Genomic DNA, 136,641 nt, shown 5'->3' on the forward strand with positions numbered 1-136,641 from the left:
TGGAAATCAAAATAGAGACAACAATAGGGAGTAAGAGCTGGGTAGAGTTCCTCTCACCTCAGCTGACACCATTTCCTGGGGGCAGCCATCATCCGGGCTAATTGTATTAGACTGCCTCATCATAGAGAGGACAGTAATCTGTCTCCATGGGAATAATTGCACATTCCGGAGAGCATCTTCCCTTTCTCCTCCACACTCCTGCCAGCATCCTCATCTACCCGTCTGGTTGACTTCTTCACCCCACGGGATCGCACGCACCGTTGCTAGTGGTCCGGGACCTCATTCACAGTTAGACATGAGTAGAATCAGGCTCATGATGTGGAAATTTACCGTTCTGACGTCACGCAGGCGTAGATGGCAGAACGGCAGAGTGACTTCTCCTGCTATGCCTGCTAAGGGGTGACACTTGGTGACGTCAGGGTGCTGGCCTCTGAAGTGGTCAGATCAATGGCCACTCTAAGCTCTGGAAGCCCAGCCATGGGTATGGAAGCAGTTTCTCTCACCATCACACTTAATATTTCACTTGAAGAATATTATTTTCTTCTTAGAACACTTGCCTTTTGGGTCTGAGGTCCTTATTCCACAAGAAGGACCTCCACCAGGAAACCTGAGACTGCCCCAGGAAAGTGTCGGGCTAGTCATGGCCTTGATCAAGGGCAGACAGTGTGTGTGTTTGGCTTTGCTCATCAGGAGAAATGGAAATTATTGCCATCAAATGGGAGTGGCGCTATGCCTGGAACACACTAGAAACTGCATGCCCAATACTCACAGCGACCAGTCAGCAGCCGAAACAGAGATACCCGGATGCTGTGAGAGAGCCTGTTGAGGCGGCAGCTGAGGGTCCCGAGGCATGGGACTAATAGAGAAGAACAAAGAATCCACGGTTATCGGATGACACCGGCCCGGGTGTGGGCCTGCGATGGGTTATTTCATTCTAGGTGTTTCTTCCCCTCCCTCACTGTCTTCCATCCTACTAATGATTGACAGAGCAGCTCGGGTTCCAGGGAAGAATCCGACCAGCCTCTGCCTGCACTCAGGGATGGGAGGTGATAAAGATGTCTGCCTTGTGCTTGGGACCGGAGTTCCTAAGACTAAACGAGAGACCAGAATGGCAGCTGGGTGACAACAGGATGACCTGGGATTGTTATTCTTAGACGAGTTCTCTGCCATTTTCCTGACAAACTCTGTGGCCTTGGGCACTGACCTCCATTAGGCCCACGGTCCCGTTTGCTTTTCTCCTCATTCTCTGCAAGGAGATCCTGGCAAGAGGCCAGCGCAGAGGAGCACGAGGCCAGGTATTTTGATGCCCTCCTCTTCCGTCATCCCTGCCTGGTCACTGCAGGCCAGCTGCATCTTGTGCGTGATTCTAGCTCTGACCAAACCAGTAGTAGCACTGGCTCCCAGTGTCCCTGCAGGGGACGTTTAGTTCTTAGGACCTGCCCCAAGTGTATCTTTGGTATGTGCTCCTTCCTGTGTTCGCCACGCCCACGCCTCTGTAAGTTGCCCCCAAGTGAGGCACGTTTCAGCTAAGCACTTAAAGGGTTCCAACTGTTGCCGTCCAATACTTGAATAGATCAATGGGGGAAAACAGCTGAGAGACTGGTCGCATCAGCTATTGGGAAACAGGGAGAAACCTGAATAAGATATATTTTCACGCTGGGCGGTGGTGGTGCACGCCTTTAATCCCAGCACTCGGGAGGCAGAGGCAGGTGGATCTCTGTGAGTTCGAGACCAGCCTGGTCTACAAGACTAGTTCCAGGACAGGCTCCAAAGCCACAGAGAAACCCTGTCTCGAAAAACCAAAAAAAAAAAAAAGAAAAAAAAAAGATATATTTTCACATGCTGAAATTGGCCAAGACAAAAACAATGATCTCTGGGGGTCAGATCTCACTAATTTTTTCTTTCCTTATCAGTGAGGAAAACGTTATAAAACTGGTTTATAGGTGCCAAAGTTAAGGGATTTTCCAAGATCCATCCGTTAGTGTTAAGACCCGGACCGACCTGCAAAAACTGGAATTATTACCTTAATCTGTAGCTATTATCAGGACCTTCGAGTTCTGCCCAGTTGTTGCTGCGGAGTTCTGCCCAGTTGTTGCTGCGGAGGGACCGTTTCTAAGTAAAAGAACTGGTCTCAAACCACGTTCCTCCCTTCTCCACCCACAGTCGATGACGTCACTTTGTTTCTTCCAGCATTCTCTAAGTCCGTCCTTGCAGTCTGAGACTCTCTCTTAACATGTGGGGTCAGGTACTCACTCTCAAGTGGTCACTCCCGAATTAGGGCTTTGGCCTCAAATTCAAAAACTAAATTGAACCAAGTGAAGCATCCAGAACCTCTTTGCCCCTACAGCCCCGGCCTTTACTGACGTGTTGGTGGGTAGCCTTTCGGGTTCTCTTGTTCTTTGCTAAGCTCTGACGTGGGTGCTCTGTCTCCCGGCATGCTGTTAGAGCTCCAAAGACTGGCAGTGTGTCAGAGGCGGCAGCCGCCTCTGCAACATGAACAATCTGCCAGGCAGTGTTCTGGGTTCTTGGTACATTTTTTTTTTTTTTGATACGTATTTCCTACAGACAGCTGCCCTGACTTTGTTAAGCCCTTGAAGCAACGGGAATCTTTTGACTATCCCAGCAGCATGGGAACCAAACAGTACAGGGAGCCGCTGTGTGTGAGCGGTTTGAATGCAGGCTCTCATCTCTATAATACAATTATTTTGGTACTTAACTCAATGGCTTGGGCTTAGTGGAAGTCAAACACTCAACACACAGAAGACACTTAATATGAGCTCTGCTTATTACACACCAACCCCAGGGTGGGGAATCTAAGTGCAAACGGGGAAATGTCTCTGTCCCAGATCCAATCCCTTTACTCTTCCAAGCTCCTCCGCCTAGGCAAAGGCGCCTTCTTGAGCCCGTGGCAATCAGCTCGCCTCCTTAAGGAAAGAAGTCCGGGAGCGCCCTCTAGGGGACAGTAGGGCTCCAAACCTCGGCTACATCACCGCTCACCAGATGTGTGCGGCTGTTCTGTTGGTTTCTCCAAAAGTCTGCCCTTCCTCTTGTGCTGAGTTCTGTTTGTCCTTCTAGATCTAGTTCTACTTCTTTCTTTGTTCTGGAATCCAGTCAGATGATCTGTGAAGGCTTCGTTTTTGACCCTCCTTCCCCTCCACCTCTTAGCTTGAGTCTAACCAGTACGTCACCCATACTGACGTGACATCTTTGATATTATTTCCCTCCACTCCCCCAAGTCAGGCTGATAAGGGTAGCCAGTGCTCTTCCACCAAACGCTACAGCTGCTCTCACCAACACCCACCTGCACCGCCAGGTCTGTGTCTTTGGTGTCGGCTCCCTCGCAACTTCCCAGCAACTTCCGGATAAGGCTGGGCGTGGTGCGAGATCTGTCTCAGTTTGGAGTCTCTTAATCCTGACTGTACCTTTCTTTTTTTTGTTTTTGTTTTTGTTTTTGTTTTTGTTTTTCGAGACAGGGTTTCTCTGCAGCTTTAGAGCCTGTCCTGGAGCTAGCTCTTGTAGACCAGGCTGGTCTCGAACTCACAGAGATCTGCCTGCCTCCTGCCTCTGCCTCCTGAGTGCTGGGATTAAAGGCGTGCGCCACCACTGCCAGGCTTGTACCTTTCTTTGTAAACGGTCCATGGATGAAGCGCTCCTTACTGAATCACTCTGAGTATGTTTTATTTGTTGGTTTCTGCCAGGTTCTATTGATACTGTATCTAAATTCTTTGACCTAAGTCTTTCCCCCTCCTGAAGTTTCTTTAATGTAACCATGCTGCTTATATCCCAGGACTGTCTCAAGAACACCTCCAGCAGGCAGGCCCCAGTGTCCCTTGTTCAACTCCTACATAGCCAGCTCTCCCTCCATCTTAGGGCCTTCGGCTAAAAGGCTATATGTCTTCTAGCTAGCCCTTCCGGGCCTTTGGTACACATTTTTCCTTATGTGACTGGCATCCATGCTATTAAGTAGCTGTCACTTATGTGGCTGGTTTCACCTTTTCTTTTAGTGTCTATGAGGATCTCGGGTAGTTTAATGACATTTTGGGATGAGGTTAATTAATAATGCCTCATTCAACCCACACACCACATTTTCCTAGCCACGTGGCTTTCTTTACAGGTGTTCAGCCCGGCATTTTTTGTTACTGGTTGTGGGAAGTGATGTTGTCCCCTCCAAAGTGAGGGGCCACATGCAGTTGCATCTGTCACGGGAGCCACCTTGTCGCTAAGAAGACTGCTAGTGTGAGAAAGAAACTAGATGAGAGGCCAGAATTGAGAGGATGCTGGAAAGGAGGGTTGTACCCTTGATCCAACTACATCCCAACTGTCTTGCAAGCTGGTCTGCTGGGATGGGATTTAACCAAGTAACTATAGTAACATTTTTGGTGAGTGTGGTGGTTTGAATGCAAATGGTTCCCATAGGGTCACAACGAGTGGCTCTCTTAGGGGGCGAGGCCTTGTTGAAGTATGGGTCTGGGTGGTCTTGTAGGAAGTGTGTCAGGGGGGGGGGGTGAGTTTTAAGGTTCCAAATGCTCAAACGCAGCCCAGTGTCATTCTTTCTTTTTGCTGTCTGCTGATCCATATGTAGAACTGTCAGCTACCTCTCTAGCACCATGTCTGCCTGCATGCTACCATGCTTTCTGCCATGATGACAACGGACTAAACCCTTGAGCTGTAAGCCAGCCCCAATTAAATCCTCTCCTTTATAAGAGCTGCTGTGGTCATGGTGTCTCTTTGCAGCAACAGAAAGCCTAACTAAGCCAATGATGTACTCATGAGAAGTAACTACCAAGACAACCCAGAATGAAGCTCACTTGACTGCTTGCTCACCTAGAATGTTCGAACCTCTGGGTTCCAGCTCCACCATTGCACAGAGTGGTCCTGCAAACCTCACGTCCCAGCATTTGGGAGGTGGAAGTGGGCGAATCAGGGTTCAGGGTCTTTCTTGGCTGCATAGGGAGCTCAAGGATGTCCAAGGGATGCCCAAGATCATGTGTGAAGAAAAAGTAGCTTAATTACTGAGCTATTTTCTTCCTTTGTCCATTAAATGCAGCTAAAGGAGCAGCAGAGGAAATCTTGGTGAGGTTCACGGGGTAGAGAAGACCCAAGCCAATAAGCGTGCTTTTGCTGATAGTAAGATATTCTCCCATTTAAAAAGAAGGAAAAAAAGGTTTTCTCTGTAATTAAAATATTCATGTCTTTGCATCATTAGGCCTCTGCGATCATCTCAGCCTAACGCCTTTTCTCTCCCTCAACTCCAGTCACGGAAAACAATCGGATTTGTTGCTTCCTGCTTGGAGGCCCAGCATGGTGTTTCATCCCTTCCCCTCAGAACTGGAGATCAGGCCGCGTATTGTCTTGAGACCTCAGCAGACACTGAGAAAAAGAGGGCAGGAAGAGTCCCTACTGTGCAGATGTGCCTTGCAGCTGGTGGCATTCTCTACGGACGCAGACGCCACAGACTCTGCGCAGCTGTCCCTTGAAGTGCTGGTAGCGTGCCGATGGACTTGACTGACTTTATCCGTCCCTCTGCTGAACTATGGGGCACTGAAAACCAGGGTCTGACTCGGGTGGATAAAAACAAACCTGAAGGTACAAGGATGAAATCGGCTGATTTGGAAGGAACCAACTCCTGTCTAGCTCATGTTTCCACACGGGAGGATTTCCTCCCCGGAGTAACTAAGCTGACCTTTGGCTTTTCGTGTGAAAAGCATTTGGAGAGTTTGGAAGAAGGAGCCAGGTACCCACGGCTCAACCAGGTATACCTGTTTCTGTCTGTCCCCAGAGAGGAAATAGGGTCTAATCTCCTGGATTGTAGGTTACCTTTTACCGCTACCAATGCTCAGACCGAAGGGGTGATCCTCAGACTGCCTAGACTGGACTGTGTAGCCACCAAACCTCAGACTCCACACGCCAGTGAGTTCCTGTCTCTTCCCTTTTATATTCCTCTCTCTGCCCAGCTGCGGCCGCTCCTGTCTCCACCTCCCTAATGCTGAGATCGAAGGTGTGTGACTCCCAAACACTGGGATTAGAGGTGTGAGCCACCACCACCTGGATCTGTTTCTGGTTCTGTTTCTGGGTAGCCTTGAACTCACAGAGATCCATCTGCCTCTGGGACTAAAGGTGTGTGCCACCACTCCCTGGCCTCTAGCGGCTTAGATTTGCACTCTGTCTGATCTTCAGGCAAGCTTTATTTATTGAATACAAATAAAATATCACTACAGCCGGGGCTGTATATCTCTTAGAAATAATTTTTGAGGGTGGACAGAAGCTGCCTCCTATAGATATGCATGAGTTTTCTAGCTCTCCTTGGTTCCAAGCCTGTCATGGTTGCTGGATTTGGCAAATATCAGAAAATAGCCAATAAAACGAAAGTCGTTATGCAGTGATCCCATTATTAGTAGAGTGTAATAGCAAAGCTACATCCAGGACAATGCATGCAATCGAGTTAGGGCAGCCATATTTCCCCTGGAAACTCTCTGCTTTGCTTGTTACTCACATGGGCCACTAAAACAGATCTGGGTGAATTCACACTTCTTAATGTTCAGTGCCTATTATAACTATGTGACCTGTTTATGGAAAGAAAATACAAATATGGACCCAGGGCAAAAGCTATGATCTGAAGGAAACACAACTGATCCAAAAGATGATCCAACAATAACCACCTCCTACTGTGCTCGGCTTGGGTACAATTGCGCCTTGGTGACTGAGGAACCTGACCTGAAGGCTTTGGTTTGTCCCTGAAAGGCTGAACAGAGGTGTCTGAGCCAATGAGCCTTCCTGGGCCTCTGGTTTCCTATCTCTGAAATGCTTGCTCGCTGAAGCTAATATATTTCATTGTTGTGGTTCCCTGTCTCAGTAGATGCAAAACGGCTTTGAGGAAGATGCAGGAACCCTTTTAAGGGTTCAAGAAGCTGTGGACATTGTGCTGTGTGCACCATTATTTGATAACAGCATCTTAGAAGAAAGGGCCATATATAATCACATCTCATGCCAGTTGAAGGAACTATTTGTAAGATTTAGAGGTCTTAGGGACACTAGGAATTCAACCAGTGGTGGACTGACTTAAGGGTGTATTTAACAAATGGCAGGGTTAAGTGTTGTTGGGTAAATCCACCTGAAGCTGGCCAGATCCTGGAGGGCAGGGGTAGCTATGCTGTGCCTTGAAGGCGTTTCACACCTTAAATCTTGTGATCTCTATTCACCTGATGCCAATAGTGTTCATACAGTAGTGATAAACAAAATTTCCCAGATATTGCCAAATATTCCCTGGGGGTGGGGGATTGCCTCTAGTTAAGAACTGCTGATTTAAACGATCTAAGTTGAATAATTCCCAACAACTCAGTGAAGTCAACTCTCTTCAGTCTGGACTGTGTCAAAATGCTATGGGCCGTAACGACCTGGCAGGAAGACCCTCTGTCTTCACTTTGTTTCTGACCTTGTCACCAGGCTCCTCACCACAAACAGCTTCTGCTAATGTCCTCTGCCCCTCTCCTCAAGGCTCTGTGTTCACTGAGCTCTGTAAATCAAGGTGTTGTCACATTCTCCTTCCAGTAAGAGTGTTTCCCTGGGGACTGAAAGGAACCTTCTGCTAACACTAATGACCAGAATTCGATCCTCAGGACCGAAGGGGTGGTGGAAGAAGAGAACCAATTCCCAAAGCTGTACTCTAATCCGCATATGTGGGGGTGGCACGCTGGGATCCATACATGCGTGTGCATACACATGCACGTGCACACTTGCATGCATGCAAACACACACACACACACACACACACACACACTAATTCTTTTCTTGTCGTCTTTAACCAAACCTTAGGCTGCCAGGAAATGAAAGGATAAAAGCCAACTCCTGCTAAACACTAACTCCCAGGATGGTCTGAGTTCTGCTACCTGAAATGGGGGCAGGCTCATTAGAAGCCATCTTTATTTACAATATCTTCTATTATAATGAGATAGGAACAGTGTGTTAAAAGCAAGAACAGGCAGTAATAAGCAACAGTGTTAGCAGGTGTTTCCTAGAGAGGAAAGGTGAGCTAACTCCTGCTTACAGTGGGGTTCAGTTTTCACCATCTTCGGACTTCACAATAAGGTTGCATTTTAATGAGAGTTTTGGTGGGACCATTCATGACCCAAAAGCAGATTAAGATAATGGGTTTACACCCTGGTAATGGTTCTTACCATATTTTAAATCTAAAATGCCCCTGCCCACACGGTTCAAGGTTTTGAACACTTGTTTTCCAGCTGGTGGCAATATTCCTTTAAGAAGTGGCATCTAGCTGGAAGAAGTAGGTTAGCAGGGTGGGCTATACCCGACTCCACTTTCAGCTTAGACCTCTGCTTCCTGGTCCATGGGTACACAAACAGTTGCCCTGTGCCACTGTGATGTCCTGCTTCCTGGTCCATGGAGATACAGTTGCCCTGTGTTTCTGTGATGTCCTGCTTCCTGGTCCATGGAGATACGGTTGCCCTGTTCTTTGTGATGTCCTGCTTCCTGGTCCATAGAGATACAGTTGCCCTGTGCCACTGTGATGCCCTGCTTCCTGGTCCATAGAGATATAGTTGCCCTGTGTTTCTGTGATGTCCTGCTTCCTAGTCCATGGAGATACAGTTGCCCTGTTCTTTGTGATGTCCTGCCCAAGTGCACAGACCAAGGAGCTTCAGACTGAAATGCTCTGAAACCTTGAGCTGAAATAAAGCTTTTCTCCATTAAGTTGTTTTTGCCAGCTATTGTAGTTACAATGATAGGAAAATAACATAGCCCTACACATTAGTCTAGCATGTTCTTCAGATGGCATGCTGTATTTCCCGAAGGATCATTAGCAGTCTGTGTTCACTGGTGTTTTCTTACCAAATACACAAGAAACTCAACTTAGAAACAAAAGAGGTTTATTTGGCTTATCGTTTTGAAATTCCCAGTGTGTGGTCGGTTGTCTCTGTTGATCTGGGGCTATAACATGGCAGTGTATCATGGTGGGGAACAGGTGGTAAATAACTTCGTTTTATGGACAGAATGAATGAAAGGAAAAGATGAGGGTCCCACAATGTTAATCGAGGGCACCCTGCACCACTATGACTCCTAGACCCTATCTCCTAGAGCAGTGGTTTTCAATGTCCCCAATGCTGCAACCCTTTAATATAGTTCCCCATGTTGAGGTGATCCCCAACCATAAAATTATTTTCATTGCTACTTTATAACTGTAATTTTGCTACTGCTATGAACTGTAAAATGAATATCTGTGTTTTCTGATGGTCTTAGGTAACCCCCGTAAACGGGTCATTTGACACCCTGTAGTGGTTTGAAAGAAAGTGGTCTCCAATGAGAGTGGCACTATTAGAAGGTGTGACCTTGTTATGGAAGTGTGTCACTGTGGGGGAGGGCTTAGACGCTTCATTCAGATGGCAGTCAGTTGACTTCCTGCTCCCTTCCAGTCAAGATGTAGCCAGCACCATGTCTGCCTATATACTGCCATGCTCCCAGTCATGATGGCAACGGACTGAACCCCTTGAAACGTAAGCTGTCACCTCAATTAAATGTCTTCTGTATTAAGAGTCGCTGTGGCCGTGTGTAGGGCCCATGGGTCTACCCCTGCTCTGGGGTTCATCTTGAGGACAGTTTCTGGACAGCCAGCTAAACATCCTGTTTGTTCCTGTGCTCCCTCTGCCCCGCCTGGTGTTTACACTATCTTGGGCGTGGTAATTTCCCACCTGCCTGGGGGGGATTCCATTGTGCAGCAGCTAGGTATTTACGGTTTTACCTAAATTTGAATAAAATTCAGCTGATCTCCTTTCAAATGACCCAGGTCTCTTGTGTGTTCTTTCAGTCTCCAGGCCCTTGCCCTGCAGGTGTATGGTACAGTGGCGCAAGCGTTACAGTCTTGGTGTCTTCACAGCAATAGTAAACCCTAACTAAGATACAGCCCCCACCCATGGTTCTTGACCGAAAGGCTGACAACCGCTGTCTTAGAGGTTCCATTCCTTCCTAATGACACTATAAGCTGCAAACCAAGTCACTGCAAACCAAATCTAATCAGTAACCTAAAATATATTCTGGTAAGAAACATGTGGCTGTTGTGCTTATTTTGAAGAAAGCCACATTTTATTTTTATAAGTATTATTAGAATCAGTAGTTTCTAGTACATTCACCAAGCTACAAAGCCATCTCCATTAGTTTCAGAACATTTTCAGCATGCCAGCAGGAAGCCCCTTCTCATTACACGTATGTGTAGTTAGGGTTCTCTAGAGTAACAGAATTTACAGACTGTATCTCTATATGTAGAGAAGGGGATTTATTAGAATGACTCACAGATGTGGGCCACCTCATCCAACAATTGCTGACTATGTACGGGAGGCCTAAGAATCCAGGAGTTGTTCAGTCAATGAGACTGGATGTCTCAGCTGGTCTTCAGTATACACCAGGATCCCAAAGATGTAGGCTCTGATGCCAGCGAAGGATCTGCATGGGAGACTAAAAAAAGCAGGAGAGCAAAAGCTTCCTTCTTCCGTGTCCTTAGACAGGCTTCCAGAAGAAGGTGTGGCCCATATTAGAGATACGTGTTCCCACCTCCGAAAGATCTGGATTAAAGGTGTGTCTCTAGTTTAGAAGTGGATCTTCCCAACTCAAAAATTCAGATTAAAAGATCCTTCCACTTCACAGGGAAAAAAATCCCTCTTGGGTATGCCCTCCATTTTGGGGTTTAATTCCAGATGTAGTCAAGTTGATAACCAAGAATACCCATCACAGAGTGTTTCCTTATCCCCTCCCCCATCCATCACCTGGGACAACTACTAATCTACTTTATGTCTTTGTAGATTTTCCTCTTCTGACTATTTCACAGGGGTTGTCTTAGTTAGGGTTCTATTGCTGTGAAGAGACCCACTGACCACAGAAACTCTAATAAAGGGAAACATTTAATTGGGGTTGGCTTACAGTTCAGAGCTTCAGTCTATAATCATCATGGTGGGAGCATGGTGACAAACAGGCAGACATGGTGCTGGAGAAGGAGCTGAGAGCTCTACAGCTGGATCTGCAGGCAGCAGGAAGAGAGTGTGAGCCACTAGTTTGGCTTGAGTATCTGAGACCTCAAAGCCCATGCCCAGTGACATGCTTCCTCCAACAAAGCCACACCTACTCCAGCAAAGCCATACCTCATAATAGAGCCACTCCCTATGACCCTATGGGGGCCATTTTCTTTTAAACCACCACATGGGTGAGGTCATAAATTACTGTCAGCTGCTTAATATGTTTCTAAGCTTCCCTCATATTGTATGTAGCATTAACAGGTACTTAATTTCTTTTTAATGCCAGATAGCGTTCCCCTGTATGCGTGAATCTCATTTTGTTTACTACTGATCAGTTCAAAGACATTTGGTTTGTTAACTGTTGAGTAATGCGCCTATGAACAAGAGTCTGTTTCCAGGGAGATGTACATGTCTAGTTGCCACAAACAGAAACCTGGAAGTAAGAGCGCTTACTTATATGCTATGCATTTTTTAATGGTTGTATACTTTATTTTTTTATTTTTTTTTTTTTTAGTTTTTTCGAGACAGGGTTTCTCTGCAGCTTTAGAGCCTGTCCTGGAGCTAGCTCTTGTAGACCAGGCTGATCTCGAACTCACAGAGATCCGCCTGCCTCTGCCTCCCGAATGCTGGGATTAAAGGCGTGCGCCACCACTGCCCGGCGGTTGAATACTTTAATAAGTAAGAAAGACAGTCTATGGAGTTGAAACTCCATAAAAATTAAACATACTTCCACAGGACCGAGACATTCCATTCCTAGGCACGGTTACTGCATTATTTTACAGTAACTGGCTTACAGTTCAGAGCTTTATAATCACCACGTGGTGTGTGTGTGTGTGTGTGTGTGTGTGTGTGTGTGTGGTGCAGTATCTCATTGTGGTTTTCATTTACATCTCCCTAGTGGCTATGATGGGAGTTGTCTCACGTACCTATTGGCCATTTATGTACCTTCTTTGGTGAAAAGTCCCTTATCTGCCATTTTTTTTTTTTAAGCTGGAAGGCACACGCTTTGGAATAAAAATAGAAGTGTAGAATGAGGGAGAATGAGGAGGAACCACATTTAGCCAAGGTGTGAGGATGAAAGCAACGGGGCCTGTGCAGTGATTCTGGAGACAGACATCAGAGGACCAGAGCCTCCTGGGATACGAGGCCGAAGTAAACACGCTGTTTCAAGAAATCTCCTTGAGGAGTGACTACTCCCTAGTGTCTTGAGAGTCACTCCCATTCTGTCCTCACCCCATATCTTCTATATAGACATCTGGGAAGTCCGACTGATGCTTCATTCACGACTTAGCAGTGTCTTTGTATTAATTAGGATGGAAAGGGGAAGGCAAGCATGATTTCCAAGTGGGGAAAGGGAGAGAATTCCTTAAATAGAAACCTATTAAAACTGTTAAATTCACACACACACACACACACACACACACACACACACACACACATTTAAGTGGGTTCTGAAAGATGGCTCAGAGGGAAAAGGCACTCGCTGCCTAGCCTGATAACCTGGGTTTGACCCCTGGAAACCACAAGGGAGAGAACTAATTCCCAAGGGTTGTTTTCACTCTCACACACATGCGCACAGACAGACAAACACACACCCATGTGCACACATTAATAAAAAATGTAAAAATAAAAATTAGGCAAAATTGGTTAAGTAAAATACGACTCTCTTGTTTCTGAGATACTAAAATACCATAACGTCTTTAGTAAGGTGTTTCAATATTGAAATCAGGCGCCTTATGGAGGAGTTACTGATTTATCTGGAAAGGTGAGACCCATTTGAGGAGCGGGGTTATTGGTTCAGTACCAAGGACAGCAGTCAAGAATTAGGGCTTTGGCTCCATTTCTGCTCACACCTGCACAAATGTGTCTCTATTGTTATTTTCTCTCTTTTCTTTACCCTTCTCCTACCCTGTCTCCAGCAGGACAGACTCCCTCATTCCTCTGTTCTTAACTGTAATGAAGTTCATCCTGTGAACAACACCGTAATCGTGTCTGCTCTTTCAGCACCCCATTGATTTATTTCATCTAATATGGACGAGTGTTTTGTATGCGGGCATTTCTGCATACCACGTGTATGCCTCATGCCTACAAAGACCTCAAGAAGGCATTGGAGTTACAGATGGTTGTAAACCACTACAGGAGTGCTGGGAACTGAACCGAGGTCCTCTGCAATGCTTTGAACCACTGAGCCATCTCTCCAGCACTCTTCCTTTTTATGATAGTGAAAAGACGTACAGCATTTTCATCCAAATATGTGATGATATTCCGGTGACATAGAAGTATAGCCATACTGCACAAACCCCACCATTCACCTACAGAATGGTTTCTCATCCACAAAATGAAACTCCGTGCCCATTAACCACTGTCCTCCTTCCCCCTTCTCCTGGTCCTGCCAAATGCTGTTCTATGTTTCTCTTACCCCTACTTTCTGTTTAGCCCGCTGGTTTTCACTGGAAGAATCACCGGTGGCACAGGCATTCCATCTGGGGATTTGCACTGTACTACAGACAAAATGCAGGCTGCCTTATGCCAGACCTACTGAACTTTAAACTCTGGGTAGAATTTTGAAAATCTGTTGCAAACCAATTGTTAAGAAGATTCTAATCTGGGTGGGGTGGTGCATGCCCTTGATCCCCACACTCTAGAAAGCACCTTAAGATTATGAAAATACTCTAGGAAACAGAGAATGAAAACCTATTTCCAGAGCATGTCACCATCTCTGTGGCAGGAACCAGAGGGACAGAAAACAGGAAGCTAAGGAATACTGATGAGGCTATAATCGTTGAGATTTAGAGACTGAATGTTGATTGAAATAAATCATTCACAGCCTTCCAAATGTGTGTAAGGCTTTAACGATTGGCATTTAGCTCATGTTTTTCCTGTCTATGCAGGCTCCCACAGTCTGGGAGCACTTGTATCAAGAAGGCAGTACCATTGCCTATAAACAGCCGTTCAATGCAAGTGCCATACAGAAATGTGAACAGCAGGTGGCACTTAAGTGCCCAAACTCCCAAAGTGGAACACCACTAAGCATCACACACACATATGTGTGTGCCTTTATAGGTCTCGGGCAGACACATTCATTATTTAGTCAGAGGGAGATCTAGAAAATGAGAGAGCCAATGAAAAGCTGCTTTGCCCTACCTAGTATGCATTCTCCCACGAAGCCTTGTAGATTTACAAATATTGATCCACTCTGACTGTGGCTACTTCCATGCTAAATCTGACATTTTGTGAAGTGCAAAATAATCGCTGTGGGAAGTGGGCCACAAACAAACTCACGCGGGTTTGAGATCAGAAATACTCCCTCGGCTTTTGGCTGTTTTCCCAGTGTCTACCTATGAGCTTCTGCTGCTGGCAGGAAGAGTAAGGGGAGGGAAAAAAAACACACATGGAAAAGGCTACAGGAGGGACAGCTTAGAAAAACAGATCAGAGCTGTGGGATGGATGTACGTGAGATTTTGCTTTTTAATCTCAGTCAAACTTATTAAAACCATAGCTAGTATGGAATTTTAAAAAATTTACTGGAGTGGAGGATGTGCCTGGCATGGAAGCTCATGAGGAGGCTGGTTCTCGCCTTCCATTCAGGTTCTCAAGCCTGGCAGGAAGGACCTTCACAGTGTGAGCCACTACGCCAGCCTCACAGGACACAACCTTTTGTGTTTTTACAATAAGCATGCAATAGTGAGGCTAAGCACAATGGCTTATATCTGATAGCCCAGCATCTGGGAGAAAGGAGCTAAGGAATCTGGAGTTTGAGGCCAACATGGGCTATGCAGTGAGGCAGACAATAATAATCAAATAATAAATAACATAATAATAAATAAATAACAAAACAAAACAAAAACTTGCAATCATACAAGAGATGTCAGGACTTTGTGGTTAGAAGAGGATCGTTGAATGCCTAAAACTGTTTAGCTCTCCCTTTTCTGAGCCGTGTGCCTTGGGCTAGAAACAATGTCTTTGTGCTTCAGGTGGAAACATAAGACTCTAGCAGGATTACGATGACGGCTAATGTCGAAGTGTAAGCAGGGACTTGGAAGAACATCTGTCTGTAGCAAGCACATTATAGGATGTGACAATCTTGTGTCATTTTATTCCTGGGAATATGACAAAGGTTGTAAGGCCAACTTTGGATGAGACAATATTTTTATTACATTTTTACTCTGTAAGGAAAATCATACAGTTATACAATAGAACATACCCACCTCCCATTTTCCCCTCTAAGTTCCCCTATAGCCCTCCCAATAAGCCCCTCTCCCAACTTCACATCTTTATTAATGATCCACCATGTCCAGTAGAAGTGGTTCATACGTGCAGGGATGGGGGGACATCGATGGGAGCATGGGAAACCAAATAGTGGCCATACTCTCAAAGAAGAATCATCCTCCCTTCCCCAGTGGCTACCAACTGCCTAGAGAGCCTCAGTTTGGGGGTGGGGTCTGGAGAGTACCACCCACATCTATGCTAGAACTCGGGCCAGCTTGATCCTGCACAGGTATGCATGGGCACTAGCCATGCCATGGCCAGAAGGTGGCATTTCACAGCGCTCAGCATCCTTATCCTCCAGCTCCTGAACTCTGGGGTGGGGGTGGGGTATGACAGAGATGTCCTCAGACTCTTGTTCTCGGCACTCTGCCCAGTTATAGGTCTCTGGGTTGACTGCTGTCAACTGCAAAAGGTAGATTCTCTAACCAATGTTCACAGTAGCCCAGGCCTACCTGTGTAAGCATAAATGCTTAGCAGGTAATTTGACAGCATAAATATTTATGAAAGTAACAGTAGCAGGTTATGCCCTAGGGTGCTGTGGGAACTCCTTTAGTGTTTAAGATACCGACCCACTTTGGACGTGGGCTCGTGTACTATAAATGCAGACAAAACGCATGTGCAACCCTCTAGGCTGCTGGATTTGGTTCCAGTTCCCAGTGCACGCAGAGGACTGTGGATCGCTACCCTTGCTATGAGTTTATCCCCAAATAAATAAGCATTTGTTATATGCCATTCCGAGCTACTGTAGGACGCTTTTGTGCGCCAACACTAGGGCCTATCTCTTCATCTATTTAAAGTATGTCTCGTCTATTCATGAACTAAAGATCAGTCCACTTTAGTATGCCACTGACTGTTATAGTTGTTACACAGCATTATGACAGCAATGGATGACTGACTGATACAAAAGGAACTCAAGTAGCTATGGAATATCTACCATAGATATATGGAAGGTTTACAGTGAGACATATGCTTTCATAACTTGCTTCATCTCCTTGCTTTCTGGTTTGCTTATTTAAAAAAAAAACACTCTTACTTGTGACAAACTGATGATTCCAAAAATAGTACTCAATTTAGAAAAACCTTATACTCGTGTCTTCTTTTCTTTTGAGTTAATCTCTCCAACATTCTTCCCTTTGATCTGCTGTGTCCCAAATTAGACACAGCTATGAGAAATCCTGAAGTCTTGGTTTCTCCTGTTTCTAACACTAGAGCATTTTACTGTAATCAAATATACAAGAAATAAGCATCTACTTATTTTGCTATCTAATGCAAATTTAATCACACAACGTGATCTTATTTATTTCTAGTTTATTTGCTTCCTTGCAACTAGTAGCATGTATCAAATTGCATTTGTTTTTATGGCCAAATAATATTCTTTTTACGTATAAATACCAATTAATCTGTTGGATACTTAGTTGTTTCTAGCTTTGTTTTTCTAGTTGGGCTGCTTTGTACAATGCTGCTATGAATGTTGGTGAATACAGATGTTTGGCCCCTGTTTTGCCAGATCATAAGTAAATTGTTTGATTTCTGAGTAATTGCCATGATTTCTGAGTATCTATCTGTCCATGTATCCCAGACTGGCACGAAACTCCAATGTAGCCAAGGATGACTTTGGACTTCTGATCCTCCTACGTCTAACTTCCCAGTGCCAGGTTGGGTTGGTGGGGTACTGGCGGTAGAGGCGAGGGGGGGTGAAGGTGTGTGTGTGGGGGGGGGCATTTTGTTTATGCTAGGCAAGCACTCTACAACTGAGCTACAGACCATCCCAAGAATGGCAAGTTCTTGAAGGCGGGGAAAATATTTTGGCTTTTTCAGGGTTTTTGCCCCTTTTGTCTTGTTTTTTTGTAGCCCTTGGGGTAAAATATACAAAAGATATTTAACAACCGCCCACCCATGTGTTAAACTAATACTGTATTGCAGACTTTCTCTACCTACTTAATTGCTACATAGTGGTTAAGACTAAATGCAATCACAATACAGCCCGTTAGAGAACCTGTAATTAAGACATCTTTCATTTACATAGAACATGTATCTTGCAAGGTATCATGACATTTTGTTGCCAAGAATCTCTGTTTCATATATAATTTTCAGATAAGTCCTTTATGCTTCAGGGCAGGTTTTATTGTCGTTTGGCGTCAAAGGCTTTGAAGAACCATCTAGATGTGACCTCTCTTTTATAAATTGCCACCGACAACATTTTCTAGCTTTACTGACCTCATGCTGCCAAAGCACAGATGTGTAAGAAAGCCTACAGTGGAAACCCTTATAGTAACCTTGGGGTGTAGTTTTCATTCATCACGAGCTGCCGGCATTTGTAGCTACACCACGTGCAAAAACAAACAACGAAAAACCCTGTAATTAAACCAAACCAAGTTTTCCGCCTGGTACTTAGCTCCTCTGAATGCACTGTTACAGAAACGAGCATATGCCTGAACCTCCCAGTTTCCCTCTCCGGTCTTCACAAGGTGTAGCGGATCGGATCCGTTTGCGCGCTTAGGGCGCGGTCTCTTTAAGGTGTAATGGAACTCTGATGCCATCGATCACAGACTCACATCCGCCTCGCCCCCCACAGATCCCATTTCGCCCCAGGCTTCTCCCCGGTCCCCCCCGCGCACCAACCCGGGAGTCCGCTACCTCGGATGCACGCGGGCTCCGCTATGTGCGGGCGCTGGACCCCGCACGGGCGCGCTCCCGCCGGGCCGTCCCCTGTCCACCGCGCGGCCGGCGTCTCGGGGCTCGTCTGGCCACGCCTGGAGCGCGGGATTTGATTGGACCGCCGTTGTTGTAGTGACCGGGAGGCGCCGGCGCTCGGGGCTGACGGTTCCGGGCGCCGCACGGTCCCCCCCCCCCCTCGTCCCCACCCCTCCCTGGCTCCCGCAGGTCCCGGAGCTGCCCGCTTCCCGCATGGCCTCCGTCCGGGTAAGGTTCCCGCCGGCTGTCCGAGCCGACCCCATGGCAGCGGGGCCAGGTGGGGGGGACCCCCGGCCCGGGAGCTCGGCCGATCGCTCGCTCGGCGCCCGGCACCGGGAGCGCCGTGCCCAGGCGGGGCGGTGAGCGCTGCTCCCGGGCTCCCGGAGCTCGGACCCCCGGCTTCCCGGCCGCCTTCCGCGACACGCCTGCGTCAGAATCGCCTGGGAGGTTTAAAGGGCGCGGGAGCCTGCGCCGTGCACCGGCGGCTCGGCCCTCCGAGCCGGGGCGGGTCCCTGGGCTGCACGCTCCGGAGCCTGTGCTGGGGGCTCCTCTGGTTGGGGGCACGGGCAGTTCCCGTGCCTGTCACCCCGGAGTTGATGCCCGCGCTTCCCTCGATGCCCACCGATGAGGCGAGGTTCTCTCCGGCTTCGGGGGACCGGCAACGCTGGCCTCTGATCCCGAGAGTTCGAATTCTGCACCTGCTTTCAAAACTTGCCAACTTTCCATCCTAGGATGACCCGATTCTGGAACGTTATTTTAAAGGCCACAAAGCTGCGATCACTTCCGTGGACTTCAGCCCCAACAGCAAACAACTTGGTAAGTCGTCTTTTTTTTTTTTCCTTTTCCTTTCTTTTTGTGACGGTAAGCAATGATCACTTAGCAGAAGCCCTTTCTTTCCTTCTCGTTCGTCCCTGACTGAGGGAGCCAGGCGCGATGGGGCACATGGGACCACTCCAGGTCCCCTGGCCTTCTGCTCAGTCCCGGTGCTGCCGGTCTGGGCTTGACAGGCAACTTTCGTGAACTAACCACCAGGAGGAGTGAGTGGGAAGGGGAGGGGTTTGTGATCGGCCTGGGGAGGGTGGAGTATTGGCTGGAGAGTTTGTGAAAAAGTTCTGAGACGAGCAGGAGGAAGTGGGGACCGACCAGTTGAGCTGCACCGGAGGCCGAGGAGCAAGGGGGGGGACGGGGGTCTTAAGTGGCCCCCGGGAAACTCCGGTGTCCTGGAAGGAGCCGAGCGCCTACATGAAAGGAGGGACGTGGTTGGAAGGTCGCCCCTACCTGAGCCGGGAACTCCAGCTACTGGGTCCGCAGCACTTCCCCCGCGTGCTGGCTGGGTGGCCGCGTCTACGCACGACCCATGAGGATCCGGATGGCCGTGAGGTGGACCTGGGCAGGCAAGAGCTGCCTGCTGCTGGCGTTTTTAACACTGGCTTATATCCTGGTGGAGTTCTCCGTCTCCACTTTGTATGCCTCCCCAGGAGCCGGCCCTGCCAAGGAGCTGGGGCCAAGGCGGCGCTCGGACCTTGAGACGGGGGAAGAGGATTTGTCTCAGCCTCTTTATATAAAGCCCCCTGCAGATTCCCATGCTCTTGGAGAATGGGGGAGAGCGAGCAAACTGCAGCTCAATGAGGGTGAACTGAAACAGCAAGAAGAACTCATTGAGAGGTATGCCATTAATATTTACGTCAGTGACAGGATCTCCCTGCACCGCCACATAGAGGATAAAAGAATGCCCGAGTGTAAAGCCAAGACGTTCCACTACAGGTCGCTTCCCACCACCTCCGTTATCATCGCCTTCTACAACGAAGCCTGGTCCACTCTGCTTCGAACCATTCACAGCGTTCTAGAAACGTCGCCCGCGGTACTCTTGAAGGAGATCATCTTGGTCGATGACTTGAGTGACAGAGTTTATTTGAAGTCGCAACTCGAAACTTACATCAGTAATCTCGATAGAGTGCGCTTGATTCGAACGAATAAGAGAGAGGGGCTGGTCCGGGCCCGCCTCATTGGGGCCACTTTTGCCACTGGGGATGTCCTCACGTTCCTGGATTGCCACTGTGAGTGTAACACTGGTTGGTTGGAGCCACTTTTAGAAAGAATTAGTAACGATGAAACAGCAATCGTATGCCCTGTTATTGATACTATCGATTGGAATACTTTTGAATTCTACATGCAGACTGGGGAGCCCATGATTGGTGGGTTTGACTGGCGCCTAACATTTCAGTGGCATTCTGTCCCCAAACATGAACGGGATAGGCGAACATCAAGAATTGATCCCATTCGGTCACCCACCATGGCAGGAGGCCTGTTTGCCGTGAGCAAGAAGTATTTTCAGTACCTGGGAACCTACGACACGGGCATGGAAGTATGGGGAGGTGAAAACCTGGAGCTGTCTTTCAGGGTTTGGCAGTGCGGCGGCAAACTGGAGATCCACCCATGTTCTCATGTGGGCCACGTGTTCCCCAAGCGGGCGCCATATGCTCGCCCCAATTTCCTACAGAATACGGCGAGGGCTGCCGAAGTCTGGATGGACGAATACAAAGAGCATTTCTATAATCGAAACCCTCCAGCTCGGAAGGAGGCCTATGGCGATATTTCTGAAAGGAAGCTGCTGAGGGAGCGGCTGAGATGCCAGAGCTTCGACTGGTATTTGAAAAATGTGTTTTCTAACTTACACGTCCCTGAGGATAGACCTGGCTGGCACGGAGCTATTCGCAGCATGGGCATCTCTTCCGAGTGCTTAGACTATAATGCTCCCGACAGCAACCCGACAGGTGCTAACCTTTCCTTGTTTGGATGCCACGGTCAAGGAGGCAATCAATTCTTTGAATACACTTCCAACAAAGAAATCCGATTTAATTCTGTGACTGAATTATGTGCGGAGGTCCCCGAACAAAAGACTCACGTAGGGATGCAAAACTGTCCCAAGGATGGTCTCCCTACTCCCGTCAACATCATTTGGCTTTTTAAAGAAGACGGCACGATTTTTCACCCTCACACAGGACTGTGCCTTACTGCTTTCCGGACAGCTGAAGGCCGACCCAGTGTGCAGATGAAAACATGTAACGCCCTTGATAAAAATCAGCTCTGGCGTTTTGAGAAATAGACAATACCAGGAGAGCATCTTCTGTTTGGTAGCTGACAGTAGCCTCTGGAAAGTCAGAGGGCCCAGTGATGATTGTATTCTTCCTAGAAGTCACCCAGAAGCTGGCCCTGAGAACACTGGCAAGCCACGGTTCATGTGGGTGCTCAGAGCATCGCTGCTTAATCTTTCAAAGTGCCTTCTTTCCTCGGGGCTTGTTCTATTTAAAAAACTTTGTGGATGTGGTCCCCTACTTCTCTTTAAAGAAGCTGCTGTGAATTGAGATGCACAAAACACTTAAGTGTGGGCTGTGGGTGTAGCTCAGCAGCGGGTGCAAGACCCTGCGTCAGACCCATGGCGCCACAAAATGCACACTTGAGTACAAGACTTAATATTAAAGAATGTAAAAGCCCAAGCAAAATGGGGTATGATTCATGCTGATTGGTAAATTCATTGCTTGTGTAATTAATGCTATTACTGTTTTGATTATGTAGGGTTTGAATTTCTTTTAGTCAGCACATTAAGTTTGAGGTCTTTAGAAACAAATTTGTCTTTGATCAGATAGAAGTAGAGGAAATTTGGTCTTGAGAAAAAGGCCTGAGGTTGATATATGTTTCATTGGAAGAGGAGACAGTTCCAAATGCAAGTTTGGAGGTTTTTTTTTTTTTGTTTTTTTTTTTTTTTTGACAGTTATCTCAGAAACCTAGACTCTGGCCAAATGAGATGCTGGGGCATTCACACATTCCGTGCTTTGTAAGCGTGAGCTATTGGAGTAAACTGACCTGTATATCGATACCTCACATGGCTGGCTCTGCAAGCCGTCCACTCTGTGAATGGGTTTGTGCGTGCAGGGCATCTTCTGACTGCCCTTCCTTAGGCTGTGAATGGACCAGAGTGGGGCTTGTTCAGAATACTGCGCCTCCCTTTGTTAGCGCCTAATCACTTAAATAGGACTGGGGCCTCTCTGCAGTTAACCCCAAATGTGTTCCCTGAAATGGGTGAAACTGAAAGTGGGCCCAGGCCTGCGGAGAGTGTTCGGCTCGCCTGAGTTCTTGCTCACCTGGAAATCTGGAGGACTCCTCTCAAGATCGCAAGGGAAGAAAGACTGTATTGGTAGTTGTCGGTTGCTGCTTGCCAGCGCATTGCCAACACCCAGCAGCCTGGCAGCTGTCACAGCAGAAGGATGGCCTTGAGTCATTCATCTTGCAGGGGCCTCAGTTCTCTTGTCTGAATAGCCCGATTGGGTCTTGAGGGTCCCTTTCTATAGGAAGGGTCAGTTATACACCTTCCTGTCCCCTACTCACCCACTGTGATTTCAAGGAACACTTTTGAGTCTTTGCTTTTAACATAGGTGGAACTAAGCCGCTGAGCTGTGTTCAGTTTGGAAGACGGAGAAGCGGATTTTAAGCTTCCATGAGCCGAGCTCACCTGAAGTGTGTTTCTCAGTGCATGGGATGTTAGTTTTATAGTCATTTTATTTTGACAGTTGTTGAACTGGTTTTGTTTTTTAAAAGTTTTAAACTTTCCAAGTAATTCTTTCACTAAGAGTATGGATGTTTCCCAAACTAGGTGATTTCAGAAGTAAATACATTTTAAGACATTTTTCCCAAACTAAGTGATTTCAGAAGTAAATACATTTTCAGACATTTTTTTGGTCCCTTACTATTGTTTTATCCAGAAGTCACAGGCTAAATTTGGGAGCGAGTCCCAGTTCCTTGACTGTGGTATGAAAAATGCGTGCTCCACAGTGAACCAATCCTCAGGAACTCATAAGAAGATTGTTTTCAGTGTTCACTTGACAGTCTGGGTGGAGAAAGGGAGCCTTGTAAACCTTGAATTGATGCAAATTGTTTAGGGTGACCATGTCAGAAATTAAAGTTTGTGTGTTCTTGTGACTGTTTTGTTCTCAGTGACTCTTTGAAGATCTGTTCCGCTTTTCTGTAAGTTTTCCAGCAACCTTAAAGTTTAAAGGTGTGTCCAGATTCTGTGGGCAATGCTTGGCCCTTACGTTATTAAAGTAAAATACATAAAAAAAAACTCATTCTGAAGGAAATTCTCCTTAATGCCCTCTTGCCTTCCCCATGTCCTCTTGAAACAATTTTTCTTTTACTTTTTTGCAAAATTTTTCTTTTTGCCGTTTTGTTCTTGTTAGCCCCCTATTATGGCTGCAATCTGGAAGTGAATATTGAAATTATTATTATGTTAGTATCTTGATGCCCTATCAAAAGAGAGAAAGGCTTTTAAGACTAAAGCATTTAGTTCTGTGTTTACCTTTTTCTCTATATTGGTGGTTATGACTCTTTAGGCTGGTGGCTTATTTATATCTATAATTTATAACAAAAGAAAGAGTTGTGTTTTTGTTGTAGGTATCCTCCATTTTCATTCCAAAAGAACACCCTAATGAAGCATGCAAATATTCTTTCTCTTCTTATTTCCAATTTATTGTTACCTACCCAAGCTCTCTATTTTGCTGTAGACAGTTGGGGGCTGATCCTTTAAGCGAATTGGCGTGCTTAAATTAAATGCCACCAAAGCATTTGGTAAGCAAGGAGTCTCCATCTTGTTGTTTGCTGGCCAGTGCCGTGACTAGATTATCTACAGAAGCAGCTTGGCAGCTGTTTTTATTAAAGAATGATAATGTAGTCCTCAGAAGGCTTCCTTTAACTTTAAATACCTTGTTTGTAAGGGAAAGCGTGTTTACTTAGCCAATAGTCGGCTCTAGCGTGTGCACTGATGTTAGCAAACTAAAATAGTCCAAAGTCAGATTTTTTTTTTTTAAGTTGTATACTCTTAGTTCTTTTGGGGTCTCAATTTTAATGAGTAAAATTTAGATTTGACTTGTCTTTTTGAATTGTTATTTTAATAACATTTTTAAATGTTAGTATAATAGCATTTTTGAGTAATCAGAAACTGAGGTTTGGATGCATGCGTTTTGAGCAGTGTCTGTTTCTTTTTGTTAGTAGTATTTTAGGGCACGCAATACAAGGTACGTATGCCTAATTATTTTTGCAAACGGATTCCAATGATTTTAGCCTGTAGAAGCAAAGTTCCTGTGTACACATTCATGACTGTGGCGTGATAGTTACATAAACATGCGGTTCTTTTCCTTACTTGAAAGTTCAGATAGGGTATTTAGAAAGTCAGGTTTCCTGCTTGGCCGCGCAAGAAGTCGCTAACCAGTAGTGACCCAGAAGTGGTGTCAGCACTGTCATGCATTAGCTATGTATGTACAAACTGGAAATGAGAAGGCTCCCCGGGACCCATCCTGTCCACTCTACAAGGAAATAAGTGGTTCCCAGGACACGTGGACACTCTTCCTTTCAAAATCATGGGCTCAAAATAACACGCTTGTCCCCTAACCCGCAACCTCCCACTCTTTCCTGTCCACGAGTACAGGTACCTTTCAGCCAGTAGCATGAGCGATTTTTTTTCCCTTTTCTTTAGAGACAGGGTCTCGTGAATCCCAGAGTGTTCTCGGACTTGCTATGTAGCCAAGGATGACCTTGGACTTTGATCCTCCTGCTTCATCTCTTAAAAGAGATTCTTCAGGAGTATTCCTATACCCTTGCCACTTTCCAGTGAGCTGTGTTGTCCTGAGAGTGTTTATTCTGAGGACCCTGTCCTTGGCAGATGTACTGGGACCACATTTAAGGACACACACGAGAAATATTGAGCATTTTTTTCTGCTTGTTTTCACATACAGAAAGCTCCTATACATGCAGGTGCTCGCTCTGTGCAACTCTGTAAATCATGTCACGTCCATGTTTCAGACTCACAGATGGACAGACAGACTGTGTGCAGGACGTTCGTGGTTCCAGGGCTCAGGAGAGGGAGGGGTAGACAATGGTTGCTCATTGAGGCTTTTCCTTTTCTGGTCAGAGGGAAGAGTAATGTGATGAGAACATTCTGGAGTGAGTGGCAGTGATTCCACTTGGTACGAAACACTGAATCGTGTAGCAAAGGGTAGGGTTTATGGTACGCGAATTATATTTCAATTTAAAAATTATTGGTGGAGAAGAAGAGAGGCTGGAGAATTACAGGCATCCAAAGAAGAGGGTTTTTTTTTTAAATACATATGTTAATCCTCTGGTTTAGTATTAGGTCGAAGGTGAACGTCAGTCTGTATCAGTTCCTCCTAGCAATCATGAGAAACTGCCATCCATTCATTTGGCCAGGAGGTATAGAGAGTACAGAACAAGGAACAAAGACCTTACTTATCCAGCTGTACCCGTGGCAGAATGGATGGCCAGGGAAGTCCTTAGAATTTACTAATAGCAATCAGATATGCCTTTTCTGTTTGCTCAGTTTTATGGCTTGCCCGGCCCAGGCAGGGCGCAGTAAATCTGAAATAGGTGAGAGGTGTTCCGGCTGTCTGCTCAGTATTCCAAGTCCTACCTTTGGAGTTCAAAACGGGGGGGGGGGGGGGGGGCGGGACTGTTGACTTACTATTCCTTTAGCCCGTGCTATCACATGCTCTAAATATACATACAAGAGAGAACAAAACAGATGTGTGTCCTAAAATGATATGAAGTTCACAGTCCAGTGGGAAAGACAAACAGCCCACAAATCCCTGTGTAACTAACTCTGCCTCCACGGAACAAAGAAACAGCACTGAGGAAAAGGGACAGCACGGTAGGGGGGGATCCAAATGGAGCAAGAGTTAAAGGAGTAATTGTCCACAGAAGTAATTCTTAACCGGAGCCCTGAAGACTCAGCTAGGTAGACAGCAGAAGAGGAGCAGTGTAGGAAAAGGCCAAGGGTGGGGAAAACCTTGTCTTAGAGAAGCCGGAAACTTTCATAAAGGATAGAGCCCAGTACGGGAGAGGTGAGCTGGAGGGTGGGCAGCCGGACTTGCTAGGACTTAAATGGCGGCTGGTGGGCCTACAGAAGAGTTGCCTCAGTTTTAGTCCCTGGAACCTCTAATGTGTCTTTTTACAGGCAAAAAGATTGTCATAATCATAGTTTATGATCTTGAGGTGAGATAGTCTGAGTGGTAAATTCTGTCACAAATGCCCTTAAGACAAAATGGCACAGTCGGTCACGCCTGCCATGCAGCATGGAAAGGCGGAGGAAGGACCGCCGTGAGGGCCTCAGGGGGAAGGACCACTGTGAGGGCAGCGAGGCTGGCCTGGGATGCAGAATGAAACATGGGCTCTAGCAGAAAACCCAGAATAGCCAGCAGGCGTGGTGGTGGCACGTGCCTGTAATCCCTGGCATTAGGGAAGCCGAGGCAGGATTACTGAGAGTTTAGATTAGCCTGGGCTACATGGGGAGACCCAACCCCTGAAACCAAACAAACAAAATATAGATAAGGGAAGGCCATAGGAAGCCAGAGGCCAGCACAGACTGCAGCAAGGCAGTCGGAGTAGAGGAGGCCCAGAGGGAGAGGGGGTGGGGCTCCCCAGGGCCTCTGGAGGGACACTGCTCTGTCAACACCTTGACCTCTGGCCTCCAGAACCATGAAGAATAAACTTCTGTTGTTTTAACTTTCCACGTTTGTGGTCTCTGATGACAGCCACAGGAGACGGAAGTGTATTTAGGGATCTGGTCTATGGGTTTAAGATCTGATTTATGCTTTGAACTTATCATCATGGCTACTGTGTGGAAAAAGATAGTAAAGAAGTTCCCGAGCTGTTACAGAAGACCGTCAGAAAAGCCGTCGTGCATGCGAGGATGGTCGTCCTCAAGCTAGGGTGAGGGTTTGCTAGGAGACCTGTGGGAGTGGAAGTAGATAGAGGTCATTTGGGGTCACAGGAAAGGAACTGGTCACGGGGAGAAGCAGAAGAAGGAGAGTAAGTGGCCTGTGCTGAGCCCTTCCTAGCTCCGAGCTTTGGACCAGAGAGACAGGCAAGGGACTGGAACGGTTGGGACAGAGCCGGTGTATAGGATGGCAGAAGGCAAGCCTAAGTGGAGTAAGATGCTGGAGGGGTCAGCCGGGCAGAGAGGTGGTGAACGGAGAGTGAGAAAGGGGGCCTCTTCAGTCAGTGTCCCCAGGCCTCTCCAGACATTGTCCCCAGTTCTCTCCAGACATTGTCCCCAGTCCTCTCCAGTGTCCCCAGGCCTCTTTAGCGGCTCCATTCGTGTCACATGCTGGACTGTGCCAGCAGCAGACCCTGACCGTCTGCTTCCTAAATCCATGTTCAACACCTAACCCGAGGAACTGCTCCACATCCCCGTGCCTTTCTCAGGAGCTTCAGCTCAGGGCTCCTGTGCCTGCCCGCGTTCCTCACTGAGGCCCCTCACAAATGCAGCTGACCACGCAGCTGACGGCACGCCACTCCCACATCCATCCCTTTACATTCTCCAGGCAAAATCCAACCCCTCTGGAATTTCTGAGAGAATCTTTGAGCCAGTGACAGTTCCTAGAAACACCTCCCGCCACGCTACAAACCCAGGATCACCCACTTTGCACATATCTCTGCACACAAGCAGCATGCTATTGTTAACCTCCCCCTTCGACACGCTGGCAAGGGATTTTAAAAATATGTTTAAAGGGGATGGATCCGGAGGGGAGGTGGGAGAAAGAATTGGAAGGAATAAAAGGATGGGAACTGGAATCGGGATATATTATATGAGAAAAGAATCTATTCTCATTTATTTATTTATTTATTTATTTACTTATTTATTTATTCTGGTCTTTCAAGACAGGGTTTCTCTGTGTAGCTCTGGCTGCCCTGGAACTCTTCCTTGTAGATCTCTACAGAGATCCCCCCTGCCTCTACCTCCCAAGTGCTGGGATTAAAGGCGTGCGTTGCCGCCGCCCGACCAAGGATCTATTCCCAATAAAAGGAAAAATTAATTTAAAAAACTACATCTTGCCCTGTGCATGCGATCTCTCTGCCCGATCCCCCACTTGGACACCTCACTTAGAGATCTGTCCTTTTTTGACACTAACACAACCCTGTCCTTCCCCACACATTCCATCTCCCCTGCTGTATAGGTCAGATGCTGTTTGGGAGGAGGGGGTACACGTATGCACACTGCTGCGGAGGCCAGAGCACAGCCTCAGGTCTCATCCCTCAGGTGCCACTTCTGCCTTGCTTGGTTTTGTCCTTGCGATGTCCATCGTGTGTGTGGTGTATGCACTTACCAGTTCCATTGTGCGTAGGTGCGCGTGTGCGCATGCGCACACATTTCCAGGCGGCCAAAGGTTGATGCCAGGTGTTATTTCTCAGTCTTTTTATTGCTTTGAAACAGGATCTTCCGCTGAACCTGAAGCTTATTGATTTGACTGGCTGGCTTATTGATTTGTCTGGCTGGCTTATTGATTTGTCTGGCTGACTTATTGATTTGGCTAGCTAGCTAATAATGATCCCCAGCCCAGGGATTGCAAGCATGTTATTGTGCCTGGTTTTTTAAGTCTGGCTTCTCGGGGTTGAATTTAGGCTCTCTTGTTGGCAAGGGAAGCACCCTTTACCAACCATGCCAGCTCACCAGCCTGAGGCCGTACTCTCGAATAAACTAATTCTACTAGGAGTCGGAGCAGAGAGGCGGTCCTGACCTGATGGAGGGGGGCGGGTGAGCTGTGAAAGAGAAAGGATGGTGGTTTTAAAGGACTTCAGAGGACTTGGTGTCCCCAAGCAGTCAGATCAAGGTCGAAGTGGTTGTGGAGATGTCTGGCTCTAAGGGAGAGCATATATCTGCTCTTCTCGGGCCCACAGACCCCATTTGCGAAGGAGATCAAGCACGGTACAGGGCGCTAGCTAAAGGATATGCAGAGCACTATGGGGGCGAAAGCTTACACCATGATTGATGAGTGTAGAGATGTAAGGCTGAACTTCTGGTGCTGCCTCGGGAAAGACAAGCATGGTGCATGGTGGAACGCATACATTCACATCCCCCCTTTCTCCCATGTCTGCCCCCCCAAGTTATCTTTAGTGAAAGTTAATTTTTTAAAGCCCCCACAGTTCCTTTAGACACAAGATTTTGTTTTTCTCATCCGGGGCAGAGAAATTTTAAATTCAGACCATTACTTAATTAAACTAACCATAGTTAGTTGGCTAATAAAAACAGATTCTGAGAGTATTAAGCTGTTTGCATTTTGTACTTCCAGTTAGAATACTGTGATTTTATTGTACCCTCTTCCGTTTAGGTTTGCAAATGTGTGTACTTAAAGATTACATCTTATTTTTTTAATGATCGATAGAAAATGCCTTGTCATTGATTTCTCTAGATTTCCTTGTTTATTTTTCCCTATGAAAGGCAGTCCATTGCTTTCTTTGGTGGCCGAAAGGCCATCGTGACGCTGGACATGCAGGAGCAGGTGCCGGGTATGGACCTGCAAGCTTGCAGTAGGGAAGGACAGAAGCAGAGAGCAGAGAGCCTAGAGTAGCTGTGCAAATAGACAAGGCATCAGATAGGAAGGTGAATTACCAGGCTCCTCGTGACTATGGAAAGACCCAGGAGAGGATATAGTTCAGATGAATAAAAATAGATATGGGCCTAGCGAGATGACTCAGCAAGCAAGGGGGCTTACCCCGAAGCCTGACAACCCGAGTTCGATCCCCATGACCCACGTAAAGGCAGAGGCGATGACTGACTCCACCAGCTTGTTCTCTGGCACCCACACTTGCACCATGACACATGTGTCCACACAGCATGCAAGCATACACACACACACAGACACGCACACAAATGTTTTTAAAGATAAGCATGAATGTCAACCTTTTTAGTAGATCCTGGCATTTGTCCTCTGACTTAGATCCAGCAGTAATTGTTGTACAGACTTCTCAGAATGATATGTTTGTATGATAAGCATGCCATTTATAGAGCAGCATTGTATAAAAAAGCAACAAGATCACAACCGGTCTAAATAGGGTAGTTTCATTAAATAATTTGAAGGCTAGCTACACAATAGGCTGATATATAGATTTCTCCCTCTGGTTATAACAGTAATTGGAATCTGAAAAGAACTGTAAAACAAGATTCAATACACAATGCTCCTTTTCCAGGCAGTGAGCCCGAGTACAAATAAATCTCTGGCCTTTGTGGGATGAGAGCACACAAGGTGAGCCCTGCACCTTGTCTTTCTTCCTATCCTCAGAGGATAGCAGGGAAATAGAATGAGCAGCTTGTCCCACTAGCTGAGCTGCTCCAGATGTGGACTGGAGAGGCTGGGTTCCCGAGTCGTTTTTGAGCTCAGCCTCAAAAGAATATCTGTCTGTGGGGTGTTGTCCTAAAGCTTTGATTGACAGCCAAGAAGCACACATAAAGAGAAGGTTACTCCATTAAGAGGGCAGACTCCCTAGGACTCCTTCTCAAATCCCACCACCTAGGAATACATTGGGGTCAAGCTGCAACATGAGTTTCAGTAGAGACCAAGCACTTAGTAGTAAGTGACTTTAAGTTCTAGCTTCATTGCAAATGATTAAGAAAAAAAACCACATATTTAAAGGTATCTCTATAAAGAGAAAAATGGTAGGGTCAATAGACTACATGTTAACTTGACAAAATCTCCAGTAGGGAAAGAAGGTGTGGGGTCTTTTGTACTGTCTTGTAATCTTTCTACAGGCTTGGAATTATGAAAACTAAAATGTGCCAAGAACAGTAAAGGGAACAGAGTAAGATATTCTGTTTATTAGCAAAAACACACGTGCCAGCATACACTGAGTAGACGGGAAAAAAAAGGGAGAGGCAGAATGTGAAAGGGCGGATGCTCACTGTCCGCCATATACAGAAGAGCAGATGTGCGCTGTCCTCATATACAGAAGAGCAGATGTGCACTGTCCTCATATACAGAAGAGCAGATGTGCGCTGTCCTCCATGTACAGAAGAGCAGATGTGCGCTGTCCTCCATATACAGAAGAGCAGATGTGTGCTGTCCTCATATACAGAAGAGCAGATGTGCACTGTCCTCCATATACAGAAGAGCAGATGTGCGCTGTCCTCCATGTACAGAAGAGCAGATGTGCGCTGTCCTCCATGTACAGAAGAGCAGATGTGCGCTGTCCTCCATATACAGAAGTGCAGATGTGCGCTGTCTTCCATGTACAGAAGAGCAGATGTGCGCTATCCTCCATGTACAGAAGAGCAGATGTGCACTGTTCTCCATATACAGAAGAGCAGATGTGCGCTGTTCTCCATGTACAGAAGAGCAGATGTGCGCTGTCCTCATATACAGAAGAGCAGATGTGCGCTGTCCTCCATATACAGAAGAACAGATGTGCGCTGTCTTCCATATACAGAAGAGCAGATGTGCGCTGTCCTCCATATACAGAAGAGCAGATGTGCGCTGTTCTCCATGTACAGAAGTGCAGATGTGCACTGTCCTCATATACAGAAGAGCAGATGTGCACTGTCCTGCATATACAGAAGAGCAGATGTGCGCTGTCCTCCATATACAGAAGAGCAGATGTGCACTGTCCTCCATATATAGAAGAGCAGATGTGTGCTGTTCTCCATATACAGAAGAGCAGAAATGCGCTGTCCTCCATATACAGAAGACCAGATTGCACTGTCCACCGTAAACAGCATGAATGAGAATGAACACACCAATCTCTGTTAGCACATAGAATTCCCAGTGGTCATGCACCAGGAAAGAATGTATGAGATAACTGACTAGGACAACAGACTTTGTTCTTCTGTGTCCTAAAAAGGATTTCCTCAATGAATGGATTGTTGTTTTCATCATGTCTTTTGTATATGCATGTATATCACATATATAATATTTATATAAGTTTTTCTTAGATTGGTAGATTTACTGACTAACATTTTTCTTTGCATCCTCCTTTTGGCATTTTATCTTAAAATAGAGCAGTAGCACGATGAATAGTCTAAGCTTTGGCATTTTAAGTGATGTGGTAATGTTTACGTGGGGTGTGGTTCCTTAGAAATGTATGAAAGCAAATTATATGGTCACACGGTCCAGCTGTGACATCCATACTTGCATATCATTTTTTATTATTGATACCGGAAGAGTTCTTAACTAAGAAAGAAGATTAAGGACTGGGTGAGGTTGCACACATCGTAATCCCAGTACTTTAGAGCTGCTGGGGTGCGGGAGGACTGGAGTTCAAGGTTGTCCTATTACCCTTTCAAGATCTTCCCCCAAAATCTCACCCTCCACACTAGGCCCCAACTCTTAAGATCCACCACATCCTGGATAATACCACAAACGGTTGTGCAAGTCTTGACCACATGGGCCTGGCTGAAGTTCCTCATTGTGTCACTCCAGTCGTGCTCTTTGTGACGGGTAATTTTAATGTCTTATTTAAGCACACTTGACTGTGTGCTCTTCTAAAAGCTCCCTGTCCTCTATGTAATGTTTTCATAAGTTCCTAACCAATCGCTTCAGTCATGGAGGACTACAACAGAACTATATCTACTCTGTGTTGATGGGTAATGAGTTTCTAGCCTGGGGTAACTTGAACAGTACTGCCACAGACACTGGCATGTTCTGTGAAGTGTCCATGCGTTCTCTTTGGTACATAGGTGGGGGTGTAGCTGCCAAGTCAAATGCCAAGTGTGTGTTCCACTTGAGATAGGTACATTCAAACACTTTCCAAAGTGATGACACTAACCAGCATGATGGGCGACTTCTGATTCGTCCACGTCCCCAGAGAGTCAATGTCTCCTTTACTGTAAGCATTTGGATGAGGGTGTGGTGACCCTGGTTTCCTGTTGACTAACAGAATTGAACACCTTTTCTTACTTACTGGCTTGTGGTTTATGAAAGTGCCATCTGTTTAACCCTTTGCCTATTTTCTTGCTAGGTCATAATCATTTTTCTTATGAATTTATATGATGTTTGTAGATTCTAAGCACAGTTTGTTAGTTATTGGGGTATTCATTCATACATGCATACATACATACATACATACATACAATCATCTCCTTAGCGCTCGCTCTCTCTCTCTCTCTCTCTCTCTCTCTCTCTCTCTCTCTCTCTCTCTCTCTCTCTCTCTCTCTCTCTCTCTCTCGTGTGTGTGTGTGTGTGTGTGTGTGTGTGTGTGTGTGCGTGCTATTCCCATATAGCTTAGTCTGACCTGAAATTTACTGGCTGGAATCTACTGTAGCCCAAGCTGGCTTCTAACTCATAAACACTCTTTCTGCTTCTGCCTTCTGGGTGCTGGAATTGCAGACATGTTCCACCATGCTCAGCACAGTGGGTTCAGCCCCTTTTTTATCTGCATTTACTTATTTATTTATTTATTTATTTATTTATTTATTTATATTGAGCATCTCCTGTGCTGTTCTTAAGATGAGGTTCAACTCTAAAGGACTGAATTTTTAAGGAGATCTGGGGGTTGGGAGGGGGCAGCAGCTGGAGAGATAGCTCATTGCTTAAGACCACTTGCCGCTCCTGCAGAGGGCCAGAGTTCTGATGCCAGCATCCGCGTGGTGGCTCACAAGCATCTGTACCTCCAGTTCCGGGGCAGATGGCAGCTTTGCTGATAGCAAGCTCCTTGCAAGCCCAAAGACTTGACTTCCATCCCCAGAACCCAGGCAAGGCTAAATAAAAACCAGGCATGGTGGCGCCCTTATGAAATCACAGCCCTGCAGAGGCAAAGACAGGAAGATCCCTGGGGCTCACAGCCAGCAGGCCTAAGCTACTTGAAGAGTTCCCAGCCAGTGAGAGACCGTGGCTAATGGAGGAGGGGGAGGAAGGGAAGAATAGAAGGAGAGGGAAGAACGAAGGAAAGAAAGATAAAGTCAAGGCAAAAAGGCAAAGAAAATACCTAAGAAATGACACTCAAGGTTGTCTTATGGATTCCATACATGCACACACACACACACACACACACAGAGAGAGAGAGAGAGAGAGAGAGAGAGAGAGAGGAGAGAGCCTTTCTTTGCATTTTTTTTTTTTTTTTTTTGAGACACAGGTTTTGAGACACTGTGCAGCCCTGAATTAGCTTGAAACCCTGAAATTCACTACGTAGGCCAGGCTGGCCTTGAATTCACAGAGACCTATTGGTCTCTTCCTCCACGCACTGGGATTAAAGGTGTGTGCCGCCACACCCTCTGTTTACAGTGACCTCTCCGAGGGAGGAGAGTTTTTTTCATTTTACTATAGCACAAAATGTGCTGCATGATTAGCAGTTTATATTTTTTGTTTGAGCAAACTTGACTTCCCTCAAAGTCATAAAGCTGTCCTATGTTCTCCAAAAACTTACTGTTTTACCATTTTAATGACATTTTAATCCGTAACACATACAGACTCTACTCATTTGAAAAGACAAAAACAAAGCTCTTCTCTAGGGACAGTGACCATTTTCCCACCCAGAGCAAGACTCAGTGGCTTCCTGCTGCACTTGGGGTAAACGGTGCCTCTCCCCGTGCCTCCTTCCCAAAGCCTGTGTCCTGTGATGTCACTTTTCTCCTGGCCCGTCCTGTCTTCCGAGTGCAGTCTCAGACTTTGCACACGAGTTTTCCTTCTGCCAGGCGCAGTGGTGCATGCCTTCTCCCCCGCCCCCACTACTTCGAAAGCTGAGGCGGGAAGGTTACGTGTTTGAGACCAGCCTGGGTTATAAAGTAAAACCCTATCTAAAAAAATAAAATAAAAATGACAACAAAAAATTGCTTCTAGGCCTTCTGGCTAAGACGAAGTGGCATTCCTGCTACTCAGAGTGCTCTTTCTGCCATCTTCGCTAGGTCACTTCATCTACCTTCCCCAGGGCAGACCCTCTCGTCATGGTGTTTAACATGAACAAATGAGGGGGTTTTTGTTTGTTTTGTTTTGTTTTTCAAGACAGGGTTTCTCTGTGTATCCTAGCTGTCCTGGAACTAGCTCTTGTAGACCAGGCTGGCCTCAAACCCACAGAGATCCGCCTGCCACTGCCACTCAAGTGCTGGGATTGACGGTGTGCACCACCACCTCCCAACTGAATAAATGATGTGTTAATATGCTCCCTCCACGTATGATGGTGCTAATGATGTCTCACTGAGGTGCATGATCTTTCTGAGAGGGAATGGTTATGCGGCACTTGCCGTCTCGAATCCTGTTTGCAGCATAATACACAGGACTAAACCAGGATCCCAAGCATAGCACATGTATAACCAGTTGTCTTCCCTGTTTGTCAACATGAATCCCCAGTAAGCAGACCTCAGTACAGATGTTTTAGGGTTTGGACAAACTGTACTAGAACATCAGCTCTTTGTACTCTTTCCCCACCTCTCCCAACTCCCCCCCCCCCACCTTTTTTGAGGGAAATACATTGAATAAAATTACGGCTCAAAACCTAGAAACTCACTGGACTTTAAACATGGAGATAATGCATAAGCTAGGGAATTTAGGAGACTTGGGTAATTTTGTAAAGCTGGGCCCTGTTTCTCCCTGTCATGTTGCGCACTGTCCTTGAAATTTACAAAGTTGCCAATTTCTCCAAGCATTCTCTGTAACATGGAGATTCCCAGTGACCTGATTCCTGGTGTTGGGGCTGTTCTAGGATGTGTGCATGATAGAACTTGTTTTGTAGGCATGCGTTAAATCCACCTTTCCTGAGGGCTCCTTGCTCATTCTTCATCAAGGAATTTATTTCCACTGTTGATCGCATGCATTTCTCCTTCAACTGAAGATTTTTAGGCTAATGTCCGACATACAGTTCTTTTTATTAATCATCAAATGTCATAAAATTACAGAGCAGAAACAGACTTTTAAGGGCATCTCCCCCAGCTTTAAAAACATTTCTGGACCCATTGACCAAAGTGGGTGATTAGTTTCTCAAGCTTACCTGCCCTGTGGGTGTGTGAGAAAAAACAAACAAACCCGTATTCCTCGTGAAAGCTTGTGGAAATGTTTAGCAATTAAAGACATGATTTATACAGCGCATTTCACGTGGCTGAGGAAAAAAATCGTTTCTGCATATACCCGTGTTCACGTACATAGAGAAGCACCGAGGACGTACAGAGAAAACACTAACAGGTAGGATCAGGCCAAGAGTATATTAGTGCTGCTCCTGCTGCTTTGACTTCTGGGTGAACTCGCTTCCACAGACTTTTCTCAAGTAGCTCACCTGTCCCTCAGAAAAGATTGATTGCCCCCACACTGAGGTGAAGTAACTTCCAGCCACCCAGACGGAATGACTCAGTCTAATACCCTCTTCCACAGCCTTCTTCCTTCTGGTAACTTGTAGTCCCTGCGCTCCCCTTGGGTCCTGGAACTAGTACCCCTGCTGAAGCAGGCCACTACCAAGTTTGCCTATTCATAATGAAACAAAAATCGTTTGAAACGATAAAATACTTTTGCCCTTATCTGGTCAGCTCTACAACCTCTGACTTGTTAATCACAGTTGTTATTGATGAGGTATGCGTCCGTTCCTGTCTTAACTCTGGTTTGTTTGTTCTTCTCTTTCTCGACAGCCACTGCCTCTTGGGACACCTTTCTTATGCTATGGAGTTTGAAGCCAAACACTAGAACTTACAGATATGTGGGCCACAAGGACGTTGTGACCAGCGTGCAGTTTTCTCCACAAGGAAACTTACTAGCCTCTGCTTCACGAGACAGAACTGTTAGGCTCTGGGTTCCTGATAGGTGAGAGGAACGAACACTTGATAAGTTTTGGATTGGAACTGTGAGGGGCTCCTGAGGCCTGGCTGCTCCTAATGTGCTTCTTGGGAATGCCTCAACTAGTTAATGACCTGTACTCACTGCGATCGCAGAAGTACTACACTGCTCTTAAATACATACTATTTCGTTTGACTCAAAATTATGTCTTCCTTTTGAAAAACCATTTCTAACCTGGAGATAGGTACAGTATGTCTGAATCTTTGGGAGATGGCCAGAAATCTCTGTGTAAATCTGAAACACAACGGCATATATTAAAAGTTAGTAACCTCTTTGTGCCCTTTCATGGGTTTTTTTAGGAGCCCTTGGGAGCCTGTTGACACCCTGTGCTTAGACTGTTCTTTGATTGTTACCATTCATTTTGGAGCTCTAGAATTTTCTCGTTTAAAAAATTTCAGGCAAAAGTATAAATCATTGCCTGGCAGTGATGACACATGCCTTTAATCCCAGCACTTTGGAGGCAGAAGCAAGTAGATCTCTGAGTTTAAGGTCAGCCTGGGGTACAGAGCGAGTACCAGGACAGCCAGGAGCTGATTTTATATATATGTATATATGCGTACATATATACATATATATATCCCAATCCCATGATTCACTACTGCCCTGGCCTACTGTGATTATTATGGTATATATGAAAAACCTATATATATGGGAGTGTTGGCACCCCCGTGACTCTGTGGTTCTGTGGTGGCAGGATCGATGTGCAGTCTGAGGCTGAAGGGGCTCGGGCACTTAGAGAGAAAGCACACTTGTGAATGATTGCCTGCCACCAGGTACTTCATTCTGCCACCGCCCAAAGGAAATTCTGTTCAGAAAAGTCTGAATATTTTGCTGACAGAAGTAAAAACTCTTCAGGAGAATTGACGTGAGAATGTGCATGGGCTGGAGGAAAACTCAGGCGGAGGAGGCGAGTTTGAGGCTCGGCAGAAGCATACGCTTTGAAAGCCTTAGCTCTGGAAATCTAGGATGAGTTCATTGTTTCAGGGGTTGCAGCTTGTTTTTTTATTACTGATGTGGGAAACGGAGCATTCAGGGGGTGGGTGCACTAAAATTACCCCGAATCATTGCTGTAGATATCTACCTAGTGATTGTATTTTGTACTGGTTTCTCTTTCTAAATAATAGCAGTAGGCTATTGATTAGATTATTTATTCTAAATAATCACAGTAGGCCAGGGCAGTGGTGAATCATGGGATTGGGATATATATATGTACGCATATATACATATATATAAAATCAGTGTTTAGTTACTCATTACTGCTTAAAATCCTCCTTACTGCGTAGCTCAATTTAAAAACTAACACTTCTCTTCATGTTGTGGGTGGTTGGGATGCTTTTCTTCCCATTTGGTGTTGGCGGAGGTAACCACACAGCCTCGTAAGCTGGTCGCTGAGCTGGAAGACACACTTGTGTCTCAGTCACAAGTGTGGGACCTTGGTTTTCCTTGAGCCCTCTGACCCAGCAGAATAGCATACACAGTGGCAAGGGAGCTCCAGTTTTTGTAGAAGACTTGGCCCTCAGCTGGACAGTGTCACCGGTGCTGGACAGAATAAGTCACAAAATCAGACCGAACCCGAAAGAAGAGAGCGGCAAGGCACCAGCCCAGCAGACAGCACACCAACTCTGTTGCGCGGGCTTCTACTGGGTTCCCGTGTAGTGGGGCCCAGGGCAGGCCAGCCTAGCCCCAGAGGAGGCCCCAGAAAGATAGCCACACAGACTGCTGGGCGGGGTGCAGACTGAAGTTCAGGGACTGCTTTAGTGATATTGACTGACTGTCCATGGCTTCCTGGTCACTGTGGATGGCAAGTCTTCTCTTTGCTGTCTCCTGACTCTTTTCACAAGAGTTCCCCTTGAAAACAGACTGAAGTCATCCTTGAATATTCTCTCCTGGATGTTTACTACCAATATCGATTATTTCATATGCATTGTCCTATGCCTGGTGATAGAAATTAATGATAAAGTCACATTTGCCCCCATGGGCCACTAGCTGGGCAAGCCAGACTGAGTCTCCCAAGCTTTGTAATATTGACTCTTCTGAGTGAAATTCAGTAGGTAGTTACACAGCACTCTCTGTGTATCTGATGTATTAAATGGTATCTCACAGAGATAGGTACGGTCATTTCTGTCGGAGAGAAACGAGTTTAATTTTAAAAGTCAGGATATACTGCAGTTATTCAAATCCTTGTAGCAGATCAGGGCCAGCATGGTTGGATCAGGGCTCTGCCGACGGGCAAGGGTCTTCCTAAGAGCGTGACTGCAGAGGCACAGGTGTGTCTGGAGCGCTCTGAATGTGCCGGGTCCAAAGTTCAGCCCCGTGGCAGGATATCCTGCCAGGGAGCCTAGGGCGTTGTGCTCTATGTCAAGGGAGCCAGGAGCACGTTTACACTGGGATTTGTGTGCTTGCCATTACCTTTTCAACAGTGATAAGCGCAGTATGTAGGTGACAGGGGTGGGGAGAAAGGATTAGAGAAAGGCGACCTATTAAGAGGCTTTTGCAGTAATCGAGGTGAAGGGTGCTAAGGATAGAAGTTCCTGGAGGCAAGCAGAACTGGGGCAGAGAGAAGAGGGCTATTCAGAGTGTGTGGAGGAAGTGGTAACCCCAGGGTTTAGGGATGCAGTGCACCGAGGAGAAGGTGCACGGGACTTCTCCTTACTTGTGCCATAGAGACATGCTGCCTGCCCCAATCCCAAGGTAGCAAATGCAGCATGAGGTACAGGTGTTCGGATGTCCTGTGGGCATCTAAGATTAAGAATCTAAAACAGATGTCTCTGGCTGAATTGGTGCCTTATCCGTGCCGGTCATTGTGGCAGTCTCCCCGTGTCCTATAGGAAATGATTTTCCAAATGTAAAAAAATGACTATAATGTCCTGGTTATAGTGCCTTGTGAACTTAACACTGACACAGAATTTCCCAGCATTCACCTTGGCAGTCAGCACCACTTAGTCTGCTGATTCGTCTGAGGTTTTTTGCTTTTTTTTTTTTTTTAGAGAGATTTTTAACTTACCGTGTGTTAATAGGATAGCTGCATGAGGAGGGACAGTGCACACGCATGAGGGCTTCTCTAGAGCGTTGCCAGCCTTCCTCTGTTTTTTTAATGTTTGTTTGTTTGTTTATTGTGTATACAATATTCTGTCTGTGTGTATGCCTGAAGGCCAAAAGAGGGCACCAGACCTCATTGCAGATGGTTGTGAGCCACCATGTGGTTGCTGGGAATTGAACTCAGGACCTTTGGAAGAGCAGGCAATGCTCTTAACCGCTGAGCCATCTCTCCAGCCCCCTTCCTCTGTTTTTAAAAGCTTTTCCTCACCTCCAGCATCTCACATCGTACTCTCCATTGTTCTGTTGCCTTCTCTTCTTCCCCAATTAAGAACAGGCATGTACGCAAAATTTCAAAGCTGTTTTGCTGTTTGTGAGTGTAAGATAGAGGCCGTGAGGTCAGCGAGGCAGTAGGTACGCGCTGGAGCCTCTGTAGTTGGTATTGATTGATGCAGGCTCAGGAGTAAGGAAGAATATCAAGAGATGTTGTGTATCTAGCACAGAAGACCCCTTCCTCTCCCGGCCCAGTAGCTCACAGAACTCCGCATGGCGTGTATGGCCTTGGGGCTGCCAAGCTTAATTAATGAACCTTAGTTCTTCAAGGTTGAAACTTATTTAGACTCCAGCTGGCTGTTTCTAAAGTAGCACACAGTGTAGTGTAGCGACTGGTTCAGAATAGTATTTTCCCCGCTTCCCGTTAAGACAGAAGCAGCAATGCATTTCTGGGGCAGAGGTGACCAGCCTCCTTCCTGTTAGGTACGGGCTGTAACTTCGGTGACCCAAGCCGGTGTACGTAAGGACAAGTGGAGCACGCAGCACCACGTGACCTTCACACACTTTTGTAAGGGTTTGTAAGCTTTAAGCTACTTGTAAGTTTCCGACTCAGTGTGGTGATTAAATATTAAAATTAAATGAACTATTAAAATAGTAATGTATCACTCTTAACCTTTATTTTCAGGAGAGGGAAGTCCTCTGAATTTAAGGGACACACGGCTCCAGTTCGCAGTGTGGACTTCTCGGCTGATGGCCAGCTTCTGGTCACAGCTTCTGAAGACAAATCCATTAAAGTATGGAACGTGTTCCGCCAGCGCTTCCTCTACTCTCTGTACCGGCACACACACTGGGTCCGCAGCGCCAAGTAAGTGCGGACGCTTCGGCGGACAGGGATTGTCCTGCTCCAGACTACGACCCTCAACCCACAGAAAAGGGGCCAGGGTCAGTCATTCACTCAATATTTACCCTGTGACTGTGTGTGCTGGGTCCCTTATAAACAAAGTAGTCAAAATCCCTTGTTTTCGTGGAGCTTACACACTAGTGTCAGGCATTAAAAAATATTTTAGATATATAGATGTGCATATATACATATGTAGTGTGTGTGTGTATGTGTGTGTGTGTGCAGTTTTCAGTGGTGCTCAGGAGCTGCCTTTCAGAGAAGTCTGTCTTTAAGCAGGGACCAAGGGGAGGAAGAGGGGAAAAAGTATGGCCTAAGGAGATTTGTCAAAGAAGGCGAGAGCCTGGTTGTCGTTTGAGAAAAGTGAGGAGCAGAGACTGCAAGTGGGAGCTGAGGTCAAGGCCCTGGCTGAGAGGAAGCACCACAGACCGTGCTCCTGTCTCCAGCTCGCTTAGTCATGGCGTAGGCAGGGTGCTATGTGGTGATAACTGTTATCGGCTTGAGAGGTCTACAGTCACCTAAGAGACAGACCTCAGGGAATAGCTAGGAAAGAGTGTCTAGACAGAGAAAACCCACTCGAACTATAGGCGTCGCTGTTCCGCGGGCATCGGATAAGAAGGAGGGTGCTGGCCGGGCACCAACATCCGTGTCTCTCAGCTCTCGGTGTGGATGCAGTGTGGTGGGCTGTTTGCCGCCCTACCATCATGGTGTCCAAAAGAAACCCTTCCTTCTCTAGCTTGCTTTTGTCGAGACAGTGAAGGAAAGCAACCTAGAAAATTGGTAGCCAGAAGCCGGTGGTTGCTGTGACAGCTCTGACCGCGTGGCTCTTTTAAGCTTTGTAACCGAGTTGGAGGGAGGGGAACATGGAAGATTTGAAACTTTGGATGAGAATAGCCCTATAAGCAGATCTTACTGGACCCTTCTGGTGGGAGAGACCAGGATGGATGTGTGTGGGGTTATCTGAACTCAAGAGTCATGGGCTAATATGTCTGTTAGAGAAACGTCAAGACAGTGTAGCATTCCTGGAGTGACGTGGCCACTGCCCCCTGCTATTACCTGGATCTGCAGTAAGAGAGAACCACAAGACAGGAAAAGCAGGAAGTGTTGTGAGGAAAGGCATGAAAGTGAGTTTGACGTAGACAAAGTACCTATTGAGAGAAAGATGAACTCTGCTAAAGAGCAAACTCACTCCTGTCCAGCGGAAGATAGGAAAGGTGCCCACGTGCACAACTCCACCCATTGAAGGCTGCGGTTTGTAAAGATGAAAATTCATTTGAGTAGAGAACCTGAACTGAGAAAATTGGATGCGGGGGTTCTCTGCCAGGAAGCAACCACCTAGGCACACAGTGGCCACTATGGCTTTTGGCTCAGTGGCCACCCTACATCCCCAGCTGGCACCCACATTGTCGGTGGTGTCAGCGTGGTACCAAAATGAAATGCTGCAAGGAATAAACCACGCAAGAGTGACGTGCTCCTGGAGGCCATGCACCACGCAAGAGTGACGTGCTCCTGGAGGCCTTCCTGAGCTTCCCGACGGCTGCTGAGGCCTAGCCGTGTGAGGCGGGATTGGGTCTGCTGCCTGGGAAGGAAGGCATGGTTCGTCTTCTCATTTGACAGATGAGGAAAGTCAATTGCAGAGAGCTGGAGCTAGGACTCATTTAATAGACAGTGTCAGCTGCCTTCGTTTTCCTTCCCCTACAGAGGCTCATTACCTGGTGTGTTTAATGATGCCGTACAGAGCAGGGCACAACCGGAACCAGGGATGATTCTGGGCCTCTGCTTGCTCCTTTCAAACACGCTGGTACCGAGGCTACTGATGGCTCCCAGCTGAAATCCTCCCAGCGTTGACAGAGCCCAGGAAAAGCCTCCTCCTCCCTATTTCTGTTAGGAAAGGGCTAGGAGTGACTGAGGCCTGAGTCCTATACCCACCCCCCACCTAGCCGTGAGACATAGTGGTTCCCTCAGGCCAAGTCAAGTTCCTGGGAGAAATGGCCGCTTTGGCCAGGAGTAGAGTCACACCTGTACCCCATATTCTAGCATGGGGACAGAGGAGCCATCTCGCAGAAACGGTGTGGCCTTGGCCTGTTCACTGGAGAACTGTGTGGTCCCAGGCAGGTTAGAGTTGAGTCTAGACATCTGTGGGACCTAGCAGTCCCCACTCTTCACGGCTGCTGTGGTCTCGGGAGCCTGTGGTCTCAAGAGGTGCTGATTACGATCTCTGGCAGTGAGCCTACCCGGAATAAAAAGATATGAACTTACACTTCTAGTGAACCGTGTTTTCTCTGGAAGAGATAGGTTACTTTTCGGCTGCAGCCACCTCAGTGTTATTTCTCTCAACACACCTGGACAGTTGAGGACGTCTGTCTGGACCCAGATAGAATGTGGGTTGGAATCTCAAACTCGCCATTCTTCAGTGGTGTGATCTTTGGGGGGCTACTTCACTTCTCAGCCTCTGTTTCCTTGCTTGTAATTGGGGTGAAGGTGAGAGTGGGTAGGGTACTCCCGTGTGTAAATATGTGGGTAGGGTATTCCAGTGTTCAAATATGTGGGTAGGGTACTCCGTGTGTAAATATGTGGGTAGGGTATTCCAGTGTGCAAATATGTGGGTAGGGTACTCCGTGTGTAAATATGTGGGTAGGGTATTCCAGTGTGCAAATATGTGGGTAGGGTACTCCGTGTGTAAATATGTAGGTAGGGTACTCCCGTGTGTAAATATGTGGGTAGGGTATTCCCATGTGTAAATATGTGGATAGGGTACTCCCATGTGTAAATATGTGGGTAGGGTATTCCAGTGTGCAAATATGTGGGTAGGGTACTCCCGTGTGTAAATATGTGGGTAGGGTACCTCGTGTGTGAATATGTGGGTAAGTTTTTAAAAAATGCCCAAAGCTGTATGAGGAAAAAAAAATCTTTAAAACTACTTTGAGTTCAAGAAACTAAATTCTTATAAAATGCGGACTTACAGGAAAGTAATAAATGAAAGAGTGAGGAGGTGTGTGAGTGGGGTGTTGAACTAGACTCATGTGATGAAAAGTCGAGAGAGGAGAAAGAAAGTCTAGAGACACACCCGGGTCCAGAGCCGAGGGAAGGGACGAAAAAGTGGAAACCAGGAGCAAAAAGCACCCTGGCCGGAGGGACCTGGTGTTCTCTCTGGAGCATCACTACCCAGACGTGGTTAGAACTCAGGCAGTGTGCTGGGACAGGACGCTCCGCATTCGTGTGCCTGTCCAGACCACACTGTGGTCCTGCTCTCAGCCACCGATGACACTTGACTGCCGTAAATGGGAAACAGAAGTTTGTGGTGTTTGGGATTAAGCATGGCTGTGGGACCGGCCTTCTCCAGCTGGGCACTGGTGTTTATGGGCAGACCCAGCAGAGTCCTGTGAAAATGCTGGCTCCCTTTTCAGTGGGGAGAAGACCATGGTGGAAGGCCAGGCTTCCTACTACCTGTGTAGCAGCGCTGAGCCTTCCTCGTCTCTCTGTGCCGTGGGGGGAGACAGTGGGGATACAGCATCTCCCGATTGGGCAGCAATGGCCTGTCCTGCTCTTTAGGGTGAGGCCTGTAGTTGCCAAGAGACACCATAGACAAAGAACTGACTTCAAAATAACACTGATGCAGAGGACAGCAGGCTCTGAGATACAGAGAGGGACATGCTGGTGCTGGGGAGAAGGCTCAGTGGTTAAGAGCACTGGTTGCTATTCCCGAGGACCTGGGTTCAATTCCCAACACCCACATGGCAGCTCACAACTATCTATAACTATAGGTCTCGAGGATCTAAAACACACACATGCAGGTCAAACACCAATGCATATAAAATAAAAACAAATCAATTTTTAAAATAGAAAGGGGGTGTGCTCTCTAATGGCATGCTCGGCTTTCTGAAAGAGCGTGAGAAGAAGAGGAGGAGGAGGAGGAGCGTCCCTGCAGAGCTCCCCTTTACTTTGGTTCCTGTGCAGACGAGATGCTTCTGTAGGAGACGGCACCGGAACAAGCAGTTTCTGGTCAACCTACTGTCGTAGTTCAGTGTCGTTGGCTCTTGTAGAAACTTGTAAGATCCTTTTTTCTTTCTTTTTTCAAGACAGGGTTTCTCTATGTAGCCTTGGCTGTCCTGGAACTCACTCGGTAGACCAGGCTGCTTCTGCCTCCCAGTGCTGGGATTAAAAATATGAGCCACCACACCCGGCTTTTAAGGTCACCTTTTAAATCATCTTACTAAGAATCTTCTGTGTTGCACATACATGCACACACGCACACACATGCACATGAACACATACACACACACACACACCCCTCCTATTACTGCTTCTGTTAAAAACAAATTTGACCAGGTTGTTTCCCAGCTTTGACCTCTGAGTGACCCTTTGCCAAGAAACTTATGCTTTTCCTTCTATGACAACCGGTCCCTCTATGACAACCTGTCCCTCTATGACAACCCATCCCTCTATGGCAACCCGTCCCTCTATGACAACCTGTCCCTCTATGACAACCTGTCCCTCTATGACAACCCATCCCTCTATGACAACCTGTCCCTCTATGACAACCCATCCCTCTACGGCAACCCGTCCCTCTATGTCCTTTTTGCCATTCATTTGCCTTCCCACAGCTGTGCGTGACTCCTCCGGAATACAGCTGTGTGCCCTGAGTGTCTGCACCTTCTGCTTTTCAGGCAGGGCTTATAGCCTTCTTCTCTGACCCTGCTCTGCATCGCTTCCTCCAACAGGGTTCCTTCCTGTCCCAGACTGAGCCTACTGTGTCAAAGTGTCTAGGAGGTCTGTTAGCATCTCTCTGTCCCAGCCTGAGCCTACTGATGTCACAGTGTCTTCGAGGAGGTCTGTTAGCATCTCTCTGTCCCAGCCCAAGCCTACTGATGTCACAGTGTCTGGGAGGTCTGTGAGCATCTCTGTCCCAGCCCGGGCCTACTGATGTCACAGCGTCCAGGAGGTCTGTGAGCATCTCTCTGTCCCAGCCCGAGCTTACTGATGCCACAGTGTCCAGGAGGTCTGTTAGCATGGGTAGACTTTGCACTAGAAGTATGTCATCTGTGCCATGCTCTCTACTCTGGCCCTGCTCTAAATTCTGTGGGTATGAGAGAAACAGAAACAGGCAAGTTCCTCCTGTGCTGTTAGAGCACCTGATGCCAAGGGCGGACAAGACAAACAACTATATTAACACACAGATTGGAAAAGTCACATCTACTCGTGTGACATTGGCCCTAAGACCCAACTCAGCAGAGGGAACTGATGATGTAGGTTTCTGGAAAGTGGACCTTCGAGACAGTCCCATGCAGTGTGAGAACCACTGTCTCTGTGGGCTCAGGGAAGCCCAGAATGATTACCCAGAAATGGAATGGGATGGCCCAAGTGTAGGCAGAGGCTGCTCTCAGAGAACTTTGATGGTAGCGTCTAAGGGTTTCTTCGGAACTAGGTCATTTTTGTGAGCCTTTAATACAAATGCAGGGATATTATATATGCATGCTAACCGTGGTTTGTATGCGGCTCCACCTGTTCCTTGAACCTTTTGGTTGGGTCTCGTTCCAGCCGACTGGGTGTTCACTGACACACCCGACTGTGACGGAATTCTTGCTGGTACCAGCGGTTCTGGGGGGACTGTTTAACCACCCTTGTTTTGGTGCTGTTCGGCTGACTCATGCAACCACAGAGCCCTCACCACCCCGAGGAGTATCCTTGATAAATACTGTGGGGAAAGTTAATGCGTTCCACTTCTTGGCAGCGCTCTATGCGTATGCTCTCCAGCATGACTGCAGATTCTTTTTCTACCTCTATTTTAATCTCGGCCCATCTTATGCACTTAGGACAACAAAGATAAGAGGACTGTCTAGGTGGCCATTTGATCCAGACTGCTCAGGACGTCTTCTCTGAGAGGGCATCCTAAGGCAGGACATAAAGTTCTCTTTTCAGTCACTGTCCTTAAGGGGCAAGAGCTCAGCAGGAACTAAATCATGCTGAGCAAGTCTGGAATAGAGGCCAGTGTTCGTATTTATAATGACACCACCAGCTGCCAGAGGCCCTAAGCATCTCACGCCTCGATGAGGGCCTTCTTAACTTGGAAGACAAAGTCCAAATACTGTACAGAAGGCTGCTTATAAGACCTGGGCTAAAGCAAGAAGGGTTTGTGGGGAAAATCTCCAGGAGTAGTTTGCTCATTCATACCCATCAATGCCAAGGGTACAGCACCATCAGTTCCCTGCTCGGGTAGCCCTGTAGCCAGGGTGCAGACATGCCAGCGGCTGAGGCTCTTTGCCCCTGGCTGTTGCTGGACACCTTCTGTCTGTTGAAGGAGGAGCCCGCCCTCAGTGATGCAGTACCACAGAGATGCAGAGAAGCAACACAGTGTAGTTGCGAATGGACTCACTAGGAATCATGTAATCCTGGACACATAACTTCTGTGAACTTAGCAGCTGAGACAGTCCCCACCAGTCATCTGAAGCTGAAGATCCTGAAATGGTAACAGGACTCAGTCCAAGGGCAGCCAGAAAGACAACAGTGTCACTTTTTGTTCTGGGCTAGAGGCTTGGAAACCTGATGAGACGGCCTATGGAATAGGTCCTGAAAGCCGACATCTGCCGAGTCTGGACTTGTACTGCCCAGCGTGTGCTCCCATTCTTGGGAGTGGGTACTGACTGCTAACTTTAGTTGTCAGCTTGTGTGGTTTTTACAACAAATATTTAGGCTATCATTCGTTTATTTCAAGACCAGGCTTCTCTGTGTAGCCCCAACTGTCCTGGAACTCACTCTGTAGACCAGGCTGGCCTCAAGCTCACAGAGATCCTCCCGCCTTTGCCTCCTGAGTGCTAGGATTAAAGGCGTGCGCCACCACCTCCTGGCAACATAGGCCATTTATGACACGTGCCTTGGAGTATGTTTGTATCTGAGGGCTTTTCCAGAGAGAATGAATTAAAGGGAAAGAGCCACCCTCCCCACAGTGTCATTTTGTGGTCTGAGGTCTTGGGATGAATAAAAAAGGGCAAAGGATGAATAAAGTGGGGGGAAGGAAAAAGCCTGCTGAGTGAACCCCTGACTTTGAAAATATTTGTAATAATTGCTTTACAGACCTTGTCTGCTAATTCCAACATTTGTGCAAAATCATGGTGAATTTTTTCTTCATTATATGTTTTGTGATTTTTTTTATGCTCTCAAACATAGCTTAAAGTTTCATCATATAAATTATGCTATCATATATAACAGTGGTTGTTTATATTTCTTTATTAATGAAGACATGATTTGAGACGTAGGTAAGCGATACTAACTCTTGAAAGGGAGTATTTTCAAGTTTTAATTATAGCTTTCTGTTTTCTTCCCTGATACGTATTGCAAAATAACTTAGGATTCTTTATGGGATCCACAGTAAAAAAAAAAAAAAAGTAAATAAATAAAAATAAGTAGAGGTTATGAATATGAATGAAAAGTTTTACAATATTACTGCTTTTCTAGCAACAATTTTAGTAGTGAAAGAATCTGCCTTTAATTTTTAGTTGTTGCTGCTATTCCAAGTACTCTTTTTGAGCTCATGGATTACAAAACAAGTATGTCTCTGTGTGAATGGTGTGTACATGTTCCTGTGTGTACTTGGATTTTTTTCTGTCCCACCTACCATCTCCCAAATAACCACATAGAGACTTCTTATTAATTATGAAAGCTGGGCTGACTGCTTAGGCTTATAACTTCAGCTACCCCATTTATGCTCATTGACTTTCTGCCTCATGGCTTTGTTACCTTAGCCCTGTACTGCCCATGTTGCTTTCCTGCGTCCTACAGAGTCTGGCTGGTGACTCCGCCTTCTTCCCAGCATCTGCTCTGCCCTGCATTTCCTACCTGTGTATTGACTGTTCAGCTTGTTATTAAACCAATCAGAGTGACATCTCTTCACAGTGCATATTAAGATTATTCCACAGCACCTGTGTGCTTGTGGACGCCTCTGTTGGTGGAGGTCGCTTGTTCATTCCCGGCTGCCCAGAACCAAAATAATCACTTGGGAACTGTATTAATTAAATCACTGTTTGGCCAATCATTTAAGCATATTCCTAACAAGCTTTTACATATTAAATTAACCCATTTCTATTATTTTACATTTTACCATGAGGCTTGTGACCTACCGGCAAGATTCCGGCTGGTGGCTTGCATCTTTCTCCTCTGGCTGCTCCTTGGCGTCTCCTGACTCCGCCTACTTTCTCCCATCATTCAGTTTAGTTCCCCACCCCTGCCTACCTCTTTTCTGCCCCGCCAGACCCAAGACAGATTCTTTATTAACCAATGGTATTCACAGCATACAGAGGAGAGTTCCATATCACGTGTACCTGTGTATGTATGTGTCCCTGTGGGCCTATGTGCTATGTATGTGAGCCTGTGTTCCTTTGTGTGCCAGAGGTTGATGTCAGGTGTCTTCTTCTATTGCTCTCTATCTTTTCTTTTTTTTGAGGCAGGGTCTCTCACTGAGCCAGGAATTCACTGAATCAGCAAGACTATCTGGCCTGCGAGCTCTTGTGATCCTTCTGTCCCTACTTCTCCATCTCGAGGACTGTGGGCATTTGCCACAACACTGGGCTGTTTTACATAGCTACTGGGATGGCAGTCCTCAGTGCTTAGGTAGCAAGCAGCACTTTATCAACTGAGCCATCTTCCTGGTCCAAGATTGTGTGTGTGTGTGTGTGTGTGTGTGTGTGTGTGTGTGTGTGCGCGCGTGTGCGCGCGCGCAGTAAACTGTTTAGATGCTCCTTAACTTTTGATAGGGCTGTATCATTATAATCCCTCCATAAGTTAGAAGTAATTGAAAGAACATGCGGTATATATAGTCCGCAGGACACCCCTTATTAGGCAACACACTATGCTATAGTATTGTTTCCCCTAGTGATCTCCTGGCTGACTGGGAGCTGCTGCTCCTTGCACTGCCCAGCACTGACATGGTATTGAATCTTGTATCGCAAGCCTGGGATGAGGTGGGAATTTTTATGAAACTTCTCCAGTCTTTGTACAGTTGTAAATATCATCGAGTCCAACCATCTTTATAAGATTTATCGATTTCCACTATTTTTCATGTGTACAGTTCTATAGCATTGAACTCACTTAACATTTTTGTACAATGAATTGAAAATATTTTAAGCGTGTACAAAATAGTGAATTTGGCTTCATTCTTTCTTTATCGTTTTCGTAGGCTCTCCCTGGGGAGTGTACAGTGAAGCATTGTGTAGGGTTACACGAATGAGTGGGGTAGATTTCTCTCTTACATTATGCTCGAAATACAAACATAACACCCTCACTGGGAGTGTAGTGTGATTGTTCATGTCCTGGGGAGTTAAACAGTTTGGGGAGTATTGAGGACGTGGCAAATAAGTAGGTAGTTTGAAGGATATATAAAATCCAATTTTGCATTTCTTTTTTTTTTTTTTTTTTTTTTTTTTTGGTTTTTTGAGACAGGGTTTCCCTGTAATTTCTAGAGCCTGTCCTGGAACTAGTTCTTGTAGACCAGGCTGGCCTCGAACTCAGAGATCCGCCTGCCTCTGCCTCCCAAGTGCTGGGATTAAAGGCATGTGCCACCACCGCCCGGCCCATTTTTGCATTTCTTAGTAGATCTTTTATCATGCAATGTATGCTGATTATGGTTACCCCCCCCCACGTGCCTCCTAGTTCCTTCCTACTTCCCTCTCATCCACATCTGCACCCAGTCTGTCTCTGTTAGGAAACAGACAAGTGAGCATCTAAGGGATTAGAATAAAACAAATAAAAACAAATCGGAATACAATAGAACAACCAAACATGATAATGAGCTAAGGATGCAGAGACACATGTGTTCACACACTCAGGAACCCCATGAAAAACAAACCTGGAAGCCATAATATGTATGCAAAGGACATGTAAGGTGGAGGCAGGGAGAACAGTTTGACGTAACAAAGAGTCTAACACCATTGAATTCATTTTGTGTTGAGAGTCTACTGCAGGGAGTGCAGTTTACCCTTAAGGGCAGTTTGTTTCCCCAGTGAGACTCCACTGGAGAAAACTGTTCTCTTTTGCAAGTGGCTGTCAACTGGAAATAGTGTCTGGATTATTGCTTGGTGACTCCCACAAGCTTTGGGCCAAGATGGCACTAGCATGCTTTGCAGACAGGTCACTCTTGTAGACTGAATGGTTTGTAGCCTGCTGGTGTTTGCCTTTCTCCTTTGGGAGCATGTAGAGTACCTAACAGTATCATGAATTAGTCCATAGGGAAGGTTCTAAGTAGGCCCCAGCTCAACTTTTCTGTGTTAAACGAGTTGTGTGGGTGTTGTCTTCAGCCACAGGGCCTTACTGACTGTTTGCTGAGAGTCTTGGCAATAGCCTGGGTTGTTTGTGGGTTCCGATGGGGTCCATTTTGTAGTTGGATATTTTGTTTATTATGTGCTGGGAGGATTTCATTTACTGGTCTGACCTATTTGGTATTCTGTATTCTGTATGCTTCTTTTATTTTGATAGGCATTTTTTTTAGGTTAGGGAAATCATCATCATCTTCTTCTCCTTCTCCTCCTCTTCCTCTTCCTCCTCTTCCTTCCTCCTCCTCCTCCTCCTCCTCCTTCTTCGTTTTGACTTTTTTTTGAGACAGGGTTTTTTTTTTTTGTAGCTTTGTAGCCTCTCCTGGAACTAGCCCTTATAGACCAGGCTGGCCTTGAACTCACAGAGATCTGCCTGCCTCTGCCTCCCTGACTACTGGAATTAAAGGCATGCGCCACCACTGCCCTGCAAGGAAATTTTCTCCTATGATTTTGTTGAAAATATTTTCTGGGTCTTTGACTGGGTCTCTTCTCCTTCCTCTTTTCCTGTTATTTGTGGATTTGGTCCTTTCATGTGTCCCAGATTTTCCAAATGTTTTGTTAGTGAGGCTTGCCTCTGAGGTTCCTGTTCAAGTTTCTAAAATTTTCACTTCCAGTTTCCCTCAGTTGGAGTTTTTGTTATTGATTCTGTTTCCACTTGCAAGTCTTGAATTGTTTTCTTCATTTTACTCTGTTTGCTTTCTCATAAAATTCTTTCATGGATTTATTCATTTCCTGTTTATGGACCTCTAACATATTCATAAAGATTATTTTAAGGTCTTTTCTTCTTTCTTTCCTTTTTTTTTCTGAGATAAGGTTTCTCTGTGCTGCTTCGTTGGCTGTTCTGGAACTAGCGCTTGTAGAGCAGGCTGGTCTCGAACTCACAGAGATCCACCTGCCTCTGCCTCCTGAGTGCTGGGATTAAAGGCGTGCGCCGCTGCCACCCAGCATTAAGGTCTTTTTCTTATGCTTCAGCTATATCGCATGTTTTAGTAGTAGAGTTGCTGGGATTTGTGGAAACATATTTTCCTGGCTGTTGCTGTGTTTTTACATTGGTATCTAAGTGTCTGGGTTTCGGATGATTTCAATTCTAGACGCTGGTATCTGGTCTTCTCTCTATTGGGTGTGTGTTCAACTCCTTGGTTTCTGTTGTTCTTTCTGGTTCTTCAGAGAGTGTGGTGAGTGTGGGCTGCCTGGAATGGAATGCATCTGAGAGCCTGCCAGGTGTGGTCATTGCTGGTTCTGAGTAGAATCTATTTCCTGGTGGTGGGAGCTGACACTTAGTGATGGAGGTGGGCTAGGAGGGAGGGTTCTGGCAGGGGGGGGGGTGTTCTACTGGAGGGAGGAAAGCCGGGTGTGCCCCCAGGATCTGGGAATGGGGGTAGAAAGGGAGTTGAGGCTACAGACCTGGGGATGAGACGGGGAGATTGGGCTTAGGGGAAAGGGGGGGAGAGGGAAGCTCTGAAGCTTGCCTAGCTGCTTTGTTGGCTATCCCTTTCTGGTTGGAGTGGTGGCCAGCTGTCCCGTGGGTTCCATGAATGCCGCAGAAGTCGGAGGCTGAGACGAAGGGATGGGTTGGTGAGGGAGGCTGTAGGAGATCTAAGCGATCTGCTGGAGGTGGAGGCAGAGAGTGAGGGGGGCCACAGCAAGTGTTCTGCTGCACATCTGTGGATGAAACCTGGACACGGTGGGGGAGGGGCTGCAGATCGCCTCCCTGCTTCCCTGGCCCCTTTGCTAAACGAGGTAAAAAGTTAGAAGCAGCATCAGAGCAGCTTGTAAGGAAGAACAAGATTTGCCCAGGGCCAGGGAGAGCCCAAGGATGCAGAAGAGGAGACAGGCTAGTCCCGAAGTCCTCCAGTCATCAGGCAGGGCTCAGACCTTTGTCCACAGCCAGAGTGAAGCTGCAGAGCATTTGAGTGACTGAAGATTTCGAGTTCGCTTGTGTTGCTGCAGACCATGAGAGAGCTGGAGAGCGCTGGAGGGGACATGTTGGTGGGGGGAAAGTTGGAGACATGGAAGGGGACAGGAAATCAGCCGTAAGTTTCTGGTACACGGTTTTCGGGTAGGGGTGCTGTCTCCTGAGAAGAGGGCAGAGAGCAAGAGGAGGAAAAGGATGCAGAGACTGGAATTGTGTTGGAGGCCCCTTCAGGCTGCTCTAGAGGGGGTGCCCTGAAGGCAGCTGTAGTATAAGTGAAGATCCCAGGAGAGAAGTCAGGCATGTAAGTGGTAAATGATGCAAAATATCATTCCTGTCTGGTGCCACACTCCCCCCTTGTATCATCTTCATTTGACTTTCTCAGTAGTTGCAGGAATGAATTCTGCTAATACCGTCAACACGGCTTCTCTTCCTACCGCTTAGGGAGATATAAATGTATCCTTCCTCGCCTTGACCTTCGTCCTCAGGATGCAAGCACAAATCCTAGCAGAAAAGTCTGAGACTGCTCGTTCGCAACGCATGTATGAGAGGTTTCAATCCGACTGTAGTCTAAACTCTTCCTGCACCTAGGGAAAGCTGCGTCCCACGTGGTAGTGAAATCCACAGGGTTCCGTGGCTAGGGGGAGGAGGGTGAGTGGAATTTGCCCTGTGGAGTGGAACCAGTTCTGGGCACTTCATTACTCTGAGCTGGCTTCCTCCTCCTCCTGCTAAGCACAGAGAGCTTACCAGACAGGAACCTGTACAGCCACGCTGTTTGATCTTAGAGCTCTAAATGCTGAGAACATGTTTTTCTAGAGAATCTATTGAATAATCAGAAACGGTCAAAAAAGGGCTATGACCGTAGCTTAGTGATCAAGCTATGCCTAGCATTGATTCTCCATCCCTGCCTAAAGAAGAAAGCAAGCAAATAATTTCAAGGGAACAACTCCTGGAGTGTGAATTTGGACAAACAACTTTATATAGATGCCAAGTTAAAGAGCGCTTGCTGTCTGATTTGGGCTGCTTGCAAACACCTGTAAGCCAGTTTTTCTTGAAAAAGCGTCTGAAAATGTCTTCATTCTTTTGGTGTGCCAGTGATCGTTAAGGGATCCAACAGTAATTTGGGAGCTGACTTTTCAAGTGCTATTCAGAGAACCCATTAGTCACCGCTGACTAATTCCTGGAGTCTTCAAAGGTGCTTGGGTGGAACTGAATTGAGACCGAAACATCTATTAATTGTCCGTGTAGACTTCAGGTCCTCCTGACATTTAAGAGAAAATCACAGTCCTGGTAGGTGGTGTTGGAGCCTTGACACTTCAAGTCTAACTTTTCCTCATGAAAGTCCGGACAAATAGAAACCTGTCTTTTGGAATCGAACTTATTTTTTGATGTCTCTAATTAAAAACCAAAGAGAAGAGGAGGAGGAGGAGGAGGAGGAGGAGGAGGAGGAGGAGGAGGAGGAGGAGGAAGAGGAGGAACAAAACAACATGCCCACTTTTGCCCTCTCAAAGGAGAGGCATGTGTGGGAATTAAAGTGAAGGGGGAAGGGAAAGGCCTGACCTCTTAGGCCTTGTACCCTCCCCCCTTTCCCCCCCCCCCAACCCCCTCCCCCCCCCCCCCCCCCCGCTTCCCAGTCTCCTGGTGTTCTTTTTGCTGACCTGGGGTGCACAGGTGCACAGCCCCTTCAAACCTTTAGTGCCAGGAAGTTATTCCCAGGCCTTAATCTCCTGCCTAGGATGTTTTCAATTCTGAAGGGAACCTGCTTTTCCTTACTGACAAATTCCTTTGAACCTTGTTTCTTCCCTGGAGCTTCTGGAGGACAGAATTTTGTTGTAGTTGTTTGTTTGCTTGCTTGTCTTGCTAAGAATATACTGATACCAATATCTGTAACTGTATCATTAGTGGAAGCGTCGTGAGAGAGAAATCTAACTGTGGCCCTGCTATTGAGGGCAGCCCGGTGCTGGGAGCTCTCTTACCCCTTGAGTGACTCCAGGAATGACTGTTCTCCCCGAGAAACACCACAAAGAAAGAGGCCGTGCTTGCTTCACTTAACTCCTAACAGACACTAGTAACAGTGTGTCTAGTTTTTCTTTTATTCGTTTTTATTGTTTGAGATTTCCTATATGCATATAATGTGTTTGATCAAGTCTAAACTGAATTCCCTCCCTTCCAGCCTCCCAACATAGATATTTAGTTTTTTTTTTTTTTTTTTTAAATCATCTATATCACAGGAGCACAAGGTTTCCTTCCATTTTAATGGAAGCCCGGAAGACAGCTCACTGTGGTAAATGCTTGATAGACAAGTGTGAGGGCCTGAGTTTGATTCCCAACACCCATGAAATAGCACATGTGCATTTGAGATCACTGGATAGGGCTGGGATCCCTGGAGCTCATTAGCCAGCCAGCCTACTAATCAGGGAGCCCCAAGTCCCAGTAAAAGACCTTTCTAGAGTAAACCTATGGTGCCTGTGGTATTCTTTTTTAAGGATGTAAAAAGGGGGGACTGGGGGAAGGCTGGCCCCATGAGGGGTAGCAGGAGGTGACCCAAGGCCTCGGCGGGTCCCTCAGGCCTCGGTGAGTCCCTTGAGGCCTTGGCAGATCACCTTGGTGGGTGAGAGACAGACAGATACATCATGCAGAGAGAGTTTGGATATGGAGTTTATTTAGTGGGTTATGGAGGGGAAGGAAGAAGGGGAGTAGGAGGAAGAAGGGAGAGAGAGAATAGAGAGAAAGCAGGCAGGCCTGAGGAGGCGGGATATCCACTTTCCTCCGCGGAAGGGGTGGGGTTGGAGAGGGCAGGGCTTGTCTCTTAAAGGGACAGGGTATCCAGGTGACAGACCAGGCCAGCAAATCATAACAGCCTGTATTCACACACTCTCTCTCTCCCCTCTTCCCTTTCTCCCTCTTTCCTCTTTCTCTCTAATGTTAACACACACACACACACACACACACACACACACACACACAGGATGGGGATTACATAGACGTTATCTGAAACTTTCATTGCTTTTGCATAAGCTAGCCATTAGAAAAAAACTTCCCTTTTGTCAGAGAGCTGCACACAGTGGTTCAGAAGTTTGGCTGTGGAAGCCAACAGCCTGGTTCCAATCTGGACCCCTCTCCTTACTCCTCATATTAGTTATTTTTCTGTTGCTGCAATAAAACACAGTGACCAAGGCAACTCATGGGCTCACAGCTGCAGCAGACTCAGCAAGGTCTCCGGAGCAGTGAGCTGAGAGCTGGCATCTTGAGTAAGCACAAAGTACAAAGAGCCAACTGGGAATGGCACAAGTCTTTAAACTCTGAAAGCTTGCCTCCAACAAGACCACACCTCTTAAACATCCCCCAGACAACATCACCAACTAGGGCCCCATTCAGATACCTGAGCCCATAGGGAAATTCACATTCAGACGGCCACATTCTACTCCCTGGCACTTATAGGCTTGGGGCCATATCGGAATGCAAAATGCAATTTCTTGATAGTAACCTCTTGTAAAATCAAAAAACAAATTGTGTATTTCCAACATATAATGTCACAGAATATGCATTATTATTCCAAAAAGGAGAAATGGGACATAATGAGGAAATACTGGGTGGGGTCTTGCCCTGAGGTCACTTTCCCTTTATTTCAAAGCAGATCAGGCCTCTACTTACTGGTGCTAATCTCCTTCTCTCTCTCTCTCTCTCTCTTTCTCTCTCTCTCTCTCTCTCTCTCTGAACCAGCGTTAACTGCAGTAGTTTTCAGGAGCTCTGTTTCCCTTTACACTGTACATTTTGTATTTCTTTCTTCCCCACTTGGTATTTTTCACTGTAGACCTGCATAGCAGTCATTAATAATAGTCACACCACAGATACCAACATCAATATTATGCTGCTTCCACCAAAGAAAGTAGTCCATTACTTTTTCATTTCACCTCAGACAAATTCTTAGGACAACAGCAGAAAGAAGGCACATTTTTGACCAAATATTACAGGGACAATCTCTGGGCCAGTTGTTAATATTGTTCCTCTCTGAAACCTCTAGAGCTGGGCAGACTGCCTTCAAAGTTCCTACTAGGATGGCCCATTGTGCTCTGCTTACAGATTCAAACACATTTCTAGTACAGAATCCAGAATATTTTAATATTCCTCCGAAAAACAATATGGTCAAATTGTGAACAATGACACCCCACTCCTGGTTCGAAATTCTTTATTAGTTCCTTTTCTGCGCTGTGGTAAAACACCGTGGCCAAGGCCACTCTAGAAGAAGCAGTTCGTTTGGACTTACAGATGCAGAGTGTTGGGAGGCCATGGTAGCAGGCAATAGGCATGGCAGCCTGAGCAGCCGACCGAGAGCTCACATCCTCAACAAGCCAAAGCAGAGGGATACAATGGGAAACGACAGGAGTCTTTAAAGTCTCAACGCCTACCGTCATGGGCTTACTTCCTTCAACGAGGTCACACCTAGACATCCCTCAACAGCACCACAGCTGGGGACCGAGTGATGAAATGCATGAGATTTGAAGTATGAAAATTCTCATTCAAACCACCGCACGCCTCTGGGTGCCTCAGTTTACTCATGGTTTTCATAGCCAGTCAACAGAAGGCTGAGCGCAGTGTGTGCTAAGAAACTGTTAAAGTTTGATAATTTTACAAAATAAATAATTTATAACTTATGCATCTATATAGTAAGAAAAAGAGCTAGGAGTGCTGAGAAAAGAAAATAAACCTTTAATTATATTACACACCCTGACTGAATATCCAACCGAAATCTTTGGGCTGGAGTGAAGCCACACTTCAATGTCTTCCTCGTCGCTGGTCTGTGAGCTCATTTAGTCCTTTCTGAGCTTGGCTGCTGCTGCGGGACAACTAGTCAACAAGCCGCTTGGAGTTTCCTAAGCTTCACTGCAGCTTTCTGTGTGGTCCTCGGCTCTTCTGACTTGAAAAGGCAACTATTGTTACAAATAAAAAGTAAATACGGAAAACAGTGTAGGAGCCGTGGACAAGGTGTCTGGAATCAATCTCTCCTGCCCCCCACCCCCCAATTGGGCACTCGGGTGGAAAGCTGGAACAGGACAGAGTGGCTGTTCTGAGTGACTTGTCCTGCTTTTAGTCCAAGTCCAGGAAGCCACTGGCTTTGGGATTCAGGTTGGTGTCCCTTACGCTTTCTCAACCCACCAACCTATTTTATTTTATTTTATTTTTAGCAAAAGTTTCACTACCAGGTTGGTGGGGTGAGTAGAAAAAAAACTCTAATGGTAGAAAATAAGCAATTGAAAATGAATAACAAATAAGAAGTAGAGTGTTTTTAAAAATACAAGGTATTTGACTTGGAGGGATTGCAGGGTTTAATTGAAAACTTCCAGGAAAACCACAAAACTGAATCAATTATTTAATCTAAACGGACACAATAAAAAAGAACATGGCTGGTCTATGTGACCTTTGGTCTTTCAAGGGTCTCCCCAGTATTTGTCATGGTGATGTATTGTTGCGAAGATACTGGTTACAAAATGTAACCTTGCTCTGTAGCCCAGGTAGTGTGGTGACAGTGGCCTCTGCGCTCGAGTCTGTTTAGCCTGACTTCTGGGTGGTATGGGCATGTGTGGTGATTATCCAGAATTGCTCACATGTAAAATCTTCTGCTTCTTAGATTCTCACCCGACGGAAGGTTAATCGTGTCATGTAGTGAGGATAAAACTATTAAAATCTGGGATACCACCAGCAAGCAATGTGTCAATAACTTCTCGGATTCTGTAGGGTAAGTTCTTTCTCTTCGCACGTTCATATGGATCTGCCCTCTAAGGGGATACCGTATGATAAACAATCCAAACTTTAAAACGAAGGTAAAGAAATTGAAACGTCAAGCCGTCCTATTCTTGCTTCCTAGGTTTGCGAATTTTGTGGACTTTAACCCTAATGGTACATGCATAGCTTCGGCAGGTTCTGATCATACGGTGAAAATCTGGGATATACGAGTGAACAAATTACTCCAGCACTACCAAGGTAACGGTTTCCCCAACCAGAAAGAAGTTTCACTATGGGACGGCTGCTATGGGAAAGGCTTGCGGCTGGGTTTAGATCTCTGCATGGGGGACAGAGGCTGAACTTGAGCTGGCTAGAGAGCTGAGCAGCCACCGATAGAAGGAACACGATGAGAAAGAGAGGTACAAAAACAAGCCGAGAGAGAAAATGGATTCAGTGTGACCATGTCAGAGAGGTAGACAGACAGAGGACCAGCTGACCCCCAAGTCTGTCTTAGGGTAACAACCTGAGCTTCCATCTTAAGCAGAAGAAGAACTGAGGCTGGGTGTAAGGAGGTGTGCATATTATAGCCGTGCTGGCCGGAGCGTCTCTGTCAGAGTCTGTACGGCAGGCCGAGAAAACCCTTTGAATCCCATTGCCAGGAGGATGCATCTACTTCCTACATTCATTTCCTTTCTCCCCCCATCGTGAGGCTCCCCTTCCCTGATAATTATCCTCCTCTGGGAGACTGGTCTCTTCTGAGAGGTTTTCTGTTTCCAGGGCTCCAAGGTGACCGCAGGTTTAGGACATGTATGTACTTGTATATGTATTTTTAGCCATAGGTAAGGAGCAGACACAAAGTGAGGGCCAAGATCCCGGGTCTTTCCCAGGGTGAAAATCTGGCTTTCAGTTGCTTGTGACCCAAATAAGGAGTTGGCATTTTAGCAAAAGCAGCTTCTGAGTGCCCATTTCAGTTTTTCCTGTGTTTTGCTATTGCTCAATCTGGAGGGAATTAGTGTCTGGCCAACCTGGCTCTGTAGGTTTTCTTAGCTCAGTCATAAACTTGTACTTGAGAAGAGAGCAAGCTGTAATGGCTGGGCATCTGTGTGAACTGAGCCAGTCGTGCAAGTCCAAACGTCGACATCCCAATAGAAAAGAGAATGCTGGCATTCAAAGCCAAATAAATGCAATTAAATAAAATCGATAGGGAGTCATCTTCTGTCTAATTGCTCTGACTATGGACTACTGAGAAAGGCCTCCAGTGGTAGGGAGTTGGTGCAGGGTAACCATGCTTAAGAACTGTTTCTTGGGGCTGGAGAGATGGCTCAGAGGTTAAGAGCACTGACTGCCCTGCCAGAGGTCCTGAGTTTGATTCCCAGCAACCATTTAGTGGCTTAAAACCATCTGTAACGAGATCTAGTGCCCTCTTCTGGCTTACAGGGATACATGCAGGCAGAACACTGTAAAGATAATAAATAAATAATAAATCTTTTAAAAAAAAAAAAAGTTTCTCTATACCCTCTTTGCTTTGGTTGCTTTTGGAAGGGCTCACATAGTAACTAATTCTAGTTGTTCACTTTGAGAGAGGGTCTTCCTGTATAGCCTAGGTTAGCCCAATCATAAGCCTTCTACTTTGCCCTCCTACGTGCTAGGATTATAAGTATTCACCACCATGCTTTATTTATGAAATCATGACTTTATTTTGACTCTGAAGACAACCCCCTAGAAAATTATCTAGGAACAATTTTCTCTGAAGGCGTGGCTGAGTAATCATCTAGTGATTATTCTTAACTGTCTCTAGTCACTGGCATGAGAGTTGTCCCCACTGATCTGATCCTGTGTGAGCTAGGGAGAGGAAATGAAATATGACAAGGAGCCAGTGTCCAGAAGACTCCCTAACGCCATCCTTCCTTTTGGAGCCAAATTCAAGCGAATAAGAAGCAGAGACGGCCCTTAGGCTAGAAGTCATTCTTAATTCAGTTCTGTCTGTCCTGTGGGTGACAGCCTGGCATCTTGATACTGCTTAGGTCATTCTGTTAGAGGATGTATTTATACAGAATATTAGCTTAAAATAGTAAAAAATCTACAAGGAAAATAGAAGTCACTAACAATAAGAACAGATATTTAAAGGCATATGGGATTCAGAAAGAAGTCCACATTAGGGTCTTTTTTTCCCTGAGTTTGATTCTAAGTGCTTTGGACAAGGATCAAGACTGAGGGAAACATATGTCTTAGAACACTCATGTTTAGAATCTTCTAGATGTTGAAAAACTTAGGCTAGAGTCATGGCTCAGTAGTTAAGAGCACTTGCTGATCTTGTAGAAGACCTGGGTTTAGTTCCCAACACCCACATGGCATCTCACAGCTTCCCAAAAAACTCCAGTTGCAGGAGATCTAGTATCCTCTTCTGGCTTCTGTGGACGCCAGGCACAAACATAGTGCACTTACATACATGCAAACATAACGTTTCACACATAACATTTTAAAATAAATAAATCTTTTTATGAAAAGGAAGTTGCACAATTGGTAAAATAGCCTTGGTGATTTTACTGCACTCGGTATTATGATTGACAGCATCATGGCCATCAAGCTGTCCTAATTCTCATCTTAGAAATACATTTAAGTTTGCATCCATTTAGTGAACGGTATAATTTATCAATAACAGGCTACATCATACAAAAGTTGTTTAGATATACATTTGTCTTTATATACATTTTTTTTATTTTTGAGATTATAATAAAATTGTATTATTCCCCGATTCCCTTTCCTGCCTCCAAACCCAAACTTTCCTATGAAATCTCTACCCTACCTCCCTCCCACTTTCTTTCTAATCATTGCCTCTTTTTCTTTAATTGTTGGCAAACGTGTGTGTGTGTGTGTGTGTGTGTGTTCCTAAAATCATTACTACAACCTGCTCAGTCTGTTTAATGTTACTTGTATGTACACAATACAGCTGCTCCACCTGAGGCTCAGGGATCGTTGCAGAAGAGGGGGTGAAAGATTTTTATAAGAGCCACAGGAAGAGGCTGTGAGATTGTGTCTCCAAAATATGTCAGAAGCTACACCCATGGCAGCCTAAACATGAGCTGACTTAGGGTGACCCCAACAGAGATGGCTGGCATGGCAGACAGAAAGCTCGAGAGGCCTCCACCCTAGACAAAGAACTACCAGCAACTAAGGAATATGAGTAAAAGAGTAGTCTCCCTCAGGGAAGAGCACACCAATTGACTATCTGATAACAAATGACCCTGAAAAACATATACATACAAGTCTATAAGAATAAACAGAGGTTTTCTAAATAAAGTAGATGGGCTTGTTTTGAGATGTCCCCTGTAGGTGAGACATCTCTGTTCCAGCAGTGGCTCCCAAATAACCACAAGAGACTTAATGTTAATTATAAATGCCCAGCCAATAGCTCAGGCTTATTTTTAGCTAGCTCTTATAACTTAATCCATTTCTATGTGCTGCCCCGAAGCTCATTTACCTCTTCTACGTACTTCTCATCCTGCTTGCTTGGCGTCCCATGGCATCTGCCAAGACTCCATCTTTCCTCTTTCCAGCATCCTCCTAGTCTAGTTCTCCCACCAAGTCTCTTCCTATCCACCTCTAGGCCAGTCAACTCTCTATTAACCAGTAAATGTAATGCATATTTACAGTGTACAAAGATAGTTCCCCTTAGGTTCCCATTGTCCATGCTTTTAAAGACTAGGGAAGCATGCTTGAAGGACATAATATGAGGTGTTCTAGTTAACTTTGCTTAGAAATAATAGTCAAGATACAAGTGGGAACTCGCGACTACAGGCCTGGGCAAGATCAGTACCACTAACAGTTCTAGAGGGCATAGGGGAGATGGCCTAGTGGGTACGGTGTTTGCTGTTCAAGCGTGAGGACCAGAGTTAAGACCCCCAGGATCCATAGAAGCCCTGTGCAGCGACACAGGTTCATAACCCCAGTTCGGTGTGGGCAGAGATGGAAATCCCAGGTCTTGCTGACTATCCAGTCTAGCCAAAATGATGAGCCACAGATTCAGAGTAAAACCATCCCTCAAATGCCCCCTATAATGTAGAGAATGATAAAGGAAAACTGGCCATCTGACATCAACTTCTGGCCTGGCACACTCACCCAGAGAACACACACATACAGTTCTGGTTTGGACGACACCAGCTCAGTAAAGTGTTAATATTTTCACTCTAGAAAGCGTATGTATTTGAGAAACATAAACACATTCAAATTACCAAGGAGCCCATAACCACTAGCACCAGAACTACACATTTCATGAATGTAAGTTTATCTTCTACTTTTGAAGCAAAAATTTGGAATTCTTGACTTAGTAAGATAATAATAGTTCTATTGGGAAAAAGTAAAATGTTAGATTGCTTACAAATTTAGGGCCCAGTGCTAGCGACGTAGACAGTCCTATCTTCTGATGTCCATGTGCAACTCATAATCAAAAACTAAAATGCTACTCGCTCAAGCCAAACAGATTAAAAGAAGCACTTACTGACCACTTTGAATGTGCTAGTATGTTTTTTAAGTCTGTGTTTTTCACATAATATATAGATGAAATTCTGACATACACCCTATTTCCAGACATAGACATGTAAGGTACCAACTGTAATGGAATTGATTGTTTTGAGGGCCTTACCCTCAACAGATACTTGGGCAGACCTTGTTAAGACTCAGTCAAAAATCCTTCCCGTCAACGGAAAACAGTGCTTCTGTGTCAGCAGAGACACACGTTTGTCCTTTGCCAGTTCTTTTTGTAAGTGTTACTAATAGCAGAACAAGAGCTTTCTTTGAAAGTCTCGCTGCCTTAAATACAAAGAATTAGGTTCTAGTCTTCAACAGTGCATTAACTTTTAACCTTAGAAAAATTATTTATAGCCGGGCAGTGGTGGTGCACACCTTTAATCCCAGCTCCTGGGAGGCAGAGGCAGGCAGATCTCTGTGAGTTCGAGACCAGCCTGGACTACAGAGTGAGTTCCAGGACAGCTGAGGCCTTCTACACAGAGAACCCCTGTCTCAAAAAACCAAAAATAAATAAATAGAAAGAAAGAAAATCCTTTAGACAAATTTATATTTTGAAACACTTTTCCAAAAGCCTTTTGAAGTTAGGAAATTGGGGTTTTTTTGGTTTTTTTTTTTAAACCTTTTATTAATTCTGGATTTCACATCATGCATTCTGATCCTACTTATTTCTGTCTCCCCTTGCATCCACCCTCTGCCCTTGCAACTTTCTCTCCCCAAATAAAAACCAAATTTAAAAGATAAACTAAAACAAAGCAAAAACAAACAAAACCAAAAACAAATAAAGAGAAGAATCTTGTCGCGGAAGCTGCAGTATGGCCCACTGAGTCACACAGTTTACCCGTTAGTCCATTCGTCTTTACTTGCAAGGGCTATAGGCGATTGGGTGGTTTTTTGTGTGTTTTGTTTTTTGTGCTGAGAATTAAACTGAGGGCCTTGCAACACTACTACATCTCCAGTCCAAAAATTTCTGAATAAAATAAAATACCTTATTCGTTTTAATAGGTTTTTTTTAAGCATGAATAGTAAAAAGCCCAGGGAGAGATATGGTTGGTTTCCTTCCAAAGCACAGCGCTTTGTGGTTCCCTATGAGACCTCAGCACAGCATGTGGCCTGACACCTGGTCAAGACTCCAGTCGCCCAGAGCAGGCCAGAGGGAGCCGGCGTCTCTTCTAGTCAGTCAGTTTCTAACTGCACTGTTGCTAAAGCCATTCAGCTTTCAGCCTCCATTAAGCCAATCACCATAGACTCTAATAGAGTAAATTATGACGTACAATAATGGTGTGCATGATTCACAGTGCAGTCTTAGGTAAGCCACCAACAGCTACAAAGGACAAGTGAGAACAGTCTGTAAGGTTTCCAAGATAGCACAAACTGCAAATTCCATGGTTGTACAAGCTACAATAAGATATTCCAAACACTGCTATTTCTCAGTATGCCTTATGTCCACTCCCGACTAGTTACTAACACAGAATTACAGAATGCGGCCATCCTTACCATCCCAGAAAATCCCCCAAATGCTTTAAAGACTCCCTGGTGGCTCAGAAGACAATTTAAACTAGTTCAGAAGGAACTCAGACAGCTCCAAAGAGCTTCTGAACTGACAGGGAAAAGAAAGGGCGGGACTAAGGTACACTGATTGCGAGAGCTTACAGGTCAGCATGCAGGGCCTGAAAAGGCCAACATTCCCTTCTCCACCTTGCCAAATCCAAGCAGAAAGCAGCTGAAAGCTGCCAGAGCGGAGAGATAAGGAAAGTTCCTGGAATAAAAATGATTCCAGCAGCTGTGTGGGCCCACCATCTTCTCCTCTCCGCCCAGGCTGGGCTTGCTTGAGTTGGCTGATGCCAAAAAGATGTCTTCGATCCTGGTTCAGCTTGACAGAGTTGTAACCAGAGATTTTAGGGCAGAAGCGTTGGCCCCGGCAACTCCTAAAAGCTCGGCTTGGCCACACATCCCCAGTGTGCCGATTAAAGAGAGGAAGAACGCTGCAAAGCCCAGTGAGGTGTATCTGGCGTGGCCACATTGGGAACGGGACAGAAAAAGGGGTCTGGTGTGGCGCCCCATGCCCATGCATCGTTTTAAAGATGCTTTAAAACTGACGTGGGGAGTGTAAAAACCAAGTTACCGTAGTAGTTTTCAAACTCTGTCTGTCTGCTCTGTGTGTGAGTCAGTCGCTATTCCTAATGGGCGTCAGCACTTCTTTCGTTGTAAGGGTAAGAAAACTGACAGAAATAAACGTAAGTCTGTGGAACAACATCGTGTAAGAAAACATCCCTTTTGGACCATTGTCCTCTACTGCCTCCTAGTGGAAGGATGGTGTCCAGAAGTGAGTTCTCGTGCTTAAACTCAGGGCTGTCCTACACACACACACACACACACACACACACACACACACACACACACGCCTCCGCACTCACCACTCCTAATGCCAAGCCCCCCACCCCCATTGCTCTTTAAGTTTAATTTGAGGCTGAATTAGAGAGCTTATATGAGCTGATGATAGTCACCTATTAACTATTGGGGTGATACAGCCAAAGACTTTATAGCTGTGTACCCAATAAGATTCTCTTTATGTGACACTCTCTCCTTTCTGAAGTGATTCTGCCTCATTAACTGGAAGCTTCGTGTCACGTGACATCAGAACACTTAACTCGCTTCGGGGAGCTAGGATTCTGCTGTGACTGAGTCGCTGCTTCGGGCCGATTCTCGTTTTCACGGTAACGCTGCTCAGAAAGCACAGACTTCAGAGGCCCTCTCTGCAAATGATTGACAGGGAAGAAGGCCAATTATAGCACACTACCGTTAGGATGGTCAAGACGTCATAAAGAAAGCCTGAATTGTGTGTGTTTATTTCCTGCCCTTTAGTCCACAGCTGCGGCGTGAACTGTCTATCATTCCATCCTTCGGGTAACATCCTGGTCACGGCCTCTTCTGATGGAACACTCAAGATCCTGGATCTCCTAGAGGGAAGGCTCATATACACACTTCAAGGGCATACGGTATCAACACTGAGATTTCTGCTTTGTGATAGATGCTCTTTAAAGTTTGGTCCCGTTTGTTACATATGCCTTTCTTATACGATGCTGGTTCTCTGCTCTGACTACTCAGCCTTTCACTCCTGCCCCCATCCCTCCTATCCTGATTGGTGAGTTAAGAGCAGCTCAGCAATCGGAGCCTAACACCCTTTGCTCCCCTGCTCTAGGCTGGGCCCCTGCCCCTGCTGTTTTCCTCCAATAATTCTTGTGCAGAGACTTGTCTTCAGCCAGTGTCGCCTGTAACTAGGCCATCACACCTAGATCATTGTGATTATTATTTCTAGAACACCCAGGAATGTTGCCTTCCAGATAAGCAATAGTCTCCTTGTAACAAACTTACTGGAGAGAAAGCTAATATTTTGGCTCTGGTATTCCTTATTCTTTTGTCTAAACCAATTTCTCAGTTGGTTTAGAAAAACATTGATACTTTTTAAGTCTATGAAACTGTTCTCTTTTGGGTAAATATTCAAACTTGTAAACTTCAGAACGAATTGTTTCCTTTTAGCCTCACGCACTGGGTATTTTGAATATAAGCTCCCCATATCTCAAAATAGAAAGGGCTTTACGGTCTAGAAAAGAAAGGTTCTTCCTGCCTGATCTGTCCTGCCCAACTTCCTGCTCTGCTCTGTTCTACAATAGGGTTAGGGCAAAGCACAACCAGCTCAGTCACGTGCACACATGCATTGTTCAGAGAAAGTAAATGCAATCAATAACAGCGGCTAAGAGTTGAGATAGCTATAAAGTAAGACTACATACGTAGGGAAAAACAGCGCTGAGGAGAAACACTCCTGGCACACAGCATTTTCATCTAGCGTAGAGGTGGTGATGAGCTACAGCTGGTAACAGCTTCCTTGTCCTTTTCCTGTGGCTGTGGTAGGAAGCCCTGGCAAGCGGCTGGAGTGAGAAAGACTCTCTTCAGAGTCCGTGTCAACTCCGTGACAGTTCCAGAAAGGGTAGTCTACGATGGCACGGTAGTCATGGCAGCAGGTGTTGTTGGTTGTTTTACTCCTTGCTCTTTTGGCTACTTTGACTTTTTGAGGGGCCCACCACCCAGCTCTCAAATAAATGAATGCCCAGCCTTAGCTTGCCTTGTTTCTTGCTAGCTTTTCTTAAATTATCCCATCTATCTTTGGCATTGGGGCTTTTATCTTTCTCCATTCCTGTATACCTTTTCTTTCCTTCTTACTCTGTGTCTGGCTGTGTAGCTGGGTAGGTGGCTAGCCCCTGAAGTCCTCCTTCCTTTCTCATTCCCAGATCCTTTTTCTTCCAGATTTTTCCTCCTGTTTATCTGTTCTGCCTGGCAGCCCCACCTATTTCTCTCTCCTTCCTTGCTGTTGGCCGTTCAGCTCTTTAGTAGGACCACCAGGTGTTTTGGACAGGCACAGTAACACAGCTTCACAGAGTTAAACAAATGCAACATAAACAAAAGAAACACACCTTAAAATAATATTCCCCAACACACAGGGGCATGCGGTCAGACATTGCATTGCTCCTCTGGAAGTAGAGAGAGGGATAGAGAGAGACAGAGACACAGAGAAGAGAGCGCGAACATGACGAGGGACCAGGTTATAAAACTGCGAGGCACACACACTTTAATGACGTAATTTCACCTCCTGAAGACTCCATACCTCCCGGACAGCACCACCAGCTGGGCATCAAGTGTTCGAGCATAGAAACCTATGGGATACATTTCACATTCAGTGAATAACAAAGGGTATATGTGAATAAGGCAAAGTGTTTTCTCTAAAACTTTGTATATTGGTTTATGTTAAAAATAAACAAATGTTAATATTGCAAGATGAGAACTAATTCCTTCAGTCGTGATGGACTGATCTCACGTAAAGTACAGGAATTATTCAATTTTCAGTGCTCTCAGTAGATAATTTCAGGAGCTTCCCCACTGGCCTCCAACTGTGCTGTGCTGTGCATCCTCAGGGCTGGACTACTGGCTCTGACTCCTCACAGTCCCGCAGCCTGCTTCAGGAGAGCACCCAGTGGAGCCTGTTAAGGGTCATGCGGCTCTCAGTGCCATTACTTCATATTTATTGTTCATTTCTAATGAGTAAAGCTAGAAAAAGCTTTAACAGAAATTCTTACCAGCTTATACGTGTGCAAACTTTTATTTTTTTAAAAAAGCTTTATATAAAAAATCTTTAGAGGAGAAAATGGCCGTTCCTTTTGCTGTTATCACTTACTTGGCCACCATTCGTTGCTAGCTCCTGGATGTGTCCACCGGACGCTGGCTTAGGCTGTGGCACTCAGTCCTGTTGGCCATGAGAAAGCAGCTCTCAGTTCTCTTCTCTTCACTTCCCTTTGTCTCTTAGGGTCCTGTCTTTACTGTCACATTTTCAAAGGATGGAGAGCTCTTTACGTCAGGAGGTGCGGATGCCCAGGTTTGTACACCTTTGATTTGGATCAAAGGACCTGATTTGCGTACAGAAATCGCTGATGTCCACGGGACACCCATCACTTTGTAGCCTGCGTATGTGGAGACGACTGCCAGTGGGGGTTGATGCTAACTTAGTGTCCAGTTTGCTGTCGCACAGTGGAAATAGTTCCAGCTGAATAGCTTTAAGAATTCTGCAGGTATTTTCTCTTGCTCTATTTTACGTTAATAATACATTTAGTTGACTCCGAGTGCCCAGTTTCAACGCCCTTTTTACCCAACTTATTGTCTAAGATTTTTGTCTGTACTCCTTGTTTCTTCAAATGTTGAGCTCCCTGGGGATTATAAATTGAAGTCATTGATGAGGCAAATCTACATTTACATGAGAGGACCAAAGTTATTCATAGCCAGGTTATTGAACAAAATGATGGTCAAGTCAAAAGCGTGGTGTGGGGCTTTGGTGAGGTGCAGAGAAAAATATTTTAAGTTTATAAAATATTAAAGAATTTTGTTTGGTTTAGTTTAGATTTGGGTTTGGGGGGATATTTTTGAGACAGGGTCTCACCGTGTGTCACAGACTAGTGAACTATCTATAGAACTCACTATATAGGCCAGGCTGACTTCAAAGTTACAAAGGCCTCCCGCCTCTCTCTGCCTTGCAAGTACATGTCCTGCACACCCAGCTCAAGGTAGAAATTTTAAGTCGGACGTGAAGGCAACTCAGAATGCTAAATCTCTTCCCTGCCGTGGCTAAAATACTGAACAGCAATGACGGACGTGTGTCTCTGCACACAGACACTCTGGCTGCTCAGGACAGTTTTAGATGTCTGACTGTTTAAGACCAGCTCTGTGCTTTCATATGCTGGCCACTAACTACCAATGCCTTTGACTCTGTAGGTCTTGCTGTGGAGGGCCAACTTCAGTCAGTTGCACTGTAAAGATCCTAATAAAAGAAACCTCAAAAGATTGCATTTCGAGTCCTCCCCACACCTTCTTGACATCTATCCGCGATCACCGCATCCCCATGAAGAGAAGAGGGAGATCATTGAAGTGAGTACATTGTGCATATTTTTCCTACATTTTATGATCGTTGTAGGGCTGCTATTGAACCCGGTGCTGAAAATTAGACTGGTTTATATAAAGCCTGGCCCTGCCCCGAAACAACAGAGCTTGGGGAAAGTCTGTTGGTTTCACTCCTAAAATCAAACCATAGGTGTACAGTAGTGTGTCCTAATGTGACTAGCTTAGATTCTTCTTGACGGCTCGGAAATAAAGCTAAAAGTTGTGTTGGCAGTAATAGAAATGAGAACTTAAATCTAAGGCTGCGGAGTCTGACCTCGGCTGCCTCACTGGTCGCTTTGGGAGAGCTGGTTTGAGGGCCATCGCGAGGGTAGGACTGAAAGGCAAGCGTTTTTATAACGAAACTTCCAGAAACCGCTTTATAGCCAGAGAAACTAACAGACCCGCCCAGAAACATTTAAAGAAAATATTTAGCATTAAATATAATAAGTGAGGTCATACTAACTATTAAGACCAATTTGCTTGCTTGCTCGCACACTTCCCAAGTACCTGGACTGCAGGCATGACGCTGTTCGAGTCTTTTTATTAGCTGAATGTAAGGCGTTTGTGGGTGCATTCCCTTATTTCAGCCCATCAATGTGAGTTTTCTCCCCTCCAAGGAAAACCCATTTGTGCTGAATCCTTAGCTCATGTTAGGCTGTAAGACCATCTCTCACCGTTTCTCTTCCAAGAGCTGATATCAGAAATCACTGTCTCCCTGCTCCTTTGAGTTTGCTTTTTTGTCATTACAGATGATTTTAGAGTATTTATTTTGCTTTCTTGTGTTTTGGTTTTGAGACAAGATCTCCTGTAACTGAGACTGACCTTGAATCACTCTGTAGTGGAGGATGACTTTGAGCTCCTAATCTGCCTGTCACTGCTTCTTCCCAGGTGGTGACTGCAGGCTTCTGCCGCCCACACACCCTGCTGAGCCCTGAGACTTTATCTGAAGGCAGGACACAGTAGCCCAAGTCACCCCTCAGCCATCCCCTCTGTCCTGACCTCAGTCACTTCTTTAGATCTGGTTTCATTACTCCTGGCCATTCTCAGGCCTTTCCAGGCCTCTCACTTGAAGCCTCCATCCCTACGCTCTGGGTTTTCTTACTCTATGTGCTTGTCTTGGGGTAGGGGTCTCAGGGCTACCTCCGACTAACCTGGAACTCCTGATCCCCACTTGCTAGGTCTTCCACGTGTTCACCATCCCACGCAGGAGAGGCTTTCTTAGATTTTGTCTGTATTTTGGGCTTTCTGGGTTTGTTGTTGTTGTTTTGTTTTTTTTTTTTTATTAAAGATTTCCATCTCCTCCCCTCCTCCTCCCCCTTCCCTCCCCTCCCTTCCACCCATACCCCCACTCCACCCCTCTCCAAAGACAAAGAGCCATCAGGGTTCCCTTCACTATGTTAAGTCCAAGGCCCTCCCAGCTCCCCCTAAGTCCAGGAAGGTGAGCAACCAAACTGACAAGGCTCACAGTGAGCCCGTCCAAGCTGTAGAGTTCATGTTCATTGCCGTTGTCCTTGGTTTCTCAGTCCTCCTCCACCGTCAGCCACATTCAGAGAGTCCGGTTTGGTTCTCTGTTCCATCAGTCCCATTCCAACTGGACTTGGTGATCTCCCGTTAGATCTTGTTGTTGTTGTTTTATTGGCAGTGTTGATTTTCCAATTCTTTACTGTAATTTTTATCCTCTTGAACAATATTCTGAGTGTAGTCATTGTACTTTATTACATGTTCATGCGTACTTTGTCATTATGCACATGCATGTACACACTTCTGTGTGTGTGTGTGTCAGTGTGTGTTGATGCTGAGAATCCAGTTCAAGGCCTCTTACATGCTACAAGTGCTCCACCCCAGAGCTCCATTCCTAGCCCTCATTTTTCTTTTTATTCTTTAAACAAAAAATATACATTTTAAAAAGAATTATTTATTCTTATTTCATGTGTGTGGGTGTTTTGCCTGCATGTATGTGTATACAATGTGCACGGTGTGCTTGTATTGCCTGCATGTATGTGTGCAACATGAAGCCAGAAGAAGCTGTCAGATCCCCTGACCTGGGAGTCATAGATGGTTGAGAACTGCCATGTAGGTGCTGAGAATCAAACCCAGGCGTCTGGAAGAGCCGTCAGTGCTTCTACCTACCAGGCCATCGCCATCTCTCCAGCCAAAAAAATGTAATCTTTTTCCTCGGTTGTTAGAGTTGTTAAGTGTGCTTGCTGGCCTCCTGTGATCACAAAATACATTTGGCGATACATTTTCCTTGAGAGTCCTTTTCTTGTGTTGTCAAAGCTAGTTCGGTGGTCCTTAGTGGCTCTTACTTCAGCATTTCTATGACTGGGCAGGGCTTGGTCAGGATAAACCCTGGCCATGTCATTTATGTGGCTCTCACCCAAGTGATGTGTGGTAGCACTTGAGTGGTATCCGACCCCCCTTCCCCCCCCCCCCACATCGTGCTCTCCAGGCCCAGACATAAAACAAGCCATTTGCTCCTTGGTTTAGTGTCATCCCGGGCCATTTAAAAGAGCTAGGCTTTAAAATGTCAACAGGTTGACTGAGCAGCTCATTCTGACTCTTTAGTCGAGAGCCCTGAAACCACACAGGCTCCTTTTGTGTGCTTCGGTCAGGATGACCCAGACTGGGCAGAGATGCTCTCAGCTACTTTCTACGTGTGCGCCTATGTTCCTATTCAAAGCCACCTTTTCATCATGGAACTAGAGGCCAATTGCAGGAACACATAATGCAGAGAACGTGCCTTAACCTTCGGCATGAAGTTGTTGGGCCTTGGCGAAGCCCACTAGCTTGCCAGCCTTAACCACTTTATTTGTATAAAGGTCGGCAGCCCTGCCGAGTCTCCGGTGTGTGAATTACTAATCCTTACCCGGGTAGAGAGGTAACAGTCACATGGCTCTGAGAAAACACCAGAGGAAGGCACGTGAAACATGAAAGAAGCCTTGCTGTGTGGGTGCCCCTCCTGTGTCCCCCCCCCCCCTCCTCTGGTCTACTGACTGCCGCCACTGCGTCCTAATTAAAATGAAGCAGGAGACCTGTGTTTTTCTGTGATATCGGGAAAGCGCAGTCTTTACCCAGGGGTCTTCACCTAGCCCGGGTGCCTTAGTAGGAGTAGTTCGTGTCAGCCTCGCCAGCTGCCACCAGAGAGAACTGCTTTATACTGCTCCAGGAAGAAAAAAGAAACTCTGCTTTCAAAGGGTTACATCTGCATAACAGTGTCCTCTGGAGTCTTGTCGTCTTTTACATATTTAATGGAAAAACCAGAAAGCTTTCTAAGGGATAGATCCTTGTGAAACTAGCGGGTCAGATAGTTATCCTGGACTTGGCAGACTATTAAAAGACATAGTAATTAAGTCAAAATTATTAATAAAATATTGTCTTAGTTGCTTTCAATGTCAAAATGGCCACTTGAATGTCACCATTCTCTATAAATTGCATATGAAATTCAGCATGTTATTTAGCAGGACAGGATGTATCCTTTTACTTAAATATTTTTTGATAGCTTGACCATGATTCCTTGTTGAAAATTCTGTTGTGATCAATATCTTATCTTAGATCAGGTTTTAACCTTAATAAGGTTAGGAACATTACCACCGAGGACGAAAATATGGTTACCTACCTACCAATCCTGTGTTTTAATTCTAACCAAAGTACATGCTTATACTGTTTTGACCCCAGTAAATATCCTGAGGCTCTTGCATGATAGCAGGAATAGCAATAAGAATGCCTAGCGCCTATACAATGCTTTCCCATGCCTCTGCATAATGGTTTCGTATTGCTACAAATACAGATACTGAAAGTCAGCAATACTTTTATCCACAAAAGAGCTGAAGTGAGTGGAGCTGGAGCTGGCAGTGCTGGCAGCAGCTGGCACCACGGCTCATTGCGCATCTTTACCCGTCTATTGCAGCGCTTTGGTTTAATAAAACTTCAAACTGCCGGGTCTCCCTCCGTGCTGGAGGTCCTGGCTTTAGGACCCACCCGTCCCTTGCCCTTCAGGAGCACGTAGTCTAAGGAAACGTTTACAGACTGTGTCGGTACAGGCGCTGATGTTGTTGGACTCCTTGGTGATGGAGACCCTCGGAGCAGGGTGTGGAGGGGCCTTCAAGACTCCACACAACCTCCTCCTCATTCAGTGATTTCGGTTGTACCCCCTGCTCAGCTGATGCGAACCCAGCCTCTCAGTCCCACCCATTTCAAGGTAACTTGACTTTATGTGACAGCATTTTCTTCTGCCATGCAGTAAAACACTAATAATTACATACATTCCGAGCTGACAGACAGCCGAAGAGGTTTTTACTGGAGGTGCCTCCTCTTTTTTTGTAACTTAGCTTTCTGAGCAATTTCTAGTTCGGAGGAGGAAACCAACTCATTGAGCGTTTTTTATGTCTACACTAGATGGCAGTAGAGAGAAGAGTAAACCGTCTCCAGCTAGCTTGCCTAAACAGTGAAAAGAGTGAAGTCAGGTGTCTTCACAGGAGGTGTCTTCACCGAGCTGGGTGAGGAGGTGCTGGTTTTGTGCTGCGGACCTGCCGGAAGGAGGCAGGGGTGTTGGTTGGACAGTGTCTTCCAGCTGCACACCTCCTCTCTACCACAGTGGGCTGGATAATTACAAGCTGCAGTTAACATTCCCGAAACTACAGCTCGAGACCAAGCCTGGTTGCACACACGCCTGTAATCCCAGCACTTGGGAGACACGGGGGATTGAGGCCAGCTTATGCACAGCCATTGTGAGATCAGTCCCCACAAAAAACCAGGACAGCGGGCTGGCTCAGCAGGGCTTGCAGCGCAGCCTGCCAACCTGACTCCAGTCACTGGGATCCACCTGATGGAAGCGAAGAACCCAGTCTCACAAGTTCTCCTTCAGCCTCTTACACATGTGCCACGGTGCACTCCCGTGTGTACGTGTGCATGCGCACGCACACACAGATAGAAATGAAATGTAATAACCATAGCTCCAGCTGTGCCCATCAAGCCAGAGTGCTCAACAAGCTGTTCCAGCTGGGGCTCAGCCTGCAGTCAGGGTCCGATCTCTCCCAGGTGGGTCTCGCTAAAGCACTTCACACTCCAGCCTCCTGGTTCTCCCAGACTCCTTCACTCTTCATAATCTGGTCTCTGTCAAACTTCAGTCTCTTTCTTTCCTGCCACCGTCCTTTGGCTCATTGGTACCATGCCTCTACCCTGCCACCGTCCTGGGAGGCACTTTATCTCACCCTATCTTTTTTTATTTTATATGCATTGGTGTTTTGCCTGCATGTGTATGGGAGGGTGTCAGATCTTAAGAGTTAACAGACAGTTGTGAGCTGTCATGTGGGGGCTGGGAATTGAACCCCGGGTCTGCTGGAAGATCAGTCAGTACTCTTAACCGCTGAGCCATCTCTCCAACCCCTCTGACTTGTTTTCTAAAGTTTGTCTTATTTTTATTTTTGTGTGGAGAAGTTGTGTTAAGCTGTATGTCCTTCGTAAGTGTCCTCTGTCACTGAGCAATGAGCCAGCGTTTTCTTCTGGGCCCCTATCCACCGAGTGGTGGTCCCATTGGTTTGCTATAAGGTCCTGCCGTCCGTATAGGATGACTGGATTTAATTTGGTATGCTTTGGGACCTTTGAATTTAGAAACAACGTCCCTCAGGGGCAGTCATCGGTTCAGAAAATCATTCCATTTTCTCTGTAATCTTACTGCATACATATTTCCAAATCTCTATTTAAATATTGTTGTGTTTTGAATGGTCGGGAACTTTGGGGTCCACTGGATTGTACTGAGTATTTTTTCTGTGACCAGTCTTTTCATTTGATATAGAAACCTTGAGATGCGTGTGTAACACGAGGTGCTACGTTTGTATGTTGTGCAGAGCTGCGTGGACGTCAGTGACGTCGTGATACGGGCATTCCGCGTTACAGGCATCCTGCGTTACAGGCATCCTGCGTTACAGGCATCCCGCGTTACAGGCATTCCGCACGGTGTAGTTCATGGTTCGTCTGTTACATAGCGCTGAGCACTGCTAACACGCCAAGCTCTCTGGTTTTTCCCGTGGTGTTAGTTTAATTTTCACTTTTCTCGTGGCTAAGGCTGCCGAGCTCCTCTTCATATAGTCATCAGCCCTTAGGTTTTCACTCCTGTAGATTTTTGCCATGGGCTTTCTGCTTTCTGCATTTCCATGTATAAGCTTTTAATAGAGATTTTAGTTATTGCCCCTTTTATATTAGATATCATAATACCTCCTCTGTTCCATTTCTGGGTGTTAATTTTACAGTATTCCTTGTGATCCCCCACATCAGGTGTGATCACAGACTCATCCCCCCCGCCTTGTACTTTGCTTTTGCAGTTTTCCGGACACCATCGTCTGCCTCTGGTTATAATAAAGATCTAACGTGTTTATCCTGGTGTATTCTAGAGTCTGACATCACATTTGGGTTCTACTTAGCCCTGCCTTCCCTTCCTAGCAGGGATCCATGGACCTAGTCAGTGTTTAGAACTGTCTGTCACCCCTGTCTTTTAACTAATGTAGCCACCGTGTCTTACTGTGTTATTTTCTCAACTGTAGTGCGCCTTGCTTCTGAACTGTCTGTGGCACTGCTGTCTGTATACTTGAGACTTCTTTAACGTCAACACAAGTGTTAGGCTTTCCTGTGAATTCCTGGTGAATTTTCTTCAGTTTTATAGTATTTGATGTGTCCATGTCTTAACTTCATGCTGAAATGCATTTGGGTTTGTGTGTTGGATGGGGAGAGCAGTGTTCTTCGGTCCCCTTAGCGGGGCCAACGGCGTAGAGTCTGGTTATCTCTCAACAGACAATCACCCAGTTTTGAATGGAAGCTTGTCCCTTCCTCTGATTCTTACATTTTAACATTTTCTTTCTTTTTCTTTTTTTAATGTACTGGCTAGGATTTTTTTCTGCATCTCTTGAGGTGGGTCTTTCTACTTTAGTATTCCCCTGTAGGTGAATTACATTGCTTTTATAATTTGAAAATAACTGCTTCTGGCATATGTTCAACATAATCAATCTCTTTTACATTAGTAGGCCTAGTGGATTCATTTTTGCCAATAGTTGTGTGCTTGTCAATGAATAATATATGCTTTATTTCTAGAATGTGTGTGTGTGTGTGTGTGTGTGTGTGTGTGTGTTGAGACAAGGTTTCTCTGTAGCTTTGGTGCCTGTCCTAGAACTAGCTCTTGTAGACCAGACTGGCCTTGAACTCACAGAGATCTGCTTGTCTCTCCCTCCCGAGTGCTGGGATTAAAGGTGTGCGCTACCACTGCCCTGTTAGAATATATTAGGAATACTATCTGATTTTTTTTTTACAAATAGTATTTGGTTTCTTATGATAGACGATATCGCATTAACTTATTTTATGTATGCACACAGATTAATCCAAAACTTGAGGTGATGGATTTGCAGAGTTCCTCTCCCCCTGTCGTGGATGTTCTTTCTTTCGATTCTACCACAGTAAGTCCTTTTTCTTTAACTTCGGCAGTGTTAAATTACTTATCACAATCGATTTCCTTAAGAAGTGTGTGAGTTGAGTAACAGCAGCCTAACATTCCAGCATAGCAAGGCTTAGCACAAGTCACTTGTAGGTTTCTAAACAGCCACGAGGGGGAGCAGCAACCATTCCAGAACAGCTTTTCCTTTGAAAACCTTAAACTCAGTCTAATTGACTCTCCTGGCTCCCCGCTCCCCACCCCTACCCCGTTCCTGCCCCTCGTATATTACACTGCTGCCGCAGGACGGACTGCCTGCTTTGTCCAAAGTCTTGCAGAGATGCTTGCCATCTAGACTTGTCTTTAGAAGCTCTAAGGACAGCAGGCAGTTCCTTCCCTTTGTTTTTGTTAATCTCTTAATGGAAAGGATCCCTAATACTTGCAACTTTGTTTCTAAAAATTATCCGCTAGTGTACACACTGAATGTCCGAAGGCTTTAAATTAACATGAGCCTTTCACCTTCTGAGTCTGCCCATTCTGCCGCATTAATCATGGGTCACCCTGCTGATTGCACAAGTCCTGGGATGAGAACAGGAACAACGCTAGGTTAATTCCATACCCTAGGTAAGATTGTAAAGAAGCACAACCTGACGTAGCGGCTGGCGTGGATGCCCAGAATGGTATGGACTGCGGAGGAGTTCCGCCTATGCCGGGAAGCACTCCGGTTACAAAGTGTGCTCTTGGCACTAAAGCCCAGCAGAGGCCATTTTCTCATGAGACGTTGTGGTATCAGCCACATGGTGGCAGCCAGGAGCTCACTACCAGAGAGAAAGCCCCGGGTCAGCTGGTGAAGCTGGTGTGGGCACTTAAAGTGCTCATGTGTAGAACCCATCAGCATTTCTGCATGGATGAATAACTTGTCAAATTAAGCATTAACTAGCTGTCTAAAATTAGTCACAATGCTTTCCCTGTAGTGAGTCTTCAATGAATTTGTCCCAGCATATGTCATTGACCTATGACATATACATTCCAGTGAGCTGAGTGTTTCATCCTATAGTTAGGTTGTGGCTTATCCAGCAGTGTTGGTTTTCCTGACCGAAAAACTCTCTCAGATCATTAAAAGTGTTGGTTGTACTTATGGTGACTCTGGTTCCTTGCCAGCACTCTTTAACCATTGCAAAAGCTCATGGCTTGAGGGCTCCCAGCATTCCCAAGCTGGCTATGAAAGATGAGCCTGTTACCAGCTAGGGCAAAGGATGTCTGTCCCTTGGAGAGAACCCAGCGGTACCGGCATCAATTATTTGGCAAGGTGTCTGTGAGATTTTGAAAAGGGGCTCTGGGTAAGAAACGTGACAGTTTGACAGCTGTTATAAAACGCAAATAGGATTGGATACTACATCACCCACAAGAAGGAAACCTTAGCCTGGATTATGTGACCCTGGATTTTTGTAAGAAAGCCACTCTCACATCAGTAGCCTCGCTCTTCAGACACCTTCCAGGTAGCTGGTTTGAGAAGCAGGGAGGCCAAACCCTGCGGCATGTGCCTCTCATCTTAGGATCTGGGAGGCAGGGGGCTTTGCGTTTCAGGCCACCATGAGTTACGTAGTAAGACACCATGCCAGAAGTTGAAGGGCTGGCACGTGTCAGCAGGCAGTGGCCTAGCACATGGGAGGCACACTAAAGAGAGACTTGGCTGTCCTCCAGGTCTTCCTATGGAGGAGAATTAAGGCGTGCAGTGTAACTATTGGTGTCTTCATGGTTTACACTCTGACTCCAATGCCTGGCAGAAATTTTGATATGTTATTTGGGGGTCAAAATAAGATGTCACCGAGCTATATTTTTAAAGCTTGGTTGTCCCTAAATAAATAAATAAATAAATAAATTAATGTCTCTCTGCAAAAGGCTGGTGCTGGCTATTATATAGACATGGTTTTAAAATGTTGATCTTCTCAAATGCTTTAATCTTTATTTTGATTATATCAAGTCGCTTATTATGTAGTTTTCTATATAATAAGAATATAGAATCTTTTTAAAGAATCTTTTCTGCAGGTTTCTGGTTTGAATCCTAGTATTTTCATAAACGTAGACCAAGTTCTGCCATCGAGCACTGAGTTCGGGATAATTGGGGTATAGTTGAGGTTTGGCTAGCACGCTCACACTCCTGGATTCCATTCCTAACATGGGACGAGATTGCACTAAGGCAAAAATAAATGAATGAATGAATGAATGAATAAAGAAAGAAAGAAAAAAGCCGGGTGGTGAGTCACACCTTTAATTTAATCTCAGCACTCTGGGGCAGAGGCAGGCAGATCTCTGTGGGTTCAAAGTCAGCCTGGTCTGCAGAACAAGTTCCAGGACAGGTTCCAACACTACACAGAGAAACCCTTAGCATTTGCTATGTGTGCTGTAGCTATGCAGGGTGTCCCAGGTCCTCTTCACCACTCTTGTTATAGACGTTGGATCGGACACTCTGTAAAGTGCAGGCCATGTAAGCAGGAAGGTCTGTGTTCCCAGAATCTTGTATGAACTGGGCTTGATGGAGAGAGCTAGTAATCCCGGACGAGGAGAGGCTGGATTTGTGGGTCTGCTGAGCTCACTGACCACAGGGTCTAGCCTAGTTAGCAAGGCCAGTCTGGCTTCTCAAAATCCACAGTGGGTGCCTTCCTGAATTTGGCCGCTGATTTCCACATTTACCTACATAATTCCACCTACAGATGTGCCAGTACGTGCACACACACACACACACACACACACACACAGAGAGAGAGAGAGAGAGGAGAGAGAGAGAGAGAGACTTGTTACCTTTAGGCAAATTATAGTCTTTAGTTTTTAATGTGTTAGCTTTATTGTTTGTCCTTCAGGTAGATAAACAAAATGCAGGCAACAACTCTAACAGTTGTTCTTTTGGTCTCCAAACCCTGAATTCTTCTCAAAGAGCTGAGACAGTGTCTTTAGCCTTATCCCAGCCACTGTGCGCAGTGTAAATGAACGTGCATGCCTTTTTTTAGAGTTGAGGACAGCGTTTCAGGTCAAATTAATTATTTATAATAAACTGAGAAGTTAAAGTTACATTGTAAGGGGAGAAAAAAAGCCAAAATGAGCAGGGTTTTAAACTGTTAGCCAAAATCAAGATGGGCCGCATGGAGAAGCATCTCCGAACTCAGCAGCAGCACCCGCTCTCGGTGGAGGGAACAAATGGCAGCTTCAGGGTTCTTGAAGTCAAGAATGGCGAGCTTTCAAGGACATGTTGGTAAGGGTAGTATCCCAGAAGAGATTCTTAGTCTCCTGAGGTGACAATAGAGGACTTTTCCAGGCGAAATGAGCCCTTACCCTGAGCAGAGATGGGTAGCAATTTTTTAATTAGAATATTTCAAGTAAGCAAAGCAAAATTTAGTGTATTCCTTCAAGACTTTTGAAAATTTGCACCATGGTAATAAAATGTACAGTAATCTACTTCTGGATTTGTCTTTCTCTCTTCCCTGTGTGTGCATCCTTTGCATGCATGCACATACACACACACACACACACACACACATGCACACACATTCACATAGACACATATACACACATACACACACATAAGCACACTCACACAAATACACACTCACATACACACATATACACACATACACAAACATACTCACACATACACGCACACATACACGCACACATACACATATACACACACACTCACACACACACTTTCCTCCATTCCTGAGGTGTGGCTTTGTAGTCTGGGTGACCTTAAACTTGTGATCCTCTTGCCTTGCTCAACCTTTTCCCTCCACACCTGGCTAGTTTGGGTCTTTGCATTGCCTTACCCAGCAGATGGCAGATGTGGCGACTCCTGGCAGGGCACCCATAGAATACATCCCTGTCGCTCAGTAAATATTTATCGAGGAGCTGTTCTGTGTTGTTCCCCATTCTCGGTTTTAAAGAAATGAGAAGAAAACGATCAATTAAAATCTGCCCAGCAAAGCTCCATCTTATACCCTCGTCAGGGAAACAGGCATGTCTCGGATTAAAAACATAAAGTTTATGGGATAGTGGATCACAAAAGTGAAGAAAAGCACTAAAGGCTTTGGGAAGTAGCAAGAGGCTGCAGAGTGTGAACAAAATACCCAGCAGGCCGGGAGGTGGTGGCGCACACCTTTAACCCCAGCACTCAGGAGGCAGAGGCAGTGGGATCTCTGTAAGGTTGAGGCCAGCCTGGTCTACAAAGTGAGTTCTAGGGCAGTCAGGCTGTTACACAGAGAAACCTTGTCTGGGGGGTGAGGGGAGAGAGAGAGACCTGTCACATGGCTGGTGCCCTCCGAGGAAGGAAGTCCTGCAGTAACAATGAGAACACGGACAGTAACTAGCAAACGGAGGAAGCTGTCAGCCTCGGCAGTGGGGGCTTAACACAGGCCGGCTCAGGGGAGGTGCTGATGGATGACCGGGCTCTGAAGACATTTTGAAGGCTGAGCCAAGAGGATTTCCTGACAGATTGGATGTCGGCTGTGGGACTCCTATCTCTTCTCCTAGAGAACAGTAAGGTGCAGCCCTGAGTGATCTCCGGGCAGCTGGGCATATCTTCTGCTCAGCCTCATTCTGACAGAGCCATGAGGAGAAAAATAGTTGTGGGTTTCTTGTCGTGGGTTCTAGAACCAGGGAAAGGAGATTCTCGGCTGTCTCTGTGACTTTGGGAAATACACTGCCAAATGTCATTTAGCGCCGTATTTCTCAGCAAAGCACATGGGCTTCTCTTTTACAAAGATTTGACATCAGTCTATTCGAGGGAAGAGAAAGGGTACCCACTTTCATGGACCAGATGGTGCATACTACCTAGAAAACAATGTTGTATTGACACACATGTGGACACGGGGAGAGCAGACTTGAGACGGGAGACTTCCTCCGGTGTTGTGGCAACAGTACATCCTGGTTACCAGACAACATTGTGTAACTCGGTCAGAGTTATTTCAGTTCCTAACTACTTATGTAAGCAAAGATTTGGAAGGACTTATTTGAAAGAACACGGTGTCTGCAAATTTAAATGTCTTTAAACTAAAATGTATAACTTTGACAGCTTAAAATGCCCATGCTGGCTGGAGAGATGGCAGCCCAGTGGCTAAGAGCACTCACTGTCTCTTCCAGCGGACCCAGGTTCAATCCCCAGCACTCACCTACATGGCAACTAGCAACTGTCTGTAACTCCAGTTCCAGGGCATCCAACACTCTTTTTTAGAGACATACATGCAGAGTAAACTCCTCACAGATAAAGATAAATACTTTAATATTATTTTAAAAATGCAGATGAACCTGTAAGTCATGGTACATTAGCCTCCTGCGCCCTCCCCTCTTCCAGTGCTAACTTCCAGGGTTTACCCACAAGCTTCTCTTCAATTGGAGTAGGTCAGGTTCTTTTTGAGGTTTTAAGCTTTGCAACATCTTTTAATGCTGCGTTTGATTTGTAAGTTTAACACATACGATTTTGGGGAGTGGGGAAGGGAGAGTTTGAGACAGGGTTTCTCTGTCGCTTTGGAGCCTGTCCTGGGACTCGCTCTGTAGACCAGGCTGTCCTTGAACTCACAGAGATCCACTTCTCCCTGCCTCCCAAGTGCTGGGATTAAAAGCATGTGCCACCATTGTCTGATGCACATACGAATTCTAAACCCAGATGTGCTAGTGCGTTATAGTAAGCAGGCGGGTTTGTATATCTTTAAGCCACTGTCTCGGTGGCCCTGCAGTGTGTGTGTCCCACTCCTGAACTGAGGCTTTGGAAGGAAATACACACGTGACTACTGGACTCTTAACAGGTGCCTCCCTCGATATAACTTTCATTAAAGACTTTTTGGTCTTTATTTCATCCAATAGTAAATGCATTAAATAACACAGCAATGTTGAATGTTAGGTTCTAGGGTACTTAGTAGAAATAAAAGAGAAATTTTGCCGTGCAGTGGTGGCGCATGCCTTTAATCCTAGCACTCGGGAGGCAGAGGCAGGCAGGCAGATCTCTGTAAGTTCGAGGCCAGCCTGGTCTACAAGAGCTAGTTCCAGGATAGGCTTCAAAGCTACAGAGAAACCCTGTCTCGAAAAACCAAAAGAGGGAGAGAGAAATCTTTAAAAGATTTAAGAAATACCTTAAATTAGTCCTTTATAAAATTGACATATGTGAAATAATTAAATTGTCAAAGGCAGTGAAGAAATAGAAGGTTCATGCTTAACAAAGGTAAATGAGGAAAAACTGCATCTTCACGGGTCTCCTATCAGAAGTAAAGAGAGACCTTGTAGTTCCTCAGATCCAGTCTTTAAAAGAGAAGAACCAGAGATGGGGAAACTGTCTGAATAGTTGGACCCTCGCTCTTAAAGAACACAGCAGCCGCATGCTATGGTAACCACCAAAGTTTTAAATGCAAAACCGGCCTTTCCCTGGGTCCGCGGAGATTGCATTTAAAGTTCCAACAGCAGAAATGTGTACTGTGCTATAGGAACGTGGCATCCTGTTTTCTGAACACAGCTCTCAGTATCGTAGTCTTCAGTTCATCTCTCTGGGAAGGAACTGGTGCTGACCGAGATTGTCTTTTTCCACCTACATGAATCTGCCCTTCAGTAAAAATCACAACAGTAAGTCCAGGTTTTTATTCAAGTGTAACCCCCCCCCCCCAAACAAAATTTGCTAACTTGAGCTTCTTTATGGTTCAAAGTCATGGGGAAAGAAAATTAGATGAATTTACCAAAAATTGTGTAGAAATCAAATTTATATAAATTGTCCTGGTTAGATAATACGTTGTTCTGTTTCTTTACCCCTGAGGACAAGAGAGGTTTCTTTTTCTATGTTAAGCGTGTTCATATTATAGCAGGAAACTCTACCAAAGGTTTCTTTATGATATGCTATTGACTGCCTCACAGAGGGAATGACTATTGCAGCTCCCTTCAGAAAATAGCACATTTCTGGGCACTGGAGGTGTTGAAGCTGCAGATCTTTGTTCTGCCTCTAACTTCCTGCGGTACCATGTTTCTAAACCGTGACTCTGCCCCCGTGACTGCACCAGCCCCCCTCTGCCTGGGAACCTAAGCTGCATCCCCAGTTCCCACAGCTGAGGCGAAGGCATGCGGAAAATGCCCGCAGCTCTCAGCCCACAGGGCCAGTGACAACTGGTTCCTTCCTCTTCCTGGGGAAGAGCAACATCCTCTGAGATGAGAGGACAGGCACCCGGAGGAATGCGAGAGCAGCAGTGAGCCTTCTCATGGGAGATTAATGACTTGGGGTAGGCTCTGAACCACTCTTCCCCTGGCTGTCAGCATGAAGAACTTCCTGCCCACCCAGAGGAATGCAAGGCCATCTGTGGGGCTGTGGGATAAAGTGACCTTCCTTTTAGCCCTCCTGTGCACTGTGCCCATCAGGATCCGAGTATCGGGAGCTGCTTAGGTGGTGAAATGAGTGGCCCTGATCCTTCCTCGACAGTGAGTTATAGGGAGGCAGTAATGAGCTTGCTGAAGAAGACTTCTCAGTCAGTCCTTGGCGCTTTCTGAAGTTACAGGCTATGAAATCTTGGGGCTTCCGAGAGAGTCACAACCCCATGATCTTTGCTCTTCAGGCCAGCACTAGCTCTCCCTTAGTTTTGTGTCTTGTAAGTTTCCTTCTGTTCTTGGGACAGCCGGACATCACAGACGCTGTTCTACCTGGACCATAACGTATGAGTGTACATCCTCAGACACAGATAAAGAGCCATGTTGCTGAACCAGACAGCCAGTCCCATTACTTAGACTTCAGGCTGATGCGATTTGGCTTTTACATTTAACACGTTTCAGAGTAATTCAGTTTCATTCTTCCTAATTCCTAAAGTATTTTCTTCTTCACGTGAGATAAGACTCCGATTTTCCATGCGCTTTTAAACTTTCTTTTTTCCAAATCACTGCAAATTTTTGGTGGGTTTCTGTGTTTATGGTGGCTAAATTCTTTACTGTTTGTTTTAAGTAGAAGAGGGGATGGAGAAGGAATGTCAGGCATTTCCTCTTCCTCTCCAAAATGTCCTTTTAATGAGCATTCCTCTTCCCTCCTTAGGAACGAAGTGTTTTAGTTCCCAAGGGCCCTCTGAGTATCTTCTGTGACAATCCAGTCCCTTTCTTTGTTCCCCAGCCTTTAAAAGGCCATTGATCAGTGTGTTTGCTATCTCCACTTCCCTCCTAGCCCTCTCTGGTCTTGACAAAACTTCCAGACCTCTGCAAGGAGTCCCTTGCGTTAAATTGTTGCTGCTAAAATAACTGTTTCAGCTTATGCTGTTCAGCGAGACCCTGGATAACATATAGTAAGTCACCCTGAAGAATGGACGAGATATAAACACAAAGATCTCTATGAAAGAGTGCTTGCCTCAGCGTTGTTTCTGACACCATCAGCAAGAAAAGAACGTAAAACAGATGTCCTTTAAAAGATACTCGCTAGATAGAGAGACGGTATGTCAGCAGAGGGGCTCTTATGTGCCGGTTCTGTGTCTAACCACAACTAAATGCAATGTAATGCAGTTCTCTATGTGGTCCTGGTCGGGTAGAGAAATCTATGGAACACTGCTACAGCATCTTACTGACAGTGGCCTGCCTTGAGGACTGGGTTTGACCTCACCCCCAAGGGGAGAAAACTGGCAAAATTCAGTGTAGACTGAGTTTTCGATGAGAGTACAATGTTGTTCGCGGGTTTTCATAGTGGTGCCATGGTTATGATAGAGAATGGTGTGCTCTTTAGAACACAGCATTGTCAGAGTGGGGGTAAAGGGCACAGTGCCACCAACTGTCAGGAGATTTAGGGGAAAAACTCACCAGGGTAGATATATAGCTACATGACAGTTGTAACAAAATTAAAGAATCTACATTGTTATTCCTGTCCTCATTGTCCTCTGTTACTGTTTTTATAACAACAGTTCCCTAATTTGAAACTGTTTCAAAATGAAGTATAAGGAACAGAATTATATTTTTCCATGTCTCAAGTGAAAATCCTCCAGACATCATATGAAAAGAGTTTTGTTGTTGTTGTTGTTGTTGTTTAAATTTTGTAACAGGGAAGGGTGTGTTGATCCAGTCAGAATTCTCTCTCCATGCCTCCCATATGCTAACCTCATTGGTGGAATTTGCCCCAAGTCCATCTAGTTAGCAAGCAAATAATAAGGCTGGGTTTTTTTTGTTGTTGTTGTTGTTGTTTTGGTTTGGTTTGGTTTTGTTTTTTGTTTTTTTTTACTTCTACTTGACTTTAGAATATGTGATTTTAATCACTGTGTGGCATATGCTTCTACAAACAGCAGCTTTTGTATTCTATAAAGAAATGGTTTAAAAAGAATAAATGATAGTTGAAATAATTAGAAGGCATGTGTGTACCTTCAGACAACAAACCGATGCTGTCCCTTACCAGAAGCAGACACTGTGCACCCTTTGATATAGCCTTCCAGGAAGAGGGTAAGGTTGTTAGAATCCAGAAACTTGGAGAAGAGGCCTTGTCCTCCAGGCTCAGGAGCTAGGGGACACACACTGGGGGTACATAGACCTCCAGTAGCAGTGACCAGCTGGCTCTGAAATGCCCAGGGTCACTAAGAACTAGGGGTAGGAGGGCACTGACAGGAAGAGCAGGTCTCCACCCCACTGGCATGGGGTCCCCATCTCATGGTTTCCCTTTGCACAGCCTAAGGAGAATCTGCTGGCATGGGCTACTGCGGTTTGCTCAAGGGCCAGCCTGCCTCACAGACAGTTCCAAAGATGGATCTGGGGCTGGAGAGATGGCTCAGAGGTTAAGAGCATTGCCTGCTCTTCCAAAGGTCCTGAGTTCAATTCCCAGCAACTACATGGTGGCTCACAACCATCTGTAATGAGGTCTGGTGCCCTCTTCTGGCCTGCAGGCATACACACAGACAGAATATTGTATACATAATAAATAAATAAATATTAAAAAAAAACAAAGATGGATCTGGTTCTGAGGATAGGAACTTTTAAAAAGAGCTTCAGAGCATTGACTTCATTCTAAAATATTTGTACAAATGCTTCCTCTCAGTAGTAATATTAGATTTTCTGGATGCTGGCGAGATGGTGCAGCAGTTAGGAGAAAACCAGAGTTTGTTCCCAGCACCCACATCCTCCCTCTAAGCTCTCCCATATACCCCTCTTCTTTTTCTAATTGTTATCACATTCATAACTGTGTGTACATATGTATTCCTAAATATTACCTCGCCATCTATATCGTGTTACTTGTCTGTGTGTTTGAAGGGATGACCGTCCGGTGCCGCACGCCTAGCTGGTGTGCTCTTTCCTACTAGAGAGGACCGGCTCTTCCTGGTCTCAGCATCCTCAGCTGCCAGTGGTCCTTCCTGTGCGCCTGAGGCCTCGCGAACTCTTCATGTCCACTTTGACGTGTCCATTGCTGTTGTCCTTGTTCAACTCTCATTTGGGAAGTCATGTCGGTGATACTCTGTGGCTGTCGCTTCTGACATTCCTAGGAGCCTCCGTGTCCCAGCAGACTCCCTCACGTTGATGGGAGGGCAGAACATGCATGTGTGCATAGCAATCTATGGCTATAGTGGAGAGAGTGCCTTTCCACCCTGTGCCTTCCGGGTTCACATACACTCAGGTCGTCAGGCTGGGCGGCAGGTGCCTTCACCTGCCGAGCCACCTTTCTAGCTGTGTGTTTATTTCTGATTATTATGATAAACAAGAAGTATTGCCAAGTTAATTTCACGTTTAGAGATTTGTGTAGCTTTGACTTGCTGTTCATCTGTGTTTCTTAGCCTGCCTTTTTGTATAATTTTCTCACTTTTCTATTGTTCTGTTCATTTAAAAAATTTATCTCTGGGTCACTTAATTCCAGCGATTGCCCTTTTGCTGGAAGCCACAAACATGCTGTTCTCATTTGTCACTTGTCTTGACTCTCCAGAGCTGTGTTGACATTTGGGAGATGATCATTTCATCTTTATGTTTTGTTTCTCTTCAGAAATCCCTGAAAGGATTTATATAGCTCTAGCTATTCTTTTTTTTATTTTTTATTTTAAGTTTTATTTTTAACAATAAATATTTAAATTTTAAATATAGTAATATAGTCCTCAGTCCACACTGTTTCTTTGCTTATTTGAATTACATTCACTAAACATATTTTTTTCCTTAATGGCCTTCTGTCTCGTTTTCCCGTTTGATCTTCTCCAATGCCTTAATTGTTGTAGCTTTAAAATGTCCTTTCTGGCTCTTTACCTACGATGGAAACTTGAGGATTATCCTGCCGGTTCCCAGAAAACACCCTGCTGAGCACTACTTGGCTTAGCATTTGGTTTATAAAATAATCTGAGAGTAATTGCCAACTCGAATAGCTTATGCCACTCATCTAGGAATGTAGTATTATAGACGGGTATTTAACAGCTTTCCTGCATCAGATTCAGGAGTATCCTCCTCCCATTCCTGTGGTCCCCGTAAAAATAGCCACCGTGTACTACTTAGCATTTACCTACTTACTTACGCATCCGCATGGATTCTCTCATTACACAAACCAGTCTTAGAGGCGAGGCAATTTGCCCAGAGTTACACAGCTAGGAGGCGTAGAAGGCAAGCAAGGCCTGGGCTGGACTGAGTCTCAGCTCTGAGTCCCTTACTCCCCAGACGGTTAAGACCTCGGCCACCTGCATTGTCGCTTAGAATCCTAGTTTTAGCGTCCTTCCTCGCAGTGTTTAACAGAGTCTGCTTCTCCACTGTAGCTTAGTGGAAAAGGAGGCGCGATGAGTAACTGGTTACTAAATGTCATCTAACATCAGGCACTTGCTAATGTTGACGAAAGGACGCTCTAAATTGGAAATCTGCAATAGGGGGTAATAATTTATAAAATTTCGAGGTCACGCCTAATTAAAATCACTCCTTATTTTAGCAGAGCTGTGAATTCATCCTTAAGATAAAACAAAGACAGTTGTGGGCCTTGGAATATCAGTCAAAGAAGAATTTGTCTAAAAAAATATAGTCTTCCAGATTTGTGCTTCTAAGAAAAAACTATGTATGTTTGTACAGTTCATTGCATGCTGATATTAATGCTATGTTAATTTTTTACATTTGTGCACGTGTGCTCATGCGTGCGTGCGTGTGCATGTGCGTGCGTGCGTGTGTGCGTGTGTGCGTGCGAGAGTGTGTGTGTGTGTGTGTGTGTGTGTGTGTGTTTTGGAGTGAACACAATCCACTGTGCCCATGCATGGAGTCCAGAGGACAGTTTGTAGGAGTCTATTGGTTCTGTCCCCCACCAGATGAATCTGGGAATCAAGCTCAGCTCATGAGGCCTGGCAGCGAGCGCCTTACTGAACCTTCTTGCAGGTCCCTATTAACAGAATTAGAGATTTTATTTTGTTCTTTACTTTTCTAGCAGTCATTTACATCTGGTGTTCTGTCTTAACACTTGGGCACTGAATGTGTTAGGAGCATCCCATGCAGAGAAAAACAAGCTCACTGAAACACAATTAAATGACGTAAATTTTCTGGGCAGTGGTGACTCAAGCCCTTAATCCCAGCACTCAAGAAACAGAACTCTTGAGTTCGAGGCCAGCCTGGTCTACAGAGTGAGCTCCAGGACATCCAGGGCTACAGAGAAACCCTGTCACCATCATCATCATCATCACCACCACCACCATCATCATCATCATCATCATAATTGCATAAGTTCAAACGTATAAGATTTTGTCTAAAATTTTTTAAGATTTTTTTTAATGTGTATGGATGGATGTTTCGTCTGTCTGTATGTTGTGTGTAATACCTGTGGCAGCCAGAAGAGGGCATCAGATCCTGTGGAACTAGAATTATGTTTGGTTATGAGCCACCATGTGGGTGTGGGGAACTGAACCTGGGTCTTCTGGAAGAGCAGCAAGTGCTCCCTCCAGTTCCAGTTCAAATGTACTTTTAATTGAACATGTCGACAGGTTTCCCGAATTGTTAGACTGTAAGAATTTGTTTTAATTTTCATTTCAAAGTAAACCACAACCCACTACAACGTATTTAAAACTTCCAGTTTTAGAGACCAGCAATGTTTTCTCAGATAATGCAGTGATATATTTAATTCGGTGCCAAGAGCTGTCCTCTCGGATATTAAATGTGACGATTATTCTTACTCGGTTATTAGTCAAAGGAAATGACAGTTGTGGGCTTTACATCCAAACCGCGCACACGTTTGTGAATTTGCTTGTTTGGTTTTAGGTTTTTTTTGGGGTGGGGGGTTCAAGACAGGGTTTCTCTGCAGCTTTTTTTAGAGCCTGTCCTGGAACTAGCTCTTGTAGACCAGGCTGGCCTCGAACTCACAGAGATCCGCCTGCCTCTGCCTCCCGAGTGCTGGGATTAAAGGCGTGCGCCACCACCGCCCGGCTTGGTTTTAGTTTTTGCATTACCGCCTCTTTGCAGGCAAAGCAGGGTTCTCTTGGCAACAGGGACACTGCCTCTTACTGTTGTGTGTTTGGTACACTAAGCTCTGGTATCCTCCTACTGCAACTTATGCTATGCACAGCTCTGGCCTTTCTGCTCAGCTATTATCACATCATTTTCCTTCGGCCTTTTAGTCAGTCCTTTTTCTAAATATAAGGGGAAATGAATTTTGGTAAGAATTTAAGCAACAGTTTTTATTTAAATCGGGTCTATTTTGTTTATTTGTACAGATGTTTGTTGTTATTTGAGGCAGAGTCTCATTGTATAGATTTGGCTGCCTGGTACTTGCTGTGGTAAAACAGGCAGGCTGGCCTTGAACTCACAGAGATTCACCTGTCTCTGCCTTTTACGTGCCAGTATTAGATGCATGCACCACCACGCCTGGCTTAAGCAATCCTTTAATCGTGTGTGTGTGTGTGTGTTGTGGCCAAAGGTAGGATGTACTCAATGTGTATCTGTTCCTTCTGCCTCTGCCCTCCTCTGAGCCACCCTGCCCACTAAGGAACAGATTTGGATCTGACAGTAGTGACTGGCATTTGTTTTGTTGTTGTTTTCTTTCTTTTTTGTTTGCTTGTTTTTCTGCGTCTCCTGTGCCCGGCCCAGTAGAATCTGGAGTGCTGGTGGACTAGTGCCAACCAGCCTGTGAGAGGAGAAAAGTCAATATATAGAAATATCAAATGTCAATACATCGCAAATCAAATAGGCCTCTGGCCATTGCTCTGTAAACCCAAATGAGTACATTTCAGCTGAGGTAGAAAATACCATGACTGTTAACCAGAGATGAGCTGGATTCCTGTGGCTGTGCACTTTAAGGCAATGAGCCTGTGGTGTCAGCATCATGAAGGAAGGTGACTCAGCCTTCGTCAGGGACTGCTCCAGTGGATGGTGTTCATCTCTCAAGAAACAAATGAGCCAGGCACTAGGTCGAGGGGGTTGGGGACCGAGTTACAGCGGTGAGTGAAAGATAGCGTGGAATAGCTCGTGAACTAACAGGAAGATGACTCTGGACCGCTAGCGTTTGTGAGGTGAGAGCAGACACAGTCCTCCTGAGAGGCACCAGAGCTGAGGGCTAAAGCCTTGTTCCTCCACATTGACTGCTGGAGAGTTGGCCTGAGCGTCTTGTGGGATCTTAGCAAAGATGCAGTCTCAGGCTTCACCCCAGATTTAACCAAATCAGATCACATCTTTTAATGAGAGCCCCAGACTTGTGCACATTAGAGTCCCAGAAGTGCTGGCCTCAGCTTCAGAGGGAGTTGAAGTGAGAGAGCTGGAAAATAGGAGCTAATACAGAGACCCATCCTGCTTGGTGCCGTTTAAGAACCAGGACAGACTAGAGCCCAGAGACTGGGCAGGTTACAGTGGAGAGGACTGTGGGGACCAAACATGCATCTTGTCCTTTCCAACGGGGAAATAATCTTCACGGTAGCTGAATGGCTGCATTAACGCCAGTTAGAGGCATAAGTCAGTAATCCAGACAAAAATGAAGATAACTAGAATAACTCATTTTAGTGGCGATCAAGAGAATGGAATTCATTTGAAAGATACAAGACACAGTGGATAAGGTTTGGAATGGATTGGAAGAGAGGAGAGTGGTTGCCAATGATCATTTCTAGATTCCCAGTGTGTAAAATGATAAACTGATTCAGGGAAGCAAGGGATTTTCCAAGTTTTCATTTGGACACCTTAAGTTTGATGTGTCTGAATCATTCAGTAGTATTAATACATAGCAAGTATACAAGATTTTACACACACACACACACGGAACCTAAAGGAAAGGGTAGTATAGAAATCAGAGTGTGTAAGTGTTCTGCATCTGTGTGGTTAATGGAGCAACAAGCTCAGAGAAGACTTCCTGAGAACACAGAGTAAAAAGGGGTTCAGTAGCACACGTGATAGATCCCCAAGGTGACAAATACACAGCTACCCTGATCTGATACGAGTTGTGCACAAGTGTGTCAGTGCTGTGCCCTCAAAACATGCGTGAGTACTGCATTCACTAAAACATGTGCAGTGTGTTAACACTTGAAGTTGATTGCGGGCCTTGAGATGTTTTAATAAAACAACTTGATGAAAATGGATAAACCTGCCAGGGAGGCGAGAAAAGACCAGAGGGAAGCATAGAAACCAGGAACCGGTAGCGTGGCAGCCTAGCAGGGAAGAACATTCCAAAAGAATGTTGTCAGTCCACACGTCTGAAAAGCCAGGGAAGGAGTCTCTGTCCAACTCCGCAGACATTCCTGGTAGCCGTCCGAAGTGGTGTTTTGGTGACGTCATACAGAGACAAGCAATGATGAAGAGAGTTGATGGGAAGGCGTGAGAAGAAAGAGCTCAGCTGGCGAGCACCACTGTAAACCAAGCCGGGGAAATGTACAAAGGGAGGCTACTAGTGCGAATGAAGGATGCTGGGTTTCTGGGAGTCGTTAGAATAGTGACGTGCACGGGTGTGAGGTGAGTGGGCAGGGGTGCACAGGCGTGAACCCTGAGAAATCGCAGTTGTAGGCAGACTTTTCTGTCCCGCCAGCCAGTTCCCAAATAACTACACAGAGACGTATTATTAATTATAAGTGCTCGGCAATAGGCTTGTTACTAGCTAACTTTTACAGTCTAAATTAACCCATATTTCTTATCTACACTCTGCCACGTGGCTCAGTAACTTTTTCCAGTATGACAAGTTCATCTCCTGCTTCCTCTGCATCTCCTTGTGACTCCTGAGGCTCCCCCTCTTCCTCACCTCTCTGTCTGCCAGTCCCACCTAACCTCTACCTGTCCAACTCTTGGACAGTCAGCTTCTCTATTAAACCAATCACAGTGACATGTAATCACATCATGTAAAGGAATATTCCACAGACAGCGGAGAACAGAAAAGGTGGTGTCCCTGAAGCCACTGGTACTCAAGTCGAAGCTATAAGAACTAAACCATAACAAACAAAAGAGAGAGAGAGAGAGAGAGAGAGAGAGAGAGAGAGAGGAGAGAGGGAGAGAGAGGCGCCAACAACTACAAAGACAAGAAGGCCTAACCTCATCCTACCTAGCTATTGGCTATTCAGCTCTTTATTAAACCAATCAGAAGGCACCTTGGTAAAGACACACATTTACAAAGTACAAAAAGATTATTCTACAACAGCTACTATGTCTGGATAACATGAAATTTTAGACTAATTAATGTTTTAAGGAGTAATTATGTTTATAGATAGGGAGGTTCAATGTAATGTAGCTGTCAATTCCTTCCAAATAAATTTGTAAATATGAAGCAATTCTAATAATCGGACCAGTAACATTTTTGAAGGAACTTCAAAAGTAAATTTTAAAGTAAACAGGCAAAACTAAAGAGCCCAAACTGCCAGAATAAGTTGGAAAGACTTGCAGGCTGTCGGTGTGGTGGTGTTGCAGGAAAAGAAGAGCTTTTTGTACTAGAAGCACGGAAGCCCACCATCCAGTGTGGACAACTGCCACATGAAAGAGTGGACTTCACACTTCTGTGAAGATGGACTCGTCCCTGGACAGTCTGAAAAGTCAAAAGGAAAATACGTCCCGACTTTTAACCACAAAAACTACCAGGACCAGATAGATTAAAGACTTATTTAATATGAAAAGCCATACTGACTTAAAAGCTCTAAAAGAAATGAGAAAAGTAGGTTTATACATTCAGGGTAGCAAGGATTTCCTTAAAAGGAAAACATGGACAAATAATAAAGGAAATGTTTGATAAACTTGGATACATTAAAAACAAAAACTTGGTACCAGGCATGATGCCCGTGCCTGGATCATAACAGGCTCATGATAATCATAACAGGAGGATCGCAAATTTGGGACAAGTTTGTTCCTCAGGGGAAAAAAAATCTTTAAAAAAACCAAACAGATAGACACTCTGAAAACAGACACTCAGAGGATAAAAATGAAAACAGACTAATGTAATAGTGCATTATACACAGAACACAGGACCGGTATCCAGAATATAGAGAGCGCTTAAATTTATATTGGAAACGATAGATAAACCAATTAAAAACTTGGCAAAGTCGTTCAGCAATAAAATGTCTCCTTGCAACGGAGACCATTATAGAAAACCACAGCCAATCAAAATGCCGAGAACAAGGGGCCGATCATGTGATGCCAAGACCTCGCTGATAAATCTGCAACACACCTTAAGGCTGAGGGATCGTAACAGAAGAGGGGGCAGAAAGATTGTAAGAGCCAGAGGAACAGGATATTTGAAAATGCTAGAGAAACTACATCCATGAAGTCTCATCAATGTGGCTGCCTAAACGTGATCTGCACAAGGATGGCACCAGTGTTGGCGGAGACTGCATGTTTGTTCCTGGCTACCCAGACCATGAGATAATCACACAGAAACTATATTATTTGCAATACTGTTTGGCCAATGGCTTAAGTGTATTCCTGGCTTACTCTTATATCTTAACCTATTTCTTTTCTTTTTCTTTTTTTTTTGGGGGGGGGGTGTTCGAGAAAGGGTTTCTCTGTAGCTTTGGAGCCTGTCCTGGAGCTAGCTCTTGTAGACCAGGCTGGACTCAAACTCACAAAGATCCACCTGCCTCTGCCTCCCGAGTGCTGGAATTAAAGGCGTGCACCACCACCGCCCGGCAAATTAACCCATTTCTATTAATCTATGTATTGCGACGTGACTGTGGCTTACAGGGTAAAGTTCATCCAGTGTCTGTCTCCGGCAGGGCTACATGGCTTCTCCCTGACTCCGCCTTCTTTTTCCTAGCCTTCAGTTTAGTTTTCCCGCCTCGCTCTATTCTGCTAAGCCATTGGCCAAAACAGATTTATTCATTAACCAATGAAAGCAACACATAGACAGAAGGACCTCCCACACATGGAAGGGGAAAGCAGACAGGACCTCATACCTAGACAAAGACTTGTAGGTAACTAAGGAAATAGTCTGCTCTGCAAAGGGCCCCCCATTTGGCTATCCCAACACCAAGTGGTCAGCCCTGAAATCATACACATTCAGGTAACTTTACACAGCCTGAGCAAGTTTTATTTATATATTTAGGTGTGTGTGTGTGTGTGTGTGTGTGTGTGTGTAACAACAATTAAAGACATAGAAGTATGAATTTGAGAGCAAGGGGAAGGCAAGTACATGGCAAAAGTTAGAGGGAGGAAACAAACAGAATAGGGAAAATGATGGAATTATATTTTCATTTCAAAAGCCAAAAATATTTGTTTAAAATTTGGCAAAAGATTAAATTGAGACGCTTATAGAATTTATTGACATATACATTAAATATCCTCAACTTACCATCAGCCCAGGAAATTCACAGTGATATTAAAGCCATGACAAGGTTTCCTGCCCACATTAGGCAGGATTTTATCTGTGGAATAATTATCTTTTAGATGCGAAACTGGAAGAGCCAGCTGATACTAACGTGTTCGACAGCATTTGCTATAAGTGACGGCTGTTCCGCCGTAGGGACATCTTCTGTGCACAGGAGACCTTTACAGGAATGCCTAGCCCAGCATTTGTTGTTGGTTAACAGTTATCCGAAGGGAGCCACTACGGGCTTCCCCTAGTCACTAGGATACTGTTGGGCGGGCGGTGATATGAACGAGAATGGCCCCCACAGGCTCATGTGTTCGAAACTTGGTCCCCAGTTGGTGCAACTGTTTGGGAAGAATCGGGAGGTGTGGCTGTGTTGGAGGAGGTGTGCCCATGGGGACAGGCGTTGAGATTTCCAGAGGTTCACGCCATTCGCCGGTGTGCCCTCTGCCTTTGCTTATGGATCCCGTTTGTAGTCTGAGCTGTGGGTTCTCAGCTGCTACCTCCACACCTTGCCCGCCTGCCTGCTGCTGCGCTGCTTCCTGCAGTGACAGGTGATGGACCCTGGTCCCTCTGGAGCTGGAAGCCCCCCAAACGCCCTCAGCTGTTTTGTCACATCAAGAGGAATGTGACCGAGACAGGCAGTGACAGAGTTGTGTTCATCCTGTGGACGGTCTAACACGACAACAAAATGAATCTGAACCGGCTATGGCTTTCCAAGCCTCTGTCTCCAACCCCCGCCCCACCACCACTACCATGTTTTTCTGGCAGGAAACATGATTGGTGTCGCATCTGCCCGGAACATTGGGAAAGCCTGCATCTGCACACTTGAAGTTCACTGTTAGTTCAGAAGAGAGAGCACTGATTCTGTTTCCCTCGCCGCCTCTTTCCCAGTGCCCAGATGTTGTAGTCAGCGCTTGCATCATTAATTAATGGTTGCCTGCTGTGGCACGGGTTTCCAGGGCAGGGCGGGGCGGTAGAAAACAGATCTTCCATTAAGGACCTGGTAATAGAGCCTGTGTTTTCTTAATCATACAGTGATAAGTGAAAGTACAGGGGCATCTTTATACAAATCTCATTTGTACTTGCGTGCTACCCATTCATGCCTTCAAAGCAGATCGGTTTCCATAGAAATGAAAATAATGAGAAACATTGGTAATGCCGGCTGTGTATCCTCAGCTGTGTCCAGGGGACCGAAGTCGTTCAGATACCCCAGCTGACAGCCCCGTAAGGGATGCGCCTTTCAAATCCTCTGTAAAACTTTATACCTAAGGCTTTTGTGTTTTTCTGGTTTTGTGTATGTGTTTATTTGGCTGGCAGGCTGGCAGGCTGGCTGGTTGATTTTGTTGGTATATTTTATTAGTTAACTTGTTTTGTGTTTGCAACAAAATGCCTAGCAAAAGCAACTTAAGGCAACAGGAGTTTGTTTCCACTTCGACTTTGAGAGTACAATCTATCCTGGTAGAGCGGTCATGGTGGAAGGTGTATACGGGTGCTGGTCACGTGGCGTGGACTATTGAGAGCATATATCAACAGCCCCTGTAGTTCAGTGCTGATTAAGAAGAGAGAGCTCCGAAGCAGTAAACATTGGACACAGGATCAACTCACTTCCTCTTTCCCATTCAGCCTAGGACTCCAGCCCAGGGATGGAGCTTCTCACCTCAAGTGGCCTCATCTTGATAATCCCTTACAGCTTTGGCTAGATGATTTGTTTGAGGGGAGGGGTGGAAGAACAATACTTTCTAACCTTAGTAAACTTAGTTTTGGAGGGGAAGTGCCATGTGAGACATTCTCCTTGCTGCAGCCCGGTGCCCACTGCAGAAAGGTCTGGTTTGCTGGGCAGCAAAGGCATCTCTGTCCCCACTGTTGGCGTGTCAGCAGTAGAGGGGCTGCAGGGTGCTGGCGTTCTTGTGAGCCTTCTACAGCTGTCGCTGTTTTTCTCAGACCTAAGGTCCCCCCCACCACCACCCCCGTCTCCTATGTTTTCTGCTTTCTTAGCTCCAGCCGTGTCTCTAGTTGTCCTAGAGAGTCCTCGAGAGCGAGCATCCTGTCCTGTATATGTTTGGTACTGGCAGGTGCTTCATATTACACCAGATATTAGCAGGGATGTTTGGGAGACAGGTCCTAGAGGCACAGCATCTTAAACGTGGTTTCTCTCCAATTTTATGATAAAGAAATTTATTCTTAATTTATGATGTGTGCATCTCATTTTTCTCCTCTGCACACAGGAAGCAAGGGCAGGATTGGTTGGTAGGGACGAATCAGCTAAGATGTATGTTCTAGTTCCTTTGATGGAACAGCAGACATCACTTGGCTGATGTTTGCTATGAGGATTGGCTGTTTTTTCCTTCCGGCCCGTATGCTTCCTTTTCTTATCATGGCTATATGTTCTGTGATGGTAATCTGTCTGTTTTCTTTCTCCAAACAAGAAAGTTACTATTAAGACTCTATTAGAGTTCCTTTATTGCTTTGACTTCCTATGTTCCTAAGTCATTTACCCCTGTTTAAGTTCATTGATTGAACTGCTATAGTAATTAAATTGGGACCTTAGTGTACACAGAGCCCTCGGCCTCACCTTAGCGGATAATAGTGGATTTTTAAAATTTAATTTCATTATTTTTGACAAACAGTGAATTGTTGTATTTATACGAAAAGGAAATGTGAATGTTTCACCTTTCTAAAAAAAAAAATGGTCAAGAGTACCATGGAGAGCAGTGGCCTCGCCCCAGAGTTCTGCACGTGGAGAGCTTCAGCATTTTTCGCCTTAACTCTGGTTCGTTCCTACACGTATGGCCTTGGGCAGGCTGATGAGCTGCTCAGCGTCCGTTTCCTTTTCTGAAAACCTAGAGCATCCTTTGAAAGTGAAGGAACTCAGCCTTGCTAGAACACCAGAGGCAGCTGCGGAAACCAGGAGAGTCCACCCGTGGGGCCACTGAGAGGCTGAAATAAGCTAGCGTGTGGGAAGCTTGCAGTGGCTGCCATGCGTCACCTTGTCAACAGAAACACCTGGAGAAACCTCTGCCAGGAGCCCCCGGCCCCTAGCAACAACCAGGAGTTTAAGAGTAGAAAAACAAACCAGCAAAAACTCTGAGGCGTGTATTTTATTTGGGTTGTATTTTCATAATAACTTTAATCAGGGAATTTATACGCTATAAAATTGACTCTTTGGACATGTGCACGTCACTAGCATTTAACAAAGTTAGTAAAATAGTTTATACTACTGTGACTAATGTATTTTTCTGTGTGTGGGCCTTCTGTAAGAATGTGCACCGCCTGCGTGCAGTCTCCACAGGGACAGGCATTACCAGTGGTGGTGAGCCACCATGTGGGTGCTAGGAATTGAAGTCTGGGTTCTCTCGCAGTCAGCTCTTAGCTGCTGAGCCGTCTCTTGAGCCCCTACTATGACTAATTTCAGGGGATTTTGTCACTGCTGAGGGACTTTAAGACCATTTTTGTGGCATTACCACTGTCATCTTATTCCCCTTGGCACTCACCCCCCCCCCCGCAACCACTGGTTTTAGTATATTATCATATTCTCCCATGTTGACTGTTTTATAGAAATAGTATTACATAATAGCCTTTGGTGTCTAGCTTCTTTAATGTAAGCCAATGCTTCGAAGATTCATCTGACTTACAAAATTATTCAGTAGCAATGAATGTGGCCAAGTACAGTTGCCGTGTGGCAGTGTAACAGGTTGGACACGCCTGGGTCCATCGAGGACCAGATTTCATCCTATTTCCTTCTAAAAGTTTTATAGTCTTAGCTCTTCTTTTAAATCTCTGACCTTTGTTGGGTTAATATCGCACATGGCGTGAAGTCAAGGAACAGATTTATTTTGTTAAGTGTATCTAGTTTTCCCAGCATCTTTTGTTAAAAAGATAATGGGTTTTTTTTTTCCAAAGTAAATTTTCTTGGCAGTTGTCTGAAATCAGTCGACCATATGTTAATATACGGGTTTATTTCTGATCTGTCAAATCTGTTGTGTTGGTCTATAAGCCTTTTGAAGGGGCTAGGGATTAAGCATAGGGCGAGACACACACCGGACATGGACCGTAGCGTTGAGACACAACCTCAGTTTTTTACACCGTATTAGGTCCTAGAACTTGCTGGTAACTTTTGCAGTTTGGGGCGTGCTCTCTGTTTTTTCTCTCAGGTTATTTTAGCTGTGTGGGTTCTTTGCACCTCAGTGTGAATTTTAGGGCCAGCTTAAGCTTTCTGTAAAAGAAAGCTGCTGGAAGTTTGATAGATTGCTCTGAGTGCCTTCGTCAGTGTTGGGGGGATACTGCCATCTTTTTTATGACAGAGTCTCTCTATATAAGATAGTCTAGGCTGTAGTGGAACTCCTCATCCTCCTGCCCCAACCTTCCAGGTGCTGGGATTACGGGCATTTGCCGTCTTAACAGTGTTGGTTCTCAGATCTGTGAGCACAGGATAGGAGGTGTCTTTCCATTAAGTGTAGTTCCACTTAATGGTGCCTTACCGTTCCCAGTGTACAAGTCTGACACTTAGTTTGTAAAATTTATTCCTAAGTAGTTTAATTTTTAACGCTATTCTAAGTGGAATTATTTTCTTAAGTTTATATTCTAGCAGTTTGCTGTTACTGAATTGGAGGATTTTTTTTTTCTTTTTGGTTTTGTTTTGATTTTTTTGTTTGTTTGTTTTTCAAGACAGGGTTTCTCTCTGTTGCCCTGGCTGTGCTGGAACTCTTTCTGTAAACCAAGCTGGCCTCGAACAGAGACCCACCTGATCTGCCTCCCAAGTGCTGGGATTAAAGGCGTCGCTGCCACCACCTGACTAACTGGAGGATTAGATTTGTAGTGAAATATATGTAACAAAGAAGTTACTTTTTAAAAACTCACTTTAAGTATGCAATCTACTAGCAGATTTATTCAGAAAACACACAATGTTCTCTTCCCACTGTTTATTTCCACAACCTTTTGGCGTTTCAAATAGAAACTGTTTTACTCAGTAAGCAGTATTTCATTACCCTTCCTCCCAGATGCTAGTAACCTTCATCCCTGACTCTACCTCTTTGAAATACGACATGTATTTCATCTACTTCAGACAGCATAATGTTTTCAAGATCTTTCCCATGTTAGTATTATCAGAATTCTATTTCGTAGCCAAATACAATTCCATCAGCGATTTTTACCACGTTTTGTCTACACCTTTTTCTGCTGATAGGTCAGACTCTTTTTTAAGCTACTGTGAGACAGGCCACCAAGGATATTGGCACTTCCATATTGGTCCTTTGAGTCTGCTCTCGGTTCCTTTGGCTGTATACTGAGGAGTGGCATTGCTAGATTGCATGGCAATTCTGTGATCAATTTTTTGAGGAATTGCCAAACTTCCCATAGCGGCTTGAGCATTTCCTGCTTTAAGCAGTGAAACTCGATGACTTCAATTTTCTACATCTTCACCAGCGCTTGTTATTTTCTTTTCCTGGAGACTAATAGTCATCTTAATGGAGGCAGATGTTTATTTTAAATTGAAAATAAGCTTCATTCAGCAATCTTTTTAAATGCTAACTCTCCTGACCAGGCAGACATATAGGAAGTCTTTCACAGAAAATGAAGAAACATTGTAAATTTTCTCTGCTTACTGTTAGCTTTGTTCCTTCATTGTAATTGTTATTTCTGTACTCCGTTATATAAAGAAGATAAATGATTCACTGTAACCTGGAAGTGTTAGATATGTATTTATATATGCGTATGTGTGGGTATTAGTAAGTTTGGAAACTCTAATTGCTCCTGCCTTTTCCGTGGCCTGAAAGACCACAGATTCTGCTAGCCGAGCCGTAGCAGAGAAGGGCGAAGACCTGTGTGGGTATTTCCTGAACCCTTCCTTAATGCCAGAGCGCTCATCAACCACTGTGAAGAAGAAAGCAGACTTAAGTGACCTCCCCTTGGAGAGCCAAAGAAGCGTGCCGCTCGCCGTGACTGACGCTCTAGAGCACATTATGGAGCAACTCAACGTCCTAACGCAGGTAGGTTGACCTTCGGCCTCGGGGTGGGATATCTAGAGAGGACATCTAACGTGCAGGGGGCATTTTGACTGGCAAGGCAAACTCAAATAGTCATTAGCAAGACACTCCAGGCTAAGCTAGTCTGAGCAAACTTGTATAGAGTATCTCAGAAACTCTCTCTCTCTCTCTCTCTCTCTCTCTCTCTCTCTCTCTCTCTCTCTCCCTCGTCCCTTCTCCCGCCCCGTGTGTGTGTGTGTTTGTGTGTGTTTTTACACAGCACCCTGTGCTCTCTGTGGCATCTGTGCAAATAGCAGTGATACTCTGCTATGAATGTTATTTGGTTTTAAGCAGTAATATTTTATCCTTTGAATTTGTTTATATTGGTCACTTATAAAGAAATATTTAACAGCATAGAAAAATTTATTGTAAGTAAACACTCCTTTGTAGTACAAAATACTGCCAAAGTTTCTAGTTTTTCCACTGATAATCCTCTGCCTGCCGAGTGTGCAATGTCTCTCGCCAGAGTTTCTTCCCAGTGGCTTGTGTGCCCATTTTAGAATCTTAGCCAGTCTCTTGAGGCCATTTAGCACAGCAAAGAAGTGCGGTGGACCTTAAATACTGTTCTAAAACATCTTCCAGCTCTCAGGAGGTGTAGACCTAACATAAGAAAAGTCTTGTATTGAAAGGAAACAATGGTGTCCCCAGTCTGCTGATGGTGTCCTTTGGAGACATCTGTTGTTCTCCTTGTGTGTGCATGTAATCTTTGCTGTGCACAGTGCACACACTGCCTCTCGCGTTACACAGAGCGAGGGGTAAATGCATGAGAGAGAGAGCAACAACAGTTTCTTGCCCAGAATAAATATTTCAATCTCAAACACCTCCTGCCTAGAAATCACCTCAGTTCTCAACTGTGCATCTACCATTACCGCTGGAAATCATGCAATGTCCACACGAGGCTGTTTCCTTTGTCTGTCTCAGGTAAACCATCAGGCACTAAAGAAGACTCAGTGGTTCGGCCAGTGTTTAGAACCGACCCATTTTGTCCTACACATTCCATCTCGGGGCCTTTGAAGTTACGCAGAGTGTCTGTGGGTCTCTGACATACCGTGAGAAAGAGCCCTGTGAGACTCTGAGGCCACATTTGCTCGCTAAAAATCCCATGAAGCTCACCCATTTTTCTTTTGAAAATTTGTGCCACAGGTGACCCTTCCTTGTGTTTACCAAACGTTTTTTTCCTTTAAAAACTGCTGATCTCTCGGGCACCACATTCAGTTTCAGTGGACAGTGGACACTTTCTTTCCTGTCTTCTCTCTGTCCGGTCCTCCTTAGTTGTTTTGGTTGGTTTGGGGGGATTTGTTGGTTGGTTGGTTTTGTTTTAACTTCTTCAATACTTGATAATGCTTTGCTCTGCAGGTGGGCACAATAGCACACTAAGTTGGGAGCCCATTTTTTTAGTCAATTTGGGAGCAGGTGATTGATATTCAAGTCCAAACACCGGCTGCTGTAGAGCTGAGCCCATCGCTCTAAGCACCAGGTTGCCCAACACCAATGCCCTCTCAATGTTTTTTTTTTTGCCTCAGACTGTTTCAATTCTGGAGCAGCGACTGACTTTGACAGAAGATAAGCTGACAGGCTGCCTTGAGAATCAGCAAAAGCTTTTCAATGTCATCCAGCAGAGAACTTGACTGAGAAAGTGTGTGAGCACAAGCCAATAAAGGAAGACCTGTTCAGATGCTCAGGCAGGTGTAGCCAAGGCGGTCCACCCCCACCATGCGCTCATTACCACAGCTTCTTCAGAGATCGAGCAACGGAACCACAGGTTGACGTCATTTTTGAGAACTAACTTAAACACATTTATCAGTGTCAAGGATCAATTTAAGCGCCTCCCATTTATAATTGCAGAAATGAAATTATAAGCATTTAAATCCCCCCCCCATATTATTTGAAATGTCAGTTTTTATTCAAAGTGCAAATCCCCACCGGGAAAGTAACCAGACCTCTAGATTTCATTGTTAAATCATTTCGATTGACCATGTTCAAGCAATCCCTGAAGGTAATTCATGTATTTCTTAGATGAACACACCCTTGATGCGAAATAATTTACTTCCTTCCAGGTAGCATCTCAGAGAATACGTTATTGAGCTGGCTCATATTTCTTTCAGGTCAGAAAAACTACCCCCTTATTATCAGTGCCTTGGAAAGAGGCTCCCAGAGAATTTTCCACAGCAAGAATAAGCTTAATTAGCAACAGCCACAGAAGGCGAGTTCTCCTTGTTTGCCGGCCGCGAGAACCCATGCAGCCTGAGTCACAACTGCGGCCTGAGCAAACACACTGCGTCCTACTGAGCTCTGTGTTCAGAGTTCGCAGAGATTATGTTTGTATGATCTCAGTGTGCCCAAAAGCCAGAACGATGAAAATATATACTGATGTAGATACAAATGAATCACGTATGTTATCTATCGCTTAGGGCGATGTTGGCGGCTGAATCAGCATATTTTTATTTTGAAAAAAATCTGCATCTTCTATTTTATTTTAATGAATTGTGATTTGAAGTGAAAGGGAGGCAGGCATTCCACACGATCTTGGTCACAAGTGAAGCATATTTATCTTCAAATGGAAATCAAAGTCGAAAAGAGGAGGCTTTGGGCCTGGAGAACAAAGGTCATACGCCTCTGTGGGGGCCAAAGGCTATCTACGGCCTGCAAATGAAGAGAAAATGAAGGCCTGGCAGGGTGGGAACTGAGAATTCCCTCCACTAGTTCCATCTATGTACCCATGAGCTGGGCTTATCTTCTGTCTCGCTGCGTGTTGTAAATGCCTTTTCCGTCCTGTGAGTGTGACTGTCTAGACATTTTTACAAGCTCACAAAACTAAGAGGCCCTGGACTTTTATACCTTCATTGAGAAGACAACATAAAAAATGAAATGTAATACCAACTTTTGTTTACTCTTTTTTATGCTTCAAACAATAAAGACAGTTCTCTTAAAAATGATTTTTTTTTTTTAATGTTGATAACCTAGAAATGTTATCATTGCCCTCCTCTAGACTGCAGTCCTCTGAGTGGCAGTCTCCTGGAGAGCTCCCAGCGTCCCAGTCCCCAGCCTTATCTCTAGAGTTGGTGACTCAGGAGCTCCACAAGGGGCCCTGAGGCCTGGGTTGCTAACAGGCTGAGGTGGTCTGGGTGTTCATGGCCCGCGGCCCCCATTTAGGGAATCACAGATCCAGCTTCTGCGGCTTCTGACCACCTGGGATGGCCACTTAATTTTCCCGTCATCACAGACCCTTGATGAAAGGTATGATAAGTGCAAAAATACCCTGAAGTCTTTCCACAGGTGTCATTGCATGACCCCCACCCCTTTGTCAGAGCTCTGGAGGAACCTCCTTGGCCTGTAGTGGCAGCGCATAACTGGAGTATCTCCTCTTAGAGTGCTCATGTGCGCTTGGTTGAACAGTTTTTTTTTAGTTTTGTTTTTTTTTTTTTTTTTTAAGGAGAAAGCATTGGTATCAAACAAAGTGAGAAGTTTGGGTTTTGTTTTGCTTTGTTTATTTGATCCCTGATATCCCAAGGACGCAGCGTCTCTCACCTAAAATTAAGGTTCTTGCAATGGGTTGTCCGGCGTTCTGCTCCGGAGCCATTGCATGGACAGAGGAGGAAGAAACCCGCGGCTGAGGAGCTGTTTCCTTACTTCACAAAATGCTTGCCAGGCGCTGGCTCACTACAATCCGGGCATTGTTCTCTGCTCCAGAGTTCTATCAGGGAAACGGCAGGAACTCTTCCTGCCTGGAAGACAGGTCACGTGTGAGAGCTAGGCAAGTCAGATAACAGTAAGTGTCTGGGAGAACCGCCCTAGCTGAAAGTTTGGAGAAGTCCCTCAAGGCAGACAATTCCAATCAAGGGAGGCCACAAGGCCCTGCCGCCAGAGGGAGGGTTGATGAAGGTGACCCAGAGGGAGGATTGGAGCTTTTACTATTTGCAAGATGGGACCCTGCTCTGTTGCCATTGCTTTTTAGACAGTCTCTATCAGCTGGCCTCCTGCCTCAGCCTGGTGACCGCTCAAGCCTGCCTGAGACTTGTGCACACTCTTTTTCAGAACCACTCTAGCCCGCAGTGCAAGGGTGAGAAGGGACCACAGGAGGGAGACCAGCAGTGGGTCCCCTGAAGTGTCCTAGGCAAGAGATGGCGGTGGCTTGGCTTATTCAGGAGGTGGGAGGCAGTGGGAAGCGATTGAGTGTTTTGTGTCCTCTCAAAAGACTTGCTGAAGGGATGAACAGGGTGTGAGAGGCAAAGGCATTAGAATGACCCCAATGGAAGGAAAGGTACACTTTATTAAGATGGTGATAACGAGGCAAGGAATTCCTAGGGATATATGGTGATTGAGGGTGACATTTGGTGATGCCTGTCAAGAGGGTTTGTTTTTTTTTTGACACGTGGTGGTTAATGCCTTTCTTCTCAGTCCTTGGAAGGCAGAGGCCTATTTTGAGTTTGAGTCAAGCTCGGTCTACATAGCAAGTTCCAGGTTAGCCAGAGTTCCATAATTGAGACCCTGTCTTTGCAGAGGTTTTGTTTTGTTTTATGACAGGGTCACATGTAGCCCAGGCTGACTCTGAAGTCCTGATTCTCCTGCCTCCACATCTCCAGTATTCATTACACATACTCCCCATACTCCCATCCCCTGCTATTAATTGTTCAGGTAAATTAGTAACTCAAGAATAGGGCCTCGCCAAATGACAAAACATTTGAGTTTCACCAGGCAGCACAAGGGAAAACATTTGCAAGGTATTATCACCGCTAAAGGTGGTTTCTGGCTGGGCAGTGGTGGCGCACGCCTTTAACCCCAGCACTTGGGAGGCAGAGGCAGGCAGATCTCTGTGAGTTCGAGGCCAGCCTGGTCTACAAGAGCTAATTCCAGGACAGGTTCCAAAAACTACAGAGAAACCCTGTCTTGAAAAACCAGGTGGTTTCTGATTGGCAAACTGCTGGAGTGTGAGTGTGCGCTCCCTCGTTTACTGAGGCCATTGGACTGAGGCATTATGGTCTAATGGCCTCTCACTTAGGTATCTTAACCTGTCAAAGATTAAGTTTGCATCTCACTTCGAGATTTAAAATTTTAATTTTAAGAATTCTACTTTTTAATTCTCATCTCAAACTGTACAGAAGAAAATTGTTTAGGTGCTACATGCCAGGAATCCCAGCACCTGAGAGGTTGAGACAGAATGTTGCAGGTTTGAGACCAGCCTGGACTTCATAGGGAAGCCCTATCTCAAAACAGGACAAAACACAAAAAGATGAAGAAGTTTGGGTTACTGAACTCAGGGTGATCTATGAAACATAGATTCTTGGTAAAATTTGATGTTTATGCTGGGAGAAGAGATTCCTCTTATAGGATAGATATCTCTATTTTCTCTTGTCTACACACACACACACACACACACACACAGCACGCACGCACACATGTGCACACACGCTTTGTTTTTTTGCATAGTATTCCAAGGCAATCACCATGGGTACCCATCCTTTATCTTTCTGCAATTACAGTTCCATGCTATCTCTAACTTTTCACCATTTGGTCTCGCCCCAACTTAGCCTGAGCCTGCTGTCACCCCACCCAACTCGTCTTTGCCTGGAAACCCTTTTCTGCCTCCTCACCTTTTTAGAAACAAAAACAGCCAAACCAAGAAACACCTTCCAGGGGAGTTAGAGAATGTCTTTGCAGTTAGGCACTTCCTATTCTAATAAAGGAGCCATGTCATGTGGCTCCCAACTTCCTGTCACTCTAGCTCCAGAAAACTAGAGAGCCCCTCTGGGCACCTGTGTTCACACAGAAACCCTTAAGTGGTTATATTTCCCAGGATCCTTTTCTCTTGTGCGTCCCCGTCCCCAGCACTCTCTGACCCAGGCTGCAGTGTGGCTAACTGCTGTGCCTTCGACCTTCTCAAAAGGAGGTAGACATTTGCATCTTTAACTTTGCCACTTGGCTCATAGGAGCGGCTCAGCAAAGGGCTATTGATTCTGTTGATTCTCTCTCTCTCTCTCTCTCTCTCTCTCTCGTTTTTTTTTTTCTTTTTTTTTTTTTTTTTTTTTTTTTTTTTATTTTTGGTTTTTCGAGACAGGGTTTCTCTGTGGCTTTGGAGCCTGTCCTGGAACTAGCTCTTGTAGACCAGGCTGGTCTTGAACTCACAGAGATCCGCCTGCCTCTGCCTCCCGAGTGCTGGGATTAAAGTCTCTCTTGTTTTTTTGAGACAGGGTTTCTCTGTATCTTTGGAGGCTGTCCTGGAACTAGCTCTTGTAGGCCAGGCTGGCCTCAAACTCACAGAGATGCCCTTGCCTCTGCCTCTGGAGTGCTGGGGTTAAAGGCGTGCGCCACCACCTCCCGGCTAAAGGAGTATTTTCATTTCAGGGATCTTCAAAATGCAGGTCTTCTCTTGGGGCCAAAAGCAGTTAAAAGTAGAGTGAACAGAAACAAATGGCCTCTGTTAACAATTTTTAATTGTGGGGGCTGGAGAGATGGCTCAGCCAGTTAAAAGCACTAGCTGCTCTTCCAGAGGTCCCAGGTTCAACTCCCAGCACCTCCATGGCAGCTCATAACTGGCTGTAACTCCAGTTCCCGGGTACCCAACATCCTCATGCAGGCAAAGCACTGATGCACATAGAAACAGTTTTTTTTTTAATGTATATCTATTTGAGATGAGAGAGCATCAGCAAGCCCTGCTGTTTGTTCCGTAGCTCTGTATTCATGTGCTGTCGATGAAACCAGACTCAGCCCGCACCATTCTTTACTGTTGTGCCTGCAGGGTGGGAAATACCCTCAAAGCTTAGTGTCTCTACTTCTGACAGGTGAAAATAATCATGTGCCTTGTTTGTGAAATGATCTGCCGAGTAGCTGCCACCACCGAGAAAGTGTTTAGTAATCGTTAGCTATTATTGCTATTTACCCATCATCCCTGGGCTCCATTTGCAAGTAATATGGTATCCATTGCCACTGGAAGGGACACAGACTAATATTTAAAAGGTGGGGAATGAAAGTGTGATTACTAATGGTATATTGATGTTTCATTTTTTAAAAATTCAACAGAAAAAGAATGTATACATACAAGAAATTGGGATTTCATACAAAGAAAACCTTAGGGTGCTGGCCAAATGCTGGCCATTGAGTAGCTCCGGAGGAACTCAGTGTGCGAATACTAATGTCATGATTATCCTCACTGAAAGCTTGGCAAACCCGGGAAGTCGGGGAGGGAGCTGGAATGTGACTCGAGTAAGTGTCAGTAAGGGGAAGATTTGCCTGGAACTCTTCTTTCTGGCCCTTTGGCTATTTGCAAAACAAATAGTGTTTGCTCCTTGCTTTTTCTGTGAAGATAAGCCAGCCTGGATACTTACCTCAAACTTTTCCCCTGGGTGGGAGCAATTTTGACACACACTAGGGGACTGGAAGATAAGCCATCTGTCGCTAGATAAAAGTATTTCTACCACCGAGAGGAAAGGGGGATTCAAGTGTTTGGAGGTGTTGAACAAATAGTTATAGTTAGCCCACAAGCAAATTTAATAATAAAACAAAAACTAAATGTCTCTCCAGTAGACTTTGAAGTGATTATTTTCCCAAATGGCTTTTAGTGTGTTAGCCAGGGTACAGGTTTTAGATTTCATACACCGAAGGGTTTTTAACGCAAGGTGAACGTTGAACTCTAGGAACGTCGTGTGATTGCCGGGTTACCTCCCGCTATGACTCAGCCGGGTAACAACTGCAGCTCCAGCTTACTAGGAAAATAGGTCAGTGGCTTTGCCAAGAGGCAGAGGTCAATTCGGGGATGGGGGTGGGGGAGGGAGGTGCACAGGTGACTTTATATTATAAAGGTAGATCATTTGTATTTTCCTTGGGGTCAAATCTCAAACATATTCCTATGAAACACAGACACCCTAGCCTGTGTGGTGGCCCATGCCTTTAATCCCAGCACTCAAAAGGCAGAAGCAGGCAGATTCTGAGCTAGAGGCCAGCAGGGGCTGCATAGTGAGTCCTGTTTCAAAAATCAGATCCTGATTTGAGATTTTTACAAAATAAAATGCATTCAAAAACCAGGCATTGAAATACCGGGCTGGGAAGCTCCCTCCTCCTGGAAGTCGCCTTGGTCCGGTCTTCACCTCCTGAAAGTCCACCAAGTGTCTGACCCCCTCTTCAGGGAGGGTCAGGACCACTCCCACAGACTATTTAGGCTATGGCCCAGAGAAGGAACATGTGGTCTTTGGAGAGTTTGCATGGTCCTCCCCCCACCGACTGCCTCCCCCCTACCCTCAGTAACTCACTATCCACTCTACTCACGCTCAGGCAAGGGACCTGGAGATTTAAACACAGAGACACGGGTCATCTTTGAATTCCCCAAGAATGTCCCCTTTATTGTGTCCAGGGAATCCTTAACTGATAGCCACGCCCCAGCCAAACCCACCAGAAACTCCCCTGCCATCAGGAACTCCTGAGGGTCTCCTGCTCAGAGCAGCTGCAAGCATAGAAAATGACTTGTTTACAGGAAATTCAGGGTCTGGGGGTCCACAGCCCCCCCCACCACCCCGCCTTGCTTTCCCCACCGCCCGGGAAAGCTGCATTTATTAAACATGGGCATTTTTTTTTAAAATTCGGTCTAATCTGGTCTAATTGGAATTATTTGCGTTGGTGGAAAGGCTCGTCTTAAGAATTATTCCTAACAGCCACTAAGATAAATTGATCACTGTAAAACTTTAAGCTTTGATAACAAAAGTATATGCATAAAAATGGGGGCTAGAGAGATGGCTCAGAGGTTAAGAGTACTGGTTGCTCTTCCGGAGGCCCCCCCCAAAGTTGAGTTCAATTCCCAGCAGCCACAAAGTGGCTCAGAACCATCTTTAATGAGGTCCGGTGCCCTCTTCTGGTGTGCAGGGATACATGGAGGCAGAATACCGTATACGTAATAAATAAACATCATTTGTTTTAAGAAAAATGGATAGAAATATAATTCATAGCATAATTCGGACTACCAATATCTTTAAAAGTAGAGTTTAGTTGATATACATATTGTAATAGATTAAGTAAAATGCTGCAGATTCTCAGTGGCTGCAGCAGCAGAAACACTGCAGGTCCCCAAATGGCGGCAGTAAGCAGTGGGTCCCAAGAGTAGCCAGTCCCAGGCAGGGACGGCACAGTTCCCTGAGTGGCTGCAGTGGGCCACGACTCCCAGGCAGGGAGCCACGTGGTGGGTGAGAGACCTCAATGGGACAGCCAGTCCCACGAGGAGAGACAGACAGATGGACATCCCATAAGACCACACCGCAGGTCTCCAAAGGTGGCTGGTTCCAGGCAGGGAGCCATGTGGCAGGTAAGAGACAGAGATATGGATAGGCACACCATGCTGTGTGAGGTTGGATATTTATTTAGTGGGTTATGGAAGGGAAGGGGAGAAGGGAGGAAGAACAGAGAGAGAAAGAGAAACAGAAGGGGAGAAGTGGGCAGATGCAGAAGCTGCCTCTTTGAGAGGGGGACAGGAAAAAAGGAAGAGATTCAGGCTGCTAGCAGGATGGAAGATCTGCCTGCCTCAGTGGACAGGGGAGGGAGTGGGCGGGGCTCGTCTCTTAAAGGGACAGGACATATCACTACACATACTATGAAATTATACAAAGCCATTTCTGTATGAGCTAATTTGCCTTTTTACCCAAGGAAACAAAAATTGGCCACTTATGTTCTAGACCACATGATATAAAGTTTTAGTCAATATTCTATGTGTAAATAAAATATTTATTTTATATATATATTTATCTGAAAGTAAATAATATATATATTTATCTGAAAGTAAATAATAAAGTTTTAAAAGACAGTGTTTAATAAAACAGAAGATGTGAAAAAGAAAATAGAAGTTGTAGTTAATATTTAGCCCTAAAATGTCCTAAAGAGTAAATGGACCAAGTTAGATGGGTGTCTGTCACCAAAGCAACCAGTATGAACCAAACACCTCTCGAAAATGTGGTATAACCGCAAGAAAGCTGAAGAAAAGTAGAAAAATTGACTTTTTGAAAACTTTAATATTAATCATGGATCAAAGAAGAAAACATGTGCTTCACTTCAGGAGGAATTTACAACATGGTCACTTTAGAGGCCTGCCATTACAGTTATGGAAGATTTTCAAGTTCACAGTGACAAACTAGACTGTAAAATGTGAGAGACAAGGCTAACAGAAATGTACTTTATGGCTTTGCATAGTGGCTAAGTGTGTACCTTTCATAGGGCTGGCAGGAGATGGATGAGTCAGGCTGCCATTCTTTGGCAGCTTACACACACACACACACACACACACACACACACACACACACACCCTTGCTTCCTGGGCTAGCATTCTAAAACCCTCAGCCCTCTTTGACACAAATTCTTATCTTTTATTGTCACATTTAATCCTCGTGCAGACTTTGGGCTTTCAATAAAATCTAAGTAGAGTGGCTCTGAAGGGCGGCACTGGCGGCAGCTTGAGAAGCTAGAAGCCTGGCAAACAACCTCCTGCTCTCAGTTCTTCCTCCCCTCACAGCTATGAGCTCTCATTGAAAGTTAATCAGGAACTGGGTCTGAAGAATGGGAGGGAGAAAGGGAGGGAGGGACGCAAGCAGGGGAAAAACGGCCCCCTTCCTCCGTCTCTTTATAACAAAACATATGAAGTCATCGACTGCTTTTAAAATTATTTCAAAAATCATTTAGTGTCCACAAGTTAGTACTTTAAGCATTTGGGGGAAAAATATGAAGGAGAAAAAAATCTGGCAAAATTCTCTTCTACTGTGTTCTGTTTGCCCAGGATCCCCCTGCTAGGATCCTGAGAGACCTCAGCAGGGCATGTTTGTGCCACTGGATGCTGGATTTTGGGGAGCAGTCCAAAGTTGGGGGGAAGGACTTTTTGCTGAGATGGCTTCAGGATACTTTTGCCTGAATTAGTTCTAATGAAACACTATCCTGCCTCAGGTTGTTTCCTCTGCTTAATCCCTGGAGGAAATCCCTTTGCTTTTCAGAGATAAAAAGTTAGCAGAACAAAGAGAAACTCGGGGAAGCGCCCGAGCCTTTGCTATAGAATTTCATTGAAGCTTTTCCAAGCCCCGGGATAGAGCCTGAGGGCTGCAATGTTTATTCCTACACCTGGATTGGATATCAAGGACTCAGAGATGAATCATTTAGAAACCTGGGGCTGCAGGGGGGCTTTCGCTTCTTCAGAACTCTCTAATAATGTCTGTGACAAAGGCAGAAATCACACGGAACGTTCAAAGTCATTAAATCCCCTTTCTCCACCACTTTCTTTGAGCGAGAGTCGGGAGGCTCGTTTTTGGTGCGAAGAGGGGAGATTGATGAGGAAGGACCGTGTCAGCCGCTCCAGGTGGCATTCTCGAACAGGGCCGCACCTGTCTGAGACGGCGATTAAGGCAAAAGACACCGGATTTGATGCGGATGTGGTCGCCACTCACCACCAGCCAGTCCTAGTTCGCCTTAAAGACCCTTCGTCCTTCCCTTCCAGACCCGGTTCCTATTCCTGAAACCCACCGCCGAGGCCTTAAGCCTATTATCACCCGCCTTGTATCCCAAGAACTTTTTTTCATTCCTATCGACTCGCCCCGCAACACTCCAATCCTTCCCTCTGGGGCTTACCACTTGGTTCAAGACCTCCGCCTCATAAATGAGTTAACAACCCTTACAATTTCCTGTCTTATGTTCTTCCTACCACCTCCTACGTTACTGTCCTGGACCTAAAAGATGCCTTCTCTACTGTCCCTTTACACCCTGACTCATACTTCCTCTTTGCCTTCACCTGGGAAGACCCTGACTCCTGGTCCTCCAGACAACTTACATGGACTGTTCTCCCTCGGGGTTTTCAGGACAGCCCCCATTTCTTTGGCCAAGCTCTGGCTGGAGATCTCTCAAACTTTGACCCTGGTCCTAGCACCTCCCTCCAGTTGTTGATGATCTCCTTCTCCGCAATCCTACATTGTCTTTGTCCCAACAGGCCACCTCTATGCTTGTGAACTTCCTTGGATCCCTGGGATATCGAGTCTCACCAATTAAGACTCAGCTGAGCTCTCCACAGTGTTCAACTCAGCCTGGGGTCTAAGACCTCTGACTGGATCCAGGCCCTGTGGTTTTACAGCTCCCAGCCACAGGGGCTCAGATCCTCTTATTTTTGGACCTGTTAGGGTTCTTCCATCTTTGGATCCCTAACTTTGCCATTACAGCCAAGCCTCTGTACCAGGCAGCCAGAAAGACCTCCACGGGGCCTCTCACCCACTCGGCCATCATCCATAGCTGCTTCTCTCCACTGTGAGAAGCCCTTCTAACAGCTCTTGCTCTTCCAGACCCCACGAAACCTTACCACCTCTATACAGATGAGAAGTCAGGAGTGGCCACGGAGGTCTAACCCAACAGGTTGGGCCTTCAAATCAGGCCGTCGCCTCTTTATCCAAACAGCTGGACCTCACTGTCTGTGAGGTAGCCATGCTTGAGAGCTCTGGCAGCAGCAGCTGAACTCACTCGGGAGGCTCTCAAGATCACCCTGTCCAGGCCAATCACGGTATATTCCACCCACCGCCTCTCAGACCTTCTGAGACATTCCTTTCTCTCTCTCCTTGGGCCTTCACAAGTCCAGGTTTTTCATTTACTGTTTCTAAAAAACCTCCAAATTACATTGGCCTCCAGTCCTGCCCCCCCATACAACTCTCCTTCCTGTTTCCTCCCCCTCTGGTACCTCCTCTCACTCTTGTCCAGAGGCTGCAGAGGCTTTAACCTCACCTAGGCTGGATCTTCTAGACCAGCCATTTACAAATCCCCAACTCACCCTGTTTGTTGATGGAAGTTCCCTTATAGATAAATCAGGAAACCGCCACACAGTGTATGCAGTGGTCACTTCCACTAACACAGTTGAAGTGACCTGCCTACCAATGAGAACCTCCTCACCAAAAGCCAAATTAATTGCCTTGACTAGGGTACTTCAAATAGCCAAGGGCCAACAGGCTAATATTTATACTGACTCTAAATATGCCTCTTTATAGCCCATCCCCATTCTGCACTCTGGAAGGAAAGGGGCTTCCTTTCTACCAAGGATACTCCCATAGTTAAAGGACCCCTTATAGCCAGCTTCTTGGAGGCCCTCCAGCTCCCTGCAAAAGTAGCCATTAATCACTGTTGGGGACACCAATCCTCCAAGGACCCAGTGGCCTTAAGCAATGCCAAGGCTGACTCAGTGGCCTGGGGGCTGGCCTCCAGCTCCTTTGATTCCACAGAACATATTTTGTTCTTGACTCAACCTGGTGAAGATTGGCAGGTTGATATCATCCATATGCCTACTCATAAAAAACTCCGTTATCTCTTAACACTTGTAGACACTTTTACAGGATGGATAGAAGCGTTTCCAGTCTCCAGGGAAACAGCAGATCTGGTGGCTCAGGTACTCCTGGACTACATCATTCCTCGGTTTGGTGTCCCATTTGGTGTCACATTTGATTTGGTTTCTAGTGTTTTAATTTGATGTTTGTTTTATTCCTAAATTTGGTCCCATTTGGTGTCACATTTGATTTGGTTTCTAGTGTTTTAATTTGATGTTTGTTTTATTCCTAAATTTGGTGCTAATACTTAAAATTTTTTCTTTACATAGAAAGCTAAATCTCTGGCTTCTATTGAAAATTAGGAGGCCCTGGTGTTATGGGTCACATTTTGCATAGAGCTTTGTTAATAATTAGGTAGTCGGTGTCACGGGCAGTAACTTCCGACTCACCTGACCGACGTGTCTTTGTGGCCACCCACGCCTGCAGTTTTGGTCTGAATCCAGACTGTGATTTGTGCGCTCAGGGGCTCATTTCACAGGCTCCCAGACTTGAGAATGCAGAACCAGCAAGGTTGGTCCCTTTGCTTTAAGGAGGTGGAAACCCGCCATGGATCAGAGCCAGTACCTAAGCCAAAAGCACCGTCTCTCTTTCTCAAACCACTGTTCGATGCTGCCATCTGTAGTTTATATTTTACTTTTCGAAACACTGAGCAGATCTCAAGAATCATAGAGTCTTCAGTAATCATATGTTAAGTAGAAAAACCACCTCTTTCGTGCAGTGGGATGATAGCAGTTAAAATGACGTATTGAGAAGCCTCTTTGGGTGCCAACATAGAAGATTTTCTTGTAATTTTCCTAACCTCCATAATTTCATATTAAGCTGGTATGGTGGTACCTGCCTGTAAATTCAGCACTCGGGAGGCTGAAGTAGAAGGCTGGCTAGATCCTGTCCCTTGTCTCCAAAACAAAGCACCCCCCCCCTCCCCAGACAGGGTTTCTCTGTGCCACCCTGACTGTCCTGGAACTCACTCTGTAGACCAGGCTGACTTTGCCTAGTCTCTGCCTCCAGAGGCCGGGGCGGGGGTGGGGGGAGTAGGGGTGGGGGGTGGGTGAGGTGGGAGGGTGGGAGGTGGGGGGTGGGGGAGTGTTAAAGGCATGTACCGCCACCACCTGAACACAGTGAAACCTCCACTTTGCCTGATCATGACAATTTGCCAGATACTTACTTCCCTGCTTCCCCTGAGGTTCCCATTGCCCATGTGCCCCCGTGCTGGCTAATGAGGCATAAGGGGAAATCTTCTAGGGGTTCAAGACCTTCAGGACGCCCAGATTTAAACACAGTTGTATAATGCTAAGCAGAGCTCTAGAGGAGAATTACAAATTTTGAACTGTGGTAGAAAAACAAAACTCCGCCATTAATTACTTTACACATTATCTGTGTGCGAATATATATATATATATATATATATATACACACACACACACACATATTCAACTTATATATATTGAACGTTTATATTTTTTTCTGGCAATAAATTCAAACACATTGCCTTTTACTTTTCCCAGCACTCCCTGAGGAGCTGGAAAGGAGAGCTAGACTTTGGATTATCTGCTCCAATGGAGAAGGCTAGTGAGAAAAATCACTAACCGATCACATCACTTTCCCTCTAGGAGGGTGCTGAGAACCATCCACCTTGTTTTCTCTAGTCTGTTCCTAACAATCCCTGGTCTCTACGCAACCAACCGGGTAGAGAGGTCTGTATTCTGATCATCCCAAGAGGGATGTCTGTTTTGGACTTGATGCGTGCTCTGCTGGAGACCGGACCACTCGGTTCTGGTTGCTCTTTGATCTTCATTGGTGCTGCTGCAGAGGTAAGACAGAAATCTAGAAAAGTGCACTGTGGGAGACCAGCAGGTGGAAGGGGTGAAGACCCCAGATGTCACCTCACAAAGCCGGGCTATGTGCTGCAGAACTGAAGAGCAGGAAACGGAGACCGTGGCAACCGCTAGACTCTGGTGACTGAAGGATTAAGGATGTATTTGGTTTATTTGCGAGACCTCAATTATGTCAACCCAGGAAAGTGGTGGAAGCCGGTTATTAAAGTAATGAGTTATGATGTAGGCTGAACTACGCGAACCAAAAACCAAGATCAAGTGGGAACTCCGAACTGGCACCGTCATCAAATATTTAGGTAACCAGGTCTGAAAACTTTGGACAAACTCTGGCCAGAGATGAGCGTTAAGGGACCACTGGTGCTCAAAGGTGACATCAAAAGTTTCAAGTCCAAGTCACTTCTAGGTCGGTAGGAGTACCAGTTATCTGTAATATTGTGTTTGTTTGTTTGTTTTGATTTTTCTCGAGACAAGGTTTCTCTGTGTAACAGCCCTAGCTGTCCTGGAATTTGCTCCGTAGACCAGGCTGGCCTTGAACTCAGAGGCCCACCTGCTGCTGCCTCCCTGAGTGCTGGGATTAAAGGTGTGCACCACCACCACCACCCAGCTTCAGTATTGTTTTAGCTGTGGGTGTTGATAATTTTACCTTTAAAAAGTGTGCATGATATCAGGGAAATGCAAATCAAAACAACTTTGAGATATCATCTCACACCTGTCAGATTGGCTAAAATCCAAAACACCAATAATAACCTTTGCTGGAGAGGTTGTGGGGTAAGGGGCACACTCATCCATTGCTGGTGGGAATGCAGACTTGTGCAACCACTTTGGAAAGCAGTGTGGCGGTTTCTCAGGAAATTTGGGATCAACCTACCCCAGGACCCAGCAATTCCACTATTGGGAATCTACCCAAGAGATGCCCAATCATACAACAAAAGCATATGCTCATCTATGTTCATAGCAGCATTATTTGTAATAGCCAGATCCTGGAGACAGCCTAGATGCCCTTCAGTGGAAGAATGGATGAAGAAACTGTGGAATATATACATGCTAGAATACTACTCAGCGGTAAAAAACAATGACATCTTGAATTTTGCAGGCAAATGGATGGAAATAGAAAACACTATTCTGAGTGAGGTAACCCAGACCCATAAAGATGAACATGGGATGTACTCACTCATATTCGGTTTCTAGCCATGATTATAGGACATCGAGCCTATAAGTTTGGGATCCTTGAGAAGATAATAAGAAGGTGAACTCCCAAAAAAGATATAGTAATCCTCCTGGATATTGGAAGTAGACACGATCGCCAGGCAAAATTGGGAACTTGAGGGTTGGGCAAGACTGGGCCAAGGGAAGATGGGGAGAGAAAAGTGTGAAGGGGAGAGCAGGGGGAGCTCGGAGGAATGGGGTGCTTGGGATATAGGAAGGGTGGATATGAGAGCAGGGAAGCATATATCTGAATTTAAGGAGCTACCTGAGGGTTGTCAAGAGACTTGACCCTAGAGGGGTTCCCAGGTTTCCAGGGAGACGCCCCCAGTTAGTTCCTTGGGCAGCTGAGGAGAGGGAGCCTGAAAAGGCCAGTTCCTATAGCCATACTGATGAATTTCTTGCATATCACCATAGAACCTCCACCTGACGATAGATGAAGAAAATGACAGAGCCCCACCTTGGAGCACCGGACTGAGCTCCCAAGGTCCTGATGAGGAGCAGAAGGAGAGAGAACATGAGAAAGAAAGTCAGGACCGTGAGAGAACCTCCAGCTGGCGACAGATGGGGAAGGTGACTGAGCCCCACATTGGAGCACTGGACTGAGCTCCCAAGGTCCCGATGAGGAGCAGAAGGAGCGAGAACATGAGGGAGAAAGTCAGGAACGAGAGGGGTGCGTTCACTCATGGAGACGGTGGGACAGAACTAATGGGAGATCACCAACTCCAGTTGGAATGGGACTGATGGATCATGTGACCAAACCCGTCTCTCTGAGTGTGGCCAACAGCGGGGGCTGACTGAGAAGCAAAGGACAATGGCTCTGGGCTCTGATTGTTCTTCATGGACGGGCTCTGTGGGAGCCTTCTCAGCTTGGTCGATCACCTTCCTGGACCTGGGGGGAGTTGGGAGGACCTTGGTCTTAGCATAGAGTGGGGAACCCTGATGGCTCCTTGGCCTTGAGAGGGAGGGAGGGGAGGTATGGGTGGAGGGGAGGGGAGGGAAGGGGGAGAAGGAGGGGAGAGAAAGGGGAGAAGGAGGGGAGGGAGGGGGGAGGAGGAGGGAAGGAGATGGAAATTTTTAAATATAAAAAAAAAATAAACCATGAAAAAAAAAAAAAGTGTGCATGAGGGGGTATGGGTGATGGCTCTGTGACATGCTTGCTGTATAAACATGAGAATCTGAATTCAACCTCCTAAAATTCTTAAAGGAAGGAAGGAAGGAAGAAAGGAAGGAAGGAAGGGAGGAAGGAAGGAAGGAAGGAAGGAAGGAAGGAAGGAAGGAAGGAAAACAACTAGGCATGGTAGCAAGTTCCTGTATTTCCAGCACTGGGAAGGGAGGGAGAGACAGAAGTATCTGTGGTCTTTGCTGGCCAACCAGGCTAGTCTAATAGATAACCTGCCAGACAGCGATTGACCCTACCTACACAAACAAGGTCGATGGTTAGATGGCTCCTTAGTAATGATATCAGAAGTGTGTTAACTTCTGGTCTGCCCAGGCCCCGGCACACTTGAGTGCATGTGCGCGTACACACACACACACACACACACACATGCCTGGGGGTGGGAAGTGACATGCAATTAGACAACTGTTCCAAGCCTGGGACTTCCTGAGACGGAGCTCCAGAACCTCTCACCGACTTTGGGCCACGAGTGAGAAACCTGCCCACATTCAAAGCCATCTGATCCTAGGAAAGCACTGTCCTTGTGATATTACTATTGGCCGCTTCACCGGGAAAGAGAGAACATTTGACTTGAATTAACTTCTGCTTCCTGTTCAAGTGAGATCAACCCAAAAGCTCCAATGTGATCACAGCCTGGCTGACCCAGGCAAAGCTAGCAAATGTTGAAGTTGGCCAGGGGCGCTTGGGAATGGATGCCAGTGTCATAAGGATGCATTGTTCAGTTCTTAGCAGTTTGTGGGGGCCCGTCCTGAGAAGGATTTCACTTCAGACTCAGGAGGCAAAAGGTTAAGATTAAGGCTGAAAAGAAAATAACCTTCGGAATTCAAGCTCCAGGAAAGGAACTGTGAGCAGACTTTGTTCCTTCCAGAAGTGTCCTGGATGTAGGTCAACATTAAGTAGTGCACGCCAAAGCCCGGGCTTACAGGAAACCTGGGTGGGGCAAGAGAAAGAGGAAAATCCAAGTGTGTGAGAAGCATTGAGTAAGAGAAAGGGGAGGGAGGGGCAAGGGAAAGCCTGTTCTCCGTACTCCTTGTTTTGTTTTTCCCCTGTGTGTGGTGCCAGAGTGGAATCTGGGGACTCCCAGATGCTGTGCAATTGCTTTGCCACTAAGCCACATCCCCTGTGCTTGTCTTCTTGACCTCTTCTAATTCTCCAGCCCCCATCCCAGAAAAGGTATTATACACAAGGAACTCCTTCCTTGCTCCAGACCTGGTTAGCGGAGCGGGAAAACAGGGCAGAGCTCCACTGATTCCACTTCTGGATTCTGAGGATATCCCAGTGACCGTTCCACCCACTTGCCCATTGGGAAGTAAACCCACGTGAGTGGTACCCTGGAAGTCGCTGGAATGAGTCCGGATGAGTCCAAGAAAGCAGGACGGTCCTACTTCCCTCTACCAGGCGATTATGCCTGGGATGCTCTGAGCATCCTCTAGATGTGTTCCAGACCTGGCTGTGAAAAGGGAAGCTTGTGATTTTGCAGTTACTTGGTGCCTATCGTCTCAGGAGGAGAAGGTACCCTCTGCAGATAAAGTGTGCCCATGTGGCTCTGCACACACGTTCCGGTTCCAGGACCACTTGCAAGAATCCGTACTGTCAGGCCGGGCGGTGGTGGTGCATGCCTTTAATCCCAGCACTTGGGAGGCAGGTGAATCCCTGTGAGTTCGAGGCCCAGTCTAGTCTACAACAGCTAGTTCCAGGACAGCTAGGACTGTTACACAGATAAACCCTTTCTTGAAAAGCCAAAAAAAGAATCCATACTGTCTCCCCACCATGTGGGTTCTGATTGAAGTCAGCTCATTGAGCTTGGTGGTAAACATCCTTTACCCTCTGAGACATCTTGCTGGCCCCTAGATTGGCCATTTTGAAGCCATTGATAAACATAAGTAAATTATAAATTCCCCACCAGAGCCCTATGTTTCCTTCCTTTCTTCCTTCCTTCCTTCCTTCCTTCCTTTCTTTCTTTCTTTCTTTCTTTCTTTCTTTCTTTCTTTCTTTCTTTCTTTCTTTCTTTTTTGTTTTTAGAGACAGGGTTTCTCTGTAGCTTTGGAGGCCGTCCTGGAACTAGCTCTTGTAGACCAGGCTGGCCTCGAACTCACAGAGATCCACCTGTCTCTGCCTCCCGAGTGCTGGGATTAAAGGTGTGCACCACCACTGCCCAGCCATATAGATTTCTTTAACCTAGGATCCACAGGAGTTTCTCTGTTTCTGTTTTCATGAAATACTTTAGTATTTTGAAGACCAGAGTTTGAGATGCCACATTGTGTTGTCGTTGAGCTTTATACCTTGATGTGAAAAGAAAACAAGAATAAGAAGTAGAATTTCCTTTTTCCCAGACCCACTCCAGAGCTCTGGAACTGGGAAGACTGGTTTGGAGGATTGCTTGCCGTGATGGGCACACATCACCATAGTCCTCCCCCGCTCAGGAAAATCTGCAGGCAGCTGTGATACAAGTACGTGTCTGAGATTCAGTACCATATAATCTGCTCAGGTACACTTACACATGTCTGTCTCTGTGCAGATAGATATTTGCTGTGGGTTTTATGAATATTGTGAGCACTCTCTCAACAGCAAAAACGATTAAGTCACCTAATTACTTGTGTTTAAGATGTACTTAGTAGGCCAGGCATGGTGGCACACCTTGGATTCCAGCACTCAGGAAGCAGAGGCAGGTGGATCTCTGAGTTCAAGGCCAGCCTGGTCTACAAAGAGCTCCAGGACAGCCAGGGCTATGCGGAGGAAACCCTGTCTCGAAAATAAAACAAGACGGAAACAACAACAAAAACCTACTTGCTGGTTCTACTTCCTTTACTTTCTATCTTTAAACTCCAAACTTCCAGAAAAGATGAAAAATAATGCAAAGGATTGCTATTATTATTATTATTGCCACCTTTTACCCAAACTCCTGCTGCTAAAGTTTTGTCAGCTTTGACTGCTCACCATCAAAGATCTGTCAGTCATCATCTTTCTGAGACAACTGAAAATGAGAAACTGCAACTTTCAAAGCGAATTTTGAATAAGGACATCTCCATAAAGGCAGTCCAGTTATGAAAGCCAGAAGTTAGGGCTGCATGGTGGTTCAGCTGGTAGAGCGCCAGCAGCATATAAACCAGGTGTGGTGGCACACACCTTTAATCCCAGCAATTGGGAGCTGGAGGTAGGAGTGGTCAAGGTTACCCTCGACTGCAAGGTGAATTAGAGGCCCAAAGCAAGTCAATGAAAGCAGGAAGTTGATCCGTGTATGGTAAGGTCATCTAAGGTCACCACTTAACCCACCCAGTTCATTCGGATTCCCCTATTGGTCTGCTGTGCTCAGACAAATAGGGTTTCCTTCTGTTTCTAGGACGCAATCTGTGTGTTGCATCAGTTGTGATGGCTCCAATCTGCAACGATTCTGCAGTGGTTGGTTGTTTTCATGACCTCTGTCCATTCCAAGATTAGACCCATGATTTTGTAGAATTTAGGTTTGTGTGATGTAGCCCTTTGATTGACTACATTTGGCCAGGTATATGGCAAAAGTCATGCCATGTTTCTTCAGAACGTCCCATCAGGGAGCATGCATGGTCAGTTTGTCCTAGTATTGCTGGTATTCACCCTGCTCTCGAATCAAAACCAAGCAGCTGTGCTTAACACGATAGAGTGCAGGTTCAATGTCACCACTTGAACTATAATAGTTGTCCTTGCTCCCGTCCTGAACAGCAACAAGAAAAAAAATCATGCCCTCAAAGAAAGTACAGTACTGAAGTGACCATATTTCCTCAACTGAATAATTTCCTTGATTAGGTGTGGGAAGAAAAATACAATTTGTTTTTTCTCTCCTAACAGAAAAGGGTGTATTATGGCTGACACATTCAGGAAGTACCAGGTTTGCTGTTAAACAGATTATACGACGCGATTGTGAAATATCAAAGCAGGAGTTTACTCTGGGCCATATTTCGACTGCCAATTCACAAAGCCATTGATCTACCCTGCTTATTACAGCCATACCTAACTAACCCTAACCCTACGTGAGTGCCAACTTCCAAACGTGTCCGGTGTAATCCAAACGTTAACCGTAGCTGAGAGGGGATTGGAGAAATACAAACGTAATGCTGGGGCCGTGAATTCGGGGGAAGTTGTTTCTAAGAGAAGGGGCACACCGGAAGCAAAGCCATGGCCCCCTGCAGAACCCTGAGGCCCCTATAGAAGAGGCTGCACCAGAAGCCGCAGAGTTGAGCCTTGGGAACCAATTCATTTAAAGGAGCTATAGTTGAGGGCTGTCTAAAGTCATGCCAGAGGTGGTACATATTTTAAATTTAAGTTATGAACGATAGATCAATAAAGGCAACATTCGTTGTGATTTTATATTACCCACTTCCTTATTTATCATGCATTTGTTTGGAGAATTGGTTTATGGTTTGTTTCTTATTGTTGTTGTTGTTCTTGTTTCTCTGAGATAGGGTTTTTCTGTGTAGCCCAGGCCATGCTGGAACCAGGTTGGCCTCAAATTTTGCGAGCTGCCTGCCTCTGCCTCCCAAGTGCTGGGATTGGATTAAGACATGAACCACTATCGCCAGCCTGTTTTTGTTCTTTTAAGGCTGTGCCGCACGCACATAACCAAGGCAGGCTTCAGATTTTCTATGTAACTCTTATTAATCTTCTACCTCTGCCTCCCATACTGCCATCATGGTTTTACGTCTACTTCATACACTATGAACACAATGTTCCCCACACTGTTGCCACTTGGAGTGACTGGCCAATAGAAAATGATGATGCTCTTTCCAGTAAATTCCGGTAGTTTCCTTGAACAAACCAGTCAGCGTGATTGGGTTCAAAGTAGTTGGATGTCACAATCCAAGTTAAGTCTCAGAGAAGTAAACAAACCCGGAGACACTTGTCAGCAAGAGCCAGACTCAAGCTGTCATGACCACAGATCCTGGCCACTAGGCATGCCCTTCCATACCTTCCAGCAAAAGCCAGGTGAGATTCAGATCTCTTCCCACATCCCCCACAGGATTTATAGGCAATATCTGAGTTGGAGCTAAAAAAAGAAAGCTCCATAGAGCTCAGGGAGCCAGGCTTAAAAGCTACCGGACCTGAGTGGGCTCGGAATGTCTGGCTCAGCCAGTTCAGAGAGGGATCTGGGTCCTGCCTCACCCCTGCCAAAGCACCACTTCTAACAATCTCTGTGCTGATACCTTCAGGCAGTGACTCCTCTAAGTACATTCCACATGCTAAATAATCGAATGTAAAAGTTGATTTTTCTTTTGGTCGTCTTATATATTAATTCATCACCCCTTGAGCTGGCAATTAGAGTTAATGCCAAAATGCAGGAGATGGATATGAAATATTTTTGTTTTCTTACTAAAGATAATTTAAAAAAAAACAGCATATGACATGAGAAATAAAAAGTAAGTAGGCTAGAAGGGCTGAGGTGGCATTTCAGTCTTGCTGTGGCTTTGGAACCTGTCCTGGAACTAGCTCCTGTAGACCAGGTTGGCCTCGAACTCACAGAGCTCCGCCTGCCTCTGCCTCCTGAGTGCTGATATTAAAGACTATCATATCACTACCCCCTTCAGTTTTCTCTCTTGAATGCACAAACCAAAATATTTTACACACATACACTTTTCTTTACCTATTCCAATTAATATTTTCCTATTTCAGGCAGAAAATTAAGACTACTGATGATATAAATTATTTTTCTAAACCTAGGGATGATTTTTAAGAGTTATTTACGTTGCTATATGTCACGAAGGGGAGAGACTGATAGGCTCCAAAGATTTTACTAATTCACCATATAAGCAGTCACTGAAGGCTCAGGGCTGCAGGGCCAGGACTCGGGAACCTTGTTTTGAATGACAGCCCTGAGCAGGGCAGAAGTGGGGTTTATGATTGCAAAAATCACAAACATTGGTTGCCAAGTTACAGTTACCATTGTCACCAATCTGGATTTAGAGAGTAGTGGCTCCCCTGAATGTTCCATCATTGTCAATGGTCATACAATGCAAGCCTTTCAGTGCAATCAATCAGATTCATTTGTTCCTTCTGTTGTTAGGAACAGCCATTGTGTTTCTAGAGAACGAAAGATGCATAATGACTCTTCCCATGGTTTAGGGAGGAGGTTGGTCAGCCATTGGAAAGTTCGCAGCTCCCTCGGGGCCTGAGTATTTTATTTCACCCTACAGATAAAATGGAGTCTGAAGTCAAAATGGCAGTACTCAGGCCAAGGTGCTTTTGCCTGCTCTCTTCAATATTGCCAATGTATTTTCATTTCAGTTTATCAAAATCTTGGCTTCTTCAGCCGATTGGGTACTTTTAATGTGGTACATCAAAGTGTGTGAGAGCCATTTTTGGCTTTTTGAGGGAGAGCCTCCCTCTTTAGCCCAGGCTGCCCCTAAACTCACAATTTTGAAAGTGTTGGAATTACAAGGGTGAGCCACTACAACTGGCCTAAAGTATTTTAAAACTATCACACAGATAAAACATAGAATTCTTTATGAGCACTGGTTGTTCTTGCAGAGGTCCTGAGTTCAATTCCCAACAACCACATAGTGCCTGAAAACCATCTATAATGAGATCTGGTGCTCTCTTCTGGTATGCAGGCATACATGCAGATAGAATGCTGTATATATGATAAATAAATCTTTTTTTAAAAAAAACTATGAAAGCTTAACCTTAGTTGTCTTCAACTAGCTCTTATAACTTAAATTAGCTCGTTTATATTAATCTATGTTCTACCAGGTGACTTGTTACATTGATTGGTTTAACAAAAGAGCGGACTGGCCTACAGCTGGACAGGATAAGGTTAGGCAGGAGAACCACGCTAAGGACACTGGGAAGGAGAAGGGCGGGATCTGAGGAGTCGCCAGAGGTCGCGAGGAGACACCACCAGACGCAGAGTGCAGAGCGAGCGGGATGGGAAGGAGTACGCGAGGTAAACAAGCCTCAGGGTGGCACGTAGGTTAATAGAAATGGGTTAATATAAGCTATAAGAGCTACCTAAAGTCAAGTTTTGAAGATTGAACCCAGGGGTCCTACGTGCCAAGCAAGTGCTCTACTGCTGAGCTTCATCCCCCATCTCCTGTATATTTTTCGACACAGGTTTTCACTAGGTTGCCATGATTAGTCTTGAACTCACGCTGTAGCTCAGACAAGGCTTGAATTTGTCATCTTCCTGCCTCGGCCTCCTGTGTGCTGGGATTATAGGCCCATGAGCACAGCTTTTTATATTAACCTGTTCACTACATACTGTGGAGAGCCACACTGATTGATTACTCCGTTGCTAGAGCTAATGGTTCCAAACCTGTTCTCCTCTGGAAAATCCTGCCAACGAACAACTTGGCAGAGACTCTTGATTATTTCCTTAAGAAAAACTCCCAGATGCAGCAATGCCAAGTGAAAGTTCCCACGCACTTTTCTTTCTTTTCTCCTTGTCCTGCGTGATATCTGCTTCCTTCTTTCATACGTCTGGGCACCCTATTATACTTCCTTAGGTAATTCCTTCTGCTTTTCCAGGCTTCCCTCTCTTGGCTGATAGCATGGCTTCCTATTTCCGTGAGAAAAAAAAATAGATGTTGCTGGAAGTTTCCACAACCCACCCCACCTTCCACTCTCTGTGGTCATGTCCTTAACCCAGTTCCCTGGAGGCTGAAGAGTTGGCTTCTCTTTAGCTCTGACCCTGGCCTGCCCAGTCACACTGCTCTGCTAACTCTTTTATGTCTCCTTCGTTAGCCGTTTTCTCTTCTTTCCCATGGATCATTTTCATTAGCCTCTAACAATTCTTATTTTTCCCTTCCTTAAAAATGAGTAGATGGTTTCCTTTTGTTGGTCCCATTTGCACTTTTAGGCCCAGCTTTTCTTCTTCCTCTTCTTCCTCTTCCTCTTCTTTTCTTTTTCTTTTTTTAATTTTGGTTTTTTGAGACAGGGTTTCTCTGTAGCTTTGGAGACTGTCCTAGAACTCACTCTGTAAACCAGGCTGGCCTTGAACTCACAGAGATCCACCTGTCTCTGCCTCACTAGTGCTGGAATTAAAGGCATACACCTTTACTACACAGCCAGATTCTTTCTTTTTGCTAGCTAACCTTTGGGAAAGAAAAGAATTGTCTTCATTCACTGTGCCCAATATCTTCCATCTAAGGAATGACTTCTACTTATTATCGTATATGCCCAACCCAGGATCTTGGCTTTAATACCATACTTATGTTTCTGAACTCCACAGCCTAGAGTTCATCTAGGTTGTCATTCTTTCCCCTGTATTTACATGTAGCTTTGGAGAAGTTAGTCTATACATAATAATGAAAACCTACTTTCAGTTCTTTTGATGTGTGTTATCATATAGACTTTGCACACTCATCCACACACACCCATTCAAATAGCCTTTCTTGCTGACAGTCTGTGACAGTGATATTTTGTCCCTTATGATAGCGGTCTTGACTTTTATCACTTTCCTGAACCTCACCGTGATCTATTTGTCTGAGTAGACACACCTCTTCTTCCTTAACCATGGTAAGAATTTGCTGGGCGGTGGCGGCACACGCCTTTAGCCCTAGCACTCGGGAGGCAGAGGCCGTCTGGGTTTAGAGAACAAGTTCTAGGCCAGCCTGGTCTACATAGCAAATTTCGGGAGAGCCAGGGCTACATGGAGAAACCCTGTCTAAAAAAAAAAAAAAAAAAAGCAAAACAAAACAAAATCTCCTAGCCAGTAAATGACTAGACACACGTACTAGAGAAAACTTCCCTAAATGCAAAAAGGCAGGTTGCTAAAACTGAGCCAGTCCAGGCTTTGCTTTGGATTTGGATTTGTGAATTACCCTACTATGGACACAGGCTACTAATAGGTTTTCTGCCCTCTGATAATAGTTTCTCCACCAACACAGTAAGCCAGATCAAACCAAATTGAAAAAGTGTAAGGAGAAATTTATTGGAGCAAAGCAACTTCGGATGGGTTCTCCAGTCCCAGAGATTGAAGCCAGAGAAGCCACATGCCTGAACTTAAAGCAGGGAGATTATATAGCCTGTAGGCCAGGGGTGACGATGTGCCCACCACAAGCTGAGTTTGTGCCCAGGTGTGGTCAAAAGCTGAGCGCTTTAGATAGGGTCTTGGGCTGTTGGCAACTTCAGAGGAGGCGTGGCTGTAGCTGCCAAGAGTGTGGAACTGGGCTTTTCGGTGCCTTTTCTTCATTGGATATTCTCTGAGAGGGTGGGGTTTGGAGAGAGAGACAGAGACACAGAGAGGAGTGGGGCTTTCATAGTCATGCAGAGGTGAACTGGAGGTTCCAACCGAACATCCCACAATTTTTGGGTACATGGGCACGGGTTAGTTACTGTTTGTTGGAGAATAGATACCTCTTCAGTTGACTGCATTGCACACCTGGAGGGCCGCGGTGAGAAAGCAGTCCCCAGACAGGGTTAGCTGAATGAAGTGATTTTAGTAACATTTGTAAGCTATTTTCTTCCCTCTGCCTCTGCCCTTCTTCCCCATAGGCAGGCATTTGTCCAATTCAGGATAATGAGAGTTTAGAATTATCCTTTGGATATCTTCCTGTGATGGACCAAGGGTACAGACATGCTCAGGAGGTAGGGTGTTATACAAGCCATTTATTCAAGTAAAACTACCAGGTGTGTCACATGAGTTTGCTGACCGCTCTGGAGAAGCTGTTTGGGAAGAAGACAGACAGCTGAACTCTGAACTGACCACGTCATGGATGAAATAGCGAGCGTCCGGCAGGGCTCTTCCAGGGACTGGCCTCTGCTGTTCTATCTCGTCGCTTGGAACCAGTGGTGGTGTTTGATATGGGCTTTCTGTATCTTAGTTGTCATGTTTTAGACATTTCTTAAACTTGAGAAACTCATTATTCCTAGCAAGAAAGACCACAAGGACCTATGAGATGTTGACAAAGATCGAGGCGGTGCCACCCTGTAGGCCTTTGGCAATCAAAGCTTGTAACCCTGTGCACCTCTGTGGGGCACACGCATGTGACTCCTTTCTCTCCTGTCCTCAGGTTGGTCTTTGCGAGGCTCTTAGAGATGAGTGTTGAGGTGCTTTCTAAAGGTTTGGAATATGGGGAACGGAAGCACAAAAACTCAAAGTAGTGTTAAAATAAACTTTATTATAAAAAATTTGCAAGGGGGCTGGAGAGATGGCTCAGCAATTAAGAACACTAGCTGTTCTTTCAGAGGACCTGGGTTCAATTCCCAGCACCCACGTGCAGTTCACAACTGCCTGTAACTCTACCTTCAGGGGATCCAACACCCTCACACAGACATGTGTGCAGGCAAAAGACCAATGTGCATAAAATGAAAATAAATAAGTCATTCTGGGGTTGGAAAGATGATTCAGTGGTTAAGAGCACTGGCTGCTCTTCTAGAGGATTCGGGTTCTATCCCCAACACCCACATAGCAGCTCACAACTCTCTGTAACTCTGCTTCCAGGGGATCTGACACTCCCTGCACCGCCCCCCCCATACATACAGGCAAAACACCAATAAATACATAAAGTAAAAATAAAAAATAATTAAGTTTGGTGATGCCTTTAAGCAACAACAAAATTTGCAAATAAAAATCCCTAAAGTCGGGGCTGCAGAGATGGCTCAGAGGTTAAGAGCACTGGCTGTTCTTCCAGAGGTCCTGAGTTCAATTCCCAGCAACCACATGGTGGCTCACAACCATCTATAGTGAGACCTGGTACTCTCTTCTGGCCTATAGGCATAAATGCAAACAGAATACTGTAAGACATAATAAATAAATAAATCTTTAAAAAAAATCCCTAAAGTCTACACATCTCAAATGAACGACCATATTTTGGGAATAGCCATTCTTAAGTTGTGGGGCTTCACACTAGATTCCACACTTTTAACATATGCACTTATCCACCACCAAAAATGTGTGTGGGGGGGAAATCCATGATAGAACCGGGATCAGAAAAGCAATTAGCTTTAAATTGTCTGTCAGGCCCATTCCCCTCACTCAGTTCTTCCTCAATCCAATTTAGCCTTTCTTGTTCTCCCTTCTACGTGTTATGGCACATCCATGTGTACATTGTTCACGTATCAACATACACATTGTTGGCTAGGTTCTGAATATGAGGAAAAATAAGCAGATTTTTTTTCTGAGATTGTGAACTCATTCAATATTATGCATTCTGAGTCCATCCATTTTCCTGCAAATATCATGATTATTTTTTTTAAACCTGAAAGCCTCCTGTTTGCATTTAAATCAGCATAGTTTTGATGGACTCAGTCTACAGTTTTAAACCGTACTTTTATATTTTTTTGGTGGTATTTTGGGAGAGGTGTTGGGGTCTGGGTATTTAGTTAATTAACCTACTTATTTTATTTATTATGTGTGTAAGAGAGTGTGGGCATGTGTGTGCCATAGCACACCTATTGAGGTCAGAAGACAGTTGGTTTCTGCCTTCCACATTCTTTCTTGTTTTTGGTTTTTCGAGACAGGCTTTCTTTGTGTAACTTTGGCTGTCTTGGATCTAACTCTGAAGACCAGGTTGGCCTTGAACTCAGAGATCTGCCTGCCTCTGCCTCCTGAGTGCTGGGATTAAAGACTTGCACCACCACTGCTTGGCTCAGTATTCACATCTTTCTGAGCCACAGGCAATCTGAGTCAAAAGAAAAACATTCAGCAAGGTTGATACTATTTTTATGGAGTCTTGAACAAACTTTTCACATTTTGGACTCAGTGAGTACCTCAGTCTCTATCAGGGTCTTGGATCTGGGTCCGTCAGTCTAGTTACACAGATAGACTCTTGTTTCTCATCCCTTCTTTGAATGTATACTTCTTCCTGGAGGGGCCCCATCATGCCTGTCTTTGTATCTTAGACACACTAAGGATGTAGTAGGCATTTAATTATACTCTTTTAAAAAGTAGATTCATCAGACTGTAGTCCATTAGAAGCAGGTTCGTCCATCCTCTTTAACCTCTAACTGGCCTTGTGACCTTGAACAGATTGCATTTCCACTGCTTTTAGCTTGCTTACCTGTGAAATGGAAGATGGGGTGCTTTTGAACACCCCGATTCTGTCTGCAAGGTTCATCTATCCAAAGAATTGCAAGTCGTCCCAAACTTTCCCTGTTTGGTGTTTGATGGTTATCAATAAGTCCCTACAAGAGTGCTGGTGTTTTGCAAGAGATTAAAGAAGGGCTTTCAACAAAACCCATAAAGTTATCTGAAAAAAAAAGCACCTTTGGCTGCAGGATTACTTTGAACTTGGGTTTATCCACAGCTGCGCTTCAAAAGGCACTTATTTCGCAGGTACTCTCCTGAGGGATACTCCTCTGCTTGAGAAATCCAGGCACCGTCCTGTAATTATCCCAACACATGTTAAGGAACACGCCTCCCGCTTCTGGATCCATTCCCTTTGTCTTCAAAGGTGGGAAAAAGGCCGCTGAAGTCTGGAGAAGCATCCTAGGTGTTCCTGATAGCCCATGCATGTGACTGGGAGGGAGGAAGCATTGGGAAATAATGACGCAATCCGCTGAAGGTACAGAAACAAGCGTGATTTTGAATGCTTGCTCTGAGAAGTCCTCAGTGGGAAAAACAGCATGGCAGCCAAGGTTTTGGTCTTCGGTAAGTTCCCAGGAACCTTTTAGGCAAGAAAACACGAACAAGGAAATGCCGTGGGCGAGTTATATAACTGTCTAGACAGCACGGACGTGCTACTTTCTCTAAGTATTTACATACGTCTTCTAAGGTGCTGGAAATAGGTTGTTTGGCCTGGTTGCTGAGGATAAGAAATCACGGCTTGTCTTCTCAGGCTTCAGTGATGCAGCCTTGGGCTTAAGTGGCTCTTATTCAACCATCTCATCATGGGGTGTTTGCTCATTAAGATGCCACCAAGGTTTGGAAACTGGAATTGGGACATTTCAAGCAGTTCAACAGTTTCCTTCTCGCAGTACAATATTATTTAGGAGTTTCCTTGGCTTCTGAGAAGCAAAGTTCCCATGTTTGCTATTTGAGAGTTCTAAAAACATTAGACTCAGTGACCAAAATTCCCTCCTTGGCTCTCTGGCTTCTTCCTTCTTTCCAAAGACAGGTTCCACCCTCTGCTGTCTCCAAGGAACAGATGAAGCAGGACTCTTTCTTTTCTTTCCTGTGTGTGTGTGTACATGTGTGTGTATACGTGTGTGTGTGTGTGTGTGTGTAACCTTGAAGTGACGATTTTGGGATAACTGAGACTATAAAATTTGCCCAGAGCTAGTTTCTGTCTTCTTGTTTGGTTTGCATGTACCCTATCCTTCTACCTCTTCTCCCTGATTCCACCTGTTACCCTGGGAATCGAAGAAAGACATTTGGGGCTTAACTGAGCATGAACGATTGCAATTCAGCATGGGATGGATGGAGTCTGTTTACTTAGGTGCCAGGTAAACAGGAGGCCAGGGAAGGTGGACACATGCCCCAGGCCTTCATTTCAGGAGCCCAACCTTCTCTTTGTGAAGCAGAGGGACTCAGCAGGGCTCTCAAAGGCTCGAGCCACACTGTCTGTTGCCTACAAAGCCTTCCCATCTCTAACGTCACACGAACCAAGGAAGACAGCGACTCACCCAATGTTGGTTGACAATGTTGCGGGGAGCCATATCAATAAAATGTATCTACCACATCAATTTTCAAATCTTAATTTAAAAAGTGATTACCTTCTGTCTGTAGGATGACTAAGCTCCTACTCTATGCTTACTTGGTATATTTTTTATTGCCCAATGAAATAGTAATAGATATATCAGTAAGTGGGGTCTTAAATTCACAATAAAAATCACATCAAAGGCTAAAAGTCAAGGATAGTAGAAAACTTGTGAGGACTTGTGGAATTTCTGTGTGAGACTTGGGTGGCTTTTCCACTCAGACACACATGCCTGTGTTGAGTCAGACCCGCGTGAGGTCTTGACTCCCCCAGCAGCTGATTGTAAGCTCACAGCCGAAGTGTGATACATCTTTCCGTGGCCTCTTAGGATCTTGAGGGCGATGGTGGGCAATGTGGTAGGAGGCGGTCAGTGAACTTGCAAAAAAACATTTCTTAGAACACTAGAACATGTTCCTAGGGGAAAAGATCCCTGGGGACCAGAACAGATGCACAGAGAAAAAGACATACAAAGTAGAAAACAAGCCCGGCAGTGGTGGCACACGCCTTTAATCCCAGCACTCAGGAGGCAGAGGCAGGCAGATCGTTGTGAGTTTGAGGCCAGCCTGGTCCACAAGGGCTAGTTCCAAGACACACTCCAAAGCTACAGAGAAACCCTTCTCAGAAAACCAAAGGGAAAAAAAAAGTAGGAAACAAAGGCGCTGGAAGAGTTCACGTAATTCGACTGTAGGGAAAGACCACCATGTTCAAAGACATTCCTATAAAGCAAAAGTTCCGTGTTGAACAGCCTGACAAGGGGCTGCAGGTCATCTCATTTATGACCAACCTACACCGCTAAGGACACATCCATCTGCGCATGCCCCGCCTTCCTTCACCTGCTCACTTCCTCTTCCCAGAAAACTCAGCTATGTCATCAGCCTTTCCAGGAAGCCTCCCGACACCGCAGAGGATGACTAGCTCCCCCACGCCTGTCTTGACCTTTGATCCTGCCATATTTTATTAGAATTCTTTTCCATGTGGACTGTGACCTCCGTGAGGGCAGTGACTGGGATTTACCTATGGCCCTCGGAACCAAGCCCAATGCCAGGCACAAATAAACAGAGTCATAGTGAGCAAGGACTTGACAGATAAGAGCTGCAGGTTTGCGAGGACAAGGGACAGCTGATGAGGTCACGGGAAAGGATGAGTCGCGAGTTGTAAAGCTTGAAAGTAGAAGTTGGCGCGAACAAGATTGAAGATAGCATTTACAGGAAATGGTAGGGTCTGCCCTGGCTGGCCCGCAGAGAACGCGCCGGGGATTAGGAAGAAACGGGTTAATTTCAGGAGGGTGGATAGCCGGAGGGCAGAACGCACTTTGTTGGCTGGATTTTACAAGCCAGCCGTGTAATTCCATTGACATTGCAGACCAGAGGGCGAGCTGATGGCTGGTGGTGGTGCTCTGACCAAATTCTTTCCAGAGAGTCTCTCTTTGGCATTTTTAAATCCCACCATCTCAGTTCAATGCAATATTTCCTCTCGGCAATCCAGGCACACACCTCAGAGGTGGCTGTGGGTTATTTGCACAAACTACAGTAAACTTAAACCCACTGAGGTCCAGGCCAACTTGACTTGAGTGTATCCTTAAAGCTGCAGCTCCCTTATCCTTAAGCTGCTTTCCTGTGACCCGAGCATTGCTTATTGTGTCTTTTCAGGTCATATAAAGAGCTTTTACTTGAGGCCTGCACCGGCAGGAAGTGGAAATGAACAGGCCATTTAACAGAACACACTGTACCTTTTTAAACATTAACCATTGTTGAGGTCTGAGGTCCCGGCTGCCGAGGGCGGTGAGGGAAATCAGGAATTCAAAGCCAGAACTCTTACCTATGGAAAATTTTAGAGTTTTTTTCCCCCCTGTGGCTCTTAAAATTATATCAAATCAAAATTTATATACAGTTGTTTGGCTGTTTTCAGAAATAAACATAGAGCTATCCCGACTTATCTCTTAGCTGCAGATGGCTTTATCTGACGCAAGCCATACAGAAGAGCAAGCTCGTTCTACCTGACAGCATTTAAGTTGGGGTGACATCCTGCCATTAGAGTTGACCCCAGGACTTTCTGTTCCTATGGACTAGAAGGACTCCAACAGTCTTGGCTCTATGTTGGCACAGTGACTCTTTTAATTGATGGGGAAACTTTTTGTTGCTTTCTTGATTTTCTTTTCCTGTGAATGTGACTCATGGAAGCACACATTTAGGTGAGATGATTCCACCAGAAATTAGCTGGCTGCAATCACCATCATTTTGTTATTGGGTACTTACGATGTACCCAGACATAGTGAACATGATTTTTGGACATTAGCTCTCAGGGCCTAGAACTTCCTTCTAGAAGGTCAATCAATCAAACTATATTGTATGTGTGGCCAGTCCCACTACTTTGTCATACTCTCCCAAGTTCAGGGCTGGTATCTAATTCACTGGGTATCTCCGTGCCCTACATATATGAGACACTCAGTAAATGTCTGTTACATACATAGACACCATATGACATAAACCAAATCATACTATTTCCAGGGTTCTTATCAGTGACTGGGGCCTTAGCCTGGTGTTTCCAGTGTTTGACCTCTCAATCAAAGAATTGAAATAAGGGCTAATGTGGATTTTCAAAAACAGCAAGGAAAAAAATTATTCATAAAACAAGGCAAGTCAGACACAGTATCAAGAGTATCCATATAAGAGAGAGCACTCAAGGGTCCTAATTATGGTTTGGGCCTTTCTTTCTTTTTTTTAGGTTTATTTATTTATTGTGTATACAGTATTCTGCCTGCATGTATGCCTTCAGGCTAACAGGGCACCAGATCTCATTACAGATGGTTGTAAGCCACCGTGTGGTTGCTGGAAATTGAACTCAGGACCTTGAGTCGAGCTGGTGGTGCTCTTAACCACTGAGCCATCTCTCCAGCCCTGGGCCTTTCTTTTATGGGATTCAACAGAAAGAGAAATGTGCTCACTAGGGGTTTAGTTTGGATGGTCCTCTGTTTTAATTGACAAAATATGTTATACAACCATTTCCTCTAATATACATGTCCTTTCCCATAATGCATCTGACTTCCATCATATACACACCTAATAATGTATAGAGATAAGATGGCAGACAAGGGATTTTGCCTCAAAGTTCACACGGGGACACAGTTTTGCACATGCACCGAAAACCAAATCAGCCTGGATTGGCCCCCTATTCTCGGACACTTGCCCACCCAGAGTATGAATGAATAGAGTCTAAGTTTGGTAGTCCCTAAAGGGAAGAGAAACATTCCAATGTTCAGAGAAAGGTGTGGATGCAGCTTGGTGCAGGTAGTGGTCCTGGCCTGCAAAATGGGTTGCTAGGTGCACTGTGGAGAGAGAGGTGTCAAGATTAAGAATCCTAGGTTGCCATGTGCAGCATCAGAATGGAGCTGGGTGTACTGCCCAAGCCAAGTGGAGTTCCAGATTGCTAAACTATTTTCCTACGCTGTCTCAGAGTAATTTTCAGAAGTGTTGTGGTATCATTACGGACATGTTGTTATTCCAAATAACAAAATCTGAAAGTAAACTAAGTCCCAGTTGCAGAAGAATATAGGCACAACGGAAGTATTCTTTGTGACATTAGCTTCAGACTCAAAATGAAAAATTATACAGAGAAAAATCTGTGACCTTGAAATAGTTTGTGGCAAGGTCATGTGAGAATGTGCTAATATTAAATTGCACGTA

The 136,641-nt window shown here is 45.5% G+C and overlaps 2 protein-coding genes across 3 annotated transcripts; both read left to right on the top strand.

Moving 5' to 3' along the window:
- Positions 1-18,085: 18,085 nt before the first annotated feature.
- Poc1b (POC1 centriolar protein B) lies at positions 18,086-104,762 on the top strand. Of its 2 annotated transcripts, XM_038314450.1 has the most exons (12): positions 18,087-18,206; positions 18,710-18,794; positions 36,361-36,532; positions 40,560-40,739; positions 58,615-58,722; positions 58,852-58,967; positions 66,099-66,232; positions 68,593-68,661; positions 69,552-69,704; positions 77,078-77,158; positions 101,578-101,790; positions 103,350-104,762. In XM_038314450.1, the coding sequence occupies exons 1-12, from the start codon at positions 18,192-18,194 to the stop codon at positions 103,452-103,454; spliced, it is 1,431 nt and encodes a 476-aa protein (XP_038170378.1). In that variant the 5' UTR covers positions 18,087-18,191; the 3' UTR covers positions 103,455-104,762. The 2 variants fall into 2 exon arrangements, with proteins under 2 accessions (XP_038170379.1, XP_038170378.1); XM_038314451.1 differs by lacking the exon at positions 77,078-77,158 and having other exon boundaries at positions 18,086-18,206.
- On the top strand, positions 19,051-22,955 carry LOC119803274 (polypeptide N-acetylgalactosaminyltransferase 4-like). The gene is made up of 2 exons (XM_038314449.1): positions 19,051-19,643; positions 19,743-22,955. Exons 1-2 carry the CDS (start codon positions 19,336-19,338, stop codon positions 21,082-21,084), a joined length of 1,650 nt encoding a protein of 549 aa, XP_038170377.1. The 5' UTR covers positions 19,051-19,335; the 3' UTR covers positions 21,085-22,955.
- Positions 104,763-136,641: the final 31,879 nt, after the last annotated feature.

This window comes from Arvicola amphibius, chromosome 17, assembly GCF_903992535.2.
Source record: "Arvicola amphibius chromosome 17, mArvAmp1.2, whole genome shotgun sequence".
Lineage (NCBI taxonomy): Eukaryota > Metazoa > Chordata > Mammalia > Rodentia > Cricetidae > Arvicola > Arvicola amphibius.

Bases quoted from the DNA above. Each gene is read 5' to 3' on its own strand.
- LOC119803274 (XM_038314449.1), top strand. From the start codon at position 19,336: ATGAGGATCCGGATGGCCGTGAGGTGGACCTGGGCAGGCAAGAGCTGC. The intron at 19,644-19,742 runs GTATGCCATTAA...GTTCCACTACAG, and splicing joins CAAGAAGAACTCATTGAGAG to GTCGCTTCCCACCACCTCCG.
- Poc1b (XM_038314450.1), top strand. The intron at 58,968-66,098 runs GTAACGGTTTCC...CCTGCCCTTTAG, and splicing joins ATTACTCCAGCACTACCAAG to TCCACAGCTGCGGCGTGAAC. The intron at 66,233-68,592 runs GTATCAACACTG...TTTGTCTCTTAG, and splicing joins ACACACTTCAAGGGCATACG to GGTCCTGTCTTTACTGTCAC.